Below are 134366 nucleotides of genomic sequence, written 5' to 3'. Positions count from 1 at the left end.
CGGGGAGGGGGAGTTAATGTTTAATGATTGCTGAGTCTCTCAGATAATGAAAAAGTTCAGGAAATAGACAGTGGTGATGGTTATACAATATTGCAAACGTACTTAATGTCATGGGTTGTACACTTAAAAACAGTTAAAACAGTAAATTTTATATTATGTATATTTCACCACATACACACCCATGTTGCCAACTTTGCAGTCCTCCCTGGTCCTAAATGCTGACTTGGCCAAGTGAACGGGGAGGCTGGAAGTGGGGACAGGAAACTCATGACCTCCCAGCCCCCAGCCTATCCGCCTCAGGGGCTGGGCTCAGCAGATTCCTATGACTACCAGGGGGCACACCTGGGAAGGGGCTGAGCCGAGGCCCAGGGCCGGTCAGGCTGACCAGGCGGGACTTAGCGCACTGCAGAAGGCAGAAGGTGCTTCGGCAGGGAGCACAGTACAGGGCGGGATTGGGACAGGAAGGATGCCTCTCCCCAGGGACCCAGCCCTCTCATGGGCTGCTGGAGTAGGACCGGTCTGGCCATTTGTGGAGGCCCAAGGGCTCGTCTCCAGTTCTCCGGGAAGCCCTAGGCCTCCTCCCCTTCTGGGAAGATGCACCCCCAGCCTCCACACCTGGTTCTTGGCCACTAGAGAATGGTGTAGCTGGGGGCTGGGGCCTGGACACCTCCCCGTGAAGAAAAGCAGCCTGCTGGGCACACTGAGGGTCAGATGTGTCCCTGGCCACAGGGGATGTCAGGGTCAGCTCTACTATGGCCAGGGCAGCTATCTTGTCCCAGCTCCCCTGTTCCTCCCATTTGGGGTCCCGAAAAGTGCAACGTGAACCTGATGGAAGAATGGTGGGGTTATGGACACAGTGACCCTGGAATAGGGTGCAGGGGAGGACCCTTTCCAGGACTACTACAATCACATCATGTAGAGGCCACCTATGCTTAGCCCGGCCCCAACCTCAAAGGGGCCAGCCCCACCAGAGTCCAGCCTATTGGTTCAGCCTGTTCCACCACAAAGACCAGCTTCAGCCCAGATAACTGTTCTGGAAAGAGAAAGAGCAGGGACAGCCCAGAAAGGAGACCTCTGTCCCGGTTTGAAACCCTGGAGTTGAGGGGACATTGCCCACCCTGCGCCTCCCCCTGTCCCCCTCCCCCTGCCCCCTGCACCTGCCCCCTGCCCAACAAGTTGGGTTGCAGCTGTGGCCTAGTGAGTACCCAGCGTCCCCTGGTGGTCGAGGCAGGATTGCAGGTCCCGGGGAAGGGAGCGGCATGCTAGGAACAGGGAGCTAGTGGCTCTGCAGCCCTGAACGATCTTGGGTGACTCTTTTGGAAATCATTGTCCCCCAGACAGAAGTTCCTGAGGTTCATCCTTGGGTCTCCAAGTCTTGGGTGCTCTGAAGACAGGATTCTAAATCCCCCCTCCTAGTATTGGTATATGTTGCATCAGCATGCCTTGGGCTGGCCTGGTACACAGTGGGCACTCACGTTTGCTGCCTGTTTGAGACCAAGTGCCTCAGGAGGTCTTGGAGGGTGGGCTGGGGCCCCAGGTTCCTGACCTCTGATTCCAGAGGCCAAGTTCAGCTGGGGAAGAAAGGGCAGAGGCAGTTTCCCTTTGGACAGCTAGGCCCTGGCGTAGGATTCAGTTTCTGTTTCCTGACACCAAGGCTTCTCCCCAACTTCCCCATTGGGCTAAAGAAAGAAGGGCACAGGGTGACAAGGCCAGCTGGAGGTTGCTGGTCCACAGATAGGGAGTCAGGGTACAGATGGGCAATTCCTGGAGCAGATTACGGTCAAAATAGTGGAAATCCCCAATCACAGGCCAAATGTTTGATTATCAGAGCCATAGAATCCATAATGAATGTCTATTGGCTTTGACATGGGCAGTAGAAATTTCACACTTCATTCCTTAGTCTGGCTGTGAATACTACTGGCTGGAGTGCCCACTCTCCGAACTGTGCTGGACAGCACCAGAAGCCCTCCCGTAGACCGACAACGTGGTGATGGATGAAGTGGAATGGGGCTGGGGTTAGAGTAAGGAGAGATTATCATTGGGCAAGGCTGGGGCTGAGGTCAGGGTGATGGTCAGGTTGGAATTTTGGAAGCAAATTAAGGCTGGGATTGGGGTGGACATTGAGGTTGAGTGATGGGTGGGGGTAAGGGTGAAGGTTGGATTTGGTTGCAGGTGATGGTTAAGATATGGTGGAGGCTGGGTTGAGATGAGGATGATAGAGTTGGAGTTGCAGTTAGGGTTGGGATGATGGATAGTTGGAATTGGATGAGATGAGTAAATGGTTGGGGTTGGGTGCAAGTGAGGTGAGGGTGAGGTAAGGTTGGAATAGGGGCTGGGGCTGGGGCTAAGGCAGGGTCAGCGGAGGATGATGGTCTGGGATTGGGATTCTGGTTGGAAGGATTTGGGGTGGTGGAAGGGTTTCAGTTGAGTCTAGCTTTGATTAGTGCCTTGGGCTTGGGTTGGTTTGGGATCTGCCACTCACACCCAGATGGACTCGCCCCACCCCTGCCCCTATCCCGCTCAGACAGTTTCAGCCCAGCCCTGCTCCTAATGCTCCACTCACCCTCCGGGCCCAGAGACCAGGGACAGGGGTACCTGCTCCACAGGAGGAAGTGGCTGCGGGGGTGCTGGACTTGCGGAGAGGAGAACAGGAAGGCCGGGCAGAAGCTCCTGGTGCAGCTGGCTCCCCAGGGCTCTGCCGGCTCAAGAGAGAAGGATCCCGTCTCGGGGGCGGCTTCCTCTTTCCCAAAGCCTCAGCTCTACTGTCCAGCCCGGAGGCTGGTCAGGGAGGCATCTGCAGGCCTTGCACAATGCCAAAACGGGAAAGACCTCCATAGGGGAAGGCCCTCGGCAAGGCCAGGGACTTAGGGACTCGAGCAAGCAGAAGTGGGACCACTGCGACGCTGGAGCCTCCCCAGGCAAAGTGAGAAATGGGGTGAGGGGCTCCCATTCACCAGCCAAGTCCACACCCCACTCTCTCTGAGCCCCCTAGGGAGGCTGGGGGAGGTGGAAGGGGGCTTCCTGCAAACAGCTCCTCCCTGACACCTGAGAGGGAGGCACGCGCAGCCTGGGGTGGGGACACACTACACGATGCCGTGACCAAGGCAGTTATTCTCCAAGCCATTTGGGAGCCTCGCTGTACCACTGGGTACCCTTAAGGGCCCCCAAGAGGCAGTCCCTTGTTGTGGGGGACATAGGGCCCCAATGTCCAGGACACTCCTCAGGTTTTCTCTTCCCCCGCTTACTGTCCTGTACATTTTTTGGTTTTTGGTTTCTTGTTGTTGGCTTTGTTTTGTTTTGGTTTTGCTTTTGAGATGGAGTCTCGCTCTGTCGTCCAGGCTGGAGTGTAGTGGCACGATCTCGGCTCACAGCAACATCCACCTCCCGAGTTCAAGCGATCCTCCTGCCTCAGCCTCCCGAGTAGCTGGGATTACAGGCATGAACCACCACATCCAGCTAATTTTTGTATTTTTGTATGTTGTCCAGGTTGGTCTTGAACTCCTGACCTCAAGTAATCTGCCTGCCTCAGCCTCCCAAAGTGCTGGGATTACAGAGGTGAGCCACTGCACCTGGCCACTATCCTATATCTTCACCCCTACCTTGGGACAGTACAGGAAAGGAAAGCCCCCGCCACAGCTAGTTACTGTTACATTACTGCAGCCCATCTTATTGAGGGGCTACTTTGTGCAGGCACTTGACATGTGAAGCAGATGTTAATTACTCCAAACAATCCCAGATATAAGCAACAAGACTTTTTTTTTTTTTTTTTTTTTTTGAGACAGTGTCTCACTCTGTTGCCCAGGCTGGGGTGTCCTGGTGCAATCTTGGCTCACTTTGGCTCACTGCAGCTTCAAAATTCTAGGCTTGAGCAATCCTCCTACCCCACCCTCCTGAAAAGCTGGGACTACAGGCGCTTGCCACTATGCCCGGCTAATTTTTTAAATTATTTTGTAGAGACAGAGTCTCCCTATGTTCCCACGCTGGTCTCAAACACCTGGGCTCAAGTGATCCTCCCACCCCGACCTCCCAAAGTGCTGGAACTACAGGTGTAAGCCACCACTCCTGGCCATTTTTAAAAAATATTTCACAACTCAAACTTAATTCAACTCAGTCCCTCTCTACCTGTACTGGCGAGGAGCTGGCCACAGCAAATTAGGCCCCTATACCCTGAGGGCAAGGCCAAATGTGCACGTACAAAAGGATGTGAAACCCTGAATTAGGGTGGATCCAGAATCTCAGGCCATGGTGCCCCAAAGCAGATGTCTGGTGACATTCTACCCTGAAATGCTCAGGCTCCAGAGATATTAGGTCTCTTTCACTCTGTTCCTCTTTATAGCCCCTGTGTCCACTGCTATGCTTGGGCCATTTCCTCTTTTGACCAAAACACAAAGGGTTCATCCCAGTACTTCCTCCCTCAACAGCTGGTACAGAGACCCCCAGCTCTAGGCCTGTGGGGTTGTGACACATAGGTACTGATTCTTCAGTCCACTGGGACTGTATACATGGCTTGGCTGCATGCTGGGAAAGCATCCCTTGACTTTGACTTTAGCCATATGACTTGCTCTGGCCAGTGGATGTGCATGGACATGACTCAAGCTAAGTCTTGAAACGTACTTAAGCGGTTGGCCTCCCCTGAATTTCTGTCATTGCCAGGCAAGAGGCAGGCTCCAACTGACCTGCTGGTCCAAAGAGGATGACGAACACATGCACATGACCTGAATCAGACCCATGGTTTGAAACAAAACTCAGCTGAGCCCAGCCTATGTCCACCAGACCCCAGCCAACCTATGGATGCATCAGTTTATTGCTGGATGCTGCTGAGAATTCTGTGGCTACATTAGCAACATGATACAAGTCCCAGAACAACACACCCAGAACTTGCTTACCTTTCCTTAGGGTGAGGAGAACAAAGACTTACCTACCTTGATTAGTCAGGGAGCATTGCTTCCTGTCATTTCCTTGAGTATACAGCAGCCTAAGTAAACAAATAAAAATAGGTAGACTGGGCACGGTGGCTCATGCCTGTGATCTCAGCACTTTGGGAGGCCGAGGTGGGCAGATCGCTGGAGGCCAGGAGTTCAAGACCAGCCTGGCCAACATAGCAAAACTCTGTCTCTACTAAAAATACAAAAATTAGCCAGGCCTGGTGGCGGGCATCTGTAATCTCAGCTACTCAATATGCTGAGGCACGAGAATCAACTGAACCTGGGAGGTGGATACTGCAGTGAGCCGAGATCACACTACTGCATTCCAGCCTAGATGATAGAACGAGACTCTGCCTCAAAAAATTTTTTAAAAATGCAATTTCTCAATAGGTCACACTGTTATACATTCATCTAATAATAATTATTCTTTTTTTTTTCCTTTGGAGACCGAGTCTCGGTGTTACCCAGGCTGGAGTGCAATGGCACAATCTCGGCTCACTGCAACTTTGACCTCCTAGGCTCAAGTGATTCTCCTGCCTCAGCCTCCCTAGCTGGGACTACAGGTGAGTACCACCAGACACAGCTAATTTTTGTATTTTTTTGTAGAGATGGGGCTTCACCATGTTGCCCAGGCTGGTCTCACCCTCCTGAGAGTTCCAGTCAAGTGATTCACCGCCTTGGCCTCCCAAAGTGCTGGGATTACAGGTATGAGCCACCATACCTGGCCAATTATTCTCATTCCAGATAGGAGAACTAAGGAATAGGGAGGTTAGAGAATTTGCCGGAGGCAAAACTTTTTGGTTGAAAAGAAAAAGTTTTGCTACGAGTACAGAAAACACCAAATAACGGTGTTTTAAATAAAACAGAAGTGTTTCACCCTCTCCCTCAAGTAAGTGTTGGCATCCGAGATGATATGGCAACTCCACAATCATGAAACTAGATCCCTTTTTATTTTTTGGCTCTGTCATTGTCAATAGGCTTCTTCCAGTCACGGTCCAAAGTGGCTGCTTGTGCTCCAGCCACTGTATCTGCATTCAGGAAAGCAGGATGGAGGAAGGGACAAAGTAGGCCATGCCTTCTACTTTAAGATAACTCCTTAAATGGCTGATGTGGTGGGTCACTCCTGCAATCCCAGCCACTCAGAAGGCTGAAGCAGGAGGATCACTTGAACCCAGGAGCTCGAGGCTGCAGTGAACTATAATTATGTTGTCACTGCATTCCAGCCTGAGTGACAGAGTGAGATCTTGTCTCTTAACAACAATAAAAAAGGTAATTCTTTAAATTGCACACTTCATTGCTGCTTATATTCCACTAGCTAGAAGTTAGTCACATGGTCTCATGTCTTTATTCTAACAGGTGATGTGCCCAAGTAAATCCTGGGGGCCCAGTGCTAAGAAGTAGGGGGAGATGAAGCCCTGCCCTCCTGTGGAGCAACCAGGACCTTCATTCATTCATTCATTCATTCCTTGGACCTACCCAGATTCCAGCCTCAGGCCGCTGCCCACCTCCTTGCTAGTATCTCTGCAGGGCCTCCTGCCTCCCCCAGAGGGTGCCAGAGCCCTCTGCTTCCTCAGCCTTCAGACCCACTTGTTGCGTCTCAGGTGGGGACAGCTCAGTCTATAGAGGCCCAAGGGAGATCTTTGAGACCCATGCTGTAGTCAGCTTGGGGCAGATGGGAGTCATGTAGCTCCGTGGCTAAAAGCCTAAGGCCCTGCATAAAGCTGGGTTCAAATCCAGACATATCCTTTATCTGCTGTGTGATCCCCAGAGTCGCTCAATGACTCAAAAGCTGGAGTCCTCTGGAAAGCTTGTATGAAGAGTTCCCAGGGCCTGGAACATCAAAAGAGCTCTGAGAATGTTGGCTCTCCTCTCTCCTCCACCCAAGGTGACCTCTGCTCTCATAGCCACACCATGGACCCTCGCTCATTCAGTCGCCTCACGCAGCCTGTCATCTGTTCCTCCGGCTCTTCCTCTCCTGTTCATGAATCTTGTACTCACCCACTTCCGTCCCTGAGTGTTTCAAGGCTCTGGGGTTTTCAGAGACACTGAACAGACCTCCCTTCCCAACATAGCCACAGGGTCTAGGTGGAATGACCCACTAAGGGACCGGCTCTGAAACCAGACTCCCAGGGAAAGTCAACAAGCCCAAGGATGCCTGTTACAAGAAAGTTGAAAGACCCAAGTACATGTCCTCCCTTTTTATTCCCTGCACAGGGTCTAGGCATCCAGTGTGAACACATGCAGGCCCCAAGGGACACCATCTGTGCACAGTCAGATGGAGTTAAGAACATTTAGTCTGGGCACGGTAGCTCACACCTGTAATCTCAGCACTTTGGGAGGCTGAGGTGGGCAGATAACCTGAGGTCAGAAGTTCGAGATCAGCCTGGCCAACATGGTGAAACCCCATCTCTACTAAAAATACAAAAATTAGCTAGGCTTGGTGGCAGGTGCCTGTAATCCCAGCTATTTAGGAGGCTGAGGCAGGAAAATCACTTGAACCCAGGAGGCGGAGGTCACAGTGAGCCAAGATTGCGCCAGTGCACTCCAGCCTGGGTGACAGAGCAAGACTTCATCTAAACACACACACACACACACACATTTAAACCACCACATCAACATCTGGTTCAAGGTGGTGGACTGAGAACTTGTCTCTGCCATCCCTGGCCCATCCAATACCACTGAGAGCACAGTAAGCAAAGGGAAAAGGAAATAGAAGGGCTGGGAACAGGATGGCTGGGGGATGGGGAGTATCCACTGCACAGGGATTTTGATTTTGATTTACTTCTAGAAGATAGAAAGAGGAAGGATCACGTTCAGGAACAGATGAGGGTAAAGGAAACCAGAGCCAAAGCACGCTGAGAGAAAGCTGCCCCAGAGGCTGAAGCAGGAGTGGACTCTCTACGGGGACTCAACACACCCCAAAGGGTCGGCAGCTGGCACATGTACCTCTCCACCCCCACATGTAACACTGCAGGGCAGAGGAAATGCCCCATGTGAGTTCCAGTATAATCAACCTGTAATCCCAGCTACTGGGGAGGCTGAGGCAGGAGACTCGCTTGAACCCTGGAGGTGGAGGTTGTGGAGAGCTGAGATCGCGCCGCTACACTCCAGCCTGGGTGACAGAGTGAGACTCTGTATCAAAAAATTAAAAAATAAATAAAAAAATGAAAAGCAACAGCAAAGAGCTATTGCATCCTTACTGTGGGCCTGGCAGTGTTATGACAACTTTTTTTTTTTTTTTTGAGCTGGAGTGTTTTTTCTGTCACGTAGGCTGGAGTGCAGTGGCTCAATCTTAGCTCACTGCAATCTCCGCCTCCTGGGTTCAAATAATTCTCCTGCTTCAAACTCCCAAGTACCTGGGATTACAGGCACATCCCACCATGCCTGACTAATTTTTGTATTTTTAGTAGAGATGGGGTTACAGCATGGTTTCACCATGTTGGCCAGGCTGGTATCGAACTCCTGACCTCAGGTGATCCACCCGCCTCAACCTCCCAAAGTGCTGGGATTACAGGCATGAGCCACCACACCCATCCAGTGTTCTGACAATTTTATACTTATTAACTCACTTAGCAACCCTCTGAGCTAGGTGCTACTGTTATCTCCAGTTATAGGAAACTGAGTCATAGAATAGTAAAGTAAAATAACCTTGACCGAGGTTTACATGGCTGGTAAGGGGCAGAGAAATGAAACTTGAACCAAGGCAACCTGTTTCCTGAGTTGAGCTCTGAACTACTGAGCCATACTGCCTATTTACTTATTTACTGAGACGGGTTTGGCCGGGTGCGGTGGCTCACGCCTGTAATCCCACCACTTTGGGAGGCTAACACGGGCAGATCACTTGAGGCCAGGAGTTCGAGACCAGCCTGGACAACAAAGAGACAGGGTTTCGCTCTGTCACCCAGGCTGGAGTGGGATGGTGCAATCATGGTTCACTGCAGCTTCGATCTCCCAGGCTCTAGTGATCCTCCCACCTCATCCTCCCAAGTAGCTGGGACCATAGGCACCCACTATCATGCCCAGCAAATTAAAAAAAAATTTTTTGTAGAGATGGGGGTCTCACTGTATTGCCTAGACTGGTCTGTAACTCCTGGGCTTAAGCAATCCACCCACCTCGGCCTCCCAAGGTACTAGAATTACAGGTGTGAGCCACCGTGCCTGGCCAATATTCCCTCTTTAATAAACTAAACAAAAAGTGAACAAACCAATCCCAGAGGGAACAGATAATTCAAGGAATACAAAGAACTTATGAAAAGAAAGATTCTAGTTCCAATATATTCATAAAACAAACAAAAAAAAAGCAGCTATGAAAAGAAAGCAAAAAATAATTCTTGGAAATTTAAAATAGAATTGCTGAAATAAAAAGAAATCCAATAGAAAAGGGTGTGAACATCTGTGGTTTTGGTTTCCAAAATTAGTTCACTCTTTTGGTAAAAATACCCTGATTTTCCTCCTGTATTCTCAAGCCCTGTGGGTTGGTGGAATTGACACCTCTTCCATTTACTGCACAAGAGAAGCATGTTGCTGCTCACAGTTCATTATGAGGAGCCAGCGGGTAAAGACAACACTGAGAGCAGAGGAAAGATATATACTGACCCTGGGTCCTTCTGTACATCATTGAGTCCCTGGATCAAGCCTTACCTGAAGCTAAAGGGATGAGTGCTTCTCGGCGTTAATAGCTGCTGATCGAATCCCAGAGAAGGACTCCAATTATCCTTGCCTCAGTTATGTTTCCAGCCCTCGGATGAGCTGCCATCAAGGGAAACTGCCAGACCTTGGTGACAAGCCCACCCACTGAAAATGGGGATAAAACCCAAGTCACATCATTGAACTGAAAGAGCTGCAGTTCCCCAAAAGAGAGGAGAGAAGGAATGCTGGATAAACACAACTACTTCATCTCAGTGCACCTGCAAAGAATACAGGCACAGGAAGGTGGGCACAGCAAGTAGTCTTTCTGGTTGACATAATGGAGACAACATCTGTTTCTTCTCTCAGAAAGAAATAAGAAAGGCAATTGGAGAACCAGAAACAACAAAATCTATTCCAGGACCAAATAGAAAGAAAACACATCTGAGGCATGATGTTGAGCAATTAGTGGAGTGTAAGAAAAGAGAATCTATTTGACCTTGACATCTGAAACAGCAAATATTCTCCATCAATCCACTTTAGGGTAGAGGAAATGATACTATATTTCCTTCTCAAAGGAGCTATCTCGTTACTTGGTTCTGCAGTAAATAACGTTTATACAATCATAACATTAGTTGGTTTTCAATGTTCAGAATCAACCTGAAGATAAAGCATGGAAGATTTCATTATAATTACAGAACAGCATGTAAATGTTACAAACTTTGACCATGAAAATATAAAAAAAGAGGCCAGGCGCAGTGGCTCACGCCTGTAATTCCAGCACTTTCAGAGGCCGAGGTGGGTGGATCACAAGGTCAGGAGTTCGAGACCAGCCTGGCCAACATAGTGAAACCCCATCTCTACTAAAAATACAAAAATTAGCCAGGCATGGTGGCACACATCTGTAGTCCCAGCTACTCAGGAGGCTGAGGCAGGAGAATCACTTGAACCCAGGAGGCGGAGTTTGCGGTGAGCCAAGATTGTGCCACTGCACTCCAGCCTGGGCAACAGAGCAAGACTCCGTCTCAAAAACAAAAACAAAAAAGAAAACAGCATAAATTAGAGGGAGATAGCAGGTGGCATGGGGCTGGGGGAGGCACAATTTTTCTTACTAGTGATAGGGCTCAAGAAATTCTGTCTAAAATTGATGTATGAAAAACAAAATTTTAAATATTGATTGTTTAGAACTTCAAGGAGCACCAACATAGGATTCCAATAATAACACAGCAAACACCTGAGAAAACAGACATGGGGGGGCACATGAGAAAGTGTGACTTCAGTACCCTGCTTTAATGATGAGGTGTCACTAGATACTCTCTTGAGTTACCTAAATTGAGAAACAAAGATAAAGTATATTGTTTAGAGGTGTGATGTTCAAACTCCAGAAAAGACTGGGTGTGTTGGCCGGGCGCGGTGGCTCACGCCTGTAATCCCAGCACTTTGGGAGCCTGAGACGGGTGGATCACGAGGTCAGGAGATCGAGACCATCCTGGTCTACACGGTGAAACCCCGTCTCTACTAAAAAATACAAAAAACTAGCCGGGTGAGATGGCGGGCGCCTGTAGTCCCAGCTACTCGGGAGGCTGAGGCAGGAGAATGGCGTAAACCCAGGAGGCGGAGCTTGCAGTGAGCCGAGATCGTGCCACTGCACTCCAGCCTGGGCGACAGAGCTAGACTCCGTCTCAAAAAAAAAAAAAAAAAAAAAAAGACTGGGTGTGGTGGCTCACGCCTGTAATCCCAGTACTTTGGGAGGTTAAGGTGGGTGGATCACTTAAGCCCAGAAGTTTGAGACCAGCCTAGGCAACATGATGAAGCTCCAAAAAATTAGCCAAGCATAGTGGTGCACACCTGTAGTCCCAGCTACTCAGGATCTCACTACTGCACTCCAGCCTGAGGAATGAGAGTGAGAACCTCTCTCAAAAAAAAAAAAAAAAAAAAAAAGGGAAGAAGAAGAAGAAAATTCCAGAATATATAAAAATAAAAAGAGTGCGGAAGAGTGGAACTGCAGGGTAGGAAATTTTGCATTTTGTTTCTTCTCTCTGTATATTTTGACATTTTTTTAACCTACATGTACTACGTCATATCCGTAGCCCCCACCCATGCACCAGGCTCCACCTGCTGTGTTTACATGGAGGGTTGAGCAATCATTTCTGTCTCCTTCCAGTTCATCTTCCTGTACTGCAGAGGCTAGAAAACTAAATTTATATCACCCAGATTCCCTTCCAGCTACCTTAATGCCACCACCTCATTCAGCCATTACTGATTCTCCACTTCACCAAACTGGTCAATAATCGTCTCTTCTAAAAATGTTAGAATTGGCGGCCGGGCGCGGTGGCCCAAGCCTGTAATCCCAGCACTTTGGGAGGCCGAGATGGGTGGACCACGAGGTCAGGAGATCGAGACCATCCTGGCCAAAACGGTGAAACCCCATCTCTACTAAAAAAAATACAAAACCTAGCGGGGCGAGGTGGCGGGCGCCTGTAGTCCCAGCTACTCGGGAGGCTGAGGCAGGAGAATGGCGTGAATCCAGGAGGCGGAACTTGCAGTGAGCTGAGATCCAGCCACTGCACTCCAGCCCGGGCAACAGAGCGAGACTCTGTCTCAAAAAAAAAAAAAAAAATGTTAGAATTGGGACTAAAAGACACTACAGCTGACCCTTAAACAACAAGGGTTTGAACTGTGCTAGTCCACGTATACACAGATTTTTTAAAAAATAAACTTATTGAAAAAATTTTGGAGAGTTGTGACAATTTGAAAAAACTTGCAAACCACATAGCTAGAAATATCAAAAAAATTGAAACAAAGTTAGGTATGTCATGACTGCATAAATATATATGTTAATTGGCTGTTTATATTATTAGTAAGGCTTCCAGTCAACAGAAGGCTATTAGTAGTAATTAAGTTTTTGAGTCAAATGTTATACACAGATTTTTGATGAGGAGGAGGATTAGTGCCCCCCAAGCCCATGTTGTTCAAGGGTTAGCTATATTTGAAATCTGCTGGTAGCTGGAATTGGGCAACTAAATTCAAGAGATGTGGAATGGTCGTATGCATGGAGAATAAATAATAAATAAATAAATAAATAAATAAGCAGTTGTTGGCCCAGCGCAATGGCTCATGCCTATAATCCCAGTACTTTGGGAGGCCAAAGCAGGCAGATGACTTGAGGTCAGGAGTTCAAGACCAGCCTGGGCAACATGGTGAAACACTGTCTCTACTAAAAATACAAAAGTTAGCCAAGCGTGGTGGTGTGCACCTGTAATCCCAGCTGCTTGGCAGTCTGAGGGATGAGAATTGCTTGAACGCGGGAGTCAGAGGCTGCAGTGAGCCAAGATTGCACCACTGCACCCCAGCCTGGGTGAAAGAGTGAGACTCTGTCTCAACAACAACAACAACAAAGCAATTGTTAAGAGAATAAAAAGCCAAGCCACAGACTGAGAGAATATATTTGCAAAACACATATCTGAAGACTCAAAATACAGAACAAACCCTTAAAATCCACCCGCCTAGGCCTCTCAAGTGCTGGGATTACAGGGGTGAGCCACCATGCCTGGTCTAAAATGTCCATTTTTAAAAGGCAGTCTGGCTGGGGCAGTGGCTCACACCTGCAATCCCAGCACCATGGGAGAAGGCTGAGCAGGGAGGATCTCTCAAGCCCAGGAGTTCGGGGCTGCAGTGTGCTGTGATGGCGCTACTGCACTCCAGCCTGGGTGACAGAGTGAGACCCTGTCTCAAAAATAAAATTTAAAAAGGCAATCTGCAGCAAGAGAAGATGAAGGTAGCAGGTAAACAGAGAGCAGGACAGAGGAGAGTCCATGAACAACAGGGAGAAGAAAGTGGTCGTGGTGGCAGCTCCCAGGTTCCTGGCATATGTTCAATTCCCTGTTCCCAGCCCTCAGGAAGCCCAGATGTCCCCGCCCATCCCTACATACAAACCCTGGATCCTTGACATCAACTTCTCCTTTCCTTCATGTGCTCTAATGAGTTTTTGTTACTTGTGGAACATTTACTTAATGTCATTAAACAAGTGGACCTGTCTCAGAGCAGTGTTATGAGAAGAGAACAACCAAAAGACAGTTGTGGCTGAGCACAGTGGCTCACGCCTGTAATCTCAGCACTTTGGGAGGCCGAGGTGGGTGGATCACCTGAGGTCAGGAGTTCGAGACCAGCATGGCCAACATGGCAAAACCCCCTCTCTACTAAAAATATAAAAATTAGCCAGGTGTGGTGGCGAGCGCCTATAATCCCAGCTACTTGGGAGGTTGAGGCAGGAGAATCGCTTGAACCCAAGGGGCAGAGGTGGCAGTGAGCCGGGATTGTGCCACTTCACTCCAGCCTGAGTGAAAGACCAAAACTCTGTCTCAAAAAACAAAACAAAACAAAAACAAAAACAAAAAAAAGCTGCAACAAATTTCAAGTTCTGTGTGTTTTCTTTTCTTTTCCTTTTTTCTATTTACTTTATTTTAGGGTCAGAGCCTCCCTATGTCACCCAGGCTGGAATGCAGTGGCACAGTCACAGCTCACTGTAGCCTCGATCTCCTGGGCTCAGGTGATCCTTCCACCTCAGCCTCCTTCCTAGCTGGGACTACAGGTATGTGCCACCACATCTGGCTTGTGTGTTTTCTTACATACTGTCAAAAGGATACTCATACTAAACGGCAACACATTCTCAAGTGCCTTCCTTTTCTTCTCCTATCCTCTTTACCACACACCAAAGCTGCTTTTACCATTATCTCCTTAAAACTCAAAAAAGCTTTCCCCAACATATCTATCCACTTCTTGTCCTCCCCTCGACCCTGCTCCATTTTGATTCTGCATCATAAAAGCCAAGAAGAGTTCTGGGGAGGCAGAAGCCTCCTCGTATGATATTGGAAGCAGGTGGATGAAACTGAGCAGACAAAGCCAGAATCTCTTTTGTGGAAAGATGGGGGCAGTGAGTAGAGGGGAGCAGGCTCATGTCTTCCCCTCTCTTCCCTTCCCTTCTCTTTCACACCACACGCTCCGCCTGGGTGAGCTCATCGTCCTCGTGTCTTCAATTTCCACCTCCAGGAGATCAACTGCCAAATTTCTACCCACAACCCCAAACTCCACTCTGAGCTCCAGACCCATCTACTAATTGCCTAGTCAACATTTTCCCTGTGGGGTCGAATCAGATAGGATTATATTCTGCTGTGACTAACAGAGACTGAAAATGAAGAGTCCTAAACAAAAGACTTTCTTTTTCTTGTGCTGAAAAGTCTGGAAGTAGCACAGCCCTGGGCTGGAATGGAGATACTGCTGGGGGGCTCTGTCTCCTTGCAGGCTGCCCCTCTGCTATCACCAGGGTGTGTCCCTCAACCATACTGTCCAAAGTGGTGACTGAAGGACCAGTCCTCCCACTGACATTCCAGGCAACAGAATGGAGAAGAACAGGCTGAGGAAGGAGGAACCACAGGCGCCCTCCAGATGTTTCAAGGACAGTTCCTGGAAGATGCCACATAACAATTCTGTTTATATCTCATTAGCCAGACTTAGTCACGTGGCAACACCTAGAAGCAAGAAAGGCTGGGAAATATACTGTTTCTGCTGGGTTACCACATGCATGACAAAAAAGAGAACGCTCTGTTCTTAGGAAAATGAGAATAGACGGGGTTGCGGGAGGACAACCAGCATTGGCTACACTGCAGCCCCACAACCTCCTCATGCTTGATGTGGCTGAAATAAAAAGAGCATCTGCCCGCAGCATTTCATTTCCCTTAGTCTTGTTCCTTTTCTGTACCCCATACCCTAGCAGAGGGGCAATTCTGTGGGGTGGGCTCAGTGGCAAGGGGAGGTCTCACCCAAGCTTAGTGAAGGGTGAGCAGAGAGAATTGTGCAAGGAAGCTGAATTTCCAGGGGTCTGGAGGAAACACTGAAAACCTCAAACAGAAGATGTCCAGGCGGAGCAAATGGGGCTGAGAGTTCTTGTCCAAGGGGGCAGAATGCCAGCAGAGTAGGACACAAGGGCAGGTCTCTACTGAAAGCACCAGGGGCAAAGTCACCCAGCCCTTCATCCCGCTGGCCACCAAGCACATCAACTCCACTCTGCCTCCTGCCTGTGCCACCCTTTGCACTTTTGTCTGTACCATCTCCTCTACCAGGTATGCCCTTCCCGCTCCTCCACGTGGTATACTCTCAGCCACCCCTCAGGCTCAGATCTGGAGCCACCTCTTCCAAGAAGTCTCCACCTGTCTGCTGGGAACCCTCACATCACACTGGGAGAAGAGGCCAAAAGTGGGGGAGTCAGTACAGAGGTGTGGGAGGTGGGTCCAATCCTGGCTGGACCTGTCCTTGGGTGTCATTTGGGACAGGCTACTGGGGAGGTTCAGCAGGAAGGTGGGACCCCAAGGCTTTCTTTTTATTAAGGAGGAGGCACCAGCTGTTGACAGAGCAGCGACAGCAGGGAGCCACCAAGGCTGAGCCTTGAACCCTGGGGCACCAGCCTCCTGCAGGCAACTGGGAGCAGCTCAGCCTCTCACACTCCCGTTTCCAGGGAGGAAGATGATGCAGCCTGAGGCAACTGGCCACAGGGAGGAAGTTCAGCTGGGTGGGGCAGGCAGAGGAATTCCTGGAAGGAAGCTCACCCCTCAGCACTGGGGTAGAGGGACACTAGAGACAGGGGTGGCCCAGGAGCTGCCCACCTCCTATCCCTATGAATAAGCAGGTGGACCCGGGTAACCAGCTGGGAGCCACCCCTGGGTGCTCAGGTACCACGCTTCTGGCCCAGCCTCCTGAGCTGTGGCACAGGCAAGAGCATGGGCCCATGGGGTCTGCATGGGGCAGTGACCTGTTGTCTCTAAGCTTCAGCTTTCTCATCTGTAAAAAGAGAGTGAAGAGTCCCTCCCCACCATGGTTGTGGCGAGGTTAACTGAAGCATCAGGGTAGGCGACCCAGCAGGGCACCAGCACACCTGAGGTTCAGTCAACAAGGCCCACTGGTGAAGAAAGCCTTGCCTGCCCTCTCTTCCCTCCTAAGGCAGCTGGTGGAGGCACCTGCCCTCCCCATTGTGTGTGCATGAGTGTGTGTGTGCATGCATGTGTGTGTGCATGCATGTGTGTGTGTGAATGTGTGTGTGCACATGCACATGCGCATGTGCCAAGCTCTGGAGAACAAGCAGCCAGGCTTGGGCAGGAGCCCGGGGGCAAGGGACATGCAAAGTTCTCTCCACAGCCCCTCAGTGCTAACAGCCCTAGGTGGGGGATGACATGTCTTAGAAACAAACTTCACCCTCTGCCCTAAAACTGCCTGCTGGTCTGCCACATCGGGCCAGGCAGTGGGCACTTGGAAACAGTGCCCTGCTTCTGCCTTCCAAACCCAGGAAGTCTTCTTGAAAGCCTCATGGGGGGACCTGGGGCCAGGGGACTCCCCAAGCAGACACAGCACCCACAAGGGTCTCAGGGACCACTTTCTCCCCAACTGCCTGAGGTAAGGATGGATATGGACAAGCAGCTCAGGGCTGGGGCTGGCCTAGGTGGAAGGTTCAGAAGCACAGAAGGTAGGATGTGCCCAAGGGGCCAGAGATAGGGTTGGAGACTAGGGCTGGGAAAGAGAGTTTGGGAGATCAGCCAAGGGCAGTCCATGCCTAGGCTCTTCTCTAGGTCATGGGGAGTCATAGAGAATGTAGGAGTGGTGATGGGATGGCACCATATTTGCACCTTTGAAAGTCACCTCTGGTTGCAGATAGAGATGGATTGGGGGCAGGGCTGCGAGGAAGGGCATCTCATGGGAGGGGAAGACCCTGGCCACAGTTCAGAGGAAAAACGGTGGGCCTGGGGAGAGGCAGCTCCTGGGGAGGACCTACTCAGAGGCTGATTCTTCCTCATGCTACCCCACCCAAGGAGACACAGGAAGCTGGTGAGGTCAGTGGGTGGGCCTGCAACCCAACCTGCGCTGGAGAGGAGCAGGAGGGAGATGGGAGGGCACAGAGAGGTGGAGGGCAGGGACTCTGAGGACCCTTGTCCATGCCCACCTGGGCAATTGAATCAAGCTTCCTCTAGTGTGGGATGTGGGCTCACTAGGGCTATTTGCTATCCTTCTCTCATGTCAGACCAGACGCAGCCCAAGGGTGGGGTCTGTGACTCCCTCATCAGACAGAGGGGGCCTGAAATGTGGGGGAAGGAGGGAGCTTCCAAGCAGGAGGGTTTGGAGGGTGCTGGCACTGAGGACAGGGGATACACCCCCCATGAGTCATCACCCCTGCTCAGAAACCTGCTGCTGTGGCCCTCAGAGATGAGCCCATCTTTGGAACTGGAGGTGGGGATGGAGGAAAACCAGGTGGAAGGGAAAAAGAAAAAAGGGGCAGGCATGAGTGGGAGGGGTCAGACCCTGCAGCCCCCAGGACATGCACAGCAGACACACACTTCAATCCCTCCTGGCTCTGCCCAGCCTCAAACGAGGTGCAGGCCTGCAGGCCCTGACAAAGGACTCCCATTATACACAGACAAATGCAGACACACACTCACACACAGATACAAAGACATAAGATGCAGCAACACACACACAAAATACACAAACACAGTCACACTAGTGCACACACAGACACAAATAGACACACACAGACACAGTCAGACATTCCAAGAAACATACTCACACATGAACACAGACGTACAAGCACAGTCTTACACAAAGACACACTTAAGCACAGACACAAACACACCAAAAGATGCACAGATGGACACACATAGACGCACACTGGGAGGCAGCCTGTGGAGACTGCTGATTGGATGCCATGCTGGCTTGGTATCCAGAATTGTTGGTGCAGCACACCCCACGTGCCTGACCTCATTAAGGAGACGTTCTGGGGCAGTGGCCCTGAAAAGAAAGGCAGCAAGCCTAGGGAGGTGACACTGTAGCTGGGGAGCATTTTGGCTGGGCAGAGAGGAGGAAGGAGAGCATTTCAGGGAGGGAAAATAGCCCCTGCAAAGGTTTGGAGTGGAAGAGCGGGATGTCCCAAGAACTGTGCCTCGTTTAATGGGGCTGCGGGGCCCTTGTCTGACAAGCAGCCTTCCCGGGCACAAAGGGAAGTGGACTCAAAAGCATCTGGAACTTCTGTGGGGGCACATGGGGCAGAGGGGAAGGGGAGCAGGCAGAACCAGTCAGCTGCCTTTGAAAGCTCCACGAGGGACCTAGCAGAAAGTCATTCATTCATTCATCCGTTCTTTCATTTATTTATGACAGGGTCTCTCTCTGTCACCCTCGCTGGAGTGCAGTGGTGTGATCACACTCACTGCAGCCTCAAACTCCTGGGCTAAGCCGGGTGCGGTGACTCACGCCTGTAATCCCAGCACTTTGGGAGGCCGAGGCGGGTGGATCACCTGAGGTCAGAAGTTCGAGACCAGCTTGGCCAACATGGTGAAACCCCGTCTCCACTAAAAATACACAAAATTAGCTGGGCATGGTAGTGGGCACCTGTAATCCCAGCTGCTTGGGAGGCTGAGGCAGGAGAATTGCTTGAACCTGGGAGGTGGAGGTTGCAGTGAGCTGAGATCACGCCACTGCACTCCAGCCTGGGTGACAGAGCGAGACTCCATCTCAAAAAATAAAAATAAAAATAAAAAACCTCCCGGGCTCAAGCAATCCTCCACCCCAGCCTCCTGAGTACTGACGTGAGCTACTACAGACGTAAGCTACTACACCTGGCTAATTTTTAAATTTTTTAGAGACAGGGTCTCCCTTTGTTGCCCAGACTGGTCTCCAACTCCTGGCTTCAAGCCATCCTCCTGCCTCAGACTCTGAAAGCGCTGGATTACAGGCATGAGCCACGGTTCCCTGCCCAGAAAGAGATCTTCACCCCACAAACCCCCTATTTGGAGGCCAAGTCCCAGCATCCCCAATAGGGTCCCGGTTAGGACAAGAAAAAATGCTGTGAGACTCGTAAGAGAGGCTGGGCGCCCCTTTCTGCGGAGTGGTCCCCTTACCGGGCATGGGGCCTCAGTCTGTAAGACTCCTCGCCTCGGTCGTCTGAACTTGAGCAAGGACAGAGCTAGGCCCAGCCTGGGGACCTGAGGGCCTGCCCTCATCCGCGATTCTGCCTCTTTTCTGGCCACTGGGGACCGGGCTAGGGAAACTGAAGGGGCAGCGGGGGTGGGAGGAGAGAGGGTTCTGGGTCAAGGGACTGGCCAGGTCTGGGTCAAGAGACTGGAGGAGTCTGGGGCAGGGAAGTGGAAGGGTCTAGGGCGGGCCCTTCCCCCTCAGCTGTTGGACCCTCGCTAAAGGGGCCGAGGCTGAGCCCCAAGGTGGGCCTGTGGAGGCGGGGCAGGGGAGCCCCTTCGCAGCTGGACCGCAGGAGGCCGACGAAGGTCTGGAATTCCTCTTCCCCTCCCTCCGCCGCCCCCTCTCCCTTCTCCCACCCCCTGGGCTGCTCACGGAGCCGGGGAGGCGCAGGAGGGGCTCAGGGAGGGGCCCTGGACGCGGGACCAGGCTGGGCCCCTCGGCGGAGGCCCGCGCAGGCAGGCCCCGCCCCGGCCTCGCACATCTGGGCCGGGAGCGCGGGCCGACCCGGCGGCGCAGGCGGCGCGGCCATCCGGCCTGGGGGAGGGGGCGGGCGCGCGGGGTGGGCGGTGCGAGGAGGCGGGAGGCCGCAGGGCCGGGCGCACGTCGAGGGCTGCGACCGCCACAGCAGGCAGGGCTAGCGGGCTGCGGGCCCGGGATCGCGGCGGCTGGCCGGGGCTCGAACTGTAGGGAGGGCAGAGGTGAGTTCTGGGGCGGGGGCTGCTGGGCGCCCGGAGTAGAGAAAGGCGCGGAGCTTTGCAGTCCTGGGCTGTCGGCTGAGACCCCACCAAAAACCTCCAGACTCCAGGTGTCTGGTGGGGGCAGATCTGCAAACCCCTCTCTTCAGCGAGGCTGCGGGTTCGGGAAGCCACTTGGGACAGCGACCTTGGGCTCCCACCCGGGCTTCAGGGGACCACCTCCCCTGTCCCTTGCACAGCTGCTCAGAGGCTGAGGCTGAAGAAACTCCTGTGTCTTACAGGCTGGCAGGACTGGTGTGAGCTGAGGCCCGCTCCAGGGAGCCAATTTGGGGGACCTGGTGCCTAGGCCTGAGGTGGAAACTTGGGGGTTGAGGTTATGTGTGTGTGTCGGGGGTGCCTCAGGGGTCCCAGGCCCTGTGGTCCCGAAGTGCAGCAGAGTACCGAGTGATCCAGGTGCCAGGGTCTGAGGCCAGGACCTGGTCTTCCGGGCCAGCTTGAGGTCCAGGTGGGGTGGGTCCAGGTTCCCGCTGGGGCAGTGGAGCCTGTCTGTGAGGCTAGCCTGTGTTGATGAGAGTGGAGGGGAGTGAGCACGAAACTAGGGACTCTCCGGAGAGCAGACGCAGCTCAAGAATCCCAGGAGTGAGGGGTAATGGGGGGCTGTGGGCAGAGCGTGGGAGGGGCTCTGTTGTTTGTGAACTGGCTGCTCCCATGATGAGGACCCAAGGGGGTGCGGCAGGATGTATGGAAAGCAAAGATGAGGACAGGGAGGGGCCATGGGGGGGCATTTCTGTCACTCCCTGCCCCAGCGCAGGATGGGGCAGCCACCTCACTCAGCCATCCATGGTCCCTTCTTCTTAAGGGCTCCTCTCCAGAACAGAGTGGGGCAGCCCTTTGGGTGCCGTTTCTGATCTGTGCTTTGGGCCCTGGTTGGCCCAGTGTGTGGCTTGGAAGAAACGCCTGTGGCCTCACTTAGCCCGCTGACGGAGTCCTGTTCCATTACAGGGCTGGCTGGGTGCTGAGCAGAGAACAGCAGGCGGAAGAGGCAGGGTCCTAGCCAGGAGGGGAGCTATAAGGACTTGGGTGGGCTCTTTGTCTACATAGGCATCATGTGGAGCCCTGAAACCCGGAACACTGTATTCCCATAGTGCTCCTGGGGACATGAGTGCCCAGCTGAAACACCCCACCCAGGAAGAGACCCTCCGAGGATTCTCTATCAGGCAAAGAGTCTGGCCCCTGCAAGGTGGCTCACGCCTGTAATCCTAGCACTTTGGGAGGATGAAGTGGGAGGATCGCTTGAGGCCAGGTGGTTGAGGCTGCAGTGAGCTGTGATTGTGCCACTGCACTCCAGTCTGGGCAATAGAGCAAGACCCTGTCTCAAAAAAGGAGCAGGGGTGGGCGGGGGGGCAGGGTCCATCCTAGGCTATTGTAAGATCAGGGGACACTCTGGGATGGGAGTCTCTGGTTGTGAATTCCTGCTGGGCCACACCCTATCCTAGTCCCCAGTGACTAATAGGCTCTGCCTATTGGGTAGAAGTCAGGGCCAGGGGTCAGGGCGAAGCTGATGATTAGAGGTCAATATGAAGCCAGGAGTTAGGGATCAGTCCATGGGCAGGGTTAGGGATCAGGCTGGGGCCAGAGTTTGGCATGTGCTTGTAGCCAGGAAATGGAGTTCCTTTCTGTGTAAATCAAACTGTCCCACTCAATTACTCTCAAATCCATAGGCACCACCAGTCTGAAATTAGTAGGTCCCTGAAACGGGGGTCAGCCTCCCCTCATTTTCAGCTATGGTCTCTGCCCAGACCTAGGTTTTGGGAGCTGGGCTTGTCCCGTGTTCTGTGGTCAGCATTCTCCTTAAGTGTTTCTGGGTGTGTGTGCTTGCTTGGCAGTCAGCCACCTCTTGGCTTACCTCCACCTCTCGGGGAATCCATGGGATCCTCCTTCTTTAACACATTTTTATTTTATTTTTTTGAGACAGGGTCTCACTCTGTCACCCAGGCTGGAGTGCAGTGGTGTGATCATGGCTCACTGCAGCCTCAACCTTCCAGGCTCAAGCAATTCTCCCACCTCAGCGTCCAAAGTGGCTGGGACTCTAGGCATGCACCACTACACCTGGCTAATATTTGTATCTTTTGCAGAGATGAGGTTTTGCTATGTTGCCCAGGCCGGTCTTGAACTCCTGAGCTCAAGCAATCCACCCATTTTGACCTCCCAAAGTGCTAGAATTACAGGCATGAGCCACCACACGCAGCCTTTAACACAAATTGATTTAGTTCCTACCTCCTTCCTTAAAGAACTCATGATGACTAGAATGCGATTCTCAGTGAGACCAAAATCTCTAACAAGAAAATTCAGAATCCACATCACGAAGGGAAAGAACACTGCTCAAATCTGCCCAACTCCTTGCTTTTATCAACACCTTGCATATCTGGACTTGTTAACATAAGCCCTCTGTGTCACCCATTCTACCAGAAAGGGCACTGAGGCACAGAGATGTGGCATGATGCACTCATGCCAGGTGCCCTAATAGGCTCTTGCCATCCCTGAAACCCCAGCATAGGGGCACTCAGCATATCGCACGAGAGACAGTAGATAACTGGACAAGCTTCCGATAGCTGGGAAAAATATAGGCCCATGGTTTGGATGTGGAATCTAGTGTAGAATGAGGACTCAGAGTATTTTTTTTTTTTTCTTGAGGTGGAGTCTTGCTCTTGTCGCCCAGGCTGGAGTGCAATGGCACGATCTTGGCTCACTGCAACCTCTGCCTCCCGAGTTCAAGCAATTCTCCTGCCTCAGCCTCCTGAGTAGCTGGAATTACAGACATCTGCCACTATGCCCGGCTAATTTTTGTATTTTTAATAGAGACGAGGTTTCACCATGTTGGTCAAGCTGGTCTCGAACTCCTGACCTCAAGTGATCCACCTGCCTCAGCCCCTCAAAGTGCTGGGATTACAGGAGTGAGCCATGATGCCCGGCCCAGAGTCTTTTTTTTTTCTGGTGGTTCTAGGTTGTTTCTCCTCCAGGTATAATAGCCTTAGTCCAGAAAATCCATTCATTCATTTAGCAAAGTGGTTCCCCAGTGCTAAGCACAGAGCCTGGCATGAAGAATCTCGATAAGTGTTTGCTAAAGAATCAGAGCAACATACAAATAGGGCTGCCAGCTCCTCCCTCGAGACCTTGATCCAGTAGTATGCTGGTTAATGTTTTCCAATCAGCTCTGGTAGAGGGATAAAATCCTGATTTGTAGTGCTTGCCAATTTCTGTGGTGTAAATACTCCCAGCCATGACTGATTTCAAGCTACCAATGTGATGTCATTGAATGCAGAATTGGGAAGAGATAGAAATAAACAGCTCACATGAGCTGGCGGGACCCCGCTCAGCATCCCACTCCATCACCCTGAGCTGGGCTCCTGCCCCTGGCTCCTAAGACCCCTCCCCTCCCCTCTCTTTGCTTTCCCTTTTCTCCACAATAGCCAGCTGATATATGCGTGCCCACAACCAGCCCCTATCCTTTTTCTGATTCTGATTCCTGAGCATCCAACTGTGTACCTCCAATGGTACAGAGGACAGCAAGAGTGTCTGGAAATCTCCATGGTGCTGGCCATGCAGGAGAATCCTGGACATACAAGAGTGTGTGGGAGTCCAGGTGTCTGTCCACGGTGGGGCTGGTTTGTGTGAACTGTGTGAGCAAGGGTGTGTGCATGTGTGTATGGGCATGCCAGAGCCAGCTCTGTGTCTGCCTGTGTTCTATAGCAAAACTTTCTGATCGGGCTGCTGGTGACAGAGAGGGAATGGATTGGCCTTGTGTAGCCTCCCCATTTGTTTAGGGGAGCAGCCAGGCCCACCAATGAGAACATAGTGTCAGTGGTCTGCAGACTAGCTGAGAGACACTGTTGAGCAACACTTCTCAAACTTCAATGTGCACCTGAATCACCTGGGAATCTTGTTAAAATAGGCCAGGCATGGTGGCTTACGCCTGTAATCCCAGCATTTTGGGAGGCTGAAATGGGCGGATCACCTGAGGCCAGGAGTTTGAGACCAGCCTGGCCAATATGGTGAAACCCCGACTCTACTAAAAATACAAAAATTAGTGGGGCATGGTGGTGCATGCCTGTAGCCCCAGCTACTTGGGAGGCTGAGGCAGAATAATCGCTTGAACCTGGGAGGTGGAGATTGCAGTGAGCTGAGAACTGAGATTACACCACTGCACTCCAGCCTGGGGACAGAGTGAGACTCTGCCTCAAAAATAAATAAATAAAAATAAAATACAGGTTCTGATTCAGCAGGTCTAGGATGAGGCCTGAGGTTCTGCATTTCTAACAAGCTCCCAGGTGACACCAATGCTGCTGGTCCTCAGCCCACACTTTGAGTAACAAAGCTGTTGATGGTTTGGAATATCCTGCCTATATCCTGGCCCCAGAACTTCATAGACAGGATTGAGTCCCTCCCATCTTAGAAAATAAATATTCTTCCTCACCTCCCTTCAGCTTTAGCACCCTCCAACTACTGCCCTCACATGCATTCTTGATCTCAGCCAAGCTTCTCAGAAATTCTAGCTCAATATGATTGCATCACTACGCTCCAGCCTGGGCAACAGAACAAGACCCCGTCTTAAGAAAAGAAGTTCTAGCTCATGTGACCTCTTGCTCACTCTTCACCTAAGCTTACCTGCCTTAAGCCACTAAAACAGGTGTTTCCAGTCTCATCTGAGGACCTCTTACAGGGATCTAGCTTTACCCATCTCTTGGTACAATCTTCATGAGACCATGGGGCATCTCAATCTCCTTGGCCAGTCCACGTTCCTCTGTTCGGCCTTTAAGTGTAGGTTCTCCTCGTGACAGAGTGACATCCTATCTCAAAACAAACAAATAAAAAAAGAAGGCCAGGTATGGTGGCTCACGACTGTAATCCCAGCACTTTGGGAGGCCGAGGTGGGCAGATCACCTGAGGTCAGGAGTTCGAGACCAGCCTGGCCAACATGGTGAAACCCCGTCTCTATTACAAATACAAAAATTAGCTGGGCATGGCATGCAGCTGTAATCCCAACTACTGAGGAGGCTGAGGTAGGAGAATGGCTTGAACCTGGGAGGCAGAGGTTGCAGTGAGTTAAGATCGCACCACTGCATTCTAGCCTGGGTAACAGAGTGAGACTCTGTCTCAGAGAAAAGAAAAGACAAATTGAGTCATGCCCCCACCCCAGCCTGCCACTTCAAACCTTTCAAGATTTGCTGTTGCCCTTCATATAAAACCAAATCTGAAATAGGGTGCACAGGCCCTACCTGCAGGGTGAGAGCCCAGCCCAGCCCTCCGTCCAGACTTACCATGTCCCCTTCCCATCCCACATTATCCAGCTTTGACCTTCCCAGGACTCAGCAACCCTTGTCATTTCAAAATCACTTGCCTAATTATCATCTCCATCAGACTGTTGGTTTCTAGGGCAGGGACAGTGTCTCTCTGGGTCACTGATATCTCCCAGCACCTGGCACAGAGCAGGCACCAGAAAACATTTAGGAGGATCCTGATTCCAAGAAAGTAAAGCCATTTTTTGAGACAAGCTGGGAACTGTGGGACTTTAGATGAGATTTAAGGAATTACTGTTAATTTCATTGGACATGAGAATGGTGTTTCAATGATGTTGTTGAAAACGTCTTTATCTGTTGGAGAGATGTATTAAAGAGTTCACAGGTGAAACAACATGATGGCTGGGATTTGTTTCAAAGGACTCAAGCCAAAAGTAAACAAATAAAATAAATAAGCATTCAGTGAGGGAACAAAGGGACAAATAAATCCCACTCTGCTTGTCTGTTCCTGTTGACAGCTACAGGGCCTGCAAGGATGTTGGCTGTCCCGGAGATGGGCCTGCAGGGGCTGTACATCGGTAAGAACCCCCACCACTCTGCCCTGCCCCACCACCCATTCACCCCAGCAGGCACTGAGACCCACCTACAGGTTGTCCAATGCACCTCTCCCGCAGAGCTTCCCAACAGCCCTTCTGTGAGTGAGTGTGTGTGTGTGCATGTGTGCAGGGCAAGTCTGTGCTTACTGGTCCCTCCCGTGTGTGCAGGGAGGGTCTGTGTGCAGAGGTTTGTGTATGTTAGTATGTGTGAGTATGTGTGCACACAGGACTTGTCTATTCACAGGACCTCCATGTATATATGAGTGTGGGCTGAGTGCATGTGTGTGTGCCAGGAGGGTCTGTGCACACAGGAGTGTATGCATGTACATGTGTTTTGTTCAGGCGCCGTCCACAGGACCCTGTGTGAGTGTGTCAGTGAGTGTGTGTCTCTGTGGGCAGGTCTCTGTGCACAGAACCTGTGTATGGGAGTATAGTCTGCAAGTGGGCACACATACAGAGAATTCTATGTGTGCATGGAGGGTCTGTGTGCACAGGAGTGTTTGCATGTCCATGTGTTTTGTTCAGGCTGTGTGCACAGGACCCCGTGTGAGTGCATCAGTGAGTGTGTGTCTCTGTGGGCAGGTCTCTGTGCACAGGATCTATGTATGGGAGTATAGTCTGCAGGTGGGCATGCATGCAGAGACTTCTGCGTGTGCATGTGCATCTGCCCAAAGCCTGGTGTGGGAGCAGGCTTGGGTTCTCTGCAGGGGTGGGAGGCCGGAGGCAAGAGGGACACTCCTCAGGAAGTCCATTCACAAAGACCTGGTGGGCTGGGCCCTTCCTTCCTGCCTCCCTTCCCAAGCTCGAGCCACAGCAACTTGGCCTCTCAGGCTGCAGCTGGTGGCAGGGCCAGAGCCTGCCCTGGCTGCCTGAGGAGAGACAGCCCTTGGAATGTGGCCACTTTGTCACTGCCCCTCCAGCACCTCAGACTCTGGCCCTGTCCAGGCGCTTCCCAGAGTCCCCCTCATGCCTGGCCCTTCACCTATGTTCCCAGGTTACCCCCAAGGCCAGGGAGAGTGGAGACCTGCCTGGCAGCACATGGCAGGACTGTGGCTGAGGGAGAACAGGGCCTGCCTGATTTGTCCATGGAGCTTCCTACCAGATCTCACTCTCCCTCCCTAGCCAGCCTCCCTGGCCTGTCCATGGATCTCAAGGCTGCCCCAGTACTCCTCACATGCCCCTTAGCAATGCCCAGTGTGGTGGTGGCAGCTACTGGCCCACACCTGTGGGGGTCCAGCCAGGCAGGCCCTCCTGCCCCATGAGCCGCCTGATCCTTGGAGCCAGGCCTGGGGCTGTCCTCCAGGGCTACTCCACTCCCTCCCACCAAAGGTCCAGCTCAGTCCCAGGCCTGCAAGAGGGTCTTGATGGGCCCTCCTGCCCTGAAATGCTGGCTCAGGGTGTGTGTATATGTGTGGGTGGGGGATGGGAATCAGACTTCCTAATGTTGTGGACACCCCCCGTTCAGGACTGGGCTGTCTTTATGAGTGTGGGAGGAGATGCTTCCCCTCCTGGATCCTCCCCAAGTAGCCAGCTGGGCCTGTCTGTGGCCCTTGTGGGCATGGGAGCTGTGGAGTTCCCTCAAGTCCTGATTAGAACCACGTGGCCCAACTTTAGGGTGGAGGGGAGCAACCCCACCTCCTAGCCAGTTAGGTCTGTAGCCCCACCTTTTTTTTTTTTTTTTTTTTGATACGGAGTCTCGCTCTGTCACCCGGGCTGGAGTGCAGTGGCCAGATCTCAGCTCACTGCAAGCTCCACCTCCCGGGTTTACGCCATTCTCCTGCCTCAGCCTCCGGAGTAGCTGGGACTACAGGCGCCCGCCACCTCGCCCGGCTAGTTTTTTTTTTTTTTTTTTTTTGTATTTTTTAGTAGAGACGGGGTTTCACTGTGTTACCCAGGATGGTCTCGATCTCCTGACCTCGTGATCTGCCCGTCTCGGCCTCCCAAAGTGCTGGGATTATAGGCTTGAGCCACCGCGCCGGGCCTGTAGCCCCACCTTTTGAAGGAGAAGGGCTTCTCTCTCTTCCACTCCCTCCCAGGAGCTCACCTGCCCTATCTCCCCACCCTTCCGTCTCTGGACTGAGTCTCCCTGCCACACAATGCTTTTCTGTCTCTCTCCCCTCCCGCACTGCGTTTCCGAGGGGCCCTAGTGGGGAGACAGTGAGTCCCCAGGGAAAGCATGGGTCACCCGCTAGGGAAATGTTGCTTCTGATAGCAGACCCTCAGCTCCTGCCCCTACGTCATGCGTGTCTTTCCTACACCCCCCAGTCCTCCTCCCCAGCAGACAGCCCCTTGCCTTAGCCCAGCAAGGACTGATGGAGAACCTCTGGGTGCCTGGCTTGGGGTCCGCTGCCATCCCTACCCTGCTTGTGCCAGGATGAACTGCCCTCTCTTCTCTGCAGGCTCCAGCCCGGAGCGGTCCCCAGTGCCTAGCCCACCCGGCTCCCCAAGGACCCAGGAAAGCTGCGGCATTGCCCCCCTCACACCCTCGCAGTCTCCAGTAAGCCTGGAGCAGGGATCAGGTGGTGGGTAGCCTGGGTGGTGTGGACGGGATCGTGCCTGGCAATGTCATGACAGGGCCTGGGCTAGGAAGGAGGAGGGGATGGGGATACCACCATGCCTCTTGTCCCCATACACTCCAGTCATATGCCCCCCAGAAGGATTGGCCTTGGGTGGCCCTGGACTATAAAGGTAACAATTCTACTGAGAAGGTGAGCCCCATGTAACTAACTCCCAACCCCCCCAACACAGGAGGCACCCATAGCCATTGAAGCTGGCCTGGCTGAGGCAAGTGTTCCTCTGAGCATGTGGCTTTTCTAGGTCCCCAGAGCACTGGGCCTCCTGTTGACCACAGTCCACCTTAATCCAAGTCATATCTGAAGGAGAGGAGACATGTTGCTAAAAAAAATAGTCTGGAAACTATTAGCTCGGGCTGGCCATGGTGGCTCACACCTGTAATCCCAACACTTTGGGAGTCTGAGGTGGGCAAATTACTTTGAGCTCAGGAGTTCAAGAACAGCCTGGCCAACGTAACGAAACCCCATCTCTACAAAAAAATATGAAAATTAGCTGGGCGTAGTGGTGCACACCTGTAATCCCAGCTACTCAGGAGGCTGAGGGTGGAGAATTGCTTGAACCCGGGAAGCGGAGATTGCAGTTAGCCAAGATCGCACCACTGCATTCCAGCCTGGGTGACAGAGTGAGACCCGGTCTCAAATAAAAAGGAAACTACTAGCTTGAAGTATCCAGGACACCACCTCCCCACCCCCAAGCTCCCTGGGTCACCCCATCTGGATGACCTTGCCCTGGTGAGCCAGCTTAGGGACCCCCTTATTCTCAGGGAGTCCAGCCCTGGCACAGGAGAAGGCACACATTTCTCTGGAGACATGCACGTGCTCTCTTCTCTCTGCCATAGAATCAGTCTGGTTTGTGTCACTGTGGCCACAAGGAGCAAGAGGGTAAAATATATGCACTGGTCCATGTGCTGTAAAACTGCCTGGAGGAGCAAAATTGCTCCCAGCTGGGCCCAGACTAGTGGCTGCCTATGAAGATGGTGTGAGGTGGGGGTGGGGCTAAGGCAGTCTAGGGGAGGGTGGGCAGAGGCTGGAAGCAGGAAAGCAGGAGCTTGAAACCAACCCTGCCTGGGGCTACCTGAGAGACATGTCCAAGGCTCAGCCTGGAGCCTGGGAGGGCAGAGGAGCCTGAGAAGGTGGGCAGGTGGGGTGGGCCAGGTCCAGGGCTGGTCTGGACCAGTCAGTGGAGGGGAGTGTCTTCCCCATGCAGAGAAAGCATTGGGGTTTGGGGGGGTGGGGGTGTCCCTGCTGGCTGCTTGCTAATTCTAGGTCTTGCACTTGCAGAAGCCCGAGGCCCGAGCCCCCCAGCAGGCCTCCTTCTCCGTGGTGGTGGCCATTGACTTTGGCACCACGTCTAGTGGCTATGCTTTCAGCTTTGCCAGTGATCCTGAGGCCATCCACATGATGAGGTGAGGGTGGCTGGGCTGGGAGAGTGAGGTGGGGTGGGTGGGGAGTTCCTCATACCCAGGGATGAGCTTGCTCCCAAAAGTACTGTCACTGAGACATGGGGGTCTCCTCAGAGGCCCTGCCACCCCTAGTCTGGGGCTCCCCACTGGGGCAAAAGGTTGGAGGATGGGCCCCAGGCCTGGGTCCCTGGCCTCAACTGGAGCAGCTCCCAGCCCTCTGAAAGAAAAGTAAGACTTTGTTTTTAATTTTGAATTTTTTTGAGATATAACTTACAATAAAATATGCAAATCTTTTTTCTTTTCCTTTTTGTTTGAGATGGAATCTCACTCTGTCGCCCAAGCTGGAGTGCAATGGTGCAATCTCAGCTTACTGCAACCTCCACCTCCTGGGTTCAAGTGATTCTCCTGCCTCAGCCTCCCAAGTAGCTGGGACTATAGGCATGCGCCACCATGCCTGGCTAATTTTTTTTATTTTTAGTAGAGACAGGGTTTCACTATGTTGGCCAGGCTGGTCTCAAATTCCTGACCTCAGGTGATCCGCCCGCCTCGGCCTCCCAGAGTGCCTCACAGACATGAGCCACCACACCCGGCCTTTTTTATTTTCTTTCTTTCTTTCTTTCTTTCTTTCTTTCTTTCTTTCTTGCTTTCTTCTTTCTTTCTTTCTTGCTTTCTTGCTTTCTTGCTTTCTTTCTTTCTTTCTTTCTTTCTTTTTTGAGAGACAGGGTCTTGCTCTGTCACAAAAGCTGTGTGCAGTGATCACACCACAAGTGCAGTGGTGTGATCATAGCTCACTGCAGCCTCAAACTCTTGGGCTCAAGCAAGCCTCCCACCTCAGCCTCCTGAGTAGCTAGGACTACAGGCAGCACCACCACACCTGGCTAATTTTTTAAAAATTTTTTTGGAGAGACAGGGTCTCACTGTGTTGCCAGGGCTGGTCTTTAATTCCTGGCCTCAAGTGATCCTCCCACTTTAGCATCCCAAAATGCTGGAATTACAGGCGTGAGCCACCATGCCCAGCCCACAAATATTTTTCTAAGCTTGTAGACAAACACACACATATAAAAACATATATGTGTTTTTTAAAAAAAAGTGAGATATACAGCTTGCTTTGTTTTAAAGCTTCAACACTATTTTGTAGATATTTCATGTTAGTGGCCAGGCGCGGTGGCTCAAGCCTGTAATCCCAGCACTTTGGGAGGCCGAGACGGGCGGATCACGAGGTCAGGAGATCGAGACCATCCTGGCTAACACGGTGAAACCCCGTCTCTACTAAAAAATACAAAAAAACTAGCCGGGCGAGGTGGCGGGCGCCTGTAGTCCCAGCTACTCGGGAGGCGGAGGCAGGAGAATGGCGTAAACCCGGGAGGCGGAGCTTGCAGTGAGCTGAGATCCGGCCACTGCACTCCAGCCTGGGCGACAGAGTGAGACTCCGTCTCAAAAAAAAAAAAAAAAAAAAAAAAAAGATATTTCATGTTAGTACATACAAAGCTACCACTTTCTTTGAACGGTTGCCTAGTATTCCATAGTACAGATGTGTCATAATTTATCCATTCCCCTATTGACAGTTTTAGGGGTTTTTTCCCTCCTCTCATTTTTCACTGTTACAAAAATGCAGCTGTAATATCCTTCTATGAAAACTTGTGCTGCAATCTCTATGGGGTAGATTCCTACAGGTGATTCCTAGGTCCAACATCTCAAATAAAAAACAAGAAAATGAAAGTTCTAAGGGTTGAGTTGACAAGTCACACAGTTGTTATGAAAGACATGTTTCAAAAATTCATTCAGATGTTGGTGGGTTTTGTGTGAACACTCCCTTTGGGACCTCAAGACCCCAGTCCTCTGAATGTGTCCTAGAGGGTTGGCAGGCAGTAGGTAAAGCTATAGGAGACCTCAAAGCTCTCAACCCACACTGGGATGGGAGGTAAGAGGGGCTTCTCCAGGCCTGGAGACTGGACGGAAGATTGAATGGAGAGACAGACGGACAGGTAACTGTTCCCAAAATACATGGGACTTGAGCTTCGTGAGATTGGACTGTCCTTCCTTCTGCATCACAGGAAACCCCAAAGGCTCCGGGCACTTACGGCCCTCTAGGAGCTGTAGGACATCCCAGATGTCTTGCTCATCAACACACACGGCTGAGGCCATGCTGGGGCTAAGGACACATCCAGGAACACTATCTCTGTCCTGTGGAGGTGAAAGTCACAGGAAATAACTGGGGGACATCCCGGCGTCCTCCTAAGCCCTCTCTTCCCACCAGACACCAAGCCCCTAACATCTCTAGATGTGTCCCTAACATCTCTAGAACCGACCTTCTCTCACCTGGATGGCTGCAATATACTCCTCCTTGGTTTCCTTTCTCCATGCTCTCTTCCCTCCATTCTGTTGCTCCATGGGAGCCAGTGACCTTTATTTCTAAAGGCAAATGTGGTCATACCTCTTCGCTACTTAAAATCCACGAAGACAGAATTCTGAATGGCCTTCTGTGCTCTTCATGATCTCACCTTAGCATTCTTGTATTTTCTCCTGCTGCCTATCCAACCGACCCATAGCTAGTTCTCCCTGCTCTTTCACATCTGTAAGTTTTTGCACATGCTGTTCCCTCTGCCTGGATTCCCACCCAAGTAGGGTTGCACTGACGGCCCTGTGCCTCCGCAGGAAATGGGAGGGCGGAGACCCGGGCGTGGCCCACCAGAAGACCCCGACCTGCCTGCTGCTGACCCCGGAGGGCGCCTTCCACAGCTTTGGCTACACCGCTCGCGATTACTACCATGACCTGGACCCGGAAGAGGCGCGGGACTGGCTCTACTTCGAGAAGTTCAAGATGAAGATCCACAGTGCCACGGTGAGTCACAGGGCTCCAGACAGGGAGGCGGGGCCAGCATTGAAAAGGGCAGGACTAATGGGGGGCTGGGGCAAAACCAAAACGCGTGAGGACCGACCCGTTGGAGTCGTGGCTTGAGAGGCGGCAGAGCTAAAGGGAGACGTCGGACTCCAGTGTGGGCGGAGCTCAGAAATGACACAAGTGGAGGTGGGGCTAATGTGGGTGGGGCTAATAGTGAAGCTGGGGTTGCGGGAGGGGTGGGACTAAGGAGAGGGGCTGGGACAGAGCTAATGTCAGATTGGGGCTAGAGTGGGATGGTGTTAAAGAGGTGGGGAAGCTCCAGGAAACGGGGCGATTTTAAGAGCGAGGTCGTCAGGAAATGAGTGCCGAGCTGAGGCCTCCTGCAGAGCCGCCCTGTGTCCCTGCCAGGATCTCACCTTGAAGACCCAGCTAGAGGCAGTAAATGGAAAGACGATGCCCGCCCTGGAGGTGTTCGCCCATGCCCTGCGCTTCTTCAGGGAGCACGCCCTTCAGGTGCGCTGCGGCCCCACCTCTGCCGACTGTCGCAGGGACCCCCTCTTGTCCCCTCATCCGAAACCGCTCCCCCATTCCGTCCCCGACATTGGATGGGTAGCCACCGCCGGAAGTCAGAGGTCATCTTCTCCAGTACCCTCCTCCCTTTTTGTCTGGTAGAGCCTGCACCAAGCCATACTGATGGGAGGGGGGCTGATTCTTCCAACTCTGCTGGGAAGTCCTTCCTGTGGTTTGATTAGTACCTCCAGCTCCGCGGAGGGCTGAAGACCACACTCCCTCCAAGCCAGCTTTTCTCTGACTGCCCCCTCCTGCACCAGGAGCTGAGGGAGCAGAGCCCATCGCTGCCAGAGAAGGACACTGTGCGCTGGGTGTTGACGGTGCCTGCCATCTGGAAACAGCCGGCCAAGCAGTTCATGCGGGAAGCTGCCTACTTGGTGAGGATGTGCAAATGGGTCAGAGAACACTGCTGAGGAAGGCCCGGGCCTGCCCCCGTGCCTGCATGCACCCCACCACCCTTGAGACCACAGAGTCATTGTGGAAAGAACTTCAGCCTGCTCCTGCTGGGAGTTTGTAGGGTTGCTCCCCCCAGGAGAGGGAGTGGGCCCGCAGGAACAGGGGACAGAGGGACAAGAGGCACAGCCCAGGCTAGTGTAGACAGTGCCTTAAGTCAGGTGTCCTAGAAGCAGAGCCCAAGATGGAGAGTCTTATACTTGAGGTCTATTGAAGAAGGGTTGTCAGGAGAAAGGCAAGGGAGGGAGGCGGGACAGGAGAAGGAGCTATGAAGGATGTGGTCTTAGCTAGAGTCTAGCCTCAGGTTTAGCCTCAGCTAGATCCCATGGGGAGCTGCAGAGGGAGAACTGTAGCACAGAGCTGGGGCCAGCTTCTTGCACATCCGTATCGGTCTGTCACTGGTTCTGGGGGAATGGGAGGGACACCTCTCCAAGTGAGGCCATTCCCATTCAGCTGAGGGCCGTTATCCAGAGGAGGTAGCAGCTGTGAGCCAATAGCAGCCAACACTCACAGTGGCAGGCAGGGCACCTAAAACATTCACTTGGCATCAGTATTTTCCGGGACACCCCCACCACCCCCCACCTTTGTTGGTTCTTGAGCAGGGGAAATAGGACTATGAAAGTATAAAGGGAGGCGATTCTGGCCAGTGCATACAGGTCTTCCTACCACTGAGATGCTCAAAGGTCTAGAGCAAGGAGTTGGGGGCTCCATTGGAGACAGAGAGGGTATAGCCTCAAGACTCATTGCTTGGTCCTAATCCTGGAGCCTTGAATACAGACCCTAGGCTGTCCAAAAGGGATCTCAAGCCTGCCTGTAGACACCCTGGAGGGGCCCCCAATCCTCCCATACCTATGGGCCAGGCATGACCCAGGGTCAGGTCTGTAGATGGCTACCCTTTTCACTGGAAGGAGCTAACTCTGAGCACAGTGGACATACCTGTGCAAGGATCAGAACAGAAGCAAGGCTGTCCCCAGCCGGAACAAACACCTGCTCCCCCAGCATCCCCTTACCTATTTCCCCACCCCCTTTCCTCTCACACTGTTCCCTGGCCGCTCAGGAAAGTCTGGCCCTGGGTAGAAAGTCTCCATTCACATCCTTATCCCTCTTCCCTATCTGGTCAGAATCTGGGGAACCCTACAAAACCATGACGTACTTCCCACAGGGATCCCCTGCCCTGATGAAGGAAATAACTCCAGATCTCAAGTGTTTTTCTCCACCCAACTGGCCTGTCTTGTTGCCTGGAATTTCAGCTTCCTTCCTGCTGTATCAGATTCCCTGGGAACAAAGTTCTCCTGGGAATGGGGTGGCCTATGGCTACCGTCTGACACCAGCCTGGTGGAGAAACAGGGTTCAGTGAGCTAAAAGGGCTCCCCACCATCTCCTCTGAGCCACCACACCCCCCACATTGTGCTAGAGTCTCTGCCAGCACCCCCAGCCAGCGCTCAGCTGGCCACTTGCACCTGTGAAGGGGAACCTTGCTGCAGCCCTGCTATCTTGGGAAGTTTGAAGGGACACATCCCAGGGGTTCTAGGTCTGCATTCTGTCTAGAGCCTTTTCCTGCTGGGCAACTCCTTCCCCATCTTTGTCCAAGACTATTCCCTCCCCAGCCTGGTCACAGTGTAGCTATGAGGCAGCTCCAAATTTGTGCAGCACAGAGGGGCCTGAGAGGCCTAACACGGGTGGGGTGTGATGGAGGAGGAGGTGGGAGCCCCCACAGGCCCGTGGTTCCCCACCTCCCGGTGCCATCTTAGGTGTGACAGCCCACAGTGCCGCCTGACCCTGCCCACCACCCATCCCCAGGCTGGACTAGTGTCCCGAGAGAATGCAGAGCAGCTACTCATCGCCCTGGAGCCTGAGGCTGCCTCGGTATACTGCCGCAAGCTGCGCCTGCACCAGCTCCTGGATCTGAGTGGCCGGGCCCCAGGTGGTGGGCGCCTGGGTGAGCGCCGCTCCATCGACTCCAGCTTCCGTCAGGGTGAGCTGCCCCCAGGGACACCACCCACCCTTGGAGGGTCAGAGGGTTACTGAAGCCAGAAGCTCAGCCATGTCTAGTATGAAGGGGAGGGGGTCCCCACCCCGGAGAAGCCCAATTTGAGCAGGCAGAAACATGCCTGGTGCAGCCCGTCTGAGGGAGGGAGGCACAGCCCTGCCCAAGGGCAACCTCGTCTCAGGGTGGGACATGTCCTACCTGGGGGAACCCAATCTCAGGGTGGAGATTTCACCTTGCCCTAGGGGAGCAAGGTCTGAGGAGGGCAGGACTCTGCCCAGCCCTGAGTCTGAGGGTCAGGGGAGACACAGCCTACCCCGGGAGGAAATTGCTGGGGTACTGACAAAGGAAGAAGTCAACCCATTGCATCAGCTGTCCCCTTCACTCCCATCATCCTCCCTGACACACATCAGCCCCAAGCTCCTGCTGCCAGGACCAGGCACCGAGGCCAAGGACAGCTATGGTCATCCTCCCAAATGCCATCTCCCAGGGCAGGGAGAAGCCCTAAGTCCTGAGTCCCCTCTGAGACTCCAAGGACACCTACTGCCTCCACTCCTCCAAACCCTCTAACCCTGATTTTGCCATGACCTGAGACCTCCTGGGTTAAAGGAAGGCCCTGTGTCCATAAATACTTCCCCCCTCAGCTGTTGGATACAGGGTGGGAGTTTGGGGTTCAGGATTGCCCTCTCCCAGTCAGGAGCAGGTTGGAGTTTCAGGAGCACTGGTTGCTCCCAGTGCCCATGGAGGGCCTGGGCAGGAGGATGGGAGTTGAACGCCATAGCTGGAGCACCTCCTTCTAATCTCACTCCCTGCTGTCTCCTGACCCCCAGCTCGGGAGCAGCTGCGAAGGTACCGCCACAGCCGCACGTTCCTGGTGGAGTCGGGTGTAGGAGAACTGTGGGCAGAGATGCAAGCAGGTAGGGGGAAAGGGGGATGGAGAGTTATCCTTGGCCCCTACCGGGCACCATATACTGATGGGGGGAAGGGCATGTTTGCAAAGCCCGTCTCTTCCTCCTCCATCCGCTGTACCTAACCTGGCCGTCCCCTCACAGTCACCCGCACCCCCACCCCACTCACAGCGGCGCCCCTAACTCCCACTCCTCCAGGGGATTCTCCGCGGACGCTCGGGTGGAGTTGCAGAGCCTCTGGAACCATTTCTCCCCCACACCCTGCGCCCATATGTGGTGGTCTGAGGTTCAAGCACCTGAAGCCCCTCACGTCCCTCCCCCGACCCTGCAGACAGGCCTTGGGACCCGGGTCAGGGCTGGAGGCTGGGCGGGGCTGGAGGGGGCGCAGGGCTGAGGGTGCGAGGCCGCCCACGAGTGTGTGCCCACGCTCACCGCCACAGGAGACCGCTACATGGTGGCTGACTGCGGCGGAGGCACCGTGGACCTGACGGTGCACCAGCTGGAGCAGCCCCATGGCACCCTCAAGGAGCTCTACAAGGCATCTGGTGAGTAGCCAGGCGGCATCCCGGTACCCAGCGCGGCCCGGGCCCCGGCCCCGCCACTGCCCCCTGGCAGCTGGGTGAGCGCTGACGCCCCCTCCGCCCCCTGCTCCACCCCAGGGGGCCCTTATGGCGCGGTGGGCGTGGACCTGGCCTTCGAGCAGCTGCTGTGCCGCATCTTCGGTGAGGACTTCATCGCCACCTTCAAAAGGCAACGGCCGGCAGCCTGGGTAGATCTGACCATCGCCTTCGAGGCTCGCAAGCGCACTGCTGGCCCGCACCGTGCAGGGGCGCTCAACATCTCGCTGCCCTTCTCCTTCATTGACTTCTACCGCAAGCAGCGGGGCCACAACGTGGAGACCGCTCTGCGCAGGAGCAGGTGGGTCCCGGGCCCGCGGGCTCAGGCAGGGTTTGCCGACCCGGAAATGACTGTGCACGAGAGGGTCCCGGGCCCCAAGGAACGGTGGGGGGTCTGCCTGATTCATCCCACATATACACCAAGCCAGCAGGGTGTCGGGGTGGGGCGGCGGGGAGCAGCGAGTGAGTGCCCCAGCCCAGCAGGCTCCACCCACGGAATCCGCAGCCCGAACTGGGGCAAGAGAGAGAATCATGGCGAGGAGGCGGCAATGACTGGTCTCCCAGCCTTCTCTACACCCGCATCCCCGGCGCTGCCAGCCCATGCTCCTTGGCTTCCCTGCACCAAAGCAAGGGGAGGCCTCTCCGAGGACCTCGTACCCGGAACCTGGAGCAGGCTGGCAACTAAATCCTGACTGAGTAGGGTGGGGTTAAGGGCTCACATCCAGCAGTCCTCTAGACACCACGTGCAGTCGGTGCCCAGGCACTTCTGCCTGGTGGCAGAGGTAGAGAATAAGAACCACGGACCCCAAACTGGGGCAAGCAGCTGGGCCCTGACCGATAGGTCTGTGCCCCTTTCACCACCAACAGCGTGAACTTCGTGAAGTGGTCCTCACAGGGGATGCTCCGAATGTCTTGTGAAGCCATGAACGAGCTCTTTCAGCCCACAGTCAGCGGGATCATCCAGCACATAGGTGAGCACCTGAACTCGGTCCTCCACCCGCCCCCACATAAAACAAATGCGGAATATTCCCCCCCCACCAATCAGTGCCTAGAAATCTCCACACATCCATACACTGGGATGAGACCTAGAATCATCTAGAACACCTGGAGGATGAAGTGATGATTAAGAGTGGTGATTAAGAGCTAGGGGGTTGATATGTAGTCTTGCCAAGGCAAAAAACCTCTGGTGCCTCAGTTTCCCCATTTATAAACTGGGGTAATAGTATTGGGTTCTCAAAACGTTATCACAGGGATAAAATGAGCTGAAGTATCTACAGTGAGCATAATGTCTTGCACACAACGTCTAGGTGTTTAATACGTGTAAATGCATATCCTTATCTCTTGTTCTCCACGTCGTGGTGGGAGAGAAGTGGGGAGCGTGAGTGTTGGGGAGGCAAAGCCCTCGAGGACTCGCGGGAGCTCTCAAAGAAAGTGCTCAAATGGCTACTCTCTAGTTGCCAGGCGGGTACGGGCTAGGGAGGGGAGGCGCCGGTGGCCGCCTAGTGGTGGCCTCAGTGACTCTCTCTCCCCCGCCTTCTCCTCCGCCCCCTTCACCCGCGTCTCCTGTCCTGTACCGCAGAGGCGCTGCTGGCACGGCCGGAGGTGCAGGGTGTGAAGCTGCTGTTCCTGGTGGGCGGCTTCGCCGAGTCAGCAGTGCTGCAGCACGCGGTGCAGGCGGCGCTGGGCGCCCGCGGTCTGCGTGTCGTGGTCCCGCACGACGTGGGCCTCACCATCCTCAAAGGCGCGGTGCTGTTCGGCCAGGCGCCGGGCGTGGTGCGGGTCCGCCGCTCGCCGCTCACCTATGGCGTGGGCGTGCTCAACCGCTTTGTGCCTGGGCGCCACCCGCCCGAGAAGCTACTGGTTCGCGACGGCCGCCGCTGGTGCACCGACGTCTTCGAGCGCTTCGTGGCCGCCGAGCAGTCGGTGGCCCTGGGCGAGGAGGTGCGGCGCAGCTACTGCCCGGCGCGTCCGGGCCAGCGGCGCGTGCTCATCAACCTGTACTGCTGCGCGACCGAGGATGCGCGCTTCATCACCGACCCCGGCGTGCGCAAATGCGGCGCGCTCAGCCTCGAGCTTGAGCCCGCCGACTGCGGCCAAGACACCGCCGGCGCGCCTCCCGGCCGCCGCGAGATCCGCGCCGCCATGCAGTTTGGCGACACCGAAATTAAGGTCACCGCCGTCGACGTCAGCACCAATCGCTCAGTGCGCGCGTCCATCGACTTTCTTTCCAACTGAGGGCGCGCCGGCGCGGTGCGAGCGCCCTCTGCCCGGCCCCGCCCTCTTTCGGTCCCCGGGCCTGCGGAGCGGGGTGGGGCAGGGGAAACGATGGTTCTGCTGTGTGCGCCTCTTTCCCCGCCCTCCGGCCCCGGGGAGATGAGGTCATGGCAGGGTGGGTGGGGACACACCCAGAGACTGGCTTTGGGATTGGGCCCTTGTCCGCTGACTGCCAGGCTGAAGGAACCCGCCAAGGACTGAACGGGTAAGGGTGACTGAGAAGAGGTTTGCAAGACAGAGCGCGCAGCCCTGCAAGTGGCAAGTGACCCCGAAGGAAGAACGCAACAGAAGATGGAGTCCTGGTCTGAACTTAGGCGAGTAGGGGTGGGGGTGGGATGGCAGGAGGAGCCGCAAGAGGAAGGTTGTGCAGGGTCTGGACCTGCAGGGCTGGAGTTCACTCATTGATGGACCCAGCCTGAACCGGGAGGCAGGCAGAGGAACCTTGTGCTGTAAGAAAGTGACTGGAAGTGGACTCCAGAGGGACAGGTGTGGTAGCACAGTCCTGGTGTGGTGCTGACCACCCAAATATGACTGTGAATTGTAGAAAGGGCAGTAGATCTCTAATGGGGAGGTGGGAACATTATTATGATGGAGGCAATTATGAGGGGATATGAGGGTAGCATTTCCTTCTAGACAAAACACCCATCTGGGAAGGCCCCAAGGGCAGCTTATGAAGGACCCCACTTGCACCCCACCCCAGCCATGGAAGGACAGCTGGAGGGTGGATGAGGAGGCCAGAGGGAGCACTGAGGGGTGGTCCCAGCTCTGCTATTGACTCGGTGTGCCTTTAGGACATTCTCTGACCGCCCATGGGCCTCAGTTTCCCAAAATGTGAAATGTCAGGCACTTCCCTCCAACTGTGACATGCAACAGCCCCACCTGCCTGAGAGCCCTGAGGTGACAATAAAACATTTATGCCCAAGGGGAAGCCATAGCCTGCTGATATGGCGTGGAGACCCTAATAATGGGAGGAGTGTAGGGGTTCCGGGTGCTATAGAGAGAAGGGAGAAAGCTTTCAGCTGTGCATAGGGAACTGACCAGAAGGGGGTGCTGCTGTCTCCCCATCAAGCATCCCAAACAACTCCACTGCTTAAGACCTCTCTTGCCTACATGAGGTCCCTCCCTCCTCATTCAAACTAATTGTCTTGGCAGCCAGCTTCTGGCCTAAAATGCCACCACCTGTGCATACCTCTTGTGGGGCTAGGTGGTATAATACCACGCGGCGCCCCTGCCTCCTGAAAGAGTGAATCTCCCCAAGTCCTTCCTTGGCCCATCTGCAAAGGAGCAGGCATTACCCCAAACCCAGAGAGCAAAAATCCACCTGGCTTCCGGTATCCACTGGAGTTTTATTTCTTTAGGGTTCTATCCCAACCAGTCGCTTAAAAACCAAGTAACACAGACCTGAGGGTGGGGGCGGGGGTGGGAGCTGGGGACTGCACCTCCCTCCTACTCATGGTGGACAGCAGTGGGGACGAGGGAGGGGCAGGAGAGGTGGCTGAAGCAAGGCAGCAGCAGCAGCAGTCATGGGGCCACGACGCCAGAGCCAGCTCCATCCTCTCCCAGACCCTGGTTGGAGCCCCTATGGCTTGGGGTGGGGAGTGGGAAACCCACCCCAGGCCCTCCCTCTCCCTTCCTCAGACAGCCTCCTTTCGGGCTCAACCCATTTCTTCCGGCAGGAGACTGAGGCACACGGAGAGGAGGAAGTGGGAGAGGAGGACGCGGGAGGGGCAGGGTGGCAGCACAAATGAAGGCAGAGGTGAGAGGCGTGGGCAAGGCCACTCCACCCCCACGCCCACCCCAGAGAGGGGCGAGGAAGCCACACCAGCACGCAGCATGTCGGGGGGACAAGGCGGGGTTTAAGGCTGAGGGGCCCGGGGCAGGCGGGGCCTCAGGCCTCAGTCAAAGCCATGCCAGTCGCTGTGCTCTGAGTCATATTCCAACTCGGCGCCCACGCACTTGACACCGTCCAGCAGCATGGGCGTGCCGTGGTGTCGGTCTGCAAGGTGGGGTGCAAGTCAGTGCCATGCTGGCCCCTGGCCCCACCCATGCGGCCCACTAAGGGGACCCCTCCCCTTCCCTCAGGGATCAGCTGGAGGTGGGGACCCACCAAGGAGGTTGAGAACCCCCAAAATGGGCAAGGAGCCCTTGTTCAGCCCTGGTTCCCTGAGGACAGAAACCCTTGCAGTCAAGCTTGTGCATCCCTCCTCCAACCAGGAGCCTCACGCTCTCACCCATGACGCGGGCCTGCACCGTCACGCGCACACAGGTGCCGGTGCCACCTTCACAGGCTAGCAGTATCTCCTCTTTGAGGACGCCCTCTTTGTGTGCTGAGTACTCGCACTTGACACTATAACCTGCCCGGGGACAAGGGCAAGTGGTCAGTACCTCCCCCAGCCTCCCGATCCTGCCCCTGGCACTCACTGGCCTCTACCCACCACCATGGCAGGGAGCTACATGCTGAGTTGCCCCAAGAAAGGGGCAGGGATGGCCTTTCTGGAGCCCAGAGACCCATTCACCCTAGCAGGGGTGCAGAGGTCTCAAAAGCCCATTCTTCAGTGAGCTGGACATGCCTCCAGCCTGTGGGCCACCCCAATGTGGCTCCAAGAGTGAACGAAGTAGGGTCCAATTCAGGCTTCCAAAAGGTCTGGCTGTTTTCTCCCAAAAGGAAGGCAGGGGGAGGTGGTGATGAGGAATGAGGGGGGTGGGGCGGGGTAGCCTTTGAGCAGATCAGATGGCAAGACGTAAAGGCCTGAGGGGTCTCAATCCAGTGAAGGACAAGGTCATGGGGAGGCTGGTGATGGGGACAGGAAACTGAAGCTGGAGCTCCATGAAACTGACACCCTAGCCTCTGCCAGCCTGGGAGTTGGGGGTGGGGCAGGACCTGAAGGGAGCCTGATAGGAACAGCGGCCTGAAATCCAAGGTCTGGGACTGGTGGGTGCTAGGAGTTATCCACAAGGTGTGTGCAGCTCCAGCAGGTTTTTCTCGAGGGTTAGGGAAGCAGGAGGGAGAGCTGGAGGTTTCAAACCAGTTCCTCAGCGGCTCCTGTCTTGGTTACTGCCCCACAGAGGTAACCATCACACCATGGGCAGGTACAGGCTCATGGACTTCTGTTCAGGGACAGGGAGCAAGGCCTGCCGTGCTGTCACACTGCAAGCTCACAAAGAGGTGCCATGTCCCCGACTTGCTGAGCTGCCCATCCACCCTAGTTGGGGGTAAGGGAGCACCCCATGTTCTCACTCCCACTCCCTATGGGCCTGCTGGAGGAGGGGACGCACCTTCAGGGACGGGCACCACACTGAGGAGCTTGAGGTGCAGGCTGGGGACAGGTGCCTCACGGACGTCCTTGCTCAGCCTGTGCACTGGGGGCAGAGTGAAAGTAATCTCATACCTGTGCAGGATCTTCAGGAAGCCAACCTATAGCAAGAGAGGTGAGGGAGGGAGGCACCTTCACTTCCTGCTTCCCCCAGGCCCACCCAGTTGTGCCACCTATCATCCCATGGACCCCAGCATCTGCTTCCCCAGAGAGCCCAGAAAGCCCAACTCCCTCCATCACTCTAGCTGATTGACCACCCAGCCCAGTGGCCCCAGCCCTTTCACAGACCCCTTCCCTTGAGGGTCCCAGCCCTACAGCTTGGCCAGCAAGATCCTCAGCATCTGTCTCACAGGCCCCAAAGTCCTCAGTGGCTCATTTCATAGACGAGAAAATGGAAGCCACAAAATGACTGGCCAAAGGCCACATAGTGTGGCCAGGGTCAAATCCTCCCTAGACTTCTTGACCACTCCTGCCATGCATGGCACGCAGCAAGGCACCACCCACTGCCTACAAGGAAAGGTTCAAAGTCCCACAGGTCATCCACCTGTCCCCATCACTGCCAGTATCCCAGGGTCAAGGATGCTGGTCTTCCATTCGCTCATAGGATGACACCAGGCCACAGACAGTGCGGGATGAGGGATGGGATCAAATTAGAGACACGACAGTAGACCAGCTGTGTCAGCCCAGAGCTGGCCCACAGGCCTGGTACCAGCCATTGAACTGGGGCCCCTGGCTGCCCTGCTGGCACCGGACTGTGGATGCCCGCCTGCCCACTCAAAGGCTGACTATGCCCAATGGCCCATACTCACAACCCAAGCAATTTCTGTTGTTCATTCACAGTGCTTGGTGACAGCCACCCTCTGGAACAAATACCATTCTTGGAAACTCCAGTAGTATGAAGGGTCACAAGCCAGGGTGGTTGCTAAGCAGGGTGGCTGGCAGGGGTGCCAGGCCAGCGGGCAAAAGTGCATGCTGTACTCCCAGCTCGCATGAGCACAGACTCCTGCTCACAGTTACTGGGGCTGGGCAGCCCCATCCCTGGGGGCCAACTGGGACTGGCTGCAGAGAGTTTTAGCTCTTCAATGGGACCAGGTCGATATTGCTACGTGACAAACCTCAGTCCCCCTCATGCTCTGCTGGTAGAGGGCACACCCGTCAAGAAAGCTTTCTGGCTGTACCTGCTAACTGTGACCCTGTGACGCAGGGGTACTACTTGTAGAATTTTCCAGGGGAAATAGAGATGTGCAAAAAAATACTCTTTGCTGCCTTATTTATAACAATGAAAACAAAAACAGCCGTAACACCCCGGAATAGGGAGCCAACTAAGTCAATGATGACACATATCATGGAGCAGTAGGCAGTTGTAAAATCTCGTGGAAAATTATTTACTGACACAGGAGACAGTTCACAACAGAAACAAGCAAAAACCAGTGTGGACATGGTGATGCCAGCTTTTGTTTTTGGAAACAAAGCTTTTTAAAATAAGCTGGATCCGTCACCATAGTGTTTTCAGAAAAATAGATAAATAAAATTTTAAAAAGCTGGAATAAGCCGGGCGCAGTGGCTCACGCCTGTAATCGCAGCACTTTGGGAGGCCAACAGGGGTGGATCACGAGGTCAGGAGATCGAGACCATCCTGGCCAACAGAGTGAAACCCCCGTCTCTACTAAAAATATAAAAAAATAGCTGAGCGTGGTAGCATGTGCCTGTAATCTCAGCTACTCCAGAGGCTGAGGCAGGAGAATCACTTGAACCCAGGAGTTGGAGGTTGTAGTGACCCGAGATCACGCCACTGTACTCCAGCCTGGCGACAGAGCGAGACTCCGTCTCAAAAAGAAAAAGAAAAAAAAAAGCTGAAATAACACACATCAGAATATTAACCATGGTTATTTTGGGATAGTATGACTGTGGGTACTTTTAAATTTTTTCACATTTTCTCTGTCTTCCAAATTTTCTCATGTCTATTAAGACATGAGTGGATTTTGCAATGAGGGGAGAGAGCTATTTTTAAGTGTTGGTTTGTTCCATTTATTCTCTTGGGGAAGCTGTCAGCTGTAGGACAAAGAGTGGGAACTTCAGAGTTGGACAGAAATGGAGACAAAACCCACCTTTTTTGTTTGTTTGTTTGAGACCGAGTCTCTCTGTTGCCCAGACTGGAGTACACTGGCGCAATCTCAGTTCACTGCAACCTCAGCCTCCTGGGTTCAAGCAATTCTCCTGCCTCAGCCTCCCAAGTAGCTGGGACTACAGGTGTGCGCCACCACACCTGGCTAACTATTGTATTTTTAGTAGAGATGGGTTTTGACACGTTGGCCAGACTAAACCTGGGCCCCTTTTGAGCAGCACGCAGACCCCCCTGCAGGTCCATCTCAATAGGCCAGACCTCCCCCGACCCAAGGGCACTCCTGTTCAATTCTGGACCCCTGATTTATTGACTGAATAAATAAGGCCTCAGTCTCCATTTTCCCCAACCCAGCTCCACCAAGCAGAAAACAGGGGGTGATAATACTACTTTAAAGAGCCTAACTCAGCCAGAGATTTGGCAAAGAAGGGTTAAAAAAAAAGTTGCACCTTGTTATTGCCTTAATTAGCTTCACACCTGTATCACATACATACATTCTTCCATTCTCATACCAACTCTAGGTAATGTGATTGTCTCCACTTGAGAGAAGAGAAACTCAGGTCCCAAGGTCACAGAGCCAGAACGGCTGGCTGAACCCAGGCCAGTGGCACCACAGCCGCGACACTGCCTTCCATTGCTATTGTCTGGGTAAAGCAGATGACAGCAATGGCTCTGCTCATCTTGATCTGGATGACATTCTTGATCTGGATGACGTTCTAAATGCTCTCATCTCATTGAAATCTCACTGCCTCCCATCTGACAGATGGGGAAACCAAGGCACAGGGAAAGGCACAGACATGCCTATAAGCCCAGCTGAGAGGAAAGGGGACAGGCACCCAGAAGTCAGGCAGAGCCGGGGAGTGGGAGAAGCTGCTGATGGGGGAGGTGTACATGTACCTTGACCAGAAAGCTGCTGTCACTCTCCTGGGTGACCATGACCACCGAGTCATGCAGCTTCTCATCAAAGTGGACGTGGCTGTGGGATCCTTCCGCATCGTGGCCTGCCGCAAAGCGGATACTCCGGACTCTGGGCTTGTTGCCTAGAAGAGTGGGAGAGGGCTCTGAGGGCTTTCCCTGTCCCCAGGAAACTCCTCCCGTTTGTCCCCTCGTCGCCCCCAACACTGCCCTTGACATCATCCAGCTCCCACTGGCTGGGCTCTTTTCAAGGCTAGGTGGACACTGGTATCATGAGGCTTGAGGCCCCCTGAGTCCTCCCACAAAAATGCATCCCCTGAGAGTGGGCGTAGGGGGACTCAGGGACTGGCTAATATGACCCTTGCTTGAAGGGGATGGGGCTGGTGCCAGAGACAGGAAGGCACAGTCTTCCAGACTCCCACCAAGCCAGGGCAGCGTGGGGCTCAGGCCAGTCCTCCAGAGGAAGACTGCCCAGTGCTCTCCTTCATAGTGCAAAGCCCCCCATCCCTGGGGCCTACCCCCAAGCTGTGTCAGTGCATGAGGCCCCTGCCTGCCCATCCTCATGACCCAAACCTGAAGGGGCAGGGACAGGAACAGGCTCTAGGAGATCTGCCTAGGGGTGGCAGAAACAAAGGTTATCAAAAAACACACTCAGCCCACGTAGGTGAGGCTGCAGCTGCCACTAAACCTCACTGGCCACTGGCAAGCAAGAAGAGAGAACCCAAGGAAGCTTCCAGACCCACCCCAAGACCCCCTTCCTTCCTCTGCCTAACCCACCATCAAGGTCCTCAGCTGTCCCTGAGCTGGGTCGGGTTCTCCAAGACCAGAAAGGGCAGAGGGATGGGAAAAGTAGGGTAGCCAGGAGCCGGGCTGAAGGCCTGGACTGGATGAACACTCAGGCTGGGGAGGCCGAGAGCATGGCCCTAGTCCTCTCTGACCCCTGGCCCCTAGGCCCTCCCACCAAGAGCCCTGCCCAGGGTCCTCTTAGTGGGAGGACCTGATCCAGCTTTGAGCCAGCCTCTTGGATACTCGGAGGCCCAGGAGGCCAGCCTGGCACATCCACAATCCCTGGTGAGCCCCACAGAACTAACCCTCAAATCTCACCAGATCACCCTGGCCTCAAACCCTCCCTTATCCCTTCTGGATTCTGAACGAAACTCAAATTCCCTTCCACAGCCTGCTGTGGCCCTCCCATGTCACCAGTCTCGGTGCTCACCACAAGCCCCTCAGCTCCCCCAGCCCCCATAGTGGAAGGGCAAAGACACAAGAGCACACATCTCCACAGACCAGCCTAAGGAGTCAGCAGGGCTCCGCAGAGGTCCCTGCTAGGGCTTTTATGAGCCCCAGGACCTGGCACAAACATATTCCCAATCACATTCACACACCAGCACACACGCACTCACACATGCACACACATACACAGGTGGTGCGGGCCCTACCTGCAGCAATGGCCCTCCTACCAGGGCCCACTGGAAGAGCTTGTGCAAGCCCCACCAGGCCAGGAAGGCACTTACCCTTGTTAGCCGCAGCCATGGACGCCCTCCCTGCCACGCAGCTCCTGCCGGACACCGCCACTCACATTCAGCGGCCTCCCATGCTCCAGGGACACCAGCAGGAGCCTGAAGATAGGGAGTGGGGAGGGCAGGGGTCAGGGCCACCCATGGACCCATCATGGTTTGGGGAGAGCAGAGGAGCTCCCTTTAGGAAGGATTCAAACAGCTACTGCTCTCAGCAGCCCAAGTGGTGTCTGTACTCTCTAGCATGGGGGCTTCTGCCCACATTCACCAAGAGCCCTCACCCCTTCCTGATATCCCAGTGACTCAGGGTTCTGCCAGCGTGTGCTGAGTTGCAGCTTCTAGGTGCCAAAGCAACAGCATAGGACTCCTATCCCCAGCACTCCCAGAGGCTGGCAGGAGGGGCAGCCTGGAAAGGAGGATTTTACTGGTATTTTCCAGGGACCAGTTCTGGTCTTGCTGACCCTGAAGGCTGGGCCTAGAGCTGCATTATCCAGGTTGCACAAGCAATGCAGCTGGGTGAGGTCAGAGGCAACAGTGTGCTTGATGGTGGGCAAGAACAGGGGACCACATAAAAGAAACATGTTCTTAGAGCTTTCCCTCCTGGTGATCGGTCAGGGCCATGTGCAAAACAGATGCCTGTGGAGGGGGTGTGCCCCCATCTGAACCCGCCATTCAGACCCTGCCCCGAGTCTCAGGCCTGCCTCTGGCTCATCTTCCCAACGGCAGCCTCAGCACAGGGGCAGTGAGAGGCACCCCAGGAAGCCTCCAATGGGCCGAGCTGGGACTATCTGAGCATCAAAAAGAATAATGAGTGCAACTGATGCAAACAGATGGAACACATGAAAGCAGGGCATTCACAGAGATTATTAAAAAAGAAGAGGGAAAGCAAAACAAACAAACCCAAGCCCTCAAAAGCCCTCATTTGTCACCACTGACGGTAGCAGTGCCCTCTTTACTCTGAAAGCTAGGGATTAAAGAGAAAGAATTCAGCCTGTCTCTTGGCCTTTCTTGTGACCAAATTGCCCTAGTGGTTGATGGAAAGCTCTTCTTTCGGGAAGAATTCCTACTAATAAATAACAAAGAAATGACCAAATGCTAAGTCATTCTGCAACCACTAAAGAAACAAATGCTGGGCCGGCGCGGTGGCTCAAGCCTGTAATCCCAGCACTTTGGGAGGCCAAGACGGGTGGATCACGAGGTCAGGAGATCGAGACCATCCTGGCTAACCCGGTGAAACCCCATCTCTACTAAAAAATACAAAAAACTAGCCAGGCGAGGTGGCAGGCGCCTGTAGCCCCAGCTACTCGGGAGGCTGAGGCAGGAGAATGGCATAAACCTGGGAGGTGGAGCTTGCAGTGAGCTGAAATCTGGCCACTGCACTCCAGCCTGGGCGACAGAGCGAGACTCCGTCTCAAAAAAAAAAAAAAAAGAAAAGAAACAAATGCTGGAGGCAACCAGAGCCAGTGGATGCTAAACCAGAGGGGAAAGTTGACAGGAAGCAGATACTCACAGGCGCCCAAGTGTCACTGACAGAGGACCTGGTGTGTGTGTGTGGTTTTTTTTTCCTTTGGTTTTTGTTTTTTGTTTTTTGTTTTTTTGAGACAGAGTTTCGCTCGTCACCCAGGCTGGGGTGCAATGGCAGAATCTCAGCTCACTGCAACGTCTGCCTCCTGGGTTCAAGCGACTCTCCTACCTCAGTTTTCCAAGTAGCTGAGACTCATGCCTGGCTAATTTTTGTATTTTTAGTAGAGATGGGGTTTCACCATGTTGGCCAGGCTGGTCTCAAACTCCTGACCTCAAGTGATCTGCCCACTTTGGCCTCCCAAGTGCTGGGATTACAGGCGTGAGCCGCTGCGCCTGACTGAGGACCTGGTGTTTAAGAGGAATAGCACGAGTTTGCAATGGAGGGATGTGACTTCTCCCAGTCACCCACTGGTCTATCTCTCTACTTTGTGCAGGACAGCCTGTCACACTGATGCCTCCTGAAGTGAGGCAGCCCAAAGTCACAGCATCACTGACAAGGATTCCTGCCAAAAAGGTTTAACCTGGATCTAAACCAGCCTCTAGCTTCAACTTCTTATTTGCTGAAAACACAAAGGAGAGTGGAACAAATTTAATGACTCCATGAGAAAGCAATGAGACAAGCCCAGAAGGCAGGACATTCTACAGGATGACTGACCTGTTTTTTGTTTTTGTTTTTGTTTTCAAATGTCAAGAAGAAAAATAAAACAGGCTAGGCACGGTGGCTCACACCTATAATCCCAGCAATTTCGTGGATCACCAGGTAAGGAGTTCAAGACCAGCCTGGCCAACATAGTGAAACCCCGTCTCTACTAAAAGTACAAACATTAGCCGGGTGTCGTGATGGGCGCCTGTAGTCCCAGCTACTTGGGAGGCTGAAGCAGGAGAATCACTTGAATCCAGGAGGCAGAGGTTGCAGTGAGCCGAGATCACACCACGACACTCCAGCCTGGGTGACACAGCGAGACTCTGTCTCAAGAAAAAAAAAAAAGAAAAAGAAAACAAGGGAGATTGTTCTAGATAAGAAAGCGGCAAACTACAGCTGATTACACAGCTGATGGTAGGGTTGCTGCCTATTTTTTTGTTTTTTTTTTTTTGAGACAGGGTCTCACTGTGTCCAGCCCAGGCTGGAGTCCAGCTCACTGCTGCCTTGATCTCCCAGGCTCAAGCAATCCTCCCACCCCAGCCTCCCAAGTAGCTGAGACCACAGCCACACACCACCATTTCTGGCTAATTTTTGTAGAGACAGGGTTGCCCAGGCTGGTCTCAAATTCCGGAGCTTAAGTGATCCGCCCACCTCAGCCTCCCAAAGTGCTGGGATTACAGGCATGAACCGCCGGGCCTGGAAAATAAAGTTTTTTGTAAATAAAGTTTTACTAATAGAACACTACACTTCATTCACTTACATGTTGTCTGTTTTTGCACTAAAACAAAGCTACTTCCAAGTAGTTATGATAGAGACCATATGGCCTGCAAAGTTTAAACCATTTATGATCTGGCCCTTCAGAGCAAAGGTTTGCCAACCCCTGTTCTAGATCAACACACACTTACAGACCAAAAAAGGATAATCTTCAGGACAACTGATCTGTTTTTTTCACCACATCAGCTGCGAGAAGAAAAATAAAGTAGAGGGTGTTTCGAACTACCTATCAAAGAAGACATCTGTGGGGGCCAGGTGCTGCGGCTCATACCTGTAATCCAGCACTTTGGGAAGCCAAAGCAGGTGGATCACCTAAGGTCAGGAGTTTGGGACCAGCCTGGCCAACATGGCGAAACCCCATCTCTACTAAAAATACAAAAATTAGCCAGGCGTGGTGGCGTGCGCCTATAATCCCAGCTAGTCAGGAAGCTGAGGCAGGAGAACTGCTTGAACCTGGGACGCAGAGGTTGCAGTGAGCCAAGATCCTGCCACTGCACTCCAGCCTGGGTGACACAGTGAGACTCTGTCTCAAAAAAAGAACAGGCTGGGCGCGGTGGCTCACACCTGTAATCCCAGCACTTTGAGACGCCAAGGCGGGCGGATCACCTGAGGTCGGGAGTTCGAAACCAGCCTGGCCAACATGGAGAAACCCTGTCTCTACTAAAAAATACAAAATTAGCCAGGCGTGGTGGGGCATGCCTGTAATCCAGCTACTCAGGAGGCTGAGGCAGGAGAATCACTTGAACCCGGGAGGCAGAGGTTGTGATGAGCCGAGATCGTGCCTTTGTACTCTAGCCTGGGCAAAAGGAGCAAAACTCTGTCTCAAAAAAAAAAAAAAGACATTTGGGGGATCTGGAAAATGTAAATGGCCTGGACATGAGGTGACACTAAGAAATGAGTTGATTTTGTTAGGTACGATCATGGAATTGTATTAGGTAGAGAAATATGTCCTTATTTTTTCAGGGAAACACACTGAAGAATTTAGGGATAAGTGACACTGGCTCGCCAGTCCAGGAAAAGATGAGGAACTACAGGGTGGCCTCATAGTCTAGGGCTGGGCCTGTGGAGGGCATGACCTCAAGGTCCCTCTGGTGCCAAGCTGCCCTGGGAGCAGGTGTGGCCTCACCTCACTCCTCACTCCTCAATGTGGGCAAAGTCCACCCATGCCCAAGCCTTGCCTCATGGGCAGGGTGTTCACAGTTTGGGTACCACCAGGAGCCTCCTTTGGCCAATGGACCAGGAGAGCAACCCCCTCTTAGAGGTGAGCTTCCAGGCCCCAGCCTAGGGTGCAGGAAGTGGAGCTACACCCATTCACCTCTGGCCAGGGCCACTGTGGGGTCGGTTGCCTCAGCCCTAGAAAGCTCAGCTTGTCCCCAGGGAACTTGGTCTTGGAGAGCAGCCTGCCGTAACCCACCGCCGACTACAGCTGCCCCCAAAGCTGTGAACTCAGAGCATATGACAAATGGCCAAGTGCAAGAGTGTGAGGCCCTCCTCCTATCCTGCAGAGGCTGCTCCAGCCACACCTCTGCAGCCAGGAGGCAGTGACAGCCCAGGGTCCACAAGGTCCCCCCATCTCCCAGGATGCTCCCTGAAGGCTCAGGTCAAACTGCACTAGTGGCTGGTAAGCAAAGGCCGCAGGCCCTTTTCACAAAACACTGACCCGGTCCATGCAGGACGCTTTCCCTGTCTTCCCCCCAACTACTGCCTGACCCCGCCCCCTGCCTTTGCCCAGGTCATCCCTTCAGCCAGAAACAATCGCATCCCTCCCAGCCACACCTTCAACAGGGTCTCAACCCCAACATTTCTTTTTTAAGGATGCACACCCTGCAATACCAGGACAGGACTACAGCTCTTTACGGAATCCCCTTTCTCATGTCTGGGATCATTTGATATCCCTCTTCCTTACTTTACAAGGGTAGTGACTGTGTTCCTTTTTTTTTTTTTTTTTTTTTTGAGACGGAGTCTCGCTCTGTCGCCCAGCCTGGAGTGCAGTGGTGCAATCTCGGCTCACTGCAAGCTCCGCCTCCCAGGTTCACGCCATTCTCCTGCCTTGCCTCCCGAGTAGCTGGGACTACAGGCGCCCACCACCTCGCCTGGCTAGTTTTTTGTATTTTTTTAGTAGAGACGGGGTTTCACCGTGTTCGCCAGGATGGTCTCGATCTCCTGACCTCGTGATCCGCCCGTCTCGGCCTCCCAAAGTCCTGGGATTACAGGCTTGAGCCACCGCGCCCGGCCTAGTGACTGAGTTTCTGTCAAACCCTGTGTCCCCGGCACTCAGCGCAGCACCAGACAGGGAGGAGCTGTGTTTGGTTTATGTTTGTTGAATGAATGACCACATCACATTTGCTTAGAGGGCTTGTCCAAGGCCCGTACTTCAGCACTAAATGATATGGTCAGAGCCAGCGACTGCACTGGGGGCTCTCAGGAAGCAGAACTCCCCACCCCACTCTGGGGTGCCCCCCCTGCCCTGGGGGCACTTCCCTCTTGCTGGCCCCCACCAAGTGGCCTCCCACTGGCATTCCTCAAGCCTTGCTGCAATCAGCTGGTTACCTGTCCATGCCTGCTTTGAGAGGGACATGCCCCATCCCCACTGAGGGTGGGACCCACATCTCATTGCAGTGCCCAGTATTCAGTAAAGGGCAAACACTCAGGGCCTATAACCCTCGGGACAGTGAGGACATAAAGGCAGGAAGCAAGTGACTTCAGGAAGCCATAGGAAACTGGGAAAACCAAACCTCCTTTCTCAATGGAGAACCTGCTGGTCGCTGTCCCCTGGGAGCTGGACTCTTGTCCACATATAATTCCTCATCAGAAACAGGCAAAGAGGGCACTGGGCCTCCCCTGCTGCAGCTGTGTCCACAGAGAACAGCTAGGCCACCACACAAACCCAAGCCTGGCCCTGCCTCCAGCCTCCTCCTGTGCTAACCAAGGCTTCACCGTGGCTCAATCCACAAGGCCCCCAGAGGCAGCAGTCCTGGTTCAAATTCAGGATCTGCCCTTGCTAGCTGCATGGGTGAGTTCTTTCACTTCTCTGTCCCTGTTTCCTAATGTGTAACACAGGAATAAGCAGTGGCCTCTTCCTCTCAGGGTTTGCTGCAACTGTCTCTGAAGCTCTGTGATAATGCACCCCCACCTCTGCAAAAGCAAACCCCCAAAGGCCTGGTTTCTAAAGCAACAGCAATTTCAGCAGCACTGTCAGAGAGGCACTTCAGGCCAATCCTGGAGGAGCCAGGAATGACCCTTAGAGTGGGCCCCAGGGACGTCAGCCTTCTTGGAAAACAGCTCAAGGGTTGAGGGGGCCTCCCTCCTCCTGCCTCCCCCTTCTCCCACTCCCACAGCAGCCAGGTCCCTAGTGAGGGTCAGAGAACAGATGCTGGGAGTTCCCAGTCCCCCTAACCAGAGGGGCTTACAAGGAAGATGTGCAGAATGAACATTCTGGAAAACTGGGAAATGACCAGGGAGGAACATGGTGCCCCTTCCCCCAGCAAAAAAAAATTATACCCTCCCTGCTGAGATGGGATGTCAGCAAGCTTCTAGTCCCCAGCCCAGGGTGCAGGAAGAGGAGTTACACCCATTCACCTCTGGCCAGTATGCTCCCAACGTATGAGACCTCATTTCTCATTCCTTCTTCAATCCCCATTCTCATTGTGGTTCAAAGTCTTTCTCTCTTGAGCCAGGAACTCCGCAACCTTCCACCCTCCCTACCTCTTCCTCTCCTACCCCAGCCTGGGGCTCAGTCCTGGCTCAAGCACTCAGTCCAGCAGAAGCACTGCGTAGCCTCCCATTAAAGCTCATGCCTGTGAAAAGAACACCCATTAAGGCCTTGAGATGGGGCCACATTGACCTGCTGACTCTCAGCACTGGACACGGCAGGGGCCACACATACTCAGAACAAGGCCTGGAAAGGTGAGGCTGGAGGTCAGAAGTTGTGGCAGCTTCACATCAACTCAGCCTTAATGTGACTTCATTTCCTTCTCCCTCCAGCGGGCCAAAGGTGCAAAGATAAGTATGGGTGTTCTCTCTCCCTCTAACAGTGAGGTGCTGGGGGTGGGGGTGGGGGAATATGGAAAAGGGACCCTCACCACCCACACCTTCCTGCCTCCCCAACAAGTGCTGCCCTCCTCTGCCCAGCATTCTCCCCTCTTTGCCCTCAGCTAGTGGGTGCTTAGCCTCCAGATGGCATGCCCCACTTAGGCCCTGCCCTGGGCCTGTGATCCAGAGGTCCCAAGAAGCAGAGGCCAGGCTGGTGCAGGGAGTCAGCCGAGGTGAGGGTGGGAGCACACAGGATTATCTCCCAGGGACAGGGCTGCTGCCTCTTAGCTCAGGATGGATAGAATGTGGGGGGTTATCCAGCTACATTTTCCCTCCACAGAAGACCAGAATGGGAGGGAGATAGGGGTACTGCCCCGACTTTCTTCAACTCCCCGGGGCAGAAAAATGCCCTACCCCTATTTTCCAGTGCCAAGATTCAAGAAGAAAGGCAAGCGGAGACTTCCCTTTCTCAGTCCCTGCTTACTAATGGAAACATCGGTCCAGAACCTAAATCCAGTCCCTCCTCCTTCGTGCCACCGGTGGGGAGGTGCAGCCCAAGCCCCCGAGGCCCCAGGGGCCCAGGTGTAGGACCCTTTATCCTCTCCGGCAGCCATCCCTGTGGGTGTGGCACCCCCGCCACACCCCATTCTTGTCATCTCGGGGGGGGGGGGAAATGCAATCGGACATCCCCCCCATCCAATCCATCCCGAGCTGCGAGGCGGCGGCTCTGTCCCTCGGAGATAATCCTGTGCGCTCCCCACCTTCGCTCACCTCGGCTGACGCAGGAGTCTCCGGAGCCCGCACTCCCAGACATCACTGCCCTCCTTCCTGAGGCTGCTGAGGCTCGGAGGCTCAGAGATGCTACTCCTCCAAGGTCATGCAGCGAGGCAGCGGCAATGAACAGGGTCGTGGGGGGGGGGGGGGCGTTGACCCCATTACGCCCCCGCCCTCACTACCGCACTCGTGCCCCCGGACAATCGCTTAGCAGAAAACACCCCAGCTGCACCAGCTAACGGTCACTAAGCCCCAGGAACCTGACATCACTCTAGTTCAGGTGCTGGGGAGTCCTCCAGGCCCGGCCCCGACAGCGGAGCCCCCCACCCTAGCCCTGCCATCACGGCCGCTGGGGTCCCAGGCACTGACTGCTCAGGACAGGGCCGGGACCGGGAGGGGACCTCGGTGAACGGGAAGGAACTGGGAGGCAGGGAGCAGAGAGGTAGCCTCACCTTGCGGGGTGCACCCCGGGGCTGGGGAGGGCAGGGACGACCGCTGCGGGCGGCTGCAGGGGCTCAACGCCGAGCACGAGGAAGGGAGCCCCGCGCGGCTGCCGCCCGCCCGTCGGCACGCCCCCGCCTCCGCCCATTGGTTGATCTGGGGGTGGGGCAAGGGATGCTTCGGACCAATAAGCGGGCTCCAAAGAACGGCCAACTGGCGAGGGCCGCCTACGTCACGTGCAAGGGTCGATGAGGCTGCGCCCTGCGAGTCCGCGCCTGCCGGGCGAGCTCTCGCGAGGAAGGTGGGCAGGCGGCCCAACTGGGCCAGGGGCCAGAACCCGGCAAGGGAAGAGGGGGAAGGAGGGCCGCGGGTTGGCCCCGCCCCCGCCGCTTCCGCCTAGGGGATAGTGCCTCCAGCCTTGACGCTTGCTAAGGACGCACCTCTCTTGGGCCCTGCGCTGTCGGGAGGGCTGTCGGGCGCGTCTCGGGGCTGGGTGGAACTCTTGAAGGTCGCCTTTCTCCCGGGGCTTCCACGCTGGCTTCGGCCATCGATACGGGCCGTGTTAGTCTCGTTCAGGAGCTGAGGCACCCTCCATCACTCCTGTTTCGACCCCAGGGTTTGGACCTCTTCCCCTTCCACCCCATCCCCTGTGTCGGAAGAAGCGCCCCCGTGCGGGCCCGAGACGCGTCCCGGGAGCCCGGCCAAGCTTGGAGAAGCATCAGAACAAAGAAGGCACGCGGGCTGGGGGCTGGGAGAGCCTGTGACGCGCCCCCGGGGATCGCAGCCTCTGCTCCCGGTCTCCATGGAGGCGGTCGCCATGGCAGCGAGATGCGCCTCTTTCGGCACTGCGGGGTGGGATGTGGGCGCCTGCAATGAGCCAGGGAGCGAGAGGCGTGGCCCTCCGGTCTGCGGGGGTTCTTGCCGGTGCTCTCCGCCCGCCGGTTCGCGAACACCCCACCTACACTTCGCCCGTGGGGACGGATTCCCCAAAGTGCCCGCAGTAAGCCGTCCGGAGCACGCAGCGCGTTCCTTCCAAGGGAACTAGAGGAGAGGCGACCTGGGCGGCTGAAGGCCAGCTTCCCTTCAACAGGGCCGGGGTCGCTGCCTTAAAGGAGCCCTCAAGTCTGCCACCCTGTGGCCCATAACCTGTCTGCTGATCTGTCTGCACACTGTTGGCAAATTAATCTTTCTGAGCTCTTGTTTTCATCGCGTCCCTCTCCTGCTCCAAAGCCCTCTGGGACTGTCTCCAGTAGCGCTTCACAAACTTTAGCAGCATTTTCGGTGATTCATGTGCCCTCGCGTTTGAGAGACAGCACTTACATTGAGAGCTTTTCACATTCCGATCTCAGCCCACTCACTCCTGCCCACTCTAGCCACTCCCACCCCACTACCTTTAGACCTTGTCTTGAAGGTCTAAAGTTGGCAGACGGTGGGTCCCAAGTGGCCTGTAGATGTATTTTGTTTAGCCCACATGGGGCTTTTTAAAAAAGTTCTTCCCCCTCCTGCCTCCCCCTCCTCTTTCTGGAATCAGGAATCTGGTTTCGTGGCTTCTTTTGAAATATCAAAAGATCTAACGACATGGGCTCACATTCCAGCCTGGCATTATAAGCCCCGTAAGAGCACATCACTTTACCATAGTCCCCACCAATCCCTGTTTCTCACGGTTAATTACCTTCTGGGTCAGTGCAGACATTTGTGATCCCCTCTCCCTGCTTATCCAACCTTCCAACCTGGAAGGTCCTCCCCACTCTCTTATAGCCAAAATTCAAGCCCTCTTCAACCAGGATAAGGTTTGCCTATTTATTTATTTATTTTTGAGACAGAGTGTCACTCTGTCTCCCAGGCTGGACACCTGGCACCATCTCGGCTCACTACAGCCTCCGCCCCCCTGGGTTCAAGCCAATCTTCTGCCTCAGCCTCCCGAGCAGCTGGGATTCCAGGCGCTCGCCACCACACCCAGGGCTAATTTTTGTATTTTTAGTAGAGACAGGGTTTCACCATGTTGGTTAGGCTGGTCTTGAACTCCAAGCCTCAAGTGATCTGCCTGCCTCAGCCTCCCAAGGTGCTGGGATTACAGGCGTGAGCCACTGCACCTGGCCCAACCCTGCTTTGTTCAAAAGTCTTTCTAGCCAACTTCTCAAAACCATCTCTGGTGTGGGCTCTCTCAAACACAAACGCTGCTAACTGCACAGCCCGGGGTTATTTCCGAATTGTCAACTCCTTTCAGCAAACATTTACTGAATGTGTCTGATGAGTAAGTTATTGTGCTAGGCTCTGTGAAGTGGAAGGCACTCACAATTTAGTGTAGGAGGGACACCACACACAAAGAACTGTGGTCTCCTGTCCTTGCCAAATGTTCCTCACACTCCCAGGCATTGGGCAGTCTGGCCAACTGGGAGGAGTTGAAATGCAGACCTGCCCGTGCCTGGGGATACTACAGGCTCTCAGGGAAAGCCAAAGATGGTTCTGGAAAGCCTCCAGGAGAAAATGAGACTCTTCGTGTCAGGAGGAAGTCAGGGCAGGAGTTACATGGCTGCCCCATCACTGCCCAATGTGTCTGTGTTACCACACGAGTGGTGCCCAGGCTCTGGGGCTTCCTGTGCAGAGGGCCTTACCAAAGTTAGATGGTTCTGCAAGGGAAACCACAGGCCCCTACCAAGCTCCCTGGAGATGGAGGCAAGACAAGAATTAGGAGCAACTCCAGGTTAGGAGAACAGATGGAGCACATATAAAACATCCACACACCGCCGGGCGCGGTGGCTCAAGCCTGTAATCCCAGGATGGAGACCATCCTGGCTAACATGGTGAAACCCCGTCTCCACTAAAAAATACAAAAAACTAGCCGGGAGAGGTGGCAGGCCCCTGTGGGCCCAGCTACTTGGGAGGCTGAGGCAGGAGAATGGGGTAAACCCAGGAGGTGGAGCTTGCAAAACAAAACAAAAAAAAACATCCACACACCATGAGAACCTGGTGAGCTTAAAAAAAAAAAAAAAAAAAAAACACGGCCGGACGCGGACGCGGTGGCTCAAGCCTGTAATCACAGCACTTTGGGAGGCCGAGGCGGGTGGATCACGAGGTCAGGAGATTGAGATCATCCTGGCTAACATGGTGAAACCCCATCTCTACTAAAAATACAAAAAAAATTAGCATGGTGGTGGGCGCCTGTGATCAGTGAGCCTAGATCACACCACTGCACTCCAGCCTGGGTGACAGCAAAACTCCGTCTCAAAAAAAAAGAAAAAAAAAATACACAACACTCGCTACAGCTCCAAACACATGGTATTCTGTACCCTCTTAGTTTTTTTATTTTTATTTTTCAGAGACAGGGTCTCACTATGTTGCCCAGGCTGGTCTCAAACTCTTAGCCTCAAACGATCCCCCAACCTCGGGCTCCTAATGTCTGAGACCAGACCAGAAGCACAAGCTGCCCTCTACTCTTTTTAATTAAAAATTAAACAACTATAACCTCATTGGAAAACTGCTTGGCAGTACCTAATAAAAATGATCAATGAAATGAGTAATTCCACCTTTTTTTTTTTTTTTTTTGAGACAGAGTCTCATGCTGCCACCCAGGCAGCAGTGCAGTGGTGCGATCTCAGCTCTGCAACCTCTGCCTCGTGGGCTCAAGCACTCCTCCCACCTCAGCCTCTCCAGTAGCCAGGACTACAGGCGCATGCCACCACACCCAGCTAATTTTTTTTTTTTTTTTTTTTTTTTTTGTTGAGATTACAGGCATGCACCACCACGCCCGGCTAATTTTGTATTTTTAGTAGAGACGGGGTTTCTCCATGTTGGTCAGGCTAGTCTCGAATTCCCAACCTCAGGTAAACCGCCCACCTCAGCCTCCTAAAGTGCTGGAATTACAGGCATGAGCCACCATGCCTGGCCAATTTTTTTGTATTTTTAATAGAGACAGGGTTTCACCATGTTGGCCAGGCTGGTCTCAAACTCCTGACCTCAGGTGATCAACCCACCTTGGACTCCCAAAGTGCTGGGATTACAGGCGTGAGCCACTGCACCCAGCCATGGCATGTGTTAAAAAGAAACTGGCAAATTGTTTTCCAAAATGATTGTACTTACTTACACTCCCATTAGCAGAGTATAAGAGTTCCTGTTGCTTCACATCCTCATCAACATAAAAATTTGCAATTTTGTAAAAAACACTACACCATGCAAACCAAACAAAGCAGGGCAATGGACTACCAGTCTTCAGCCTCTCCTCTGAGCCATGCCCTTGTAGAGGACAATTTCACAACAACTATCAAGATTACAAATGCACACACAAAAAAAAAGAGAAAAAAAAAACAGCCTGGCCATCATGGTGAAACCCCATCTCTACTAAAAATACAAAAAATTAGCCGGGCATGGTGGCAGGTGCCTGTAATGTCAGCTACCCAGGAGGTTAAGGCAGGAGAATCGCTTGAACCCAGGAGACAAGAGGTTGCAGTGAGCCGAGATAGCGCCATTGCATTGCAGCCTGGGCCATAGTGCGAGACTCCGACTCAAAAAAAAAAAAAGAAAAGAAAAAGAAAAACACAACAAAGATTACAGGTGCATATATTCTTTGATCTAGCAACCCCAGTTCTGGAATTTATCATTCAGATATACTTCCACATGATACTAAATCATGAATGTATGAGGTTATTTGTTGTTGCATTTTTGTAATAACAAAAGATTGGAAATAACTCAAATGTCCATAGAGGACTTCTTAAATAAATTTGGTACAGACAATATAATCTTATATGACTTAAAAAAAAAAAAAAAGGAAGTTTTCAACATCCTCCCAAGTAGCCAGGATTACAGGCATGAGCCACTATGTCTGGATAATTTTTGTATTTTTAGTAGAGATGGGTTTTTGCGATGTTATCCAGGCTTATCTCGAACTCCTGGCCTCAAGCGATCCACCCACCTCAGCCTCCCAAAATGCTAGGATTACAGGTGTGAGCTACCATGCCCAGCCTGCTAAGGAAAATTTTGTATTAGCTAGGATTCTCCAGAGAAACAGAACTAGGAAAGAGGGCAGATAGGAAAGACTGACATATTATAAGGAATTGGCTCACACAATTATGGAGTCTGACCAGTTCCAAGAGCTGCAGGGTGAGTTGGCAAGTTGGAGACCCAGGAGAGCCAATGGTTTAGTTCCAGTCTGAGTCCAAATACCTGAGAACCAGGAAAGTCAATGATGTAGCTCCAGTCCAAAGACCAGGAGGTTTGAGACAAAGGAAGAATCAGTGTTTTAGTTTGAGCCCAAAGGTAAGAAAAAAGCTGATGTTCCCTTTCAAAGGCCACCAGGCAATAAAAATTCTCTCTTATTTGGGGAGGGCCAGCCTTTTTCTTCTATTTAGGTCTCAACTGACTGGATGTGGCCCACTCACCTTAGGGAGGGAAATCTGTTTCACTCACCTGCTGATTTATTTTTTCCTTTTGTTTTTTGAAATGGATTCTCACTCTGTTGCCTAGGCCAGAGTGAAGTGGCATGATCTTAGTTCCCTGCAACCTCCACCTCCCCGGTTCAAGCGATTTTCCCGCCTCAGCCTCCTGAGTAGCTGGGATTACAGGCACTCATCACCCCGCCTGGCTAATTTTTGTATTTTTAGTAGAGATGGGGTTTCATCATGTTGGCCAGGCTGGTCTTGAATTCCTGACCTCAGGTGACCTGCCTGCCTTGGCCTCCCAAAGTGCTGGGATTATATAGGCGTGAGCCACTGTGTCCAGCCATTATTTATTTACTTTTGAAATGGGGTCTCACTCTGTTGCCCAGAGTGGAGTGCAGTTGCACAATCTTGGTTCACTGCAACCTCCGCCTCCTGGATTCAAGTGATTCTCATGCCTCAGCCTCCTGGGTAGCTGGGATTACAGGCTTATGCCACCACGCCCAGCTAATTTTTGTATTTTTAGTAGAGACGGGGTTTTGCCATGTTGGCCAGGCTGGTCTTGAAGTCCTGACCACCTAGGCAATCCACCCGCCTAGGCCTCCCAAAGTGCTGGGATTACAGGCATGAGCCACCATGCCCAGCCTCATCTGCTGATTTAAATGTTAACCTTAGGCCGGGCGCGATAGCTCACGTCTATAATCCCAGCACTTTGGGAGGCTGAGGCGGGCGGATCACAAAGTCAGGAGATCGAGACCATCCTGGCTAATAAGGTGAAACCCCGTCTCTACTAAAAATACAAAAATTTGCCGGGTGTGGTGGCGGGCGCCTGCAGTCCCAGCTACTCGGGAGGCTGAGGCAGGAGAATGGCATGAACCTAGGAGGCAGAGCTTGCAGTGAGCTGAGATTGTGCCACTGCACTACAGCCTGGCCAACAGAGCGAGACTCCATCTCAATAAATAAATAAATAAATAAATAAATAAATAAATAAATAAATAAATAAATAAATAAATAAATAAAGTTAACCTTAGCCAGGTGCAGTGGTTTACGCCTGTTTTCCCAGCACTTTGGGAGACCAAGGAGGGCGGTTCATTTGAGCTCAGGTGCTCGGGTCAACATGGTGAAACCCCATCTCTACTAAATATATAAAAATTAGCCAGGCATGGTGGCTTGTGCCTGTAGTCCCAGCTACTCAGGAGGCTGAGGCACAAGAATCACTTGAACCCAGGAGGTGGAGGGTGCAGTGAACTGAAATTGTGCCACTACACTCCAGCCTGGGTGACAGAGCAAGACTCTGTCTCAAAAATAAGAGTACGACAAATGTGCATGTTTGTTTATAGTCACATAAAGTCATTCTGGAAGGATACATAAAAACTAAAGATAGACGTTCCCTATTAGAGATGTGCTGGGAACAAGAAAACTTTTCACTTTTTATGTGTTTTTTTTAAATCATATATATATATTATCTATGTTACTTAAAACATTAAGTAACAAAGTTTAAATAACCTTGCATGCCTTCCTCTCCTGTAGGGTTGTGAACACTGGAGGGAACAAATCATATTTTATACTCTTTTGTATTCCTGGTATTTAGTACATAGTAGGTACTCAATAAATACAAAATACTCTTTTGTATTCCTGGTATTTAGTACATAGTAGGTACTCAATAAATATTAGAGGAAAGAACAAATGAATGAACCAGAACATAGCGGATTTAGTGTCAGTTAGAGAGAGGAGAGGGGCCAAGCACAGTGGCTCACACCTGTAATCCCAGCAATTTGGGAGGCCGAGGCAGGAGGCTCACTTGAACCTAGGAGTTGGAGACCAGCCTGGGTAACAAAGCAAGATCCTGTCTCTACAAAAAAAAAAAAAAAAAAAAAAAAAAAAAAAAGGCCAGGTGCAGTGGCTTACACCTGTAATCCCAGCACTTTGGGAGGCCGAGGTGGGTGTATCACCTGAGGTTAGGAGTTCGAGACCAGCTAGATCAACATGGTGAAACACCATCTCTACTGAAAATACAAAAATTAGTTGGGCATAGTGGCAGGTGCCTGTTAATTCCAGTGCCTGTTAACTCAGGAGGCTGAGGCAGGAGAATCGCTTGAACCTGGGAGGCGGATGTTGCAGTGAGCCGAGATCATGCCACTGCACTCCAGCCTGGATGACAGAGCGAGACTCTGTCTCATTAAAAAAAAAAAAAAAAATTACCTGGACGTGGTGGTATGCACCTGTCCTCCCACCTATTCAGGAGGCTGAGGTGGGAAGATTGGTTGAACCCGGGAGGCCGGGGTTGCAGTTAGCCAAGATTGTGCCACTGCACTCCAGCCTGGGCAACAGAGTATAACCCTGTCTCTAAAAAAGAAGGGAGTTATGGCTGGGCGCCACCAGTGGCTCACGGCTGTAATCCCAGCACTTTGGGAGGCCAAGGCTGGTGGATCACCTGAGGTCAGCAGTTTGAGACCAGCTTGACCAATATGGTGGAACCCCATCTCTACTAAAAATACAAAAATTAGCCAGACGTGGTGGCATGTGCCTGTAATCCCAGCTACTGGAGAGGCTGAGACAGGAGAATCACTTGAACCAGGGAGCTGGAGGGTGCAGTGAGCTGAGATCGCACCACTGCACTCCAGCCTGAGTGACAAAGCAATATTCTGTCTCAAAAAAAAAAAAAAAAAAAAAAAGAAAGAAAAGTAAAAAAAGAAAGAAAAATTAAAAAAAAATTAAAAATAAGGGAGTTATAATCTTATCTAATGTAATCACAAAAGTTGACATCCGATCACATTTGCTGTATTCTACTTATCAGAAGCAAGTCACTAAGTCCAGTCTACATTCAAGGAAAGGGGTACACATGGGGGTGACGACCAGGAGTCAGGGATTACTGGGAGTCACGTTAGGAGCTGTCTACCACAAGGAGGAAAAAAGCAATGGAAGGATGAAATCTAGGATGGTGGTTATATCTGAGTGGAAGCAAGGGGGAGAGATGCAAGCAGCACATGGCAGGTGTAGGTTATTTGTAATAATTCCATTCTTGGGGCAGGAGGTGGGTTTATAGGTGTTCATAAGTGAGTTGATTATGGACAAAGGGGGGGAGAGTGTCATGAACAAAGGATTATATTTAGTCCCATTCAGTAATATTTAAAATATTCAATAATAAATGAAATAAAAATTGCTGACTACTCCTGACCTTGTTCTGAGCCCCATCCATGCACTCCACCTGGCCTTAGGTTAACACTGGCTCCACCTGACCCTCCACTTGCCCCAAACTAACCATTAGCCCTTCACACACACTGACCCTTGCTCTAGCACCATGATCTCTCCATAGTCTGCAATATGCCCCCAGAGTTCTATTTTCTGAAACTTTTATCCATGTAACCTCACCTGTAGGCTGCTATATGTAAAGTTAGTAGGAATGGCTAATGGAGTGGCCCAAGGACCAGGAGACAGGGCAGGCTAATAGTTCTGCTTTAGCAGTAGCACTGTGGGCCCAGAATACAGGTTTGATGGCTGGTGTCATGACCTCATCTGTTGGCCTCCTGCATGGCAGAGGCTGGGCCAGGTCCTGAAGGTTCTTCCTCTTTGAGGCCTCTGCTCCTGATATCCAGATATAGCTAAATCTGTCTCTGAGAAGTGCACCTCTGCCTCAGCACCAGGCCTGTAACTCCCTTGTTGGTAGCAGATTATCAACTCTCTCCCTTCCTGGCTTTGATGAAGTAAGCTACCATACTGGAGATGGCCATGTGTCAAGGAAATGACAGTGGCCATCAGCCAACAACCAGTAAAACACTGAAGCCTCTAGTCTGACAGCCCACTAGGAAGTGAATTCAGTCAGCAACCAAGTAAGCCTGAAAGCCTAGATCCTTCCCCAGTTGTGCCTTCAGATGAGACTGCAGTTCTGGTTGGCCCTTTGCTTCCAGCCTTGTAGGAAAGAAACACTGAAGTGGAGGACCCAGCCAAGCCTTGCCTGGACTCTTGACCCACAGAAAAATGTGAAATATAATAATAAGTATGTGTTGTTCTAAGCTGTTAAATTGGTGGTAATTTGCTACATAGTAAGGGATAACTTATACAGGTTCTTTTCAATTCTTTTGCTATTACAAAGAGTGCTCCTATAGGCTAGACATGGTGGCTCATGCCTGTAATCCTAGCACTTTGGGAGGCCAAGGCAGGTGGATGACTTGAGGTCAGGAATTTGAGGCCAGCCTGGCCAACATGGTGAAACCTGTCTCTACCAAAAATATTAAAAATTAGCCAGATGTGGTGGCATGTGCCTATAATCCCAGCTACTTGGGAGGCTGAAGCAAAAGAATCGCTTGAACTCAGGAGGTGGAGGTTGCAGTGAGCCAAGATTGTGCAACTGCACTTCAGCCTGGACGACAGAGCGAGACGCCATCTCAAAAAAAAGAAAAAAACAAACTAAAAGAGTGTTGCTATGAACATTGCTGTTACATGTTACATTCTGTCTCCCACAACACAGAATACAAGAGGCTAGGTTTCCCTTGGGTATGTGCTGAGTATATGCCTAGGAACAGAATTGTTGGATCTCAGGATGTTTGTTTTGTTTTGAGACACAGTCTCATTATGGTTGCCCAGGCTGGAGTGCAGTGGTGCGATCTTGGCTCACTGAAACCTCTGCCTCCCAGCTTCAAGCAATTCGCCTGCCTCAACTTCCCAAGTAGCTGGGATTACAGGTGCCTGTCACCACACCTGGCTAATTTTTTGTATTTTTAATAGAGATGGGTTTTCACCTTGTTGGCCAGGCTGGTCTTGAACTCCTGACCTCAAGTGACCCACCCGCCTTGGCCTCCCAAAGTGCTGGGATTACAGGCCTGAGCCACTATGCCCGGATGGATCTTAGGATTTACAAATGTTCCACATTACTGGTAGTCAGAAAACCATTAAAGTTAGGGTCACGCCATGGCTGTAGTGCATGGGCCAGGGTTGGGAGTAAAGCTTGGCCTCAATCCATTGAAGTTGGGATCATCTGTGGGCAGGGTTGGAGTTGTACAGGAGTAGGGAGGACAGTCCTACCGAGGGCCGGGTTAGGGGTCATACATAGGGTTGACCGTGAGTGCGTGGCCACATTTGGGAAGAATCTGAAACCTGGGTTTGAGGTTGGGTTTGGACAAGGTTGGAGAACACCATGAGGGTGGGTTTGGGGGTCAATCTAAGGCCAGGGTTAGAAGTTAGGCTGTGGTGGGGTGCAGTGGCTCACGCCTGTAATCCCAACACTTTGGGAGGTCAAGGCGGGTGGATCACGAGGTCAGGATATCGAGGCTATCCTGGCTAACACAGTGAAACCCTGTCTCTACTAAAAATACAAAAAAAAAATTAGCCAGGCACGGTGGCGGGCACCTGTAGTCCCAGCTACTCAGGAGGCTGAGGCAGGAGAATGGCGTGAACCCGGGAGGCGGAGCTCGCAGTGAGTCAAGATCTAGCCACTGCACTCCAGCCTGGGCGACAGAGCGAGATTCTGTCGCAAAAAAAAAAAAAAAGGCTGTCACCCTGCCCATAACCTGACCCCTGGTGATATCATCAACCTACCAAGCTGTGGCCACACAGGACCCAGCCACCCACAAGATGAGACCCACTCTGGGTCCAGAAAGCTCTTTCACTCAAGGTGGAGGTGGGGAGATGGAGGACAAGGGAAGCAGAAATTCGCTCCCCTCAGAGATCAATGCAGAAAGAGAAGGCAGACACAGGAAATAGAACAGAACACTAACTTTAATGGGGCAGCCCTGAGCCTTATCCTTCAAACCTTCCCCCTCAGTACCCAATGTGCGAGGAGGGAGGGGCGACTGCTACAGGCACTCCCTCCTCCTGGCGATCCCACTCCTCACCCTTTCCTCTCCAGCTGCTGCAGTCTCCGTCGCCGAGGTGGGTCCCAGGTAAGCTCCCAGGAGGGGCAGGGGAGCCCCTCAGCGGCCCAGGGCAGATTCCCCCATGGCTGAGGGCATGGGGAACTAGCCCGGGTGGAGACGCAGCCGTCCTCGGAGCTGCGCGGGTACCTGATTCTGGGGGTGTGGACAGAGCCAGGGGACCGCCCCCCAAGGCCCAGCGCGGGGGGCTGTAAGGCCGGGCCCGAGGTGTTGGACACTGCTTTGGGGGGCAGGCTAGGTCTCTGCACGTGGCTTCTGGGCTCTGGAAAGCGGTCCATTCTCCTGACCCGGATGGAGTGGGAGGCGGCGGCTCAGTCCCGGGCCTCCGCTCCCAGAGTTCCTGTCCCACCTCCTCCCACGCTCACCCATCCCAAGGAAGGAGGGCACTCGGGCCCCCAAGAGGCTCCTGAAAGCAGCGGGCTCCGCCCTCCCAATGGTCTGTCCATCGGTGGGTGGGTCGGGCGCGGAGTCGGGGCTCTGGCGGGTACCGGGGCGTCCCCGCGCGGCCTGGGCAGCGGCTCACCGCTGCTTCCGCTCCGCCTGCTGGAGCCGCCGGGAGAGGTCTTCGATCCGCACGTTCTTGAGCTGGAGCAGGTGCTCCAGGCGCCTTACCTTCATCTGCAGGACCTAAGCCGCGCCGCACAGGGGTCAAGTCCGGCGGCCTGCTCCCTCCTGCCTGGCCTCTGCTAGCCGTGACCCCCCACCCGCAGCCTTCCTAGACCCCTCACCTGCACGATCTCCTGCGAGGCCAACAGCTCCTGCTCCTTTTCAGCGATCTGGAGGACGAAGCTTGGGTCGCCCTGCAACGCCTGGTTATACGCTGGAGGCCGAGGCGCCGGCGGCCGTACCCCGCTGGGGTGGGAAGCAGCTTAGCGGAGGCCTGGACCTCGGGCCCTACACTCACCCTTCCAGTGCCCTCGACCAGGCCTTCCCTTCTTCCCCTCTAGCCCCTTTCGTGCCTCAGGCTCGGTCTACCCTGCCCCCCAACCCCAGCTGTGTGCAGAGATCACCAGCCTGATGAAGTCGGGAACTCCCAGCTTCTTTACCTGAGCTGACCCCCTCCTTGGGGGTCCAGGGCACCTTCACCTCGGGCCTTCTGGGATAAACCTGAGACAAGGCAAGTGGAGGAATGACTGTGCTGGAGTCTCATTCTCCTGCTTCCCCCTCCCCACTTCCACTCTCACAAGCGACAGGAAGAAGGACAGAAGGAAAGCTCCACTGGGGAGGAAGAAATGGAAAAGGCCACCTTACCCACATCCATGTAGCCACTGCCATCCTGGGGAGCCAGCTCCTGAGAGAACCCCGAGGTCCGCTGTGAGCCCAGGCTCAGTCAGCCCCAAGGAACCCTATGTCCCTTCCACGGGGCCCCAGGCCAGACTCTATTAGCCAAGCACCCCTCCCCCACACTTATCACCCAGGCTGGCCTTTCTGTGGTCTGGGGAGTGCCCCCCACCCAGCCCCCAGAGCAGTGGGAGAAACTTGAGCGGGGTGGCACCTGTAAGGAGCCAGTGCCCTGCTTCCTGCGCCTCTGCCTCTCCTCCAGGCGCTGCCTGAGCGGTATAAGCACCAGCTCTACCACACCTGGGGCGCACTCTGCGATCTTGCGCATCACGTCATCCGGTACTGAAAAGTTCAGCCTCTTCAGCACCTTCCTGAGGGGTAGACACAGGGATAGCAGATTGGGTCCTGGGGAAATGAAGCGAGGGGATGGGGGGGAGGGAAGGGGGCATGGTGGTTGCAGTTCTGAGTGCACAGCCCTGGGGAAGTGGAAGGGCATCGCATCTGAGCTTCCTTGTGTGGGTGTCCCGAGGTTCCTTGCCTCCTTCCGAATAGAATAGTCTTTTCATTTTGTAATCGGACGAATTCTGTCTGCGTTGACCCTCCCCACCCTGCCACCAAAACAGTTTCAGCCTGGGCAACCAAGACCATAGGAGTTGATGGGGTTTGGGTAGTCCTTCCTGGGAACCCAAGGTGAGGACTAGAGATTCCCACTCCTGCACCCAGGTATTCTGCTACCTGTTCAGATGACCCCAGTTGCTGAGTTTCTGCTGGAGAGAATTGGCGGGAACATAATTGTGCATCTCCACCATCTTGGGGAAGTAAAACTTGATGACCTCTGCAATTAGGACTGAGGGAGAGGGCAGCAGATATGGAAGGTGGGGGCATGGGTAAGGAAGGAGGAGGGGAGAGAAGATGGGTGGGAGAATCAGGCATGGCAGAGCGGTGGAACCCAACGGAGGGGTGGAGATACAGAAAGGGGAAGGATAAGGAGGGAGACAAAAACATTAAGATTAGTCATAGGTAGAGGAGACTAAGTCTCCAGCATACCTCAGAGGAGCTGCATCCCTTCCCCATGAATTTAGGAATGGGAATACTGAGTCCCTGGTCCTCTAGTAGAGAATGAGTCAGCCAGCGCAGTGGCTCACACCTGTAATCCCAACATTTTGGGAGGCTGAGGCAGGCGGATCACCTGAAGCCAGGAGTTCAAGAACAGCCTGGCCAGCATGGTGAAACCCCATCTCTACTAAAAATACAATAATTAGCTGGGTGTGGTGGTGCATGTAATCTCAGCTACTTGGGTGGCTGAGGCAGAAGAATCGCTTGAACTCAGGAGGTGGAGGTTGCAGTGAGCTGAGATCATGCCACTGCACTCCAGCCTGGGCAACAAGAAAAAAAAAAAAAGAGAGAGAGAGAGAGAATGAGTCTCCAAGAGAGAATTTCAGGAGCCCAGGGAATTCACATGGATGCATGATACACACACACACACTCCAACACCAAAGTTCCAGGAAAGTAAAAGACTCACATAAGCAGAGACACATGTGATAAGATCTCTCTACACATAGATACATAGGGCAGAATGTGTAGACACATAGAACAAACATATGCTAGGCACACATGTAAAACATACATAAACAGAAGCACAAAAAGCCACATATGCACACAGCCTCCCCAAATATACAGAGATGCACAGAAGTACTTGACATGAGAAGATGACAGGTAAGTATTTGTGTCATTGAGACCCCAGGAGACATTCCTAGAAACACAAACACCTTCACAAGCACAAAGAAACACATGCACACAAGACTCCCACAAATACAGGACTAAACACGTCAACACACATATGAATACACACATGCTCAGACTCCCACAAGACAAACACAGAACACATAGCAATGAGTGAGCACATACAGAAATGCACAAATAAATATGCAGACACATATCTTAATCACTAATGTCCCTGGAGGGAGTTAGAGGCACACCCCCCCCCACATGCACGCAGGATAGAACATGTAGACATACATATATGGGCACACATCGTTCACACACAGATGCAAATAGAAAACAAGCACACACGTCTACAATTTGAAGTCCCAGGAGACAGATTCCTCCCCACGCCTACACGCACACAAACACAAAGAGTTTGCACAGAGACCCATTACACACGAACATACAGGACAGAACATGCACACACACAGTGGCACACACCTCCATCACTAAAGTCCCGGGAGAGGTTTCGCTTGGGCCGGGACAGAGGGATGTTGTCTATCCACAGGTACAGCTGGTGCAGCGCCTCCTCGTCCACGCTGCTCGCCATTGGCGTCCTCAAGGCCTGGCCGCCCCAGCGGTGCCGGGTCCAGCCCCAGCCTCACGACCCTTCAGGCGCTTCCTTTCTTGCCACTGCAGAAGCCCACTACTGCCTCTGCCTGCCTAATCCAGAGACTCACGTCCCAGCTGGGAGCGGCCATATTGTTTTCTGAAACCATGGAAACCATCCCCGACTCGCCTGGGAGCAAAGACTTCTGGGAGTTGTAGTTTTATCCCCTCCCCGCTACCTCCTCTCAGGCCCGAGCTTTGAAAACGCGGTTAGCTGTTCTTTTCTTCTTCTCAAGAAAGCATCACTTCTGTGCCCACGCCACCTGCTGACCAGTCACTCACCCACTTTGGGACCAGCCAAAGCCAACCAGGCCCTCAGAATTCCTGCATCTGCACACCTACGGTGGGGATTCCACTTCTTGGCCCTTTAGCCCTTTAGTCCCAAATGAAGGGAGCACTCCAGTGTTTGTCAGCTTTATTTGGGGGTGCATTGTTGATAATCTGCCACCCAACTGGATTGCGTGATACAACTGCTTCCTGCTTCATCCCTCTCCAAAACTCTATGCTCATGGGGTCATTGCCACTCGCCCTTCCCAGCAGTGTTCTAGTGGGGTATTTAATAGGTAACCCAGACTCCCAGGGAGAACACCAGAGTTCAAGGCCAGTACCTTGGGCAGGTCACTTAACTTCTTAACTCTATTTCCTCCTTTGTGAAATGATGATGGTTCTCACTTATTTGTCCCAAACCCCTCATCTCCCGTCAATGAGCTATTCTTCCATGGATTAGAAATTCATTTTAGGCAGGGCACCGTGGCTCACGCCTGTAATCCCAACACTTTGGGAGGCCGAGGTGAGCAGATCACCTGAGCTCAGTAGTTCGAGACCAGCCTTGCCAACATGGCAAAACCCTGTCTCTACTAAAAATACAAAAACGTTAGCCAGGTGTGGTGGCGGGTGCCTGTAATCTCAGCCACTGAGGAGGCTGAGGCAAGAGAATCGCCTGAACCCGGGAGTCAAAGGTTGCAGTGAGCTGAGATCGTGCTATTGCACTCCAGCCTAGGTGACAGAGCAGGACTCCATCTCAAAAAAAAAAAAAAAAAAAAAAAAAAGAAAGACATTCATTGCAGTACCCAGTTCCATTCCAAAACAGCACTACCCTTAGGAGGGTTAGGAATATGGGTCCCTCCTTAGTGAAGAGGTACTTCTAGAGTCAGGATGGGAAAACAGCTTGACTAACCGTGTGGCCTTGGGCACCTGACCAGACCTCTGCCTGGTTTCTCTTGGCTTTACCTACCTTATAGGGACTTTGTGAGCATCTAAAGCATTCAGCACAGAACAGGGCCCCTATTCGTATCAGCTGGTACTATCATTAATGAGACAGTCTCAGTTCCAGCAAGAAGTGTTCTTTTTCGCAGGAGACAAATGGAAGTAATTCGCCTTGTTGGAACCTGCGGTGAGGGAGCTGGGTTAAACAGGAGCACCTGGGCAAGCAGGCAATGCTCCCTCCTGCTCACTCCAGAGCAGGTGGGGCTTACTTGTAGCTTTCTGGTCTCCAATTCCAGGGTTCGGATTTGGGGCGGGAAGGTGGTGGCAAGGGGGATCCCAACTACTTTTTGTTGTCACTTCAAAGTCCTCAAGGCCTGGAGGGGATTCCTGAATGCCAGAAGTGCAGGCCAAGAGTGGAAGTCACACCCATTTCTAGTTTTAAAGTAATATATAGTGGTGTTGATTTTCCACAAGGGGCGATAACCAGGGCATGCCAGGGACAAGAGATGAATTGGATACTCCCCCATTAACATTCCCAGTGTTGGAGAGGAGAAACTTGGTAGTGAGGGCCGGCCAGGGCTGGGAAGGAAACACAGAAGTGATGTGCCAGCCTCAGGTGAGGTGGGAAAACCGGTTTGGGGCCCAGGGCTGCCAGCCTTGCTCAAGCCCAGGCCCTCCCCTGGTTGGAACCGCTGGGGCCTCAGTGAGGGAGGGGTAGGGAGGGGCTGGCTCTGAAAGGAAAAAGGGTAGGATCAGCAAAGGGACCTGACCTCACCTTTGTACTGGGGCCCCCCAGAAGGCACTGCACAGGGAGTTACCAACTCATCCTCTGCCTCTTGGGGGTGCAATCTGTTCCTAGCAATTTCACCTTCCTCCTGCCACTGTGCCCAGAGGTGGCCACCAGGCTTGGAGATGCCAATCACTCACTGAAAGGCCTAAAGCGCTCTCTCTTAAGGCACCAAAGGTAAACCAAAGGTGCCCTATATGCCCCTCCAAACTCCAATCTGGACCCCAGAAGCTGCCCCAACACTCCTTTCTGTCCTGACTCCACTCCTGCAAAGGCCTTCAAACCAGCCTCGGTAGGCCTAGTCCCCATGTGCATATTGATTTGCCCCCAGAGACTGACGGCTCTCTCCCTCCTGCCCCAGCCAAATGATCCCAAGCTTGAGGTCTCCTCCTGCCCCTCTTCGGGTCAGGGCCACCCTCTCAACACTTGCCTCCATGTCCCACCAAAGCAAGGACCAAAGGGAGCCAGGACAAATATGTCCCCCAAGACAGACGCAAGCCCAGACCATGAAGGATGCACCCTTGGCTGTTAAAATGTTCACCCCCACAAAAGGGGAGTGGACAGATTTATTGAAATCAAACTGGGAAAGGAGCAGCTGGATGGCTGGACTCTGGGCCCAGCCCCAGGCCCCTCTGCCCAGGATGGGACCCTGCCAGAGAGGGAGGAGAGGCATGGGGCCTGCAGCTGCCCACAAAAGGGAAGCGCCCATTGTCACTCCCATGGTGGGGGGCCTCTTGGAAACCTCCAATCTGGAGAGAAAACCAAGGGCCAAAGTCACATGGACAGGGCCAGAGAAAGGGACTGGGGAGATGGAAAGCAGGCAGAAGCAGGCTCAGGAGCCCGTGGTGAGTTAAACTGTGCTTCTCGAGGTGGCCCGGGGGGGGGGGGGATAGGGGCTGCCAGCCTTGCAGGGGGCCTAGGCTGGACCTTCCTCTGGAGCCCTTCCCAGAATGGCTTTGGGGTCCCCCCCCCACCAAAGACCTGGTGGCAGAGGGGAGAGGCACTCTCCAGCCGGGAACCTCCAGGGCCCACCCCTGGCTGCTGCTGTGGTTAGTCCACTGAGGGCACGGTGTGGTAGCACCGGACAGCTCCCCACCCGCCCCACCTGGTCCCCTGAGTCCAGGGCCAAATGGGGAGGAAAGAGGATTCTGAGAAAGAGGCAATAAGCAGACAGTGAGGCTGAACTCAGCCCCCGGCTGGGCCAAGGTGACCGGGCCTGTTGCAGGGCCAGGGGAAGCATTACTAAAGGATCTGGGGCTCCACACTCTGGCTCCATGCACAGCGGGTGCCCAGAGTCCTCTACCCTGGGGTGGTGCTGCCAATCTAGGTTGGGGGCACAGCGGCACAGCTAGGTCCAGTGACTCAGCTTTGATGTCCAAGACCCCGAACTCCCGCCTGCCTGGCATGGTTCTTCCTGGTCACATGAACCAGATCATGTTCCAAGTGGAGGATGTGGCTCTGCACGCGGTCGTCAATGGGAAAGGAGGTCAGGTACCTCTTGACCATGGCGAAGTAAGCCATGGCCTCCCCAAAGCTGGGTACAGGCACCTCATCACCATCCTCATCATCATCGTCATCTTCATCTTCATCATCCTCTTCCTCATCGTCCTCCTCTTCCTCACTGTCCGAATCAGAGTCCTCCCCACCTTCCAGGAAATGCAGAGTAGGGCACTGGGCCTCCTCCTGGGTACCATAACCTCCGAAGCTGCCACCGGCCTCCACTACTCCCTGGGCCCAGTCCTCAGCCTCCAAGCCCTCAGAGGAGCTCTCCTCATCTTCCTCCTCTTCTTCATCACTGTCATCAACATCACCCTCCTCCTCCACCTCCTCTTCCTCCCCCAATTCCTCTCCTTCCCCTGCTTCCTCCTCCTCCTCCTCCTCTCCTTCCTCCTCCTCTTCCTCTCCTTCACCCTCCTCCTCCTCTTCTTCTTCCTCCTCCTCTTCCTCTTCCTCCCCCTCACTCTTGAGGGAAGTGGTGATGGTGGCATTAGGGCCACCCCCAAAGCCAGCCTCACGAAAGCAGGCGGCTATGTCCGAAGGCTCCACTGCCTGCCAGGCGGCAGCCACAAAGTGCAGGGCCTCCGTGAGACCCAGCTGCAGGCCTGAGCGATCCTGGCCCTCTAGCGCGGCCATGGCCTTGAGCAGCATGGCCTGGCGGTAGTGGCCTTTCACCTGCTGGACCACTCCCCTCTCCAGCGGATGCACGGTGCCCGGCGGGAAGAAGGCCAGCTGCACATGCCGCAGGCCTGAGGTGTCCAAGGACTGAGCAGCCAAGCGGCCGGCCAGCAGTAGGACCCGGCGAGACTCTGCAGCCATTCGGGTGTCCAGGGCCTTCAAGTACTTGGCCAGGGCCTGGGTAGTGACACCACCCTTGGAGTTGGCGGTGTAGTCGCAGGGCAGGCCGGCTTGGCCTGCCCGGGGCTTGGCCGACTTGCCGGCCACCAGCGGGGGCAGCTTCTCGCTGCCGTCGGCATTGGCGCACAGCAGGACGCTCAGGCGCTGGGTGGCTTGACGCGGCCGTCCGTCGCCTCCGCACAGCCCCGCGGCCTGGTCGGGCAGAAAGTCGTACCATAGACTGGTCTCGGTGGCGCTGAACACGTCCTGCGAGGCGTAGCCCTCGGCCACCGACGGCGGCTGCTCCTCGCGAGCGCGCCAACCAGTAGTGCTCCCGCCACTGCCCTCCGAGGGCACCGCGGCCGGGCTGGCAGGCGCCGCCGGGGTGCGGGGGGCAGCATTTCGCGCGCGGGCGCGGGCCACACCGCTGCAGGACACCACGCCGTGGCGTCGGCGGAAGCGGTCCAGCCAGCCGTTGGAGGCGGTGAAGTCGTCCATGCCCAGCTCCTCGGCTATGCGCAGCGCCTTCTCCTTGAGGATGATGCCCTTGACCGGCAGGCCGGCGGCGCGGATCTGCTGAAACCAGGCAATGAGCAAACCCTCGAGCTTGTCGTAGGGAGACAGCTTGTTGGTCTTGCGGCAGGTGGAGGCCACCCCGTACTTGCGCTCCGACGCCAGGATGGCGCGCTTGTTCTTCAGGATCGTGCTCAGCGTGGACGGCGGGATGTTGAAGCGCCGCGCGATCTCGCCCTTGCGCAGGTCCGGATTCTCCTCCACCTCCTGGATGATCCGTGACTTCTCCCGGAACGTCAGCTGTCGCCGCTTGGGGCCCATCCCGGCGCGCCCCCCGCCCCGGGGCCCGGCGCCGCCGCCGCCGCCCCGGGGCGGGGGTCCCGGGCCCGTGGCGGGGGGCACCTGGCGGCCTCTCCCGCGCGCCCCGCCCGAGACAAAGCGGCTCGCGGGCGCGGAGGCTGGGCGACGACCCGGCCGGGCCGGGGGCACCTCCGGGGGCGCCGGCGGGCGCGTCGCCGGGCGGCGGGCGGCAGGCGACGGGCGCAGGCGAAGGCGGGCGGCGCGGGCGCGGAAGGCAGGAAGTGCCGCGGCGCGGGGAGCTGGGAGCGCGGCGAGCGGGGCGGAGCGGGCGGAGCGGGATCTCGCGGGAAGCGTGGGGACGCCCGGCACCGCCTCCCCGCCCTCGGCGCCCACCCCCTTCCCGCTGCCAGGACATACCGCGCGGGGGCGCTGCGGCCTGCGGGACCTTCCCGTGCTGCGGCCTCCGGCGACCCGGCAGCGACGCGGGCGGGGACGCGGTGGATCGCTACTGCGCCCGGCGGTCAGCGACTTGCGGCTCAAAAAGGATAAGAAACAGGGTTTTTTTGTTTTTTTTTTTTTAATTAAGGTAAAAAAAAAACCAGTTTTTTTTTTTTTTTTCGGAAACTGAAAAATTCAAGAAGTTGAAAAACGCCTTTCACATCACCTAGAGAGGTGCACAGGTAACATTTTGATATATTTCCTTCCAGTTTTTCTCTAGACGCATGTAATTTTATTTTTTAAAATTTATTATATAAAACTGGCATCAGGCTGTATAGACTGTATATCTGGCATCTCCTGCTGTTTTACCTGGCATCAAGTAGTGAAAATTTTGCCATATCGGTTAAGTATCATTGCCAACACGCTTTTTAATGATTGTGTAGCTTTCCAACTATGAATGAACACTAGCGTATGTAACCTATTGTTACACCCTTAAGTTATTTTTGTAATCTATTGTAAATTATCTATTTGATGTAAATAGTCTCACTGTAAATCTATTTGATGGTGCTAATGACATTTTTAAATGTAAATCTATTTGATGGTGCTAATGACATTTTTAAAGTTCTAGTAATCCCAAAACCCATAAACACTCATAACATCTTGGTGTGTCACTTTCTAGGCTTTTCCATGCATATAGCCATAAATATATGTGTTTGCACTTACAGAAATAACATCATGTATGTATATAAGTGTGAATCCCTGAAACCTCCCTCTCCTGCAGCAAAACATTAAAATGCCAAGCTCTTAAAACAATGAACGGGCCGGGCCTGGTGGCTCACGCCTGTAATCCCAGAACTTTGGGAGGCCGAGGCGGGTGGATCACGAGGTCAGTAGATCGAGACCATCCTGGCTAACACGGGGAAACCCCATCTCTATTAAAAAATACAAAAAAAATTAGCCGGAGGTGGTGGCGGGCACCTGTAGTCCCAGCTACTCGGGAGGCTGAGGCAGGAAAATGGCGTGAACCCGGGAGGCGGAGCTTGCAGTGAGCCGAGAACGCGCCACTGCACTCCAGCCACTGCACTCCAGCCTGGGCGACAGAGCGAGACTCCGTTTCAGAAAAAAAAAAAAAAAAAAAAAGAACGTATAGCTGTGTGTTTTTTGTTTGTTTGTTTGTTTTGTTTTGTTTTTGTTTTGTGTGTGTGTGTGTTTTGAGATGGAGTCTCGCTCTGCCGTCCAGGTCCAGATTAGAGGTCAGTGGCGCGATCTTGGCTCACTGCAAGCTCCGCCTCCCGGGTTCACGCCATTCTCCTGCCTCAGCCTCCCGAGTAGCTGGGACACAGGTGCCTGCCACCACACCCAGTTAATTTTTTGTATTTTTAGTAGAGACGGAGTTTCACCGTGTTAGCCAGGATGGTCTCGATCTCTTGACCTCGTGATCCGCCAGTCCTCGGCTTCCCAAAGTGCTGGGATTACAGGCGTGAGCCACCGCGCCCGGCCAACTGTGTTTTTAAAAATCTCTTAGGGCAGCACCAAGGGGAACTCCAGCAGTTGGCAGAGAGGAAGGCTGTGACCTAGGGGTACAGGCTGAGGACCTGGAGCTGGATGAAGTTGTGGGTGAGTGTAGACAAAGAAGAAAAGAGGACCAAGGACAGTGCCCTGGGTCCTCCAAGGTTAAAGGCTCAAGAAAGAGGCCAGGTGCAGTGGCTCACCTCTGTAATCCCAACACTTTAGGAGGCTGAAGCAGGCAGACCACCTGAGGTCAGGAGTTCAAGACCAACCTGGCCAATATAGTGAAGCTCTATCTCTACTAAAAATACAAAAAATTAGCCAGGTGTGGTGGCACTCACCTGTAGTCCCAGCTATTTGGGAGGCTGAGGCAGGAGAATCGCTTGAGCCTGGGAGCAGAGGTTGCAGTGAGCCAAGATCATGCCACTGCACTCCACCGTGGGCAACAGAGTGAGATCCATCTCAAAAAAAAAAAAAAAGAAAGAAAGAAAGAAAAAGAGAAGAAAAGAAAGAACCAAATAGAGACTCTTGAAGTGGAGGATCCCGTGAAGCAGGAGAAAAACCAGGCTACTGTGGCATTCTGGAAACCAAAAGAAGAAAGTGTAACTTACTGCTGTTTTAGTGCAAATTTCTGTTTTCATGTTTCTTGGCCGTTTGAATCCTGTGAATTTTCTAGTCATATCCTTTGACCGTGTGTTTGTCTTTTTCTTGACTTTTAGGAGCTCTTTACATGCTCTGAAGAAAAAATCTTTGTTAAGTATGTGCAAATATTTTCTCCCAGTCTGCCACTTGTCTCACTTAGCTTAGGGAATCTTTGGATATGAGAAAATTTTAATCTTCAATCTGTCAATTTTTTCCTTATTGCTTCAGGGTTTTGTGTCTTACTTAGAGAGGCCTTCCCTATCCCTGAGATGTAAAAGATATTCTTTTAATCTCAAGGTCCAGAAGAACACGGGGAGACTTTTCCAGAGCACTGCTTGGCCCAAGAGGAGTGTGTGGTCACTGGGCAAAAATGAATCTAAGATTACCTGGATGAGAACTCTTTGCCATGCGTCTTTTCTTTCTTTCTTTCTTTCTTTCCTCTCTTTCCTCTCCTTCCTTCCCTTCTTTCTTTCTCTTGTCCTTCCTTTCCTTCCTTCTTTCCTTCCTTCCTTCCTTTCTTCCCTTCTTTCTCTCTTTCTTTCTCTCTTTTCCTTCCTTTCCTTCCTTCTTTGCTTCCTTCCTTCCTTTCTCTTCCTTTCCTTTCCTATGGCCCCTCTTTGGTGCCATACAAAGGGCGTTGGCACAACCACTTCCAGGACAGAAAAGAAGCCACGCACATCATATGCTGATAGCATAGCCACTTCCAGAAACCTCATCTACCCTTTGCCTGTAGCAGTGCATGGGGCCCATTTCCATCCCCTCTCAAGTGACCATTTCCCCCAGCAATCCATCTGAGGCCCTGGGATCCCCCACCTCTTTCTGTAAGTCCCAGCTTTCTGCTGTTAGGACTGTTTGGGAAATCCATAACTCACCTTCTCTTCTTTTGGTCCAGGCTGCCCTTCAGGCCCCTCATTAAGCTTTCCATTCTCCTTTTGTTTGTTTATTTGAGACAGGGTCTGATTCTGTCACCCAGGATGGAGTACAGTTCCACAGTCATAGTTCACTGCAGCCTGAGTCTACTCAGTAGCTAGGACTACAGGCGTGAGGCACCATGCCTGGCTAAGTTTTAATTTTTTTTTTTTTTTTTTTGAGATGGAGTCTCACTGTTGCCCAGGCTGGAGTGCAGTGGCACGATCTCAGCTCACTGCAACCTCCACCTCCCTGGTTCAAGTGATTCTCCTGCTTCAGCCTCCTGAGTAGCTGGGATCACAGGCATGTACCACCACACCTGGCTTAGTTTTGTATTTTTAGTAGAGACAGGGTTTCACCATGTTGGCCAGGCTAGTCTCAAACTCCTGACCTCAAGTGATCCGTCTGCCTTGGCCTCCCAAAGTGCTGGGATTACAGCTGTGAGCCACCTCACCCAGCCAAAAATAAATGAATAATAAATAATAAAAATAAAGAAAAAAAAAATTGGCCAGGCGCAGTGGCTCATGCCTGTAATCCCAGCACTTTGGGAAGCCGAGGTGGGCGGATCACGAGGTCAGGAGATCAAGACCATCCTGACTAACATGGTGAAACCCCGCCTCTACTAAAAACACAAAAAATAAGCCAGGCGTGGTGGCGGGCACCTGTAGTCCCAGCTACTCAGGAGGCTGAGGCAGGAGAATGATGTGAACCCAGGAGGCGGAGCTTGCAGTGAGCTGAGATCACGCCATTGCACTCCAGCCTGGGCAACAGAGCGAGACTCCGTCTCAAAAAAAAAATAATTTGCTAGGCATAGTGGCTTGTGCCTGTAGTCCTAGCTCCTAGGGAGGCTGGGGTGGGTGGGAGGATCACTTGAGCCCAGGAGCATGAGGCTGCAATGAGCTGTGACTGCACCACTGCATTACAGCTTGGGTAACAAACTTTGTTTTGAAATAAAGGAAGAAAAAGAAAGAAAGAAGGAAAGAAGGAAGGAAAGAAAAGGCAGAGATTGCAGTGAGCCGAGATTACGGCACTGTACTCTAACCTGGGTGACAGAGTGAGACTCTGTCTCAAAAAAAAAAAAAAACTTTATTAAGATATATTTCACAAAGCATACAATTCACTATTTAAAGTGTACAATTCACCGATATCCACAACTGTCACCACAGTCCATTTTGGAATATCTTTTTTTTTTTTTTTTGGAAACCAAGTCTCACTCTGTTGCCCAGGCTGGAGTGCAGTGGCTCGATCTCAGTTCACTTCAACCTCCGCCTCCCAGGTTCAAGCGATTCTCCTGTCTCAACCTCCCCAGTAGCTGGGATTACAGGCACATGCCACCACGCCTGGCTAAATTTTTGTGTTTTTAGTAGAGATGGGGTTTCGCCATGTTGTCCTGGTTGGTCTCGAACTCCTGGTCTCAAGTGATCCACCCGCCTGGGCCTCCCAAAGTATTGGGATTACAGGCATGAGTTACTGTGCCTGGACAACGTTTTTATCACCTTGGAAAGAAACCCCATACACCTTTAGCTATCATCTCCCTATCCCCTCCGCCCCGCCCTCAGCACCCACTAACCTACTTTCTGCCTATAAGTTTATTTCCCTTTTCTGAACATTTTCTATGGATGGAATCATGTGTCTTTTATGGCTGGCTTGTTTCACTTAGCGCCATGTTTTCAAGGTTTACCTGCGATGCAGCATGTATCAGTACTTCATTCATTTTTATGGCCCAGTAGTACTCCATCATATGGCTTTATGACATTTTGTTTATCCATTCCTCAGTTGATGGACATTGAGGTTGTTTCCACCTTTTGGCTATTATGAATAATGCTGCTGTATACATACATTTATTTGCATGTTTTTGTGTGGCTGTATGTTTTCATTTCTCTGGGTTATATACCTAGGAGTGGAATTGATGGATCATATGGGATCTCTATGTTTAATCATTTGAGGAACTGTCAGAAAGAACATGCACCTACATTTTTTAAAAAATGTTTTTTCCCTTCTTTTCACAGGTATTGAAACATGCAGTTTTAATTAATCAAAAAAGACCAGACAGCCAAGTGCAGTGACTCACGCCTGTAATCCCAGCACTTTGGGAGGCTGAGACAGGCAGATCACCTGAGGTCAGGAGTTTCAGACCAGCCTGGCCAACATGGCGAAACCCTGGTCTCTACTAGATATATAAAAATTAGCCAGGTATGGTGGTGAGTGCCTGTAGTCCCAGCTACTCAGGAGGCTGAGGCAGGAGAATCGCTTGAACCCGAGAGGTGGAGGTTGCAGTGAGCTGAGATCGTGTCACTGCATTCCAGCCTGGCTGACAGAGCAAGACTTTGTGTCAAAAAATAATAATGATGATAATAAAAAAAATTATACCTGTTCTTTGAAAAATATTTTAAAATACAGAACATTTTGAAGATAAAAACATTTAATCAACTTTATTTCCACCATTCAAAGAATATCCTTGTAGGATATTTTCACGTGCATATTGTGTTTTTTTTTAATTTAATTTAATTTTTTATTTTTATTTATTTATTTATTTTTGAGATGGAGTCTCACTTTGTTGCCCAGGCTGTAGTGCAGTGGCGCAATCTCGGCTCACTGCAAGCTCTACCTCCCGGGTTCATGCCATTCTCCTGCCTCAGCCTCCCAAGTAGCTGGGACTACTCAGCTACTGCCACCATGCCTGGCTAATTTTTTGTATTTTTAGTAGAGACGGGGTTTCACCATGTTAGCCAGGATGGTCTCGATCTCCTGACCTTGTGATCCGCCAGCCTCGGCCTCCCAAACTGCTGGGATTACAGGCGTGAGCCACCGCACCCGGTCATGCATATTGTGTTTAATGGGACTACACTTGGCATAATATTTCGTAGTCCAGGCCGGGCGCGGTGGCTCAAGCCTGTAATCCCAGCACTTTGGGAGGCCGAGACGGGCGGATCACGAGGTCAGGATGATCGAGACCATCCTGGCTAACCTGGTGAGACCCCGTCTCTACTAAAAAATTTTAAAAAATTAGCCGGGCGAGGTGGCGGGCGCCTGTAGTCCCAGCTACTGGGGAAGGCTGAGGCAGGAGAATGGCGTAAACCCGGGAGGCGGAGCTTGCAGTGAGCTGAGATCCGGCCACTGCACTCCAGCCTGGGCGACAGAGCGAGACTCCGTCTCAAAAAAAAAAAAAAAAATTTCGTAGTCCATATTGTGAACATCTTTTCATGTTGATAAATAGCTACATCAGTGAATTTCACACTTTTTTTTTTTTCTTTTTGAGACAGGGTCTCGCTCTGTCACCCAACCTGGAGTGCAGTGGCTCAATTACTGCTCACTGCTTCACTGCTGCCTCAGCCTCCCAGGCTCAAGCAATTTTCCCACCCCAGCCTCCAGGGTAGCTGGGACTATGGGCACCCACCACCATGGCAGGCTAATTTTTGTGTGTTTTTTTCCTTTGCTTTTTTTGAGACAGAGTTTCACTCTTGTCACCCAGGCTAGAGTGCAATGGCGCAATGTCAGCTCACTGCAACCCCTGCCTCATGGGTTCAGTCAATTCTCCTGCCTCAACCTCCCAAGTAGCTAGGATTATAGGAGCCAACCACTACACCTGGCTAATTTTTGTATTTTTAGCAGAGACAGGGTTTCACTACGTTGGCCAGGCTGGTCTCGAACTCCTGACCTCAGGTGATCCACCTGCCTGGGCCTCCCAAAGTGCTGGGATTACAGGCGTGAGCTACTGTACCCGGACTAAGTTTTGTATTCTTTTTGTATTTTTTAGTAGAGACGGGGTTTCACCGTGTTAGCCAGGATGGTCTCGATCTCCTGACCTCGTGATCCGCCCGTCTCGGCCTCCCAAAGTGCTGGGATTACAGGCTTGAGCCACCGCGCCCGGCCTAAGTTTTGTATTCTTTTGTAGAGTTTCACCATGTTGCCCAGGCTAGTCTCGAACTTCTGAGCTCAAGCGATTCTTCCTCCTTGGCCTCCCAAAGTGCTGAGATTATAGTCAATGAGCCACCGCCCATACTTCTTTTACTGTAGGAACCTTTTGTTCAAAAGTCCATTTGCTATGATCTCAATATGTAGTCCTTCAATAATGAACAATTATTGAGCCCCTACCAAGCAGGCATCCCCACCCGACTGTGAATTCTCCTTAAAGGTTGCAGGTATTGCACAATACAGAGGAATCAACTCCTCTATTGAAGACAATAACTCAATGAACATACATTTCTGTACTTTTATCATCTCCTTAAGAGAAATGCTGAGAAGTGGGATATTAGGGTCAGAGACCAACTTTGGTCTTGAACCTATGCAAGGTTCTGGGAGCCTGGGAGAAAGGTAAATGATTTAGTCCTTGTCCTTCAATAGCCCAGTCAACTTAAGGAGATGGGATTCAAGAAAGGGAAAAGGAGATTTCAATACTTAATGCTACTGGGCATGGTGGCTTATGCCTGAAATCCCAGCACTTTTGGAGACTGACGTGGGTGGATCGCTTAAGCCCAGGAGTTCAGGACCAGCCTGGGCAACATGACGAAACCCAGTCTCTCCAAAAAATACAAACATTTGCCAAGTATGGTGGCATGCGCCTATAGTCACAGCTACTCGGGAGGCTGAGGTGGGAGGGTTGCTTGAACTCAGAAGACAGCGGTTGCAGTGAGCCGAGATTGTAACACTGTACTCCAGCCTAGGTGACAGAGAGAGACTTGGACTCAAAACAAAAACAGAAAACAAACTTAATGCTGTGCCTCCCATCAGTTCCTCCCTAGGAATTCATCTTGTAGATAGCACACAGACACATAAGGGCATACTTATTGCATCATTGTAAAAGTAATATCCTAAATAGCATTAGGGGCTTGAGTAAATATATATTGTTATGGTACTAATATGGATCCATCTCCAAGTAAGATGAAGAAAGGTATAGAGCAATGGTTTTTATTTTTATTTATTTATTTTTGAGACAGAATCTCACTTTGTCACCCAGGCTGGAGTGCAGTGGCACGATCTTGGCTCACTGTAACCTCCGCCTCCTGGGTTCAAGCGATTCTCCTGCCTCAGACTCCCAAGTACCTGGGATTACAGGCGCATGCCACCATGCCTGGCTAATTTTTATTTTTAGTAGAAACGGGGTTTCACCATGTTGGCCAGGCTGATCTCGAACTACTGACCTCAGGTGATCCACCTACCTTGGCCTCCCAAAGTACTGGGATTACAGGTGTGAGCCAGCATGCCAGCCTAGAACAATGTTCATATGCTGTTTGTATATTCTTTAAAATACAGATGGATTTACACTTGTAAAGCTATAGACCTGCAACCACTAGCCCTAAGTGGCCACTGAACTATTAAATTAATTTATTTTTATGTTTAGAGTCAAAGTCTCACTCAGTTGCCCAGGATGGAGTGCAGTGGTGGAACTCAAACTCCTGGGTTCAAGCTAACCTCCAGAGTCACTTGGATTGTTTGTTTGTTTTTGAGACGGAGTCTTGCTCTTTTCACCCAGGCTGGAGTGCAATGGCGCAATCTTGGCTCACTGCAACCCCTACACCCCAGGTTCAAGCAATTATCCTGTCTCAGCCTCCCGAGGAGCTGGGATTACAGGTGCGTGCCACCAGGCCCAGCTAATGTTTGTATTTTTAGTAGAGATGGGTTTTCACCATGTCGGCCAGGCTGGTCTCGAGCTCCTGACCTTGTGATCCACCTGCCTCGGCCTCCCCAAGTGCTGGGATTACAGGTGTGAGCCACTGCACCCGGCGAGTTGCTTGGATTATAGGCAGGGGCCACCACACCCAGCTAAGTTTTTTAAAAAAGTTTTGTAAAGACAGGGTTTCACCATATTGCTCAAGCTGGTCTTGAATTACTAGCCTCAGGCAATTCCCCTGCATCAGACTCTGGAGTTGCTGGGATTACAGGTGTGAGCCACAGTTCCAGCACTATTGAGCCCTTTAAACATCACAGAAATTGAGATGTGCTGGGGGTGTAAAATGCATATTAGAGTTTGAAGACTTGGTATCCGAAAAAGTATGTAAAATATCTCAATAATTTTATATTGATAACATGTCGAATAATATTTTGAATACATTACATTGAATAAAATATTACAGTAATTTCATGTTTTTTATTGTTTTAAGTGTGGCTACTAGAATATTTTAAATTATGTATGTGGGCCAGGCACAATAGCTCACGCCTGTAATCCCAGCACTTTGGGAGGCCGAGATGGGTGGATCACCTGAGGTCAGGAGTTCGAGACCAGCCTGGCCAACATGGCAAAACCCTGTCTCTACTGAAAATAAAAAATTGGCTGGGAATGGTGGCGGGCACCTGTAATTCCAGCAACTCGGGAGGCTGAGGCAGGAAAATCGCTTGAACCCAGGAGGCGGAGGTTGCAGTGAGCCAAGATCATGCCACTGCCCTCAAGCCTGGGTGACATGGTGAGACTCCATCTCAAACAAACAAACAAACAAACCCAGAACCCCTCTATGGTCTTGCCCACCTGCCCACTCACCAGCCCAGAGGTGACCTGACTGGGATTTCAAGGGATTCAACAGTATAATGCCCACCCTGCATTGTTGCCCTGTATGTTGGCTGGGTGGGGGGATACCTGCTGTGTTTATTTTGAAAATGCAAATCTTGGGAGTTTTATTTCTGGTTTGGGGGCTGGGTAGCCTCACAAGGGTACTTCCCCCTTCCCTCCTGGCACTAAGGGCAGTCACATCCTCACTGGAAGTAGTGGCTGGAGGTCCAGGGCATGACCCCTGACCCAGGGAGGATGAACCGGAAATTCAGTCTTGCAGAGCCCTCTGCACAGCACAGGAACTGGGCAAAATGTGGAGAAAAGGAAAGGTCACAGTTCCCACGTTGGCCACCCCTCTCAGGTGGGGCTGGGGTCTTCCCCTCCCCTTCACATGCATTGGCCCACCCAGCCCCCCATCACCAGGCCCTCCCTTTTGCCACCCCAAAAAATTTGGGTCCGGGTGGCTGGGACTTCACGCGAAGGGGCACTCCTGCCTTGCTGAACTGCAGTCCGCTCCCCCACCCCCGCCCCACTGCCCGCCCAGCCAGAGGCCACTTCTAACCTGGAGAGATGGTATGCTATAGGAAAGCTGCTTACTACCCACTGGCTTTTCAGTGCAGCCTTCAGGCCTCTTGTTCCAGGAGGCCTGGAAAACGGGCGGGGCTGGAAGGCATTTAGATAATTGGAAGATGGGCCGGGCGCTGTGGCTCATGCCTGTAATCCCAGCACTTTGGGAGACCTAGACAGGTGGATCACGAGGTCAGGAGTTCGAGACCAGCCTGACCAATCTGGTGAAACCCCGTCTTTACTAAAAATACAAAAATTAGTCAGGTGTGGTGGCATGCGCCTGTAGTCCCAGCTATTCGGGAGGCTGAGGCAGAAGAATCGCTTGAACCCGGGAGGCGGAGCTTGCAGTGAGCAGAGAACACCGCTTCACTCCAGCCGGGTTGACAGAGCGAGACACCATCTCAAAAAAAAAAAAAAAAAAAAAACAGAAAAAGAAAAAGATAATTGGAAGATGGTTAGCTTAAATGACAAATTCAGCCTCTCTGGTCTGGTCATCAAAGAAACACCAATTAAATAATATGGTACCATTGCTACCAAGTTAGCTAAGTCATCAATGGGCGTGATACTTAATTCACTTCTCTGGTTGCTGACACCCTCCTCGACCCCCCAGTCGCGGAAATCCATGCCTAGTTCCACCGTTCAGAGCCTCTACCGGGGCTGCCGCGAAAATTGGACCGGTTGGGGTAACATCTAACCTGGGGTCCCCCGAAAGCGCCCGTGAGTTCCGCTTGGGGGCCCCACTGCCCTCCCACCTCCTAAGCTGGGCGCTCCGCCTGCGAATGACGTTTTGCTGCTGCTCAGCGCAGCCACTCGCGGGGGCGGGGAGGCTGCGGGCTCAGAGGCGCCTGGAGCAAGCGAATCTTAGCCCACCGCCTGCCCAACCGCGTGACCTTGAACAAGTTAATGAACTTCACGCCTCAACGTCCAGGTCTGTAAAATGGGGTATCTAACGCAGACCGCACAGCCCAGCTGGGTTTAGCAAACTTCCGGGAGCCGGTTGGAGCCTCTCCCCGTCCCTAGCGGTGATACCAGGTGACGATATGCCGCAGGGGGTCCTTGGAGGTCACCCTAGGGCGTTGCTGCTGCCTTTGGGAGTGTGGAGCTCCAAATCATGTCGCGACAGGAGGATTTCGGGAGGCCTGGATCCTCGCGCCAGGGGGATGTGCGAGGGTATGGGATGAATCCTAATTCCTCCGACCCACCCAAAGCCTAGATATCCAGCCTCGGCGCCTCTCGCCCTGAGGGCCCCGCCCTCAATCCCGCCCTCCTCTAACCCGCTACCCCATTGGTGGCGTCCGGCGGCGCGGTCGCTGTTATTTTTCGAATATATAAGGAGGTGGAAGTGGCAGCTGCAACTAGAGGCTTCCCAGGCTGGTTCCTGAGCCCCGCGTCCCTCGCCCCCCGCCCTCCCCGCATCCCTCTCCTCCCTCGCGCCTGGCCCTGTGGCTCTTCCTCCCTTCCTCCCTTCCCCCCTCCACCCCCTCCGCGCCCGCTGCCTCCCTCGGCCCAGCCAGCTGTGCCGGCGTTTGTTGGCTGCCTTGCGCCCGGCCCTCCAGCCAGCTTTCTGCCGGCCCCGCCGCGATGGAGGTGCCCCAGCCGGAGCCTGCGCCAGGCTCGGCTCTCAGTCCAGCATGCGTGCGCGGTGGCGCCCAGCGTCCCGGCCACTTCCCGGGCCTCCTGCTGGGATCTCATGGCCTCCTGGTGTCTCCGGTGCGCGCGACCGCTTCCTCGCCGGTCACCACCCTCACCCAGACCATGCACGACCTCGCCGGGCTCGGCAGGTAGGACACCCCAAGGAGGCTGGATATAGGGGTGAGAGGCCCGGTCTGGAGTCCTGGGCCTCCTGGAGAACCGGGCATGGTAGTCGAATCCAGGAGGTGGAGTCCCGGGGAGGCATCCTGGGCAGTGGAGAGGTACACCCTTGTCCCTTCATAGGGGCCCAGGACATGGGAGGTGAGACCTGGGCTGTGCCCCCCACACCCTCCAGGTGACCTGCTCTCAGTCTACACAAGCCTCTCCAAGTCTTTCCCCTCACTCCCTCCTCCCTCATTGTGCCTCCACCATGCTGCCTCCCTAATCTCTGCCCAGATAGCCACCATTTTGCTCCAGGATGGGATTCCCAAGCCTGGAGAGGGAACTTGAGGGTGGCAGAGCTGTGGGGCACTCACACATCCATGCCCCTGCTCCCTCCACCCCAATTCTGCCCCCAGAATTAAGCCAATTAATTAAACACTGATCCTGCTCCCTAAGTGCAAGGGGAGAGCTGGGTTGTTCCAGTAGGAGAACCTGGTCTTGGTCCATCCTTCAGGAAGGATCCTGGAAAGGTGGGGGTCTGACAGTTTAGGGGAAGGCTCTCTGGGGCGTCTCGGCTAGACCACCAACCCCTAGGCTGGTCTCCATCCAGGCCACCTTGCTCACACCCTGGGCTCACCTTCCCCTGCACCTGGGAGGACCTTTCTTAACCAGTCAACAAAGAGAAGCCCCTTTAGGGCCTCTGTAGAATGAACCTGCCTTGAGCTGAGAAGAGGGCCAGCCCTCAGGGCCATTGCTTTCCTGGTGTAGTGTTTCGCTCAGTTCTTTTCTCAGTGAGGGAGTGGGAACGTGGGCTAGCGAGGCCTTGAACCCCACCTTTCTCCTTTCCCGGGTCCCTGCTCCTTTCCCAGCGAAACCCCAAAGAGTCAGGTAGGGACCCTGCTCTTCCGCAGCCACAGCCGCCTGACGCGCCTATCCCTGTCTCGACGGGCATCTGAATCCTCCCTGTCATCTGAATCCTCCGAATCTTCTGATGCAGGTGAGGCCCAGGGGAGCCTGGGGAGATCTGCCAGTGCCAGGAGAGTTTGCGGGGGCTGCCTGGGCCTCCCGATTTCCCTGCCGATCAGACTAACATCCTCCCCACATCTGGTGGGCCCAGGAGCGTTTCCCCCACCCTCCACAGAGATGGGAGGAAGACACACCTCATGTGGGGCTCACCACACCCAGTGTGGACTGGCTGAGTGGATGAGAGGGTGGGGCCCTCTACGCTAGATGAGATCTTACCTATGTAAAACCACACACCAAAGTTCCTAAACCACAGCCCTACCTGGGAAGCACCCAGGGCTGAGTTGTTCTTGAGAACATTCTTAGTCTATAACCCCTTCTTTAAAAATCTGTTGTCTCTTCTAGAACAAATTGTTTGAAATCAGTTCAAGAAAAATGCTTAGCGAGCACTGTGGTTTAAAGACACATATAAAGGAATTTCCATAGTAAACAGGGAGTGGTGTCCTGTACCATTTGGGAGATGATGTGTTAGCTCTCAGGGTCCATGATTGGGTTTTTGTTTCATTTTCTAATGTGCCAAAGTCCAAACTAGAAACTTTTCTTTTTCTTTTTTTTTTCTTATTGGGACATGGTTGGGGAAAGTATACAGAAAGTGCCACTACTTTCAAACCAAGGTGCTCTGTCCCCTCAGGTCTCTGCATGGATTCCCCCAGCCCTGTGGACCGCCAGATGGCAGAGCAGACGTGAGTAGAGAAGGGAATGTCTACTACCAAGCAGTCAGCACCTGCCTTTAAGAATCCTAGTTCTAGCATAAACTCACCGGGGAGGTCTGGGAAAACAGGCAGACCATGGGGTGGCTTCAGGATCCCCATGGCCGGGGGGCTCACTGACCTTCTCAGGCCTTGGGATTCTGCTCCCTGTCTCAGAGAAGGATCTGCTCTCATGGGAGCCAACCAAGAGTGGGCTCAGGGCCAGGGATGGTGGGGACAGTGGCCACTGGGAGAGCAGATACTAGACTACAGCCCATGTCTTGCAGGAATACAAGCCCAGCGTATGTCCCGTTTTTCTTTCTTGCCTATACCCATTTTTTCTGTGAAATATTACAATTTAAAAATATGATCCAGTTAATTCAAAACTTTAACTCACTCTAGGCCAAACAAAACACAGTTGCCTGCAGATTGATTTGGCTCTTGGCCAAGCAGCAACCTTTGACTTCGATGACACTTGACCCTCTGGCCAGCTCTGGTCTAGGCCCTTTGTGCAAGGGAATGGAGAGAGAGTTGGTGGGCTCTGGCCTGGACAGACACTTTCCCCTTGGCTGTGGGCATGGGTGGTGTCTTCCAGAGCACAGCTGTTCCCGTCCAGTTGTTAAAGCCCAAGCAGCTGGGCAGCTGCCAGCCATTAGTAGGGACAGCTGGGCATCCCTTGCCTGTGCTGGGGACTGTGGCTTTGGGTTTAGGGTAGTGACTTGTCTTACCTCCCATTGCCTTTGATCAGACTAGGCTGGGCTGCAGATTGGTTCACAAACAGGAAATGGGGAGAGGATTGGGTGGGGTCGGGGACTGCAGGTTGGTTTTGGTGGCAGCACAGAGCAGTCTTGCCCTACCCCCAAGGCCCATGTACAGGCCAATGAAATTGGTCATTCCTGATGCCAGGTCGGCTGGGCACAGCAGGCCCCCCGGGGGGGCATCCCCCTCATACTTTATCCCTGAGTGGTTCCCTGCCCCACACCTGCTTTGACAGTTATACAGAATTTCTCAGAAAGAAGCTGTGTGTGTGTGTATGTGTGTGTGTGTGTGTGTATGTGTGTGTGCGTGTGTGTGTGTATAGATGCACAAAAGCTCTGCGTGGCAGGTGGTCTCCTGTAACACAGTTGTGGGCTGGGGCCTCAGAGGGAACATGTGTTGGAATCCCTTGCCTGCTGCCTCTTCTAAGGCAGAAGGAGGGGGTGGGACAGAGGCTGGTCCTGGAAAATTCCGTAGGAGGGAGGAGAGGATGTGGCCCTGCACATTTGTCACTAGGGGGTCTGCTGTATCAGACTGGAGCTGATTGGGGGAGCCCTAGAGCAGGCCCCAGTCCTGGGAAGACTGGGAGCCAGGCCAGCTCCTCACAAGGGAGAGGAAGCCTCGCCTTGTTGTCCAGGCCCTGTAGACACCCACATTGCTGGGTGCCCCTGGCCTATCACCATAGGATGGATGGATGCCTTTCCTGGCAGCCATATGGCCCCGCTGAAGTGATTTGCATACAGGTGGAAGGCCTGGTGCAGGCTGGCGAGACTGTTGCCTTGGTGACGCCTCCCTGACCCTGTGACCTGCCCCAGCTGTCTCTGTCACTGCCATTCTCTGGGCTTTCTTTCATTCAGGGCAGCCTTTAAAATTCTAGGCTGTCTCTTATCTCCCCCCTCCCCAGTACCTGGGCCCCCTGATGGTTGGGCGTTCTTCCTACCCAACCCCTTCCACTGGCTTGAGCCCTGGCCCTTGTCTTTGCCTTTATTCCTCCCTGGACTGGAGATCTGGTGCTGGGAACTGGGGGACTGGGGGCCTAGTGCTGGGGTGGGTGATGGGTGTGAAGGGAGGATAGGTTACATGGGACCCTTCTCTGTCCTAGGTTTGAACAGGCCATCCAGGCAGCCAGCCGGGTCATTCGAAAGTAAGTGTTCCCAGGCCTCTTCCATCTACCACGGGCTTTCCCCTAGGACGTATAGGGCTCCGGAAGGGCATGGTACATGCTCTCGGTCCCTGCCCTGCCTCTCCCAGCTCTCACCTGTCCCCATTTCCTCCTGTAGAGAGCAGTTTGCCATCAGACGCTTCCAGTCTATGCCGGTGAGTGTCTTTGAGGCCTGACTGAGGCTTAGACATGCTGGCCAGGCATGGGGTAGATGAGCAGGAGGCATCTAGGGATCACCTCCCAGCTGGGTGTCCCAGGCAGGCTGTGGGAGATGGGGTTTCAGAGGTAGATAGGTAAGTGGGAGGAGCTGGAGGAGAGGTGGAGAAGGTAGGGCCTGGGCTGGTGCCGGAGTAATGCAGCCTTCATTCCTCTGCCTGCCGCCCTGCCTGGCTCTAGGTGAGGCTGCTGGGTCAAAGCCCCGTGCTTCGGAACATCACCAACTTCCAGGCGCCCGATGGCCAGAGGAAGAGCGAGGCGGGCAGTGGAGCTGCCAGCAGCTCTGGGGAAGACAAGGAGAACGTGCGCTTCTGGAAGACTTGGATGGGAGTTCTCCAGGGAGAGGAGGGGCATGCTGGGGTGGTTTCGTGGCATGTGAGGACCCTCCTTTCCCATCTTGGCTGCAGGATGGGTTTGTCTTCAAGATGCCATGGAAGCCCACACATCCCAGCTCCACGCATGCTCTGGCAGAGTGGGCCAGCCGCAGGGAAGCCTTTGCCCAGAGGCCCAGCTCGGCCCCCGACCTGATGGTACATCTAGAGAGCTGACCCCTGGCCGGGGCCTGGGGAGGCAGCCTGAGGGAAGAGGAGGGTGGCCCTGAGCCCCCAGGCACTGGGAACTTTTCCTCAGGATGATGGGGGCGGGAACTGTCCCCACCTCTAAGTCTGTGTCTGCCTGTCATGTGGACAGTGTCTCAGTCCTGAGCAGAAGATGGAAGTGGAGGAGCTCAGCCCCGTGGCCCGAGGTCGCTTCTCTCTCACCCCTGCAGAGGGGGATACTGAGGAAGATGATGGATTTGTGGATATCCTAGAGAGTGACTTAAAGGTAAACAGCCTTGGCCCACCAGGCCCCTACCTCCCCATCTCTGGGTTCACCCAAAAGAAGAGAGCTCTGAGCCCCTGTGGCAGGACCGTGACCTCGTTCCAGTGTCAGAAGAAGAATTTGAGGTAACTGAGTAACAGCCTAACCTCTGGCCAATCAGAGAAGAGCAGGTGGCTGGTGCCACAGTGGAGGGGAGGTTGCGGAGGTGGGGCAGCTTCTCACCCCAACCTGGGGTTTGCCAGGGAAACAGGGAAGGCTGTGCTGGAGGATTCCGGGACTGGAGGGGTTTGGCCTATGCCTGTGGGTGTGACCCTATCCTTGCTAATCCGGCCTCAGGATGATGATGCAGTTCCCCCAGGCATGGAGAGTCTCATTAGCGCCCCACTGGTCAAGACCTTGGAAAAGGAAGAGGAACAGGTGGGCCTCTGGGGTGGCCCCCTCCGAATTTGGAGGCATGGGGTCCATCCTACCCTCCAGTGGATTTGAGGGATGGGGTGGGGCCTGGACACTCTGATCCCTAACCTGCTATCTCCACCAGGACCTCGTCATGTACAGCAAGTGCCAGCGGCTCTTCCGCTCTCCATCCATGCCCTGCAGCGTGATCCGGCCCATCCTTAAGAGGCTGGAGCGGCCCCAGGACAGGGACACACCCGTGCAGAATAAGCGGAGGCGGAGCGTGACCCCTCCTGAGGAGCAGCAGGAGCCTGAGGAACCTGTGAGTGCCTTCCTCCTGGAGCCCACTTTTGCATGCACCTCGGCAGCCACTCCCTTGGCTAAGTTTGTGGCAGAGGGCAGGTGGCAGCCTGGGCATGGCAGAGAAAGGGGGTACCAGCCAGACAGGGCATTGAGGGGCAGCCCCACCCTGACCCTGGCCTCCATCTGACTCACTTTCCAGAAAGTCCGCGTCCTCCGCTCAAAATCACTGTGTCACGATGAGATTGAGAACCTCCTGGACAGTGACCACCGAGAGCTGATTGGAGATTACTCTAAGGTACCTGCAGCAGCGAAGGGCCCCTTGGGGGCTTGACCTTTTACTGACTAGGGGTCCTCTAGCCTAGGGGCTGCTTGGGTTTCTCCCTCTCCCCAGAGCTCCCCTTTTCTTTGTCCTTTGTATCTTTTCATCTTTTGTTCTCATATAGACTCCTCCCTCTGGCCCTCCTTGTCTCCTGACTCCACCTCAAGTCAGTTCAGGCATCTGTTGCGTCTTCATCTTATTTCCAAGCTCATAGCTAGCTTGGAACCCCGTCATGCCTCACCTTCGGGCTTGGCAGAGGGTAGGGAGCAGAGTGTGGAGTTCATCTCTTCCACTTCCCTTTTTCATTTCCCTTTCCCCTTGGAAGGTTGTTCCCTGGGTGTCAGACCCAAGAGACCCTCTCAGTTGCTATGGGACCCAGAGCTGAATTTGAAGGCCAAAGCAGGTGTGGACCTCTGAGTTTGGGAATGAAACTTCATTCTTTCCAGGCTCCTGGTCTTACCAATTTAACTTTTTCCTCTCTCCCGCATCCCTTCCCTTCCCTTCCCTTCAGGCCTTCCTCCTACAGACAGTAGACGGAAAGCATCAAGACCTCAAGTACATCTCACCAGAAACGGTAAACAGCGTTGCGCCATTTTCTAGGCACATTTGGGACTGTAGCTCCGTTGTTGACCTTCCCTGGGGACAGGCTGTATGGAACTATGCCAGAGGACAGGCTAGGGCCACCTGCTGGCTGCCAGCCTGACCTTCTGGAACCAACCCCCATGACCTCCTACAGATGGTGGCTCTGTTGACGGGCAAGTTCAGCAACATCGTGGATAAGTTTGTGATTGTGGACTGCAGATACCCCTATGAGTATGAAGGCGGGCACATCAAGGTAAGGTGGGGCAATGGGGAGAGGCCCTGAAGATCCCACCTGCTTTAGGTCCTTGCTCTACCAAGAGCAAGAATGGGTGGAGGATGGGTGCCCCCTCTCGTGGGGAGGGTTCCTACCAAGAGAAGGACAGGGACTGCAGGGGGAGGGGCCTGCTTCCTGGGCCCAGGGCTGTGCCTGACCTCTGGCTCCTCTGACAGACTGCGGTGAACTTGCCCCTGGAACGCGACGCCGAGAGCTTCCTGCTGCAGAGCCCCATCACACCCTGTAGCCTGGACAAGAGAGTCATCCTCATTTTCCACTGTGAATTCTCATCTGAGCGTGGGCCCCGCATGTGAGTCCCAGCTCTGCCCAGCCAGCTAGTGTCTGCCCCGGCCTTTCCTGCCCAGGCTTGCAGGTGCTGGCACCATTGCGATGGCCAGGGGTGCAAGTCCAGGTTCTGCTCTGTCCCATCTGATGGCCTAGAGCTGACCTCAGTCCCGCTTCACTGCGCATGGTATCCACCTCCCATCTCCCTCACTGTCCTGCCTATGTAAACCTCATGTCCACCCCCCATCCATTGCTGCCACCCTCAGAAAATCTAGTTCCAAGTCTCTAGCAGTGTCTTTCTCAAAATCTAAGGGCCCCATGTCAGTCCCCAGTGACACTGACCCTCCCCATGTTCAGTGCTGTTAGGTCTCCATTGGAACCTCCTCCACTGGCATCCACAGCACCTGGGCCCTCCCTGGCTGAGCTCCTTCTGTCCCTATTCCTGTTCTGCCTGGCCATCTGTCCTCCCACCCCTGCCTCCTTCTGGGTTGCCACTGGACCATCAGACTGCTAGTGACTCCCCAGTCTGGCCTCACCCATGTGGTGGGAATCTGTACCCAGATGCCCCTTACAGAGTCACATCCCTGTGGCCCTCCCATCTTCTCCAGGCATCCCAGCATGTGGCACCCACCTCCACCCGGGCACCAGGCCTGGGCACTGGCTTCAGTCTTGGGTCCTCCTCCTCCCTTCTTCCCACCGCTAATCCTCACTGGGTCTTGTCCAGGAGTGGCCTGAATGGGTCCCTTGAATTTGGCCCACTTGTCTCCTCTCCTGCTTCTCCTTTCCTGGTCCAGGCACAGATATCTCTAACAAAGATGGTGCAACTTCTTTCTAGAAACAGATCTCATCCCCTTGATTTTACCTCCTTCCTTCCACCTCCCCACCCTCTTCTGTAGCCAGACTAATCTAAAAAGTGTTCTTTTGGTTACATTCCTGTGCTCAAAGCCTTCTGTGGCTCCCCAAGGCCCTCAAAGGAGGGGACGTGGGGAATAGGTCCCATGATGTACAAGCCACTGCATGTCCCGTTCTGACCACACCCTGCCCATGATGCCTCAGGTGCCGTTTCATCAGGGAACGAGACCGTGCTGTTAACGACTACCCCAGCCTCTACTACCCCGAGATGTATATCCTGAAAGGCGGCTACAAGGAGTTCTTCCCTCAGCACCCGGTAGCGTGGGTGGGGAAGGCCACAGTCTTCGTGTGAGGGTTGGCTTGGCCAGGCTGGAGCCGTGGGAGGGGGATGGGAGGGTTAGGTCCCTGTCAAACTTACCCATTCCACTGCATTGAACCCTCCTATCCTGCCCTAGAACTTCTGTGAACCCCAGGACTACCGGCCCATGAACCACGAGGCTTTCAAGGATGAGCTGAAGACCTTCCGCCTCAAGACTCGCAGCTGGGCTGGGGAGCGGAGCCGGCGGGAACTCTGTAGCCGGCTGCAGGACCAGTGAGGGCCTGCATCAGTCCTGCTACCTCCCTTGCCTTTCCAGGCCTGAAGCCAGCTGCCCTATGGGCCTGCTGGGCTGAGGGCCTGCTGGAGGCCTCAGGTGCTGTCCATGGGAAGGATGGTGTGGGTGTCCTGCCTGTCTGCCCCAGCCCCGATTCCCCTGTGTCATCCCATCATTTTCCATATCCTGGTGCCCCCCACCCCTGGAAGAGCCCAGTCTGTTGAGTTAGTTAAGTTGGGTTAATACCAGCTTAAAGGCAGTATTTTGTGTCCTCAAGGAGCTTCTTGTTTCCTTGTTAGGGTTAACCCCTCATCTTCCTGTGTCCTGAAAAGCTCCTTTATGTGTGTGTCAGCGGAGGCTGGGGGAGAGCCATGGTCCCCGAGGATGGGTCAGAGCTAAACTCCTTCCTGGCCTGGGAGTCAGCACTCTGCCCTTACTTCCTGGGCCAGGACTGCCCCTAACCTCTGTAGGAACCGTGGTATGTCTGCCATGTTGCCCCTTTCTCTTTTCCTCTTTTTCCTGTCCCACCATACAAGCACCTCCAGCCTGAACAGAAGCTCTTACTCTTTCCTATTTCAGTGTTACCTGTGTGCTTGGTCTGTTTGACTTTATACCCATCTCAGGACATTTCCGTAGACTATTTAGGTTCCCCTGTCAAATATCAGTTACCCACTCAGTCCCAGTTTTGTTGCCCCAGAAAGGGATGTTATTATCCTTGGGGGCTCCCAGGGCAAGGGCTAAGGCCTGAATCGTGAGCCTGCTGGAAGCCCAGCCCCTACTGCTGTGAACCCTGGGGCCTGACTGGTCAGAACTTGCTGCTGTCTTGTTGCGGATGGATGGAAGGTTGGATGGATGGGTGGATGGCCGTAGATGGCCGTGGATGCACAGTGCCTTGCACACCCAAACCAGGTGGAAGCATTTTGGTGAGCATGACAGCCTGCAGCAGGAATATGTGTGTGTCTATTTGTGTGGACAGAAATCTTTACACTTAGGGTTTGGATCTATTCAAGAGGAAATATTCAAGTCACAGAAGCAGCTAAACCAAGGACTCAGCACCCTCTGGATTCTGAATCTCAAGATGGGGGCAGGGCTGTGCTTGAAGGCCCTGCTGAGTCATCTGTTAGGGCCTTGGTTCAATAAAGCACTGAGCAAGTTGAGAAACCAGCATTGTGTCCTGTGGCGCCCTGGGCAAGACCCTAGCACCCCACCGATGGCAGGATTGGGGTAGGGGACAGGTCAGCAGAGGCTGGAAGAGTTGCTGGAGAGGTGCCCTCACACTCTTGTCCCCTCTTCTCCCAATGTCTTCCATCTCTCGGGTGATAACTCCTACCAGGACTTTGGGTTCAATCCCTCCTTCCCCTCACCTGGCCTCCCAAGCACTTCTAGGCTTGCCCTTCCTAAACTTGGCACCGAAAGGCAAGAGTGACCTCATCACTCAAGGATCATTAATGGCTCCCCATTGTCCTCAGGATAAACTTAAAGAACTCCTGGCAGCCAGGCATAGTGACTCACGCCTGTAATCCCAGCACTTTGGGAGGCTGAGGTGGGCGGATCACAAAGTCAGGAGTTCGAGACCAGCCTGGCCAATATGGTGAAACCCCAGCTCTACTAAAAATACAAAGATTAGCAAGGTGTGGTGGCACGTACCTGTAGTCCCAGCTACTTGGGAGGCTGAGGCAGAAGAATCTCTTGAACCCGGGAGGCAGAGGTTGCAGTGAGCTGAGATTGTGCCACTGCACTCCAGCCTGGGCAACAGAACGAGATTCCATCTCAAAAAAAAAAAAAAAGAACTCCTGGCATGGCCTTTTAAGATTTGGGCTCTTGCCAACCTCATTCTCTCAAGAAAGTGGGAAAGAGCCAATCTGGGAGCACAGGCCAAACCCAGATCTCTGAGGAAATTCTCCCCGAATACCACTGCAGGTGACCCTCCCCCCAGCACCACCCACACAAATAGGACCTGTGCGATGGGAGGGACTCCTTTGCATCTGTATAAATAAGATGCTGTCTTTGATACAGAGTGCACACACATGTCAGGCGTGCTTACCACTTTCTGGGACAGTTCATCTATGTTGTGAAGTAGGTGATGCAATGATTATTCACCCCATTTTGCAGATGGGAAAATGGAGGCTATTTCCTATCAGAGCAGAAAAAGGGGACTCGAGATCCCCATGCTGAGTCTAAAGGACACCTACCCTATCTCTAGCTTGTTCTCCCAAGTTTCTTATGCCCAAGAGCTTGGTCTTCACTCCTGGTTCAGAGCCCTCTGCAAGGACACAATAGGTGAGAGTTATTGGGGTGTGGTTTTGGTCTTGAGGCTGGGCTGTGCTCAGGGAGGGAAGGGACCTCAAGGCTTCAGAAGTCCCCCCCACCTAGTAGGCAGCGATAGAAGGGCGAACGTTTATTTGGTGAGAGGATTTGCCCCAGAAAAGGGGAAATAGTTGTGCAGACCCCTGAGAAAGGGAGATGGAGGAGGGGAGAGGATGGGCCCTGGGCACCATCATGCTGGCATGCCTGCTCCACCCTAAGTGCTTAGGGGGTCTTGTGAAGCCACTGTTCCTCCTGGTTTCACAGAGGAAAGCGGCTTCAGAAGCTCAGAGAAGGCACTCATTTGCCCCAGGTCACACAGAAGCAGCCATTTCAGCCTTCCCAGGAGTATCCCATCCCTCCTTACCTCCCACCTTAGTCCCAGAACAGCCAGGCGGGTGGGGCTGGGCAGCCTCACTTCTTCTGTGAGCATCCTCTTCCCACTCCGGGATCAGGCCATGTGGTAAGAAGCAAACATGGGCTGAGTGTCTACAATGCCCAGGCCTTGTGCCAAGTGCTGACGTCCTTAGCCACATCTGTCCCCATTGTAACTCACCATCCGAGTCTTAGCTGCAGCCATGGGATACTTAGTATGCTCTAGACACTTTTAGATATAATGTCTCCTAAGCCCACCCAGCAGGTATTCAGCTCATTTTGCAGGAGAGATGGGGGGATTGGTCAAGCCAGGAGACAGCTCTTCCCTAAGAGAAGGCTCTGGTGCTGACATCTCTGCTGAGGAGGCAGGAGCCTGGGCCTAGGGAAAGGGGGTGCTGTGGGCTTGCCTCTCAGTTTCTGACTCAGGACCCCCTCTGCCCTGGAAAGTTCAGGGAGATAGGGGCAGAGGTGTCTTGTCTCCCTTCCCCCTCAGCAAGAGAAGCTATAACTTTCTTCCTGGATGTGCTAAAGGGAAGTGGATCAGGCAGGAAGGCAGTTTAAAATCCCAGGCTGCCAGCCAGCTTTAAAAGTTGTTTAGCTTTGGCCAGGGTGGGGCAGGAATTCCAGCCTGCAGGAGTTCCGAGCAGCCACGTGCTGCCAGCTCACATGGTTAGAGAGCTGCATGGGGCTGGCATAAGCACAGAGAGCCAGTGGGGGGGAACAGTGGTGTCTGGAGGGAATGGGGAGGAATCTTCATCCACTTCAATGTCTGAATTGTTCACCCGGTAACTTTTGCCATGACAATTTTACAAATTAAGGTTTTCTTTTAAAATTGGGGAATAATCGACATTTCTTCAAGGGCACAGATCTTCAGCATGGAGCATAGACCCAAAGGACCACCACGAAGCTCAAGATGTAGGATATTTCCATCAATTCAGGAGGCTCCCTCCCAGTTACCCTCACTCCAGAGGCAACTACTATTTTGACCTCTGTCAGTAATTTAGTTTTATCTGTTCACGAGCTTCCTATAAATGAAATTATACAGTGAGTACTTTTTTGTCTGGCTTCTTTCACCCAGCACAATGATTTTGAGATTCATTATTTTGTCCTGTATAGCAGGAGTCTGTTGCTTCTTCATTGCTGCATACTATTCCACTGTATGGATATACCCCCTACTCTCTCTCTTTTTTTTTTTTTGAGATGGAGTTTCACTGGTTGCACAGGCTGGAGTGCAACAGCATGATCTCAACTCACTGCAACCTCCGCCTTCCAGGTTCAAGTGATTCTCCTGCCTCAGCCTCCTGATTAGCTGGGATTACAGGCCTCTGCCACCACACCCAGCTAATTTTTTTTTTTTTTTTTTTTTTTTTTTTTTTTTTTTGAGACAGAGTCTCACACTGTCACCTGGGCTGGAGTGACAAACCCTGTAATCCCAGCACTTTGGGAGGCCAAGGCAGGCAGATCACCTAAAGTCAGGAGTTCGAGACCAGTCTGACCAACATGGTGAATCCCTGTCTCTATTAAAAATACAAAATTAGCCGGGTATGGTGGCACATGCCTGTAATCCTAGCTACTCGTGAGGCTGAGACAGGAGAATCACCTGAACCTGGGAGGTGGAGGTTGCAGTGAGCCGAGATCACACCATTGCACTCCAGCCTGGGCAACAAGAGTGAAACTCCTTCTCAAAAAAAAAAAAAATATATATATATACACACACACACACACACACACACACACACACACACATATACATATATAATTTATTTACTTATTTTTATTTCTTTTGAGACAAGGTCTTGCTCTATTGCCTAGGCTGGAGTGTGGTGATGTGATATCAGCTCACTGCAACCTCTACCTTCCAGGCTCAAGCGATCCTCCCACCTCAGCCTCCCCAGTAGCTAGGACTATCAGTGCATGCCACCACAGCTAATATTTTTTGTATTTTTTTTTTTTTTTTTTTTGAGGCGAAGTCTCGCTCTGTCGCCCGGACTGGAGTGCAGTGGCCGGATCTCAGCTCACTGCAAGCTCCGCCTCCCGGGTTTGCGCCATTCTCCCGCCTCAGCCTCCCGAGTAGCTGGGACTACAGGCGCCCGCCACCTCGCCCGGCTAGTTTTTTTTTTTTGTATTTTTAGTAGAGACGGGGTTTCACTGTGTTAGTCAGGATGGTCTCGATCTCCTGACCTCGTGATCCGCCCGTCTCGGCCTCCCAAAGTGCTGGGATTACAGGCTTGAGCCACCGCGCCCGGCCTATTTTTTGTATTTTTTAATAAAGATGAGGTTTCACCATGTTGCCCAGGGTGAATTTTTTTTTCTTTTCTTTTCTCTTTCTTTTTTCTTTTCTTTTTCTTTCTTTTTTTTTTTTTTGGAGACAGGGTCTCATTGTGTTGCTGAGGCTGGGGTGCAGTGGCACAAATGTGGCTCACTGCAGCCTTGACATTTTGGGCTCAAGTGATCCTCCCATCTTGGCCTCCCGAGTAGCTGGGACCACAGGTGCATGCCACCACACTCAACTAATTTTCCTTTTTTTGTAGAGACAGGATCTTGCCGTGCTGTCCAGGCTGTACTTGAATTCCTGAGCTCAAGCAATCCTCCTGCCATGGCCTCCCAAAGTGCTGGGATTACAGGCATGAGCCACTGCTCCTGGCTTGTTTCAAAATTAAAATGAAAAACTTACACGCAGTAAAATTAAGTCTTCCTTTTTTTTTTTTTTTTTTTTTTTTTAAGATGGAGTCTCGCTCTGTCCCCCAGGCTGGAGTGCAGTGGCTGGATCTCAGCTCACTGCAAGCTCCGCCTCTCAGGTTCACGCCATTCTCCTGCCTCAGCCTCCCGAGTAGCTGGGACTACAGGTGCCCGCCACCTCGCCCAGCTAGTTTTTTGTATATTTTAGTAGAGATAGGGTTTCACCGTGTTAGCCAGGATGGTGTTGATCTCCTGACCTCGTGATCCGCCCGTCTCGGCCTCCCAAAGTGCTGGGATTACAGGCTTGAGCCACCGCGCCTGGCCAAGTCTTCCTTTTTTTTAAGTATATGTGCTGCCAAAGTTAGTGCTAAAATTTCCCCTTTTGCGTGTACAGTTCTGTGAGTTTTGACAAATATATACAGTTGTGTAACCCCCACCACAATGTGATACAGAATATATTCATCCTACCCTTGATGTATTATTTGGGCCTGTTATGAACTGTGCTGGAAACATACCCAGGAGTGGAGTGCTGGGTTACTGTGTGTACATTTAACTTTAGTATTTTCCACACAGTTGTCCAAGGTCCTTGCACCAACTTACCTTCCTACCTACCAGAGTTCTAGTGTTCCACAGTCTAGACAAAATTGGTAAATGTTGCTGGGCATGGTAGCTCACGCCTATAATCCCAGCACTTTGGGAGGCCGAGGTGGGCAGATCATGAGGTCAGGAGGTAGAGACCATCCTGGCTAACACAGTGAAAACCCACCTCTACTAAAAATACACACACACAAAAATTAGCCAGGCGTGGTGGTGGGCGCCTGTAGTCCCAGCTACTTGGACCCAGGAGGCGGAGCTTGCAGTGAGCCGAGATTGCGCCACTGCACTCTAGCCCAGGACACAGAGTGAGACTCTGTCTCAAAAAAAAAAAAAAAAAAAAAAAAAAAAATTTGGTAAATGTTAATTTCACTCCCTTAACCAGAAAATGTGATTGCTGTATCTAGCAAAGAGATCTGTTAGCTGTCAAGTGCTGAACCCATATACCGGGATGTGGTGGTGGCAGGCATTTGGGTGTCGCAGACTCAGCCAGTTTTCTGACTCTCCTATGTTGAAAGATGAGTCTATATTATTAGTCTTAGTCTTGATTTGTTCTCAAGTCAGATTCTTAAAAAATCAAAGAGCCTCTTTGGAGTTCATTAGCTGTATATTAATTGCCTTGAGTCCTTCTGCTGACAACAGCCCACAACCATCTAGAAAACTTATGATTTCTACAAAGTCTTGATCCTGGAATGGAGCACACAGCCCTTGGTCTCCCCAGGCCATGATACTGCTGGTGGTGCAGAATGAAGTTTAGACAAGGAGGTGCATGGCCACAAGCAATCTGGAAACGATCAGAGGCCAGTTGCGTAATGATGGAGAAGCTGCTGTTTTGCAGTCACGAAAATCATGCCTGGAGACAGAATGTTCGGGGATGTGAAATTATTCACAATCTATTGTTCAAAGAAGACAGTTGATTATGGGACAGAAGGTAAGGAGCATTCCCACCCTCTCCACACAGGAGGAGTCTGTGTGGGTGCCAAGGGGCGCAGCGAGGGTTGCCTCGGCCCCACCCAGCCCACAGTGGCACGCACAACCCTGGGAGGAGTGCCAGGCTCTGAGTCAGCTGGGCCTGGGACAGCAGGAGGGGAAGGGGCCTCACGTGGCTGGGCCTCCTCTGCCTCGTGGGGCCTCCTGGCTCTCAGCCCTGCAGGCAGTGCGGCTGTTTGAAAGGACAAATCACACATGGCCTAGTCCTCCTGGGGCCCAGCCAAGACTATGTTCCTGAAGGATGGTTGAAGGGAGGGTGCCTCCTGGGTTGGGAATGGGAGCACTGGGGAAGGAGGTCATCCAAGCATAGGGCGGGGAGGGAGCTCTCAGGGTTGGGTCGTAGAGTATGATCAGGGATGGGGTTGCGGGGATGCTATGGCCTTCCAGAGCTCCAGGAGAAAAGGGACGAGCCAGCCCTTGGGATGACCATGAGAGGATAGGAGGGAGACAGAGAAACACAAGGGGAGTAGAAGGCTTCAGTATAAGATTTCAGTAGAGGCTGAAATCTACTGATATGTACACCTCCAAGGACACATGTGTCACATCAGAATAGTTTCGAATCCCACTGGGCCTCTATTTCCTCATATGTAAAATGGAAATAATAAAGCTCCTACTTCACAGGGCTGTGGATTGGATCAAATGAGCTGATGTGTGCAAAGCACTCAGAACAGGGCCTGCTGATCGGGTGCAGTGGCTCATGCCTGTAATCCCAGCGCTTTGGGAGACCAAGCTGAGAGGACCACTTAAAGCCAGGAGTTGGAGACCAGCCTGGGTAACATAGGAAGGTTCTGTTTCAAAAAAGAACAAGGGCATCTACAGCAAGTGCCATACAAGAGGCTGCTCTGGCCATTATTGCTTAGGGCCAATGTAGAGATTGACAGGGGATCAGAAAGGTTAAAAGGACATGCCTGAAAACATTTAATTAAAGGAGCCAGTCTGAAGGTTTCTTTTTCTTTATGCACATGGACAAGATTCTGGGTGATGGGTCACAGGAGAAAAGCCCAGTCTGGCAGGTCGTAGTGGCTCCCACCTGTAACAGGGAGGCTGAGGCGGGTGGACTACTTGAGCCCAGGAGTGCAAGACCAGCCTGGGCAACAAACCAACACCCTGTCTGTACAAAAACGTAATTTAAAAATTAGCTGGGTGTAGCACGTGCCTGTAGTCCCAGCTACTTGGGAGGCTGAGGTGGGGGGATTACTGGAGCCCAGGAGTTCAGGCTGCTGAGCTAGGATTGCACCACTTTGCTTGCTCCAGCCTGGGCAATAGAGCAAGACCCTGTCTGTAGGCCGGGTGTGGTGGCTCACGCCTGTAATCCCAGCACTTTAGGAGGCTGAGGCGGGCAGATCACGAGGTCAGGAGATCGAAACCATCCTGGTTAACACAGTGAAACCCCGTCTCTACTAAAAATACAAAAAATTAGCCAGGCGTGGTGGTGGGTGCCTGTAGTCCCAGCTACTCGGGAGGCTGAGGCAGGAGAATGGCGAATGGCGTGAACCTGGCAGGCAGAGCTTGCAGTGAGCCGAGATTGCGCCACTGCACTCTAGCCTGGGTGACAGAGCGAGACTCCATCTCAACAACAACAACAAAAAAGACCTTGTCTGTAACAAAATAAACAAAGCCCAGCTGTGGTGTGTAGGAAGCAGCAGCCTATGCAGCAGTACAGGTAGCAGTTAGGAAGATGCAGAAGGGGTTTGGTGGAGACAGAAGATAGGAGAGCTGTAGGAGTGCCCAATGGGAGGCTCCCCACACAGAGTGCTGCCATGTCTGAGAGGGTCCAGGAAGGTAGAGGAAAGGAAGGGACAGAGATTGCCCGACTTTGGCCTCCTTTACTCTGGGGCAGCCATAATCCACCCAATTTCAGTCCACCTTGATTTGCAGAAAAGCATATTCCCTTTTCTTCTTAGTTTCCTGCTTTGATCTTTGAGAAATTACTAAACACTCTTTTTTTTTTTTTTTTTTTTTTTTTTTTTTTTTTTTTTTGAGGCGGAGTCTCACTCTGTCGCCCAGGCTGGAGTGCAGTGGCCGGATCTCAGCTCACTGCAAGCTCCGCCTCCCGGGTTTACGCCATTCTCCTGCCTCAGCCTCCCAAGTAGCTGGGACTACAGGCGCCTGCCACCTCGCCCGGCTAATTTTTTGTATTTTTTAGTAGAGACGGGGTTTCACCGGGTTAGCCAGGATGGTCTCGATCTCCTGACCTCGTGATCCACCCGTCTTGGCCTCCCAAAGTGCTGGGATTATAGGCTTGAGCCACCGCGCCCGGCTGAGAAATGACTAAACACTCTTATCAGGGATGCATTAAGAAATTCACCTTTGGCTGGGCATAGTGACTCATGCCTATAATCCCAGCACTTTGGGAAGCCAAGGTGGACAGATCCCTTTAGCTCAGGAGTTTGAGACCAGCCTGAGTGACATGGTGAAACCCCATCTCTACAAATATACAAAAATTAGCCAGACGTAGTGGCATGTACCTGTGATCCCAGCTACTCTGAAGGTTGAGGTGCAAAGTTGGCTCAAGCCCAGGAGGCAGAGGTTGCAGTGAACCAAGATCATGCCATTGCACTCCAGCCTGGGTGACAGAGCAAGACCTTGTCTCAAAAAAAGAAAAAAAAAAAAAATCCACTGCCTGGAACTAGCAGATTCTACCTAATTGCTCTCCCCACATCCAGAAATAGGTCATTGCTGGTCTAGCTTGAGGTCTCAGTTTCTGTAAAGATCATCAATGTGGCTGGGCATGGTGGTAAGTGCCTATAGTCCCAGCTACTGGAGAAACTGAGGTAGGAGGATAGCTTGAGCCTAGGAGTTCAAAGCTGTAGGACACTATCACCGTGTTTGTGAATAGCCACTACTCTCCACCTTGGGCAACATAACAAGACTCCATCCCGATAAAAAAAAAAAAAAAAAAAAAAAAATTCACATCAATGAGTTTCCAGCTGGGCACCAGCGGAGCTCCAAAAGACAAGCCCTGGCTGGGCGTGGTGGCTCACACACCTGTAATCCCAGCACTTTGGGAGGCCAAGGCTGGAGGATTACTTGGGGTCAGGAGTTTGAGACCAGCCTGGGCAACATAGTGAGACCATGTCTCTATAAAAAATGTTTAAACATTAGCAAGGTGTGGTGGGGTGCAATGTAGTCCCAGCTACTCAGGAGGCCAAGGCAGGAGGACTGCTTGAGTCCAAGAAGTTGAGGCTGCAGTGAGCCGAGACTCTGCCATTGCACTCCAGCCTAGGGGTCAGAAAGAGACCCTGCCTCAAAAAACAAACAAATAAAAAGGCAAGCCAGGCTGCCTCTATTGTAGGGGCAGGCCCCACCCTATATGGATAGAAAGTGGAAGGCAGGCGGGTGGGAAGGTGGGAAAGGGGCCAATGTGAGGGGGCAGGGAGTGGCTGTGGGCAACCCCCTAACTTGGAGGACCACTGAGAAAAGCAGGGTTGGGGGGGTGTGGCGATGGGCTCCTCTCCCTACAGTCAGAGGGAGGGGAAGGGAAAGAACGAGGGAGGCGTGGCCCCTCTAGGTAGGTGGGCAACCAGCCACCTGTTGCCTTCAAGCTCCTCTTATTTTTTTTTGTAGTGCTTTATTTTACTTTTCTTTATTTTCACTTTCTCTGTCACACACAAACACACAATCCCACATCTCCACCCACTGGGTGCCCCGCTCTGCCACAAGCCCTGGGCTAACCCCTGTAAAAGCCTCACACATGGCGGGGCATGGTGGCTCATGCCTATAATCCCAGCACCTTGGGAGGCCAAGGCAGGTGGATCACTTGAGATGAGGAGTTTGAGACCAGCCTGGCCAACATGGTGAAACCCCATCTGTACTAAAATTATAAAAATTAGCTGGGCATGGTGGTGGGTGCCTGTAATTCCAGCTACTTAGGAGGCTGAGGCAGGAGAATCGCTTGAACCTGGGAGGCAGAGGTTGCAGTGAGCCAAGATCACACCAGTGCACTCCAGCTTGGGTGACAGAGCAAGACTGTCTAAAAAAATAATATAAAAAAGGGTCACACACATGAACATGCACACACATGGCCACAACACACTCAGACTCTTCTGTTTCGTCTTCAGGGGAGGTCTGGCAACCACAGGATGTCCTGCCGGTTCCCCCTGCCCTCTGAGCTGCTCCACCTGGTTTTCTGGTGCTGATCAAGTCCTCTCTGATACCTTCCCATGTCTGCTGCTGGATTAATGGTTGTCAACATTTATTGACATACTGAGTGCCAACTAGGTGCCAGGCTCCACCCTGTCCACTTCACATGCTGCATTAATTAGGAGTGCATTAAGTTGCATGTAACAGAAACCCCACTGAGCAGTTTAACCACATAAATGTCTGTACACCTCACTCAACAAGTAGACTCTGCAGCATCTCCGGGGCCGAGGCTCCTTCCTGCCTCACTGTTCTCAGCACACAGCTTTTGGTCCTAGGGCCGCAAGAAGTCAGAGAATGGCACTGAGTCTGCCTCCCTTATTTGGAAAACAATGGCTTTCCTGAGGCCTCACCTAGGTGGCTCCTACAGTGCCCCACTGGCTAGGGAGGATACAGAGGCATTTCTGATTGGACCCATGTCCTCTAAATAAAGGAGGGCCAGGGTACCCTGAGTCCAGGAAGGCTGGCTTCTTTTCACCCTTTGTATTTGCTCTGATCTAGTCCTTATATCCAGAATGCCTTTCCTGCCAGCTGCAGCTACTGAATTCCTACCTCTCTAGAAAGCCCGGTTCAGATGCTCCCTCCTCCACACAGTCTTCCCAGATTGCTCCTCCAGAGTCCTCCCCACTTCCGAATCTGTTGATCATCTTGACTCCTACCTGCCTCGGCCATTGCATCTGTCTGCACAGAGCCTGATGGGAACTCTAAGCACCCAGAGGATTTTCCCAGCAGAATGAGTGGATGAGCACACGAATGAATGGTGCATTCTCGCTTTTAGGCAATCTCCATCCTTTGCAATCTTGTTCAAGTCCTCCCCGCACCTACAGTCCTCCCCCAGCCCCTCTTACTTCCATGGTGGCTGCTCCAGGGACCAGCGCTCATGTCCCTGATGCCTTCCACTTGGCACTGTGCTGTGTGACACTGGCCATTCAGGGAGCATCTCTGAGCTCACTTAGTTACCTGTCAAATAAAAGGCTATGCTCTAAATTTCTTCTCATGCTAAAAACCTCAACCCTGCGGGAATTCAAGCCTTGGGGCAGGGGAAGGATTCTATCACATTCTTATCTTCTAGTTTAAAGGCAGACTTCAAAGTAATACCATTTTAGTGGGATTGTCACAGCCATTATTAAAGTTTTTATTGAATCTAATATATAGAAAAGTGCATATATCTTAAGTGTCCAGCTTGGTTAATACTTACAAAGCGAATATACCCATGTAATCACCACCCAGATCAAGACTCAGAATGTGACCATCTCCTAAAGCTCCATGCCTCTCCAGTCACTGCCTCCCCAGGATAACCACCATTCTGACTTCTAACAGTGCAGCATGGCTTGCCTAGATTTGGGCCTTTATGTTAATGGAGTCACATGGCATGTACACTTCTGTGACTGGCTTCTTTCACTGAACATTGTGTCTGTGAGAATCACTCATGTTGTGTATTATTAGTTGTTCTTTTCCATTGCCCTATACTATTCCACTGTACGAGTATACCACAATTTATCCATCATTCCATAACTTATGGATATTTGAGTATTTTCCAGTTTGGGACAATTAAGAGTAAAGATACTGGCCGGGCATGGTGGCTCATGCCTGTCATCTCAGCACTTTGGGAGGCCAAGGCGGGCAGATCACGAGGCCAGGAGTTCGAGACCAGCCTGGCCAACATGGCGAAACCCCGTCTCTACTGAAAATACAAAAATTAGCCGGGTGTGGTGGCGGGCACCCGTAACCCCAGCTACTCAGGAGGCTAAGGCAGAAGAATCGCTTGAATCCGGGAGGCAGCGGTTGCAGTGAGCCAAGATCTTGCCACTGCACTACAACCTGGGCGACAAGAGCAAGACTCCATCTCAAAAAAAAAAAAAAAAAAAAAAAAAGAGTAAAGATACTATGAATATTCAGGCCGGGTGCAGTGGATCATGCCTGTAATCCCAGCACTTTGGGAGGCCGAGGTGGGCGGATGACGAGGTCAGGAGATCGAGACCATCCTGGCTAACACAGTGAAACCTCGTCTCTACTAAAAATACAAAAAATTAGCTGGGGATGGTGGCGGACGCCTGTAGTCCCAGTTACTCAGGAGGCTGAGGCAGGAGCATGGCGTGAACCCGGGAGGCGGAGCTTGCAGTGAGCCGAGATCGCGCCACTGCACTCCAGCCTGGGTGATAGAGCAAGACTCCGTCTCAAAAAAAAAAAAAAAAAAAAAAAAAAAAAAAAAAAGATACTATGAATATTCTATTCCATTGCCCTATACTATTCTTCTTCTTCTTCTTTTGTTTTTTTTGAGACAGAGTCTCGCTCTGTCGCCCAGGTTGGAGTGCAGTGGTGCGATCTTGGCGCGCTGCAACTTCCTCCGCCTCCTGGGTTCACACCATTCTCCTGCCTCAGCCTCACCACACCTGGCTAATTGTTTGTATTTTCAGTAGAGACAGGGTTTCACCATGTTAGCCAAGATGGTCTCGATCTCCTGACGTCATCCGCCCGCCTCAGCCTCCCAAAGTGCTGGGATTACAGGCGTGAGCCACAGCGCCTGGCCTCTATTTGTGTCTTTTGGTGAACAACAGCCCTTATTTCACTCAGGTACACATCAAGAGTGGTGTGGCTGGGGCCGGTGACGGTGGCTCATGCCTGTGATCCCAGCACTTTGGGAGGCCGAGGTGGGCAGATCACAAGATCAGGAGATCGAGACCCATCCTGGCTAACACGGTGAAACCCCGTCTCTGCTAAAAATACAAAAAATTAGCCAGGCGTGGTGGTGGGCACCTGTAGTCCCAGCTACTCGGGAGGCTGAGACAGGAGAATGGTGTGAACCCAGGAGGCGGAGCTTGCAGTGAGCCAACATCGCACCACTGCACTCCAGCCTGGGCGATGAGCAAGACTCCATCTCAAAAAAAAAAAAAAAAGAGTGGTGCAGCTGGGTCATGGAGCAGTGAGGTCACCATCAGTAGCCACTGATGGGCTTGCTGTTTTAGATGATGTCTGAGCTAGCAGGCATAGACATTCCCACTGTACCCAGAACAGACTCTCAGAAGCATGGGTTGGACCCAGGAGAGCCCAGTGGCTAAGGAAAAGGGATCTCCCAAGGCACACCCACAAGCACCCTCCAACAAAACCATCAAGTGAAACCCCCACTCCCACCAGGCTGAGGAAGCCCTCCATGCTACCACCTCCATCTGGGTCTCCCATTGTCCACTGGAGTATTAGCTCAAGCCAGCCTCTCACAGCTGTCTCCTCCACACACCTCACGAGGCCAGCCCTCTAGTGGTGAGAAACTTGGTTTTGACTCACTGCCTGAGGAGTGGACAGAGGCTGGGAAACTGTGTTCCAGATGCCAGGTGGCCCCCAGCAACCAGAGCCCTCTCCTTGCTAGCTCTCTGCTGTAATCAGCTGGCAGACACAAACCCTGGCTGAGAGCGATAAGGACTGGGGACCAGGAGCTGTGCCAACATCACTCCCCAGCTTTGTAGCTGACGCCCCAGTCTCTGGGCTTGCCGCAACATCTGTACACATATTTATGTGTTGTCACAGGCTTTGGCCAGGCCCTGGCCACCTGCAGCTTCCCTTCAGCCACCTCCTAACCTACCCTGGGTCCTATGGCTGAAGGGGCCCAGAGTGCTTTCTCAGGGGCTGCTGCTCTAGGATCCCTGCCTGGGCCACCCTGCCCTGTTCTCCTTTCTTGTCAGCAAAGAGCACGTTCAAGTTGGCTCCAGTCCTGCGTTGTGCATGGCCCTGGGGAGTGAAGATGGAAGCCATCAGCAGTATTGGTGAGACCTTCACAGGGGTGCAAAGGCTGCAGTTGAATGCCAACGGGCAGCCTGAGCAGAAATCCTTCCTCCCATTTGGTCTGAGTATATATCTGCAAGGGCAATTAAAAGGACAGGAAAGGCCAGGCGCTGAGACTCATGCCTGTAATCCTAACACTTTGTGGGGCAGAAGCAGGAGGATCACTTGAGCCCAGGAGTTCGAGACCAGCCTGGGCAATACAGTTAGACCCTATCTCTACAAAAAAATTTAAATTAGCTGGGTGTGTTGCCTGCCTGTAGTCCCAGCTACTTGGTGGGCTGAGGCAGGAGCACTGCTGGTGGGAGGGGGCAGGGAGGCTGCAAAAAAAAAAAAAAAAAAAAAAGAAAGAAAAAAAGCCAGGAAAGGGAATTCTAGGCTGGGGGAACAGTCAGTGGGGGAGGCTCCAAGGCGCATCTGGGGAACAAGGCTGAAGCCATTCACATGCCAAGAGACAAAGGAGGTGCACCTTCATGGTCGCCGTCGGAGTGGGTGGTGGTGGTGGTGGTGGTGGTGGCGGGAGGAACATGCAAGTCAGGCAGCGAGGCCCAGGCAGGCCTTGTGGGGCCCCCTAACACCAATAGAACAAGCCTCCAAGTTGGGGCTTTTACCCCATTGTAAGGCTCTACAGGTAAGTACCAGAGTGCCCCTTTCAGGTTTAAGGTATAAACCTCTTCCCTGTTGTTTTGATGGCTTCCAGTCAAGAAGGGGGCTTGCTGATCAGCCCTACTAAGCGTTCGCCCTGGGTGACACTCTACAAAGTTTCACTGGGGCCCAATGAAATTGACAGATCTGCCAGAGAGACACAGTGAGAGTTTGGAAGCAGCGTTCGAATCGTTCTGCGCCGAACCGAGTGCCAGCATTAATCCGCTGCAGGAATCCATACATTCAGAATCTGCGCAAAATACACATATTTGTATTAAAAATCCACGCAAAACACACATGTACCTAAATATACATATTTACCTCCAAAGTAATAATTTCCGGGGGTACAGCCCGGAATGTACATTTGAACTGATGCCTCAGTAATTCTCACGCATGTTGGCCAGGTAAGAACTCAGTCGCAGCCCGTAACTGTGCGGCTCGGCCTATGTCCACCCGCCGCCCGCCCCCGAGCCTCCTAAGGCCGCAGGCCACGCGCCCCTCCCTCCGGGGACAATTAGGCCCCGGCCTTTTCCGCGGACTCCGCGCTCCGGGCCGCAGCGCCCCCTCGCGGTCGCCGGGGTCGGCAGCCTGTGGCTCGGCTGGTCTAGGGCTTCGAGCGGGAACGCTTCGCGAGCCCGCAACGGGAGTGACGAGCATGCTTTCTGCCGGCAGCTTGGGGAAAGAGGGTTTCTGTCCCTCTGCGAGGCCAGCCCACGCCGAGGGTCCAAGCATCGGGAGATGCAGCTGGCACCTGGCTCCCACAGCACCGCCCTGGACGTGAGCGCTCCGCCCAACCCGACGGCGCCAGCTGGCGCGCGCGCCCGCGACCGACGTGCGCAGGCGCCCACAGGCCGCGCAGCCGCCATTGCTCTCCTGCCCCCGAAGGGAGTGCTTGTTGGCAGTCCGCTGGCCCGGAAGGAAGGGTGAGGCGAGGCCTCGACGACAGCGGACCGGAGCTGCAGGGGCAACACACTCAGGGCGGGGTGCCCCATTTAGGCCCGGCTGACCGGAATAAGAAACTCCAACTCCCGAAGTGCATTGCGCCGCAGGGTTACGGAGGCAGTGTCGTAAGCTATCTTGACCGCTACCATTTCTCTGGTAGAAGGGGGGGACGCGGCGGCGCGGAGTGATGACGCACTCTTCCTGCGGCTGGAGGGTCGCGGAGGTCAGCGCCCGGGTGCTGGGCTCCGGTTGTCGAAGTGCCTTTGCGAACCTGCTCTTTGACCGGTTGAAACTAACGGTCTATTTAGCCGTAGTTACAGATACCCACTGACTGTGTACCTGCCGTCTTTCAACTCCCGGGCCGGCCCCTGAGCCAGCCAGATAACCATTACTATTATTTAGTTTTTGTTTTGAGACAGTTTCAAGTAACTCCTGTATGCACTTTGATGAGATTCACGAGTTGTAACCTCTTTTACCCTATTTACCTTATCATTTCCTCTGTTATTCTGTCTGCCTTTTTTCTTCCCTGGACCATGTGAGTTAGTTGCAGATATGAAATCCCGTTACCTCCAGATTTAGAGGCACATCCGTGTTTATTTTCTAAAAACAAGGACAAGCGCCTGCATTCAAAATCGGGTAACATTGATCAAGACTGTTTCTGACCAATAGTCCATATTTAAATGTTTTTATTAGTGTCCTAATAATGCCCTTTATGGAAATTATCCTTTTTTTTTCTTTTTCTTTTTTTTTGAGACAGAGTCTCGCTCTGTCGCCCAGGCTGAAGTGCAGTGGTGCGATCTCGGCTCACTACAGCCTCCCCTCCCGGGTTCAAGCGGTTCTCTGGCTTCAGCCTCTCAAGTAGCTGGGGTTACAACCATGCGCCACCATGCCTGGCTAGTTTATTTTTAGTAGAGATGGGCAGGCTGGTCTCAAACTCCTGACCTCAAGTGATCCGCCCACCCAGGCCTCCCAAGATGCTGGGATTACAGGCGTGAGTCACCACACCTCGCCCAAATTACCCTTTTCTTGGTTCAGGACCCGATCCTGGAGCACACGTTGCATTCAGCTACATGGTCTCTTCAGTTTCCTTTAGTCTGCAGCAGCTTCTCAGGTTTTCCATGACCTCATGACCTTGACGCTTTTGAAGATTCCTGTTGTTTTGTAGAACTAGGTTTAGGGTTGTCTGAGGTTTTTGTTTGTATGTTTTTTCAGTTTGTGCCTATTCTGCTTGTGTATGTCTGAGGTGTTTTTTTTTTTTTTTTTTTTTTTGAGACGGAGTCTCGCTCTGTCGCCCAGGCTGGAGTGCAGTGGTCGGATCTCAGCTCACTGCAAGCTTCGCCTCCCGGGTTCACGCCATTCTCCTGCCTCAGCCTCCCGAGTAGCTGGGCCTACAGGCGCCCGCCACCTCGCCCGGCTAGTTTTTTGTATTTTTTAGTAGAGACGGGGTTTCACTGTGTTAGCCAGGATGGTCTCGATCTCCTGATGTTGTGATCCGCCCGTCTCGGCCTCCCAAAGTGCTGGGATTACAGGCTTGAGCCACCGTGCCCGGCCTTTTTTTAACCACTGGATTCTGTTATGTGATATTGTTCAGATGCTGTTATTCAGTGTCCAGCCTCACCAGCCTCTGGATACACTCCCAGACACTGCCAGGTCAGCCCCTTCCTGTGGTTGCCTCTCCTGCTGGGGTTCACTCTCACCTTACCAAGGTCTCTGGCTTCGCTGTAGCACCCACCCTGGAGCCATGGTCCACGCCTTCCTCATTCACACTTTGAGGGCCCCAAATACTGAGGACACGGGACTTTGCCGAGTGCTCTACTCCTGCGTCTTCGGTGCTGAGAAGTCGCCTGATGACCCACGGCCGCATGGTGCTGAAAGGGACAGGCTTCTCCGGAAGGAACAGATTTTAGCTGTGGCCAGGTAACCACACAGCCCAGCCCCAGGCCTTCATTAAACACGTGCCTGATTGTAATAGGTATTCTCAGGGAGTGGGGAGGCAGATAAATAGGAGGACTAAGAAGCAGAGAGGAGGCCGGGCGCGGTGGCTCAAGCCTGTAATCCCAGCACTTTGGGAGGCCGAGACGGGCAGATCACGAGGTCAGGAGATAGAGACCATCCTGGCTAACACGGTGAAACCCTGTCTCTACTAAAAATACAAAAAACTAGCCGGGCGAGGTGACGGGCGCCTGTAGTCCCAGCTGCTTGGGAGGCTGAGGCAGGAGAATGGCGTAAACCCAGGAGGTGGAGCTTGCAGTGAGCTGAGATCCGGTCACTGCACTCCAGCCTGGGCAACAGAGCGAGACTCTGTCTCAAAAAAAAAACAAAAAAAAAGCAGAGAGGAAGTTTTAGAGTAGCATTTCCCAGGGAGTCTTCCACAGCTTTTCATAAGTGTTATGTGAAAACAGTTAAATAATAATTCTGTTATCCTCATTATTAGTATAATTAGCATTTGTTCAGCCTGTAAGTGCTAAGCATTTATATTCTGAACATCTTATGCATATTAACTCATTTAACCCTCATAATAGTCTTTCGAGATAGGTATAGTTATTATCTCCACCTTACAGATGAGTAAACTGAGGTACAGAGTGTTTAAGGAATTTAACCTGTCCAAGGTTACGCAGCTAGAAAGTAGCAGAACTAAGATTTGAGAGTAGGCCGGGTGCGGTGGCTTATGCCTATAATCCCAGCACTTTGGGAGACTGAGGTGGGCGGATCACCTGAGGTCAGAAGTTCGAGACCAGCCTGACTAACATGGAGAAACCCTATCTCTACTAAAAATACAAAATTAGCGAGGCGTGGTGGCGCATGCCTATAATTTCAGCTACTTGGGAAGGCTGAGGTAGGAGAATCACTTCAACCCGGGAGGAGGAGGTTGCGGTGAGCCAAGATTGCGCCATTGCACTCCAGCCTGGGCGACAAGAGTGAAACTCGGTGTCAAAAAAAAAAAAAGGTTTGAGAGTAGGCAAGCAGACGGTACAGATTTTGTTTTGTTTTGTTTTTTGTTTTTTTTTGAGATGGAGTCTCGCTCTGTTGCCCAGACTGGAGTGCAGTGGCGGGATCTTGGCTCACTGCAAGCTCTACCTCCCGGGTTCACGCCATTCTCCTGCTTCAGCGTTCCGAGTAGCTGGGACTACAGGTGCCCACCACCACATCCAGCTAATTTTCTGTATTTTTAGTAGCGACGGGGTTTCACCATGTTAGCCAGGATGGTGTTGATCTCCTGACCTCGTGATCCGCCTGCCTTGGCCTCCCAAAGTGCTGGGATTACAGGCATGAGCTACTGCGCCCGGCCAACAGTTTAAACATGCTTTTCAGTGCAGTACTTAACAGGGCCTTTAGTGTGCCTGTAGACTTTATGAATCTTTTTTTTTTTTTTTTTTTTTTTTTTTTTTTTTTTGTGACGGAGTCTTGCTCTGTCGCCCAGGCTGGAGTGCAGTGGCAGTTTGGGCTCACTGCAACCTCCGCCTCCCAGGTTCAAGCAACTCTCTTGCCTCAGCCTTCCAAATAGCTGGGATTACAGACATCTGCCACCACACCTGGCTAATTTTTGTATTTTTGGTAGAGATGGGGTTTCACCATTTTGGCCAGGCTGGTCCTGAACTCCTGACCTCGTGATCCACCCGCCTCGGCCTCCCAAAGTGCTGGGATTACAGGCGTGAGCCACTGCGTCCGGCCCCTACTTTATGAATCTCTAAGGAAGAGAGAGGGTGTGGTACATGAGGACTCCAGAAAGCCAGGGATCCAGATCGCAGTTTGCAATATACTGTTCCAGACTAGGGTGGCTACCCCTGGCTCTTCCCTCTCAGACCCAGCCAGAGCTGGCAGGTGCTGGAGCCTCCTGGACCTCTGCATTCTGGGTGGGGTAGCACCACTCTGGGGCAACCCTCTGCCAACTCCTGCCTTCCCCTTGTTCTCATTCTCCTTCCCCTCCCTGTAGCTCAGAAAACCAAATACATGCCTTTGAAACCAGCCTGTGCACGGCTCAGACTGGAAGGTAATTCAGGAAAGATCAAAGGGAGCGTCTAAGAAGCCTAGTTGGTCCAAAGGAAGGTCTTTCTTTCATCCTTGGAGAGGGTTGCAGAATAGGGTGGAGATTGGACAGCCCATGTTGGGCAATGGCGTTTATTTTCTGCCTCATCCCTTTCCTTTATGTGGAGACCTCTGTGAAGCAGGTGAGGGCAGGATCTTCTTCCTCTGGTGCCCTTTTTCAGCCCAAGGAGCTGGGTTGAAAACCTGCCCTCTTGGCCACGTGGAATAAAGTGGTTCAGGACCTGGAGGCTCACACTTCCTGATTCTGTGGCCCTGGGCAGATCACTTAGTCTCTCTAGGCCTCAGTTTTCTCACTTGAGATATGGGGATGATGGTAGCTCCCAGCACCAGGGTTGGTCATGAGGATGACAAAGTTGGCGTGTGAGCCCACCATCCTGACCTGCCCACTCTCTCCAGGCAGGTGGAGTCAATGTGCCGGCTGCAGCAGCAGGCGTCTGGCCGGCCCCCCATGGACCTGCAGCCGCAGTCCTCAGATGAGCAAGTGCCGCTGCATGAGGCCCCACGTGGGGCTTTCCGCCTGGCGGCAGAGAACCCTTTCCAGGAGCCACGGACGGTGGTGTGGCTGGGCGTGTTCTCATTAGGCTTTGCGCTGGTGCTGGACGCCCACGAGAACCTGCTGCTGGCTGAGGGCACGCTCCGGCTGCTGGCACGCCTCCTCCTTGACCACCTCCGGCTGCTGGCGCCCGGTACCAACCTCCTGCTGCGGGCTGACCGCATTGAGGGCATCCTCACCCGCTTTCTGCCCCATGGTCAGCTGCTTTTCCTCAACGACCAGTTTGTCCAAGGCCTGGAGAAGGAACTCAGTGCTGCTTGGCCCCGCTGATTTCTCGTTGGGATGGTGCTTCTGAGGGTGGGCAGAGGGTGGACACACAGCCAGATGAAGCTTGGCATCTACTGCCTGCTCCCAGTTCTGATGTACTGCTATACCAGGACAAGTGGGCGACACAAGCCTGCAGAAAGGGGGCTGGGGAGAGGGTGGAGGAGGTCCTGCCTATCCTCAGGTTGGTGGAACCACAGAACATCCTGAGCCTAGAGCTACTGTGTAACTTAGACCACTGCAGTGCGGCAGCCACGCTTGTCCTTGACCCCACCTTCCTGCATCCCTGCCAGCCCTAGTGCTAGGGTAAGGAGCTGACTGGAACTCAGCCCACTCTTCTTCCAAACACACAGTCAAGGCCAGGCGTGGTGGCTCACGCCTGTAATCCCAGCACTTTGGGAGGCTGAGGTGGGTGGATCACCTCAGGTCGGGAGTTCGAGACCAGCCTGGCCAACATAGTGAAACCCTGTCTGCACTAAAAATACAAAAATTAGCTGGGTGTATGGCACCCACCTGTAATCCCAGCTACTCGGGAGGCTGAGACACGAGAATCACTTGAACCTGGGAGGCGGAGGTTGTAGTGAGCTGAGAGTGTGCCACTTCACTCCAGCCTGGGCAACAGAGCGAGACTCCGTCTCAAAAAAAAAAAAAAAAAAAAAAACCAACCCATAGTCATCGAAACACAAGGGGTCTCAGACTCCCCTGAGAGTGGAGGAGCTGTGCCTGCATGCTGGCAGGCCCCAGCCCCTGGCTTTGTGCCCACTTAGGCACTATTATCAACAAGGTCCTGCTCAGTGTCTAGCCCCCAAAGAGTTCAGAAATGCATCTGTCAATCAGCAGCAGGAGGATTCTGCAGCTCCTTTTATGCCAAGCCCATGCCCACCAGGCAGTCTTGAGATAAAATCATCACAGCCTTCCCTCATCTGCAGGGAGAGAAGGTGCTGTCAGGTGAATGTGAGCAGTCTAGCCTGGGTGATGTATTTCTCATTTTGAATTAAAAGCACTGGCTCTGTGATTTCACCCTCTCTTTGTGAGTTTGATGCGTGCATCCTGCTATGAGTGAGTGCCTCTCTGGATGGCCCCTAAGCTGGGCGTCTGAGCCTTCGTGGTCAAGGATCCCCCAAGGAGGCTTCTTGGGAGGCCTCCGTCTCTCATCCCCACCTCACCTCTGTCTCCTTAGGGGCTTCCTTTAGATGGTGGCACACACTTTCTCCACCAAAGTATATATCACAAATGGCAGGTGGCTGTGGCAGAGCCACCTGAGAAGCAGCGCCTGAGCCAAGAATTGGTGCGAGTGATGTATGTGGGGCGGGCGGTGATCCCAGGAAGCAGGAAGGGGAGACAGTCCTTGTGAATGCTTGTCAAGCCTATTGGGACTGTGGTAGGGAGCTGAGTGCCTCTAGGGGCCTGCACACAGCAGTTGCCTCTGAATTACCTCGCCCGAGGGGTGGCAGCTGTGGGTGTTTGCTTACTGCCTTTAGTCAGTGGTTACAGGTTGATCCCAGGGTGCATACATTCCCTGGGTCTTTCTGCCCCTGGAAAAGAGCCCTCAGACAATGTGGAGCTGGGCCTGCCTGTACCATGTTGAGTCCCAAAGGGATATGGGTGGGGTACCAAAAGCTGGTAGTTAGGAGGTCTTTAATCAGCAGCTTCTAGTGAAGGTTTAAATTTACTCAGTTGGGGAAAAAAAACCACCTCAGTTTACATTGATTTTCATGATCTTCCTGTTATCAAGGAAGGTGAGGCTTTCTTGGCAGAACGAGCATTCTAGGTGCTCAGCTCCATCTCATGCTTACCATCCATCAGTTGCCCTTTAGCACCCAGGATGGACCCACCTACACCCACTTTGGAGGCAGCGCTCATGATTAGCCCTTCCAAGTCCATGGCCAAGGCCACCAGCTGTGCCAGTCCTTCTGCCACCACTGTCAACATAATTGGGATGAGGCCACCTTTTCCATTTTATGGTGCCACAAACCACCTTGACCTTGAAGACTTAAAGGGATGTTACTCTGTGTGTGTGACCAGGTCCCACCCGTGGAAATGTCCCACAGGCCTCTAGTAGGGACACCCCTTCCCTATACATTCTGTTCTCCTGGCCACCCCTCACCCCAGGCTGGTGGTCCTGGTGGATTGGCTGTGTTCTCAGGGAACAGGACATTTTGTCCTCTATGGAAGAGCTGAAGCTTACTGATCTGAATTCTTTCTGCCTTTTTTTCAAACTGAACTTAAGAAAGAGGTTGAGACCCTGCGCCCCGGGAGCCGTGGGAAGTTGAGGTTAGACATGGCTGGTGTCTTGGTTCCCATGATGTGGGGCAAACTGATGCACAAGAGAATAGTAGAGACTGAGACCACACCCTAGGGCTGCTGAGCTCCAGTTCCTGTTCCAGATGCCCAGCTGGACCAGGGTTTTCTTAACTGGATGAGCTTGCCCAGCACCCTTCCCACACTTCACACTTCTGCCCTAGCACCTTGGGCTGAGTTTCCACCACAACGTATGCTCACCATATATTCATCGAGCCTCCCTTGGGCCTGATGCTCCGCTGGGTGCAATGCAGGATACAGAATGTCCCCAAGGTTCCAGGAGAGGCAGAGCTAAGGCCAGGTGACTGCAGATGACTGCAAGGCAGCAATGGTCTGAGTATCCCTGAATTGCTGCTCACAAGTGCTTTAAACACCCAAAGGAAGAAGGGGCACTTTAGTGAGGAAGGCCAAGTGAAGGAGCCAGGATTTGGAACCAACAGTGAGATGGCTATGGAAGCAAACTTGCCTCCATCTCCAAGCCTCCTCCCTTTCTTCTCTCTGCCCCAGAAACCCTGGCCAAACCACACATCCCTCAGCTTCCTGAGAAAACTAGAGACTTTGAGCAGCTGGTAGTGTTACCAGTGTACCTCTACAAACACTCCTGGGACAACAGGTGATGACAGGAGGGCGGTAGAGCCCAGAGAAGAAAGCTTACCTGGAGGGAGGAAGAAGTCACAGGTTTTAAGCAGGAACTGGCCTGCATGTATGTGGGTCACTGATTGGGAGGGTGGTGAGCCCTGGGATAGGATTGGATCATCATGTCTCCTCTAGGGCCGGGTGGTTTTTTCTAGCCCTGTGGCACTTCTCACTGTCCAGCATCCCCCAGAGCTCAGTATTTTCTTTTCTTTTTTTTTGAGATGGAGCCTCACTCTGTCACTCAGGCTGGAGTGCAGTAGTACAATCTTGGCTCACTGCAACCTCTGCCTCCTGGGTTCAAGCAATTCTCCCGCCTCAGCCTCACAAGTAGCTGGGATTACAAGCATGTGCCACCATGCCTGGCTAATTTTTGTATCTTTAGTAGAGACAGGGCTTCGCTGTGTTAGTCAGGCTGGTCTTGAACTCCGACCTCAGGTGATCCACCCATGTTGGCCTCCTAAAGTGCTGAGATTACAGGTGTGAGCCACTACGCCTGGCCTCAATCTTTTAAACAATTATTCCTATATTTTATTTTATTATTTTAGTTTTTTATTCCTATATTTTATTGTAATGCAGTTGACTGTGTTTGTCAGATGCAATACTCTGTGACCCATTAACCAAGTCTCTGTATGTTTATTACCGTGATTGAAGTGGCTGTGACCGTTTCTTAAATAGACGTTATTTGTTTAGTGCAATTTTAGGTTCACAGTAAAACTGAGCAGAGGGTACAGAGAGTTCTTGTTTACTCCCTATCCCCACACATGCACAGCCTCTCCTATCACCAACATTGGGCACCAGAGTGGTCATTTGTTTAAATTGAATGACAGTGAATGACAGGTCACTATCACCAGAGTCCATGGTTTACATTAGGGTTCACTCTTGGGGTTGTACGTTCTATAGGTTTGGATGTATTTTCAGTGATATGCATCTACCATTATAGTATCATACGGAAGAGTTTCACTGCCCTAACAGTCCTCTGCTCCACCTATTCATCCTTTCCTCCCCTCAACCCCTAGCAACCATTGATCTTTTTTTTTTTTTTTTGAGACGGAGTCTCGCTCTGCCACCCAGGCTGGAGTGCAGTGGCCGGATCTCAGCTCACTGCAAGCTCCGCCACCTGGGTTTAGGCCATTCTCCTGCCTCAGCCTCCTGAGTAGCTGGGACTACAGGCGCCCGCCACGTCGCCCGGCTAGTTTTTTGTATTTTTTAGTAGAGACGAGGTTTCACCGTGTTAGCCAGGATGGTCTCGATCTCTTGACCTCGTGATCCGCCCGTCTCGGCCTCCCAAAGTGCTGGGATTACAGGCTTGAGCCACCGCGCTCGGCCTCAACCATTTTACTGCTTCCACAGTTTTGCCTTTTTCAGAATGTTGTATAGTTGGATTCATACCGTATATGTAGCCTTTTCAGATTGGCTTCTTTCACTTAGTAATGTGCATTTAAGATTCCTCCAAGTCTTTTCATGGCAGAATCATGAGCTTGACAGCTCATTTTAGAAGTACTGCTGAATAGTATTCCATTATGTAGATGTGCATTATCTGTTCACCTACTGAAGGATATCTTGGTTGCTTCCAAGTTTTGGCAATTATGAATACAGCTGCTACAAACATTTGTGTACAGGTTTTTGTGTGAACATAAGTTTTCAACACCTTTGGGAGTAGAAATACTCATAAATACCAAGGAGTATGACTCCTGGATCCTGTGTAAGAGTGTTTCGTTTTGTAAGAAACTGCCAAACTGTCTTCAAAAGTGGCTGTACCATTTTGCATTCCTACTGGCAGTTAATGAGGGTTTCTGTTGCTCCACATCCTCTGAAGCATTTGGTTTTGTCACTGTTTGGGCTTTGGCCCATTCTCTTTTTTTTTTTTTTCCTGAGATGGAGTGTCCTTTGTCATCCAGGCTGTAGTGCAGGGGCACTATCTCACCTCACTGCAACCTTGACTGCCCGGTTCAAGCGATTCTCCTGCCTCAGCTTCCCGAGTAGCTGGGACTAAAGGCATGTGCCACCACACCTGGGTAATTTTTTTTTTTTTTTTTTTTTTTTGAGATGGAGTCTTGCTCTGTCACCCAGGCTGGAGTGCAGTGGCGCAATCTCCACTCACTGCAACCTCCGCCTCCTGGGTTCAAACGATTCTTCTGCCTCAGCCTCCCGAATAGCTGGGACTACAGGCACACACCACCGCGCCTAGCTGATTTTTGTGTTTTTAGAAGAGACAGCGTTTTACCATATGGCCAGGCTGGTCTTGAACTCCTGACCTGAAGTGATCTACCTGCTTTGGCCTCCCAAAGTGCTGGGATTACAGGAGTGAGCGTCTGCGCCCGGCTGGCTTTTGGCCATTCTAGTAGGTATGTAGAGAAATCTTGTTTTAATTTGCAGTTCCCTAATAACGTATGATGTAGAGTATCTTTCCTATGCTTATTTGCCATCTGTAAATCTTTAGTGAGCTGTCCATTCAAGTCTTCTGCCCATTTTAAAACAGGCAGCTTGTTTGGGTGATTTCTTTTTGTTGAGTTTTAAGAGTTCTTTGTGTATTTTGGATAACAGCTCTTTATCAGATGTACCTTTTGCAAATATTTTCTCCCAGTCTGTGGCTGACTTTTTCTTTTTTTAATAGAGATAAGGTCTCCCTATAGGGATGTTGCCAAGGCTGATATCAAACTCCTGGATTCAATAGATCTGCCTGCCTTGACCTCTCAAAGTGCAGGAATTACAGGCATGAGCCACTTTGTCCAGCCTAGCAATTGACTTTTGTATATTAACGTTGTATCTTGCAACCTTGCTGTAATGCTTATTTGTTCCAGGAGTTTTTGTTCGTTTGTTTTTGTTGATTCCTTCAGATTTTCTACATTAGCCAGGACTTTTGGTACAACATTGAAAATGAGTTGTTAGGACATTCTTGCCTTGTTCCTGATCTTAGTGGGAAAACTTCCAGTTTCTCACCACTAAGTATGATTTTTGTAAATGTTCTTTATCAATTTGTGAAGTTATCTTCTTTCCTAGTTTGTTGAGAGTTTTTATTGCAAATGGTGGTTGGACTTTGCCACATGCTTTTTCTGCATTTATTGGTATGATAATGCGATTTTACGTTGTTAGCCTGTCGATGTAATGGATTACCTTAGTTGGTTTGCAAATGTTGAACTAGCCTCACATACCTGGAATAAATCCCGCTTGGTCATTTTGAGTAATTCTTTTTATACATTACTGGATTTGATTTGCAGCTATTTTGTTGAGGATTTTTGCATCTATGTTCACAAGAGATATTGGTCTGTAGTTTTCTTTCTTTTTTTCTTTCTTCTTTTTTTTTTTTTTTTTTTTTGAGACAGAGTCTCGCTCTGTCAGTAGTCAGAGACCAGCCTGGCCAACATGGCAGAAACCCTGTCTCTATTAAAATACAAAAATTAGCCAGGAGTGGTGGTACATGCCTGTAATCCCAGCTACTTGGGAGGCTGGGATTACAGGCGTGTACCTGCACCCAGGCTGGAGTGCAGGGGCGCGATCTTGGCTCACTGCAATCTCCACCTCCCAGGTTCAAGCGATTCTCCTGCCTCAGCCTCCTGAGTAGCTAGGATTACAGGCGCACGCCACCATGCCCAGCTAATTTTTGTATTTTTAGTAGAGATGGGGTTTCACCATGTTAGCCAGGTTGGTCTTGAACTCCTGACCTCAAGTGATCCACCCACCTCAGCCTCCCAAAGTGCTGAGATTACAAACGTGAGCCACTATGCCTGACCAGCACTTGCTTTTTTCACTCGCTAGTGTATTCTGGATATTTTTTTCATAGCACTACAGAGACAGCATCTGTATTCTTTTAAACTCTTATCCATCATGTGGCTAGATTGTAGTTCATTTAGCAAACCTAAAAATTATTGTGAACTACAGTAGTTCACATTTACAAAAAGGTGCTTAGAATTATATAATGAGCATCCAAGTACCTGTCATTTCATTTAAGAAATAAAAACCGGCTGGGTGCCATGGCTTACGCCTGTAATCCCAAGACTTTGGGAGGCTGAGGCGGGCGGATCACCTGAGGTCAGGAGTTTGAGACCAGCCTGACCAACATGGAGAAACCCTGTCTCTACTAAAAATACAAAATTAGCTGAGTGTGGTGGCGCATGCCTGTAATCCCAGATACTTGGGAAGCTGAGGTGTGAGAATCGCTTGAACGCAGGAGGCAGAGGTTGCGGTGAGCCAAGATCGTGCCATTGCACTCCAGCCTGGGCAACAAGAGTGAAACTACGTCTCAAAAAACAAAAACAAAAAAGAAATAAAAACCAGCATTATCTCATTATTTTCTGCTTTTATTTTCATGAACTGTTTCCTTCTGTTTTCATTTAGTATATCCATACCTCTTTAGGGGTGTTTAAGTCGTTTGCAGTCTTAGAAAATAACATTAGTCTTTAAGTTATGAATATTCCTATGACACAGCTTTAGTTGTATCCCATAGGTTCTGATGTGGTGTTTTCACTGTTGACATTTTCTAGAAATCTGTAGTTTCACTTTTTTCCTTCTTAATTCCTTATTTTTACATGACTTCGTGAGAACAATATTTTTGAGTTCTTGTATGTTAAAAAATTATTCTTGGCCGGGCACAGTGGCTCACTCTTGTAATCCCAGCACTTTGGGATCATCATCATCATCATCATCATCATCATCATCATCATCATCATCTTTTTAGAGCCTCTGTACTTGATTTTTTTTTGCCTGGGTGCCCCAAAGATTCATTATCTTTACATTTCAGTAACATTCCTAGAATGTTATCTCATAGTGCAAACATAGTGTGTTTTTTTTTTTGTTTTTTGTTTTTGTTTTTGTTTTGGGACAGAGTTTTACTCTTGTTGCCCAGGTTGAAGTGTGCAATGGCTCAATCTTGGCTCACCTCAACCTCCGCCTCCCAGGTTCAAGCAATTCTCCTGCCTCAGCCTCCCGAGTAGCTGGAATTACAGGCATGCGCCACCACGCCCATTTAATTTTGTATTTTTAGTAGAAATGGGGTTTCTCCGTGTTGGTCAGGCTGTCTCGGACTCCCGACCTCAGGAGATCCGCCCGCCTCGGCCTCCCAAAGTGCTGGGATTACAGGCATGAGCCACCGCGCCCGGCCCATAGTGTGTTTTTTCTTTCTTTCTTTCTTTTTTTTTTTTGAGACGGAGTCTCTCTCTGCTGCTCAGGCTGGAGTGCAGTGGCCGGATCTCGGCTCACTGCAAGCTCCGCCGCCCGGGTTTACGCCATTCTCCTGCCTCAGCCTCCTGAGTAGCTGAGACTACAGGCGCCTGCCACCTCGCCTTCTAGTTTTTTTGTATTTTTTAGTAGAGATGGGGTTTCACCGGGTTAGCCAGGATGGTCTCGATCACCTGACCTCATGATCCTCCCGTCTCGGCCTCCCAAAGTGCTGGGATTACAGGCTTGAGCCACCGCGCCCGGCCTTTTTTTTCTTTTTGAGACGGAGTTTCGCTCTTGTTGCCCAGGCTGGAGTGCAATGGCGCGATCTCGGCTCATCGCAACTTCCGCCTCCCAGGTTCAAGCAATTCTCCTGCCTCCGCCTCCTGAGTAGCTGGGATTACAGGCATGCGCCACCACACCCGGCTAATTTTGTATTTTTAGTAGAGACAGAGTTTCTCCATGTTGAGGCTGGTCTCGAACTCCTGACCTCAGGTGATCCGCCTGCCTTGGCCTCCCAAAGTGCTGGGATCATAGTATGTTTTTTCAGAAGTAGATTGAAGTCGTTTTTTACTTCAGAAATATTTTCCAGAATTATATCTTTCTTTTAATTATTATTTTTTGAGATGGAGTCTTGCTCTGTCGCCAGGCTGGAGTGCAGTGGTGCAATCTCAGCTCACTGCAGCCTCCGTCTTCCGAGTTCGAGCGATTCTCCTGCCACAGCCTCCTTAGTAGCTGGGACTACAGGCACATGCCACCAATCTCAGCTAATTTTTGTATTTTAGGTAGAGATGAGGTTTCACCATGTTGGCCAGGATGGTCTCGATCTCTTGACCTCGCGATTTGCCTGCCTCAGCCTCCGTATATATATCTTTAAGTAGGTATTGTATTCCATTGTTTCTGTTTCGTCTAGGAATTCCAGTTATGCATTAGTTGGCTCTTCTTTGCCTATCAATTGTAGCTATATTCTCCCCACCCCCTTAATCCTTTTAATTTGGCAGATCTTGGAAAGCACTAGAAAATGCTTCCCTGGCCGGGCGCGGTGGCTCAAGCCTGTAATCCCAGCACTTTGGGAGGCCGAGACGGGCGGATCACGAGGTCAGGAGATCGAGACCATCCTGGTCTACACGGTGAAACCCCGTCTCTACTAAAAAATACAAAAAAACTAGCCGGGCGAGATGGCGGGCGCCTGTAGTCCCAGCTACTTGGGAGGCTGAGGCAGGAGAATGGCGTGAACCCGGGAGGCGGAGCTTGCAGTGAGCTGAGATCCGGCCACTGCACTCCAGCCTGGGCGACAGAGCGAGACTCCGTCTCAAAAAAAAAAAAAAAAAAAAAGAAAATGCTTCCCTGAAGATGTATCTCTTACTTGCAGTAAAGTAGGGACTACAATGTAGCTCTGTAGGGAAGACCCAGTTTAGTTTTTACCAAGGAGAGAGCCTGCAGGCTGTGAAATTCAGGAGGTTCACTTGTGTGACTCACCTCTCTGCCTTCTGCTTAGTTCCAGGTCCTCCACCATTATGGAATTGCTCCATCCCTTTGTATGCAAATGCAAGTTCTGAGCCCTCATCCTGCCTGCAGTGGGGTGCCTAGTACTCCAGCATTTCTGGGCTTCACGTGGGAACGTATGTCTCCTAGGCATTATGTACTTTAGCTTTCTGCTTCTATGGCATTGTCAGTCTCACTCAGGGTCAGGACATACAGCTCTTCTCCCTGCCCTGCTGTCTGTCTAAAGGAAGCTCTTTTCCTTGATATCCCTAAAGAAACAGACATTTGGGTATAGCCAACTGTTAGAAAAGTTTAGGGGGACAGAGGAGAGTCATCTTACAGAATGACAGAGCAAAAAACTTAAAATTGATTGTTGCATGCTCCCTTTCCCCTGAGTCTCTTGCCCATTGCACCCAGTGGGGTTTCCCCACTCCTAGTCCCTTCCTGGGGCCTCAGCTTCTCATCAGCTTTCATGCTACTCCTTATTTTTAAACTGTTTTCAGGCTGGGTACAGTGGCACCTGCCTATAATCCCAGCACTTTAAGAGGCCAAAGCAAGAGGATCCTTTGAAGCCAGGAGTTTGAGAGCAGCCTGGGCAACAAAGTGAGAGGAACACAATGAAACTCATGGACGAGACCTCCTTCCCCACTGATGTCTGTCTGCTGAAGGGTGCCACAGAAAGACATACTCTACTGGAGATGAATTATGCATTTTCCTTAAGAGGCAGATAGAGCTTTACCAATTTTTTCAATAACGTTCCCCCATTAGATAGTCTTTCTTTTGTGTTACTTAGTTTACCGTTTCTTTTTTCCATCTGGTTGTAACCTCCACAAGTTGGGTCTCTTTTGTTTTCTACATTATAACCAACAACTAGCACATAACGAGTACCCAATATACACTGAACGAACTAACGAATGAATGAAGGAATGAATGAATAGGTGGCTTATAGGAAACCCCTGGGGCCAGGGACTCTGCAACATCACCATGTAATGTTTCTTTCTCGTGGGAAGCAGAGAGAAACAACAGACGGTATCGGTATCTCTTAATCTCTCGAGGATGCTACTCCCAGGACTGCCTGCAATTTCCCAGAAGATAAGCCACAAGTTACAGAAAGGAAGCAGCTGTGTGTAGGGCCTGCAAGTTTCCTGCTGCAAGTCACCCTATGTTCAGAAGTTACCCCGGCTGGGCCAGGCATGGTGGCTCAAGCCTGTAATCCCAGCACTCTGGGGATGCTGAGGCGGGCGGATTGCTTGAGTCCAGGGGTTTGAGACCAGCCTGGGCAACATGGAGAAACCCCATCTATACAAAAAATTAGCCGGACATGGTGGCATGTGCCTGTAGTCCCAGCTACTTGGGAGGCTGAGGTGGAAGAATCACCTGAGCCCAGGAGGTCGAGGCTGTAGTGAGCCAAGATCACACCACTGCACTCCAGCCTGCGTAACCAGAGTGAGACCCTGTCTCAAAAAAAAAAAAAAAAAAAAAAAAAAAAAAAAAAAAAAAGAGAGAGAGAAGAAAAAGAGAGAGACAGAAAGAAAAATAAGTTACCCTGACTTTTACACTGCGGTTAATGAATAGAAAATTATCTTTCCCCTCAGTGTTCTCCCTCAGTGTTCTGGAAGAGTTTACAAATATGAATGAGGGGCTAGGAACCGTGGCTCACACCTGTGATCCCAGCACTTTGGGAGGCCGAGGCAGGTGGATCGCCTAAGGTCAGGAGTTCAAGACCAACCTGACCAACATGGTAAAACCCCATGTCTACTAAAAATACAAAAACTAGCCCGGCATGGTGGCGGGTGCCTGTAATTCTAGCTACTCAGGAGGCTGAGACAGGAGAATCGCTTGAACCCGGGAGGTGGAGGTTGCAATGAGCTGAGATCGTGCTGTTGCACTTCAGCCTGGGCAACAGGAGTGAAACGCTGTCTCAAAAAAAAAAAAAAAAAAGACTATGCTTTCGGCCAGGCGCGGTGGCTCACGCCTGTAATCCCAGCACTTTGGGAGGCCGAGGCGGATGGATCACAAGGTCAGGAGATCGAGACCATCCTGGCTAACATGGTGAAACCCTGTCTCTAGTAAAAAATACAAAAAATTAGCCAGGCGTGGTGGTGGGCGCCTGTCGTCCCAGCTACTTGGGAGGTTGAGGCAGGAGAATGGCGTGAACCCGGGAGGCAGAGCTTGCAGTGAGCCAGGATCACACCACTGCACTCCAGCCTGGGTGACACAGTGAGACTCTGTCTCAAAAAAAAAAATACGATTGGCCACTTTGGGAGGCCGAGGTGGGCGGATCATGAGGTCAGGAGTTCGAGACCAGCCTGACCAACATGCTGAAACCCTGTCTCTACTAAAAACATAAAAAAGATTACCCGGGTGTGATGGCATGCACCTGTAATCCCAGCTACTCAGAAGGCTGAGGCAGGAGAATCAGTTGAACCCGCGAGGCAGAGGTTGCAGTGAGCAGAGATCGATCCACTACACTCCAGTTTGGGTGACAGAGGAAGACTCCATCTCAAAAAAAAAAATATATATATATATATTATATATATATATATGATTAGGGGTCAGGCATGGGGGCTCACACCTGTAATCTCAGCACTTTTGGAGGCTAAGGCAGGCAGATTACCTGAGGTCAGGAGTTCGAGACCAGCCTGGCCAACATGGCGAAACCCCATTTCTACTAAAAATCAAAAATTAGCTGGGTGTAGTGGCGCACACCTGTAATTCCAGCTAACTGGGGGGCTGAAACACAAGAATTGCTTGAACCCAGGAGGCGGAGGTTGCAGTGAGCCACAATCACACCACTGCACTCCAGCTTCTGCACTCCAGCCAAAAAACAAAAACAAATAACAAAAACAAAAACAGACATAAATATGATTATTACCACAGGCTCTGGTTCCTGCTCTGAGGGAAGATGAGTTAAAAAGCAGTCAGAGGCTGGCGTGGTGGCTCACGCCTGTAATCCCAGCACTTCGGGAGGCTAAGTCGGGAGGATCACTTGAGGTCAGGAGTTCCAGACCAGCCTGGCCAACATGGTGAAACCCTGTCTCTCCTAAAAATACAAAATTAGCCAGGCTTGGTGGTGCACAGTTGTAATCCCAGCTACTGGGGAGCCTGAGGCAGGAAAATCGCTTGAATCTGGGAAGTGGAGGTTGGAGGTGGAAGTTGCAGTTAGACGAGATCATGCCATTGCACTCCAGCCTGGGCTAGAGTCTCAAAAAAAAAAAGCAGTCAAAGCAGTCTAAGGTCTAATGTGCTTCACAACTGTAGTTCCAGCACTTTGGGAATCCAAAGTGGGAGGACTGCTGGAGCCCAGGAGTTTGGGATCAGCCTGTGCAACATAGCAAGACCCTGTCTCCACAAAAATTAAATTTAAAAAAGCCAGTGGTGGCCGGGCACGGTGGCTCACGCCTGTAATCCCAGTACTTTGGAAGGCTGAGGTGGGCGGATCACGAGGTCAGGAGATCGAGACCATCCTGGCTAACACAGTGAAACCCAGTCTCTACTGAAAATACAAAAAATTAGCCGGGCGTGGTGGCGGGCACCTGTAGTCCCAGCTACTTGGGAGGCTGAGGCAGGAGAATGGTGAGAACCCGGGAGGTGGAGTGTGCCGTGAGCCAAGATTGAGCCGCTGCACTCCAGCCTGGGCTACAGAGCTAGGCTCCGCCTCAAAAAAAAAAAAAAAAAAAAAAAAAAAAAAAAAAAAAAAAAAGCCAGTGGTATATGCTTGTCGTCCTAGCTACTTGGGAGGCTGAGGCGAGAGGATCAGTAGCTCAGAAGGAACTCCAGAACTGAGTTCTGAACAAGTGAAGCTTGAGATGCAGTGACACGATCATGGCTCACTGCACCCTCCACCTCGACCTCCTGGGCCCAATTGATCCTCCTGCCTTAGCCTTCCAGGTGGCTGAGACTAGAGGAGCGTACCACCATGCCTGGCTAATTTTTTGTACTTTTTGTAGAGATAGGGTTTTGCCATGTTGAACCTGGGAGGCAGAAGTTGCAGTGAGCCGAGATTGCGCCACTGCATTCCAGCCTGGCGACAGAGCAAGACTCCATCTCAAAAAAAAGAAAAAAAAAAAAAGAAAGGGAGAGCTGGGTGTGGTGGCTCATGCCTGTAATCCCAGCACTTTGTGAGGCCAAGACAGATAGATGGATCACAAGGTCAGGAGATTGAGACCATTCTGGCCAACATGGTGAAATCCCTTCTCTACTACAAATACAAAAATTAGCTGGGCTTGGTGGAGCATGCCTGTAATCCCAGCTACTTGGCAGGAGAATTGCTTGAACCAGGGAGTTGGAGGTTGCAGTGAGCTGAGATCGCACCACTGTACTCCAGCCTGGCGACAGAGTGAGACTCCATCTCAAAAAAAATAAAAATGCCGGGCGCGGTGGCTCAAGCCTGTAATCCCAGCACTTTGGGAGGCCGAGACGGGCGGATCACGAGGTCAGGAGATCGAGACCATCCTGGCTAACCCGGTGAAACCCTGTCTCTACTAAAAAATACAAAAAACTAGCCAGGCGAGGTGGCGGGCGCCTGTAGTCCCAGCTACTCGGGAGGCTGAGGCAGGAGAATGGCATAAACCTGGGAGGCGGAGCTTGCAGTGAGCTGAGATCCGGCCACTGTACTCCAGCCTGGGCGACAGAGCGAGACTCTGCCTCAAAAAAAAAAAATAAAAATAAAAATTAAAAAAGAATCAAGTCATACACTTAAGATTGATATATTTCACCAAATGTAAATTATGCTTCAAGAAACAAAACCCTTCCATGCATGAAATACCTAGGGTGACATCTGTTTCCTGCACTGAATACCTGATTTTGGGAGAGGAGCCCTAGGATGAGAGACAGAAAGAGGGGCTGAGAGCATGCAGGGCACCAGCAATGTGGCAAGAAGCTGGGAGCGTGGAGGGACGTGACCAGGGAGAAATCTCCAGTATTGGGAGAGGCCTGTGAATTTTAGGAACTCTGATATCTAACTCTCAAGGCATGTCCTTGCCAAGCAGCAATACAATTAAGTGTGCCTAATCTTATGGCTCCTGCACTTCTAATTGTTCTTCCTGAAAGAATTCGATATGAAGCCGCTAGAGCCCAGAGGGGAGTAGGCAGGATTGATTATTGAACTAATCAACATTTATGCCCTCTTGGCTAAACTAGGCAGAGTTGGTTTTATTATAGTTGAGGTGTGATTATGCACACTGTATTGTGTCAGTGGCAGGTGATCAGCCACACAGTGTCCTCAGGCCTGATGAGAGGACTATGTCATCCACAGTCCTAGAGGAGGAGCTGGCTGTAGCGGGGACTGACCCAGGAGCCGAAGTGAGCCAAGCCCCCTCCTCCTGAGACCCCTGAGAGGTAAGGCAGTCTCATGCCAGACCCTATTTTGTCCCACATCATGGCTGGAACCATCTTACATGGCTGGTCAAGGCAAGGATAATCCCAGGAAGTCAGAGGTCTTGGAGACTGTGTATTGTAGGAAAAAAAAAAAAAATACTAGAAAAGACACTGGAGTGTCACCAGCAGTCACCCCTGGATGGTGGCATTATGTTTTTTTGGGTTTTTTTTTTTTTTTTTTTTTGAGATGGAGTCTCACTCTGTCCCCCAGGCTGGAGCGCAGTGGCGTGATCTTGGCTCACTGTAACCTCCGTCTCCTGGGTTCAGGCAATTTTCCTGCCTCAGCCTCCTGAGTAGCTGAGATTACAGATGTGTGCAACCATGACTGGCTAATTGTTATAGATGGTGGCATTATGAATGTGGATTTTGGTTTTCTTCATCAAATATTTATTTTCCCCATATTAGCTGTAAAAAGTATTTTTTTTGGTAAATTGACAGAATGAAAAAATTAAAATAGTGTAAAGAACAGCTGTTTAAGTGCAGTGGAGTATGCCTGTGGTCTTAGCTACTTGGGAGACTTAGACGGAAGGATTGCTTGAGCCCAGGAGTTCAAGACCAACCTGAGCAATGTAGTAAGACCCTGTCTCTTGTGTTTTAAAAATACATAAATAAAGAATAACTTTAAAATATTATTCAAAATGAAGTCATAAAGGAGGGGATTATGTTTTTTAGTCTTAGCTCCCTTAAGGACTCAGACCAGAGAATGTGACCGTGTTTGGGGCCCTCTGGCACTATGTTTGGGCCTGACCTCTGCTCTCTAGGGGAAACATGAGCTGGTGGTTGCTGAGTCATCATGTGTGGGTCACAGCCTTCCTTGGAGGCCTGGAGACGGGCCTGTCTGTGCTGAGCTTTACTGGGCAGGGGGGCAGCTCCAAGGCCCTCACTGGGGGGCAGCCAAGGGCATAGATCGCTCTCTGGACTTGCTCTTCTCCTAATAAATGGACAATGATCAATGAATTACACCCATGAAATAGGGTGGAATGCAATAAAAGATAAAATAATGTAAATAGCCAGATAGGGTCAAAAGATGATTTCTTTATTTTACTTTATATTTTTTAAGTAATTTCAGATTTACAACATAGTTGCAAAAATAATGCAAACATTTACATTTTACATAATCCCCCGATGATCCTAAAACTGACAGATTATTATTATTATTATTTTTTGAGACAGAGTCTCTCTCTGTTGCCCAGGCTGGAGTGCAGTGGCCAGATCTCAGCTCACTGCAAGCTCCGCCTCCTGAGTTTATGCCATTCTCCTGCCTCAGCCTCCCGAGTAGCTGGGACTACAGACACCCGCCACCATGCCCGGCTAGTTTTTTGTATTTTTTTAGTAGAGATGGGGTTTCACCATGTTAGCCAGGATGGTCTTGATCTCCTGACCTCGTGATCCGCCCGTCTCGGCCTCCCAAAGTGCTGGGATTACAGGCTTGAGCCACCGCGCCCGGCCTGTTTTTTTTTTTAAACGGTGTTTTACACTTGTTGCCAAGTTAGAGTGCAATGGCGTGATCTCGGCTCACTGCCACCTCTGCCTCCCAGGTTCAAGCAATTCTCCTGCCTCAGACTCCTGAGTAGCTGGGATTGCAGGCACCCGCCACCATGCCTGGCCTCCCGAGTAGCTGGG

The 134366-nt window shown here is 52.3% G+C and overlaps 6 protein-coding genes across 14 annotated transcripts; 3 read left to right on the top strand and 3 right to left on the bottom strand.

The window, feature by feature from the left end:
* Window positions 1-20137: 20137 nt before the first annotated feature.
* On the top strand, window positions 20138-40705 carry HSPA12B (heat shock protein family A (Hsp70) member 12B). Of its 2 annotated transcripts, XM_010378960.2 has the most exons (13): window positions 20138-20260; window positions 26073-26132; window positions 28550-28647; window positions 30005-30129; window positions 32782-32968; window positions 33377-33481; window positions 33799-33915; window positions 35792-35966; window positions 36809-36895; window positions 37327-37431; window positions 37546-37804; window positions 38371-38474; window positions 39083-40705. In XM_010378960.2, exons 2-13 carry the CDS (start codon window positions 26090-26092, stop codon window positions 39736-39738), a joined length of 2061 nt encoding a protein of 686 aa, XP_010377262.2. In that variant the 5' UTR covers window positions 20138-20260; window positions 26073-26089; the 3' UTR covers window positions 39739-40705. The 2 variants fall into 2 exon arrangements, with proteins under 2 accessions (XP_010377262.2, XP_010377263.2); XM_010378961.2 differs by lacking the exon at window positions 28550-28647 and having other exon boundaries at window positions 20151-20260; window positions 39083-40695.
* Window positions 40706-41103: 398 nt separating this feature from the next.
* On the bottom strand, window positions 41104-56558 carry C13H20orf27 (chromosome 13 C20orf27 homolog). Its single transcript, XM_010378958.2, has 6 exons — window positions 55845-56558; window positions 47643-47747; window positions 46111-46253; window positions 43054-43192; window positions 42009-42131; window positions 41104-41773 (listed from the first exon to the last, which is right to left on the bottom strand). The coding sequence occupies exons 2-6, from the start codon at window positions 47659-47661 to the stop codon at window positions 41673-41675; spliced, it is 525 nt and encodes a 174-aa protein (XP_010377260.1). The 5' UTR covers window positions 47662-47747; window positions 55845-56558; the 3' UTR covers window positions 41104-41672.
* A 10344-nt stretch (window positions 56559-66902) lies between these two features.
* On the bottom strand, window positions 66903-70848 carry SPEF1 (sperm flagellar 1). The gene is made up of 7 exons (XM_010378957.2): window positions 70562-70848; window positions 69092-69203; window positions 68571-68727; window positions 68327-68366; window positions 68122-68182; window positions 67804-67927; window positions 66903-67702 (listed from the first exon to the last, which is right to left on the bottom strand). Exons 1-7 carry the CDS (start codon window positions 70668-70670, stop codon window positions 67595-67597), a joined length of 711 nt encoding a protein of 236 aa, XP_010377259.2. The 5' UTR covers window positions 70671-70848; the 3' UTR covers window positions 66903-67594.
* A 2395-nt stretch (window positions 70849-73243) lies between these two features.
* CENPB (centromere protein B) lies at window positions 73244-76142 on the bottom strand. Its single transcript, XM_030915921.1, has one exon. The coding sequence runs from the start codon at window positions 75888-75890 to the stop codon at window positions 74085-74087; it is 1806 nt and encodes a 601-aa protein (XP_030771781.1). The 5' UTR covers window positions 75891-76142; the 3' UTR covers window positions 73244-74084.
* Window positions 76143-87200: 11058 nt separating this feature from the next.
* CDC25B (cell division cycle 25B) lies at window positions 87201-97645 on the top strand. 3 transcript variants are annotated; one of them, XM_030915919.1, is made up of 17 exons: window positions 87203-87346; window positions 87468-88199; window positions 89082-89209; window positions 89867-89918; window positions 91783-91824; window positions 91961-91997; window positions 92239-92361; window positions 92466-92588; window positions 92749-92883; window positions 93217-93297; window positions 93419-93595; window positions 93776-93871; window positions 94407-94469; window positions 94632-94730; window positions 94928-95061; window positions 96093-96204; window positions 96344-97645. In XM_030915919.1, the coding sequence occupies exons 2-17, from the start codon at window positions 88000-88002 to the stop codon at window positions 96482-96484; spliced, it is 1743 nt and encodes a 580-aa protein (XP_030771779.1). In that variant the 5' UTR covers window positions 87203-87346; window positions 87468-87999; the 3' UTR covers window positions 96485-97645. The 3 variants fall into 3 exon arrangements, with proteins under 3 accessions (XP_010377258.1, XP_030771779.1, XP_030771780.1); XM_030915920.1 differs by having other exon boundaries at window positions 87223-87346; window positions 87439-88199; XM_010378956.2 differs by having other exon boundaries at window positions 87201-88199; window positions 89124-89209.
* Window positions 97646-111110: 13465 nt separating this feature from the next.
* Window positions 111111-118808, top strand: AP5S1 (adaptor related protein complex 5 subunit sigma 1). 6 transcript variants are annotated; one of them, XM_030914202.1, is made up of 3 exons: window positions 111111-111321; window positions 114650-114841; window positions 117368-118808. In XM_030914202.1, exons 1-3 carry the CDS (start codon window positions 111281-111283, stop codon window positions 117792-117794), a joined length of 660 nt encoding a protein of 219 aa, XP_030770062.1. In that variant the 5' UTR covers window positions 111111-111280; the 3' UTR covers window positions 117795-118808. The 6 variants fall into 6 exon arrangements, with proteins under 6 accessions (XP_030770062.1, XP_030770061.1, XP_010377256.1 ...); XM_030914201.1 differs by having other exon boundaries at window positions 114516-114841; XM_010378954.2 differs by lacking the exon at window positions 111111-111321 and adding an exon at window positions 112815-113147.
* Window positions 118809-134366: the final 15558 nt, after the last annotated feature.

This window comes from Rhinopithecus roxellana, chromosome 13, assembly GCF_007565055.1.
Source record: "Rhinopithecus roxellana isolate Shanxi Qingling chromosome 13, ASM756505v1, whole genome shotgun sequence".
Classification (NCBI taxonomy): Eukaryota; Metazoa; Chordata; class Mammalia; order Primates; family Cercopithecidae; genus Rhinopithecus; species Rhinopithecus roxellana.
This window is presented reverse-complemented; position numbering and strand designations above follow the sequence as displayed.

Bases quoted from the DNA above. Each gene is read 5' to 3' on its own strand.
- HSPA12B (XM_010378960.2), top strand. From the start codon at position 26,090: ATGTTGGCTGTCCCGGAGATGGGCCTGCAGGGGCTGTACATCG. The intron at 35,967-36,808 runs GTGAGCTGCCCC...CCTGACCCCCAG, and splicing joins CGACTCCAGCTTCCGTCAGG to CTCGGGAGCAGCTGCGAAGG. The intron at 37,432-37,545 runs GTGAGTAGCCAG...GCTCCACCCCAG, and splicing joins GGAGCTCTACAAGGCATCTG to GGGGCCCTTATGGCGCGGTG.
- C13H20orf27 (XM_010378958.2), bottom strand. The intron at 43,193-46,110 runs GTACATGTACAC...CTCTTGCTATAG, and splicing joins ACAGCAGCTTTCTGGTCAAG to GTTGGCTTCCTGAAGATCCT. The intron at 42,132-43,053 runs GTGCGTCCCCTC...GTCCCCGGGCAG, and splicing joins TGTGGTGCCCGTCCCTGAAG to GTTATAGTGTCAAGTGCGAG.
- SPEF1 (XM_010378957.2), bottom strand. From the start codon at position 70,670: ATGGCGAGCAGCGTGGACGAGGAGGCGCTGCACCAGCTGTACCTGTGG. The intron at 68,367-68,570 runs GTGCCACCCCGC...GGGTTCTCTCAG, and splicing joins AGGGCACTGGCTCCTTACAG to GAGCTGGCTCCCCAGGATGG. The intron at 67,928-68,121 runs GTAAAGAAGCTG...TTCCCACCCCAG, and splicing joins CAAGGAGGGGGTCAGCTCAG to CGGGGTACGGCCGCCGGCGC.
- CENPB (XM_030915921.1), bottom strand. From the start codon at position 75,890: ATGGGCCCCAAGCGGCGACAGCTGACGTTCCGGGAGAAGTCACGGATC.
- CDC25B (XM_030915919.1), top strand. From the start codon at position 88,000: ATGGAGGTGCCCCAGCCGGAGCCTGCGCCAGGCTCGGCTCTCAGTCCA. The intron at 93,596-93,775 runs GTGAGTGCCTTC...CTCACTTTCCAG, and splicing joins AGCAGGAGCCTGAGGAACCT to AAAGTCCGCGTCCTCCGCTC. The intron at 94,731-94,927 runs GTAAGGTGGGGC...CTCCTCTGACAG, and splicing joins ATGAAGGCGGGCACATCAAG to ACTGCGGTGAACTTGCCCCT.
- AP5S1 (XM_030914201.1), top strand. From the start codon at position 114,516: ATGCTGTTATTCAGTGTCCAGCCTCACCAGCCTCTGGATACACTCCCA. The intron at 114,842-117,367 runs GTAACCACACAG...CACTCTCTCCAG, and splicing joins CAGATTTTAGCTGTGGCCAG to GCAGGTGGAGTCAATGTGCC.